Here is a 138655-nt window from a genome sequence, read left to right as displayed (position 1 = left end):
TGTGACCTCTGGGCTGGGCGGTATGAGCGGGGCACAGGCCAAAGCAGCGGTCATCGCCGGCTGTGTCGGCGTGATCGCAGAGGTCAGGAGGTCACTTCCTCCCAGCTGTGGAAGCATTTTCCCTGACAGTTCCATTTGATCAGGTGGACGAGGCTCCGCTCAGGAAGAGGCATGAACAGGGCTGGTTGATGGAGGTGACCTGCAGCCTGGACCAGTGCATCAAACGCATCAGGTGAGACACAGATGATCCACTCGTGTCAATGAAAAAAAACGTTCAGTTTCAAATATTCAAAATGAACTTGCATTGGACCACAGCATAAAACTCAACCAACACCAGCAAAGAGTCGTGAAACATTGTCCTCAGGAGAAGGCTGTTAACACCCCAGGACTTCAGCTGCTCCACAACTGCATGGTCCATGTGCTTCATGTGACAACTCCAGTAGACGACAGCTGCCCATATTATGCCAAATGTTTCATAAGAACTGAGTGAATGGGAAAGACGGGAGTGATGCCAACTACCACATCAGACAGTGCAGCTTCACAAGATGCCTTCTGTCGGTGATGCAGTTGCTGATCCACGCAGGCAGGTTGGAAAGTGGAGAAAGCAGTGGAGAAGTCAAGGAACATGACTCGCTGTCACAGCTTCTAATGACCAATAACATCTTAAATCGTGAGGCTTGTTTTAAGAAGTTAGGAAAGAAGAAACAACCAATGATTGGGTGAAAATTACGCTTTAGTAAAAATGAATCAAATATACTGAATAAAAAGTATGTCTGTCACATGAAGAACTTCCAAACAAATAAAGGAATGCAAAACTAATCCCACCTCATGGAGAATAAAATAAGGAAATTGACGGCATGTTCAAGACGACTTTCAACCGATAAAGAGAAACTCATTGGACCTTCCTCTCACAGAGAGTGCCGGCGGTCGAAGACTCCTCTCAGCCTGGGCTTTCATGGGAATATTGTGGACCTGTGGTAAGTGATCCAGGTGTGGCGTGTGTTCAGTGTTTAGGCTTCATGTCCGTATCCTTGCTCTCCCGCCAGGGAGCGTCTGGTTCTGGAGCACAAGAGAACCGGTGAGCTGCTGGTGGATTTGGGTTCGGACCAGACTTCTCTTCACAACCCCTACAACGGGGGGTACTACCCCGTTCAGCTCGGCTTCCGACAGGCCAACCAGCTCATGGCCACGGACCCCAGTCGATTCCGCACCACGGTTCAGGACAGGTGAGGACTTGATTGTCCTCAAACCTCAAATCTCACCTATGACTGTTGGAATTTAAAGTCTGCAAAATGGCTGCCTCACTCGACACGGTCTGTTTACATTGACTGACGGACGATAGCTACCAAGAATTACAAAGTAAATGCACAGTAAAGCCAATACATGGCTTGACATTGTGGACGACACAGATTGCCTCAGTGGGACGCTGTCGTGTCGGCTTGTTTTAAAACTAAGCTTGGAAGCTGATGAGCATCCGTCCACACTTCAGCAAATGTCTAGCTGACGTTTGATCTTGCTAACACTCTTTAAACATGGAGTCTGATAACAGGTTCTCTTTCACTGAAATTTGAATGTGATCAAACAGCCTCAAGAGACACATCAAGGCCATCAACCAGCTGGCAGATATCGGGATGTTCTTCTGGGACTATGGAAACGCCTTCCTGCTGGAGGCTCAACGAGCCGGTCAGCGACAAACGCACACACACACACAAGCGTGGAATCCGACTCATGCCAGATGTGTGTTCTTCTCTGTGTAGGGGCCGACGTCAGTAAGGAGGGCGGAGGAGCGACAGAGTTCCGCTACCCCTCCTACGTCCAACACATCATGGGGTGAGAAGTTTGGAAGAGAGAAGCTCTTCTTTACACCAAGAAACGAATCATCTTGTATTTTCTTCCCTGAAGAGACATTTTCTCTCTGGGCTTCGGGCCTTTCCGCTGGGTCTGCACCTCTGGAGACGCCGCAGATCTTGAGGTGACAGACAACATCGCTGCTTCTGTGCTGGAAGAGATCGGCACACAGGCAGATGATAAAATCCGACAGCAGTACAACGACAACATTCGCTGGATCAGGGAGGCTGGGAGACACAAGATGGTAGGTCGTCCAGAGAGGTTCACGTCGTTCAGCTAACATCCTGCATGTTCCAGGTCGTGGGCTCTCAGGCGAGGATCCTCTACTCAGACCAGAAAGGAAGAGTTTCCATTGCCTTGGCGATCAACCAGGCCATTGCTGATGGAAGAGTCTCAGTGCGTCAACTGGTTTTGAGTCATGCTGGATCACTGTGATCTTGAATGGAAACCTTTTTTTTCTGCTCAGGCTCCCGTGGTCATCAGCAGAGACCACCACGATGTCAGCGGCACCGACAGCCCCTTCAGGGAAACCTCCAACGTCTACGATGGCTCTGCTTTCTGCGCAGGTACAGACAGTTGGGAAGGGCTCTCTCTTGTGACCGACTTCAAATGGAGCCGTTTGAAGACACAAGGAGCTCATTTTTACCACACATAATAGCAAATATATATAATAACATTATGTGATGAAAGTCGTAATATTGCAAGATTAATCTGGTAAAATTCCGACTTTAATCACGTACTATAACTACGAGATTATTCTCGTATATTATGTGATTAATGTGTGACGGTAAAAGAGTCCGACGCTGTGCTGCCTCCATCACAAGGAACAACATAGAACCCCTTGTGAAGCTGTGCTTCGGTATAAGTTTTATAAATCAGAAAATCCATAATCTTTTGGCCCATCAACAAACAAAAAAAACAATTAGTTGAAAAGACTGTGTTGTCTCGCTTTATTCTATAGAAGCAGACGAGGCTTTTTTCACAACTTTTTTCTATCAGCAGTGCTGCACAGTTAGCCAGTACGTGCTACCCGGTTCCCACTCAACACTGTAGCACTCTGGGTAATGAAGTTCTTCTCCTTAACCAACTCTATAACGTCCCAAAAACTAGCAGTCGACTGGGTCTATTCGGCAGAAAGAACCACGCAGACTTGGAAGAACTTGGTGTGGTAGTGGTCGGCTGCAAGCCTATAGGTGGTTACATCAACGTGCCATGCATTGGAGAGTTGTCATTTCTCAGGAAACAATACAGATTATCCTCAGGATTTTGCCGAGCAAGGCGTCTCTGTTACGAGAGTAATGTCGTGGTAGTAGTATGAGTTTAATCTCATAATATTACGATATTAATGTCTTAGTAGCAGTATGTGATTAAAGTGGTAATATTACAAGATTTATCTCCTAATATTACGACTTTATTCACGTAATGTTATTTTTATTTTTGCGTGTGTGTTTGCCCCTAATCTTCCGTTGAACTAGAAGACTGAAATAAAATTCTCGACTGAGCCACGTGTCATCGTACCATCCCCTCTGGGTTCCTCACAGATATGGCGGTCCAGAACTTTGTTGGCGACGCCTTCAGGGGCGCCACATGGGTCGCGCTGCACAATGGGGGCGGTGTTGGCTGGTAAACTTGTCTGGTTGATATTAACTTTGCACTAGTCAACATTTAACTCGCTTGATTTTCTTTTGATGATTTCTTCGCTCCAGGGGTGAAGTGATGAACGGAGGATTTGGTTTGCTGCTGGACGGTTCAGAAGACGCAGCCAAGCGGGCTGCACTGATGCTGAACTGGGACGTGTCCAATGGGGTGAGAGCGAAGAAAGGACAGTTCCTCAATTGAAGATATACTTAACTGTGTAACTGAGCCGTTTCATAAATAGGTTTTGATTCTCATTCGGTTAGGTTGCCCGTCGCTGCTGGTCTGGAAACACAAACGCTTATGAGACCATCCAGAGAACCATGCAGGAGAACCAGCAGCTGCAGGTCACCATGCCCTTTCCTGTCCAGGACCAACACGTCATAGACCAGGCTCTGCAGGGTTGACCAGCATTTTACACTCACCCTGAATAAATAAATCAAAGGTTCCACATAAATATATTCTTCTTATCTTCTCTGTGATGATGTACGGTAAATAAAGGTCTGGCTCTCTGGCTATTAGTATAACAAATCTCTAGACTTAGATTTCTATACGGTATAGATCTATGCTGAGGCTCCATCGCTCCCAGTGTTGCGCGTAATCCTCCTCGTCCCTCATACACTCACGGCGAAGAAGCCAGTCAAATGCGCAACTTCCACTTGTTTCTAAACCTGATGCTCCTCGAACTTGACCACACACCTTCTCCACACAATGATCCTTGTCGGACGCATGACGCCAAAGACTGTCTGCACCACAGAGCTTACAGAGCTAACGTGACGTCTCCCTTCAAAACATTTGTGGACTGTCAAAGTTTGCATCATGGTTTAAACGGTAGCTTAATAACCAAATGCAGAACCAAAGAAATGTGGAGTGAGAAAGAATCATTGTTGTGATGAAGCAAGCTGAGGTAAAGAATATTAAAGATATCTCTGGAAAGTCCTGAATAAAGCAGAATAATATCATGCAAAACAGCATTGTGATAAAATCTAAATAGTTATTTAAAATGAATAAATCAATCATGTTTTTTTTCCTTATTTCCCAACCCTTTCCGGAAACATTTTTAAACAAATACATTTTCTGCATTTTGTTTCTGCAAATAACGTGCCAAAATAGCCCAGTGTCAGTAGCTGCAGTTTTTCACAAATTAAAAGCCATTTTATACAGGACCTTCCACTAAGCACAATTGCACTTTTGCAATGGTTCAGTTGGTGGTGAACCTCTGGATTTTTTTCAATGAACAATGTGTGGCCTGGTTTGAAAAAGGTTGATAAACACTGCTCTAGATAACATAACCTTTTCTGGGTGACTCGACACTGCGTGTGTGAGTTGTGTGACCACCAAACAGGTTCACGGCAGCAGGGCAGAGGTCATTCACTGAAGGGTCCAGGAGGAGAAAACAGGAACCCGACCGACCAAGAAGCAAAGGATCCGAATGGGTCAGTGTGAGTTCCCAAGTCCAGAGTGGGCAGATGTTTTTGAGGATGGTGAGCAGACGATTCACTGAACTATGGTGGAAAGATGGAGGCTCAGCTGACCATTCAATCGCTGAAGACAGAGCCCAATGAGAGGATGGACAGTGCACAACAAACCGCCCCTGGACTAGTGGAAGTCACAAGTGACCCATCATTTTTAACTCATGTCCGGATTATGCTTGAACTGCATCTGTGCAGCGGTGTGTTGTCCCCTGTGCAGCAGTCCATGGCTGTTCCTCAGACTCCCCGAAGAGCGGCTGCGAGATGACGTGAGGGTGTGATCCCATCCATGTCCACAAGGCGCCGTCAGAACACCCCTTTCACGTTGACCCCCCTCTGCAGGACGTGACCCCCGTGACCAGTGTTCTGCCCACCATGAGGGAGGGCTGCAACCAGGAGAAGATTTAAGACTTGGACACAAGCAACAATCTGCTGCCTGAGAGATCTCCTGCCGTGGAGCAGATGGAGGAGCAGACCAGTCTAATAGTAAAGTGGTGGCTGCACGTGTGCATGACTTCAATGCTAGTCAACACATTTATGTCAGTTCGCTTACAAACCTTTTTTACATTTTGTCAAATATGAATGTCACCAAATAAACTTTAACTTTGGTAATTTTATTCAGCAAATCCTGTTCAAACAGCTTCTTATATTGTGGGGCCTCAGTTGCAAATTCCGCTCCCAGCTCTGAGGCTTTTATAATGGCAATGCAATGATAAATATAAAAGTATTTTTATTTTATTTTAACACCTGTGACATACACCTTTGGTAGAAGAATAATAAATGCAGACCAGGAGCCTGCAGCACTTGTCACAAGTGATAGCAAGTGATAACCAGTGTTTTTATTAGAGGACTGTTACTAACTCAGTGTTTATTTATGTTTTAGTTACAGCTGTGTCTCAGCGGGAAACTGCAGTGATGTCACTACTTTCTTGGACAAAAAAATGTTCTAGTCAGTATGTGTTTGATATGTCTAACTTTATAGTAGAAATGAATGAGCCTCCTTTTTGTAGTTGCTTGCTCTCACTTTGTGCCTCAGTTTCCTCTCCCACTACAAAAGCACCGGGAGATGAATCGCTGACAGTAAGTGTGTTTGCTGGTCGTCACTTGCATTTAGAGCTGGACAGTTGATGAATGAGGGGTACAGAGATTAAACAGCCAGATATGGATCAGCGTCATTGAAAGAGCAAAAGGAAGATTTGAAGATGGACAACAGCACATGGTTTAAAAAAAAAATCAATTATATTTGGACTCAATATGAAGGGTGCGACACAAGATAAGATCCTGTGATTTGACCTAAATGGACCTCAGATCGTTTAGGATCTTAAAAAGCTGGAAGTGCCAAAGTGACATTTGAAAGTACTGTGAACTCTTTTCAGAGGTGACATGTGCATCACGTTCTCAGGATGTAAACAGCAGTTGAGGGGACCAATCTTGGGTCTCACAAGTGAACGGAAGTGTTAGTGAAGACGTATGGATGACTCCTATTTAAGACTTGCATCTTAATATCGCGAAATCAAACGCATAAGTGTCGCCCCAGGAAAAGGCGGAAGTGCGCGTCCGCGCGACAACAGAGCGCGCGAGCTGCTGCGCGGGGCCGCGTGTGCGGCGCGCGTGCCTCTCCATTCATTGGCGCTGGTGGTGCTGCTGCTGCTGCTGCTGTCACCGTCTCAGCCCTGGAACAACCCTGAACCTGGACCATGAGGGGCTCCTGTCGGCCGAGGAACACCCGGGACCGGACAGGTGGGCCGCTGACACTCTGCCGTGCATGTTTCTGTGGCAGTTGCACAGTTGTGCGGAGCAGCCGCGGCGGCGGAGCTAGCAGTGCTGCTGAAGTAAACAAGCCCGTGTCACGTCGACATGCTCTCGTCCAGCGAGCAGAGGCGGGACGCTGACTGCGACACTGTGGGTTTGTTGTGTCCCTGGTGAAACTGTCCGCTTGAGCGGTGGTTACTGCTGTGTGTTTGTGGCTGTGTTGACAGCTGTGCCGCTGGTTGCAGACGTTAAAACGAGAGGGTCAAACGAGAGCGTTTAGCTGCAACATCATTGAGAGCTTGAACACAACGAAGGCATTGTAGATGCTTGTGCCTCACCAAGAAACTACCACGTCATTCCGACGAATTCAGCTACAGTGGCCAGTCAAAGTTGTGTTGGGTTGACAAAGCCAGGCGCTGTTTGATGCACAAGATATTTACATTGCTCACTAGCTTGAAATCTCTCTCATGATTTTCTTTTGCAAACGTCACTTTTAGCCTGATCCATGTGCGTCATGTGTTCAGTCAGTAGGACGTGGAGCAGATGGACTGGAGATTGCAGAGTTGCTGAGGATCCAAAATCCTGCTACAGCAGGTGATCCTCTCATGTCAGAGCTCTGACAACATCTGTGTGTCTCTGCTTCTGCAGCACACTGGCCTGTTTTCTCTTCGGCTGCCACTTAAAGTCTGCTCTGTGTGTTCAATGTCTTGTATAAAACGACGCAGCGGATGTGATCCAGTGATTCACAGACAAAAGAACAGACGAGTTTACCAGTCCTCAACCTGTTTGCCATCAGGAGTGAATACTGAGCATATTTGGTCTGAAAGACTCTTGTGTTGTCGTGAATGTGGGCTCTGATTGAAATGCCTGCAGCCTGGGATAATATTGTAGGTGATATTAAAGGGCTTGGCCATTAGCTGTGTTGTCAATCCCTGGTGGAGTTATCCTCATTTCACCCTCTGCATACACATATCTTACTGCAGCACGATTAGCGGAAGCAGGGGTGTATTTTTATCTGCATGTCCTGCTTCTGTTTATGGAAGAGGACGCCAGTGTTTTTGCAGGAACACCATTTTCATGTGTTAAAACACCCGTTGGATCGTCGTCAGGTTTGGCTTCTTCACAATCCCTGACCCAATAACAACACAGTACATTTTGGCTCATGCTCATTTTCTCTCTGGCTGCACCGCCCTCCCTTCTGTGTCTGCTCTCTATCTGGGGGAAAGTTCACCCGCTCACTGTGAATCTCATTATAGGCTCCAGGCGGAACTGCAGCCTGTGTGTATCATTGTGAGCTGGTGTGTTCATATCCATGCAGAAATTGAGTTTGTTTTTTTTTTGTCTGTTATTTTTCTTCCTAAAATATAACACTCAGTTCAGTTGCTGTGATGTAACTGGAAGATTTTGTTGCTATATTTTTGTCCAGTTTAGCAACATAAGATCGAAATAGAAGCAGCCATAGGGAACGGTGGATTGATGAAGAAGTCATTGTACATGACAATGGTGTTTTGTGTCTTCATCCTGTTTACGTTGTTAGCATTACATTTCTATGTTGCAAAGAACTGACATATGTTGCTAGGTGCACTGTTTACCACGAGTCCCTGTTACTGTTTGGACAGCTCACAACGTGGATTCATTGCTGTTTTGCTTTGGAAGGACACCATGACATGGCAATGAAATGCAAGTTTCCTCTCAGTACTCCATGTTCCCTCTCAGTGTTATAGCATAGATTCTTATTCATGAGAGTCAGTGGTTGACTGTTTATCTCATCAGGGGGTGCAAAAATCATTGGCTTTCTTACTCACTTGGCCTATCAGAGTTTAGACGCTGGATTTGTTCAGTAATGCAGATCTCATTTTTAGCCACAGGATCACACACAAAGTTTTCACTTTGTGACATAAAGCCTCCGCTACATGGTCAATGGCATTTTATCCTAAATATGTCAATTGTTGTTTTGTATATTGAGATTAGATATGGTGACTCTTCTACAATTTATTTTATTTTTAAATCACAGGAAATCATAACCGATAGTGAGTTCTAAAAGAGCATCAGTTCTCTCTCTGTTGTTTAGGTTTAAGACATCAGGAATCAGAGTCTGATGTGAGCTCTGGAAGGAAGGTCAAACATGTCCACAGTTCTGAAGCTTAGTCTCAGACCCTGTGTTTAGGCGTATCTTTTACACCACATCCAACTGTTATACTTTCATGCACCTGTGGCATTGCATCTGTTTTCACACGTGCTTAAGAAGTGAGCATTGACAAATGGGATTTGTGTTTAAAATACAAATCATCAAATCCCCAGAATCTTATTCTGCTGTTTAGTATCTGTGAGACATCAGTCTGGAGCTTTGAGGCCAGAGTGTTTTCTAGAGATGTCTCAGCTTTTAGCTCTGACTGACAGGTATATACTTGTGGAAATGAGCCACTTGTTCTGGTCTGACAAGTGACTGCTGAGCCTTTGTTGCCCTCTCTGCTTTAACCAACCAAAGGGAACATGTGCCGCAGAACTAGATGATATTTGCACTCATTAACATTTTAATAGCCATGTTAAATATAGACACCTGCTGGCAGGTGTTGGGACTATTGAGTTTATGTAGAGCTCAACCTCCAAGGTGTTGCGATGATGGGATTAGTCCTGCTGACATGTTGACTGTTGTGGGGACAGCCCTGACCTCTGGCTCTGCAGTGTAGCCTGTAGACTGACGGCAGAAGTCACCAAGTAGATTGAGCTAAAATTGGAACCAAAGCGACACCTGGTGTTGCAATTGCAAGTTGCATGTGGTGAGTTTTCAGAAAATGGAGGAAAATGGCTTTTGCTTGTGTAAGAATTAAGGTAGGCATCGATTCATTTGTCACAGGGAAATCATTTCAATATTTATCTTTCATAGAAAACATTTTTCAGTACATCTATTCGGGTGCATTTCACTATACAATGTGATTTCATAACCAAAATATCCATGATGAAGGAGGCTAAATGACATATGATCGATCATGAAAACTGGTCTGTGCACGTGAAACAACCGAGAGTTTTCACCGTGATGTTGGATTCAACTTAATACAGATAATTCTGCCATCAAATGAGTCCCAGCCCTGGTGAGAATATGTGATGCAATTCATTTGTGTCATGCCTCTAACTTTAAATGGAATCTCTGGTCAATACGCCAATGACTGTGTTGGGGATATTTATTCACAAATGTTTTGGTGAGTCTGTTATGTTGGGAAAATGTATCAGCGGCGTGCGGATCATTGTTTTGTTAGCCTTTATTTCATCAGTTTAAACGATTGTTAATGATGAATTATCTCCATGTGTGGCATAAACCCCAACACCGATTCGCACTGAAACCCACTGCACACACTCCCAAACGTCATTATATTGTATTTGATAGAGGCATAGATAGATTTACTGTATTGATCCAAAGGTGCAAATGACAGTTTTGTTGTATTTGCTGTAAGACAGTGTATTGTAGATAGTTGATGTGTTTGGTTGCTTGTTATTATTATGGGGAATAATGTTTACAATTGAATTATTGTGTCATCTGTAATTTCTTGTGTTGTTTTCTGGATGAGCGAATGACAGTCAGGTGAAATAAACATCTGCCTCTCAGGTCCCGTGAGACTCATCAAAAGACACCCCCAGGTTTCCTGCTTCCTTTTTGTTTGCGTCGCAGCACGTCTGTCACATCTTGAGTCCTCTCCTACTATTGGCTGCGTCATCGTCTGTCTCCTCTCTGATTGGCTGAGCAGCTTGTTGCACTCACTGCCCATGTGCTCTGCATGTGAGCGCTTATTATGCTGTCCTTTTCTCCTGCGCACTGCGCTGTGATTACGGTAGTCTACTGGACTATTTTGAGGGTTTTAGTGTCCTGTGGCGGAGTCAGTGCTGCAGTGAGCACACGAGAATATTCGTAAAACACGAGGACGGATTTCAGTGAAAAGATTGTTTTGCACGAAGATAGTGACAACAATATTCACTATATTATAGGCAGTGTGCATTTGCGAAGGACGGTGGATATCAGTGTTACAGCAATTGCTCTATAATGCACGAGTCTTTTTTAATACGTCACCTACACCAAGTCAACACTGAGGCGTGTTTGTGCGCGGCTCTCTGGTTGCGCACTCTATCCAGTAGTTACGGTGAAGAGAAGCTGCTGCGTCTCAGCTGATCGTGTGACACCCCCCCGCATCCTGGACAAAACCGTGAGCGCTGGAGACCACCTCCACACGGAGACCCGAGCACCATGTTGGACCATGAGGAGTGCCTGCTGGAGTCCTGTCCCCGGGAGCTGACCCAGAACCCGCTGCGGAAGATCTGGACGCCGTGCAAGAACGGCCACATCGTGCAGCGACGCGGTGAGGTGCTGCAGGGATGCGGGGACCCGTCTCCCCATTCCACGTCGCCGCCGCTTTCAACCCGCAGTGGCGCGTTGGCTGTCTGCTTCGGCTCGCGGTCTCGTTCGCGCTGCGTCCGTCTGAGTTGAATTGTGCAGTGAATTGGCCACCGATTATTACCGCGCGTCTGGGGTGGGTCACGTGAGCGGTGTTTTGGACCCAGTGCGCTGCACCCCTGGTCCTGCGTTTTGCTGAGTCAAGCTTAGAGCTGCTGTTCCAAAACAAGCCGGCGCTGCTTTAGGAATACCAAGTACTTGCCGGTTCTTCACCCTAAATATGTGGGTGCGTCATTTTAAGGTGTCCTCCGGTAGGATTGTGTCGAGCTTCTTCAATCGGACAGTCTGCTCGGAAGAGAAGAAGAGACGAGAAGTCTTCACTGTAACTTATGGAGTCAGTGTCATGTTGATATTGTCCTTGAGTTGATTCGTTGCTATTTTGTATTATGGCGATATTAAATGTCGATGTTATTATTTATTTATTTTTGTATCTTGAGTCTTATCAAGTTGTGTAAAACAGCCACTAGTGATTTAGTCGTTTCATTTCAACGTTGAAATGAAACGTCGAGGAAATGTTATAGTTGCGGGACGTGAGATGTTGAAGTCCAGTCCTGCACTGCCCACTGTTCGCCGAGCATTTAAGCCCTCTCTCTCGGTGTCAGCTGAAGTGACTACCAGTGTCCGCATAAAAAAAACTGTATTTGTGGTGTTGACGTAGAACAACAATTTTTTAAAGGCCTTTGTTGAAAAGACAACCAAGTCTTTTCTAAACCATTATGTTTGCATTGAGTCATATTGAGTAGGTGAGTTGAGTCAGTCATGTTTTATGCCTTTTCCTCCTTCACAGTCTGTACAACCAACTGTCCGACCCTCATCGTGACCGTGGGGCTTCCTGCCCGAGGAAAGACCTACATCTCAAAGAAGCTGACCCGCTACTTGAACTGGATCGGTGTTCCGACCAAAGGTGAGCCACATCACCTCCGCCGCTGAAATTCCAACTCTTCTGAAGTGCCGCAGTTGTTTTGCATTTCTCTCCATCTGGCAGAATTCAACGTGGGCCAGTATCGCCGCGAGTGTGTGAAGATCTACAAGTCCTTTGAGTTTTTCCGTCCAGACAATGAAGAAGGCCTCAAGATCCGACGGTGAGTCTTTTTTCAAGATTTTCAAGGCCACTTCTTGGAAGTTGTACTGAAAGATTTGAATGGTCAGTATCAATTGTCAGTTCATAGATTATGAGTAGAAATAAATGAATCACTTGGATGCCACTATACACTATGTTTTTTAGCTGGTCATCTCTTCATTTCACTGCGTGTCTGTCCCCACGTGGTGTTTATAATTTGCTTCCAAAGTTCATTTCATCATTTTCTCAACTCTTTAGACCAGTGTGTTGCTCACTCTCTTCATGAGTTGTTGGAGAATGTTGCCCGATCGGAATCTATAGTGCAGTGGTGTGGTCAGGCCTGAACATAGGAGTCTCAAGTGAATGAAATTATTAGAATGAGTGTGAAGTTTGTGGTTCAGTAGTTCATGATCTTATGCTCAAATTAGGAAAAGCTTTCTTCCGATGTTTGACGGTTCATCACGGCTGTTCAGAGAGAGTCACGTGCCTGTGATGTCATAACCAGACGGTTGATGTTTTTGCCAAACTGAAGAACGTGACTGACGAACAAACACTGTCCACCCTCCGCAGTCACTGTGCCACCGCGGCTCTGAACGACGTTCGGCAGTACCTGAGTGTGGAAGGAGGACAGGTGGCGGTGAGTTTGAAGTTGGGATGGTCTGATCAATAAACACACGTGAGCCAAGTGCTGTTGTTCTTAGGTCTTTGATGCCACAAATACCACACGAGAACGAAGAGGAACCATCGTCAAGTTTGCGGAACAAAATGGCTTCAAGGTCTGGGAGTGGAGACGGGACTTAATGAAAGGCCTCGGCCGCTGACTTCATCAGCTGTTTTTCACCGATCTAGGTGTTTTTCGTGGAGTCGGTGTGCGAGGACCCAGATGTCATCGCGCAGAACATTGTTGTACGTTTCTCCTTCACGTCATTTGAAGCCAAATAAATGACTTTAGTAGACTAATCTTTTTTTTTTCTTTTCTTCTGCACGTCAGCAAGTGAAGTTGGGCAGCCCTGACTACATCCACTGCAACACAGATGAGGCCATTGAAGACTTCATGAAGAGAATCAAGTGTTACGAGTCGTCCTACCAGCCTCTGGATGAAGTCCTGGACAGGTGAAGCACCACTCAACTGCTGAGCGCCTCCCGCCTACTGGACTCATCCTCTGCTGTTTCTGCTGTTCAGAGACCTGTCCTACATCAAGATCATGGACGTGGGGCGCCGTTACCTGGTCAACAGGGTGCTGGACCACATCCAGAGTCGCATCGTGTACTACCTGATGAACATCCACATCACCCCCCGCTCCATCTACCTGTCGCGCCACGGTGAAAGTGACCTGAACATCAAGGGCCGCATCGGTGGCGACGCCGGGCTCTCGGCACGGGGCAAAGAGGTGCGTCGGTGGGACCCGCAGCCATTTTCTTAGTGATGTCACGTCATTGTTGCATCCATATTAATAAGCCACATCGTCTAACTCTCTCTATTTTTCGTTCGATTTTATTTATTATTATTTGTATCCTACTTTTTTTATATCATTATTTGCAAGCTTCTGTGGCTGACCCTGAGGTCTGGCATCACACGTGCCCCAGTCGATGAGTTAAAAAGTTCAACCAGACAGGTGAAGTCCAGGTGAAGTGGATGATTCCCAAAGCCCCTACAGCTCTGTTGGGTTGCCAGGTTGAAAGAGTCCAACTGTAGCACTAGCTGTTGCGTAAAGAGCCCCAGATGGCCTGTGAACAACAAGCGTGCGTCAGGGATTTTAAAAATGTCCACAGAGCTCTGAGTGAGCTGCTTACTGCATGCAAACTCTGATAAATTAACGTTTTTCTCTGTGCAGCCTGCAGCATGTAGTTTATTGCCTGTGTGCTCAGTAAACTTGTCATGGCTATGACCAAAACTCAACATCCAAAGTTCACTTTTGTATCCAGTTTTAAGGCTGCAGTTAGCCACACAGTCACACTGCCCTGGTGGGTGGGGGAGGGGGGGCAGCGCTATTGTACAATATTTGTTCTGAATATAGACAGTTACTGTTGAGGGATTGACATTGCATCTTTTCTTCAGCATTCCAAATAAAAATAACTTTTTTTTTTTTAACTTCACCTGGAGTTAGCATTTCGGTGACTTGTGTGTTGTGGTGCTAAAGGAAGTGTTTCATTCATGACTTCCGTCAGTACGCCAAATGCCTGAGGATGTACATCCAGGACCAGAACATCAAGGACCTGAAGGTGTGGACCAGCCAGATGCAGCGAACCATCCAGACGGCCGAGTGCCTGGGAGTGCCGTACGAGCAGTGGAAGGCTCTCAACGAAATAGACGCCGTGAGTGGCAACACTTGATCTCCTCTCAGGTTCTGTCCGTGCTGAAGGCCTCTCTCTGCTCCTCACCAAGGGCGTGTGTGAGGAGATGATGTACGAGGAGATCCAGGAGCACTACCCTCTGGAGTTCGCCCTGCGAGACCAAGACAAGTACAGATACCGATACCCCAAAGGAGAGGTGGGACTTGCACCTGGTGAAGGTCTGCTGCAGTTGTGTGTGACTGTGCCTGTTTTCCAGTCCTACGAAGACCTGGTGCAGAGACTGGAGCCGGTCATCATGGAGCTGGAGAGACAAGAGAACGTTCTGGTGGTGTGTCACCAGGCTGTGATGCGCTGCCTCCTCGCCTACTTCCTCGACAAGACCGCGGGTGAGAAACACTGCACGGTGATGAAAACCCGGTGAGGGCCTCCGGACAAACATGAGGGTCACAGACACGTGTTCCGGGGTGTTGCGTCTGAAGCTGTGTAGCTGCAGAGGATTCTTCTATCATGTGTGGTGTGGATAAATGATTGTTGTTGTTGCTTGTTATGATACAAGTGAATGATGTTAGCATTTGTGCGCTCAAGCTCATCTGAAAACATCTGCTCTGCTGCCTCCCCAGATGAGTTGCCTTATCTCAAGTGCCCGCTGCACACCGTGTTGAAGCTGACGCCGCTGGCGTACGGTGAGTTCAGACCGCCCTCTGGTGATGTGCCACAGACACTTCAGCAGGACTTCATGCCAACCAACAGAACAGCATGTGGAGAAAGGTGTCCTGAAACAAGACGTCACTTCTGAGGCCTCTGACTGTTGCTTCTTTCAGAAGCTAAAACTTTCCCTCCAGTGACTCTCAATAGATGCCTGGCTTGTTTTACACTTCCAGCTAGGACTTTGAAACGGGATGTCCGAAGCCCCGCCCCCCGACAGGCCATGTCAACAACTAACTTAACAACTTGCTTTGTGAAAAAAACAAGCACAAAACAATAATGGTAAACGGAGATGAAGCTGCTGCCACACTTTCAGATGCAGGAGTCTCCTGGGCAGCTGTTTCACTCAGCTGACCCTGATTCAATAAGAAGAAAACACACATTTTTATCATGGTTCTTTACCTTACCACAAGCCAGTTTTGTTCATCTTCTTTCATCTAGTCACACAAGATAAGCAACAGTTGTATCAGCTGCGCGTCTGTTGTCTAAACTCTCACACATTCACACTCATATGAAGCCTTGCCTCGTCATTAAACAAATAGAACCACCTGAATTTTCATCCCTGTTAAACTATTTGCCATGCGGCGAGTGTGGTGACCTGCCAGTAAACAAAGATGGCGGCCGTGCTACGGCTACAAAAGGGCGGAAACACTCCTTTCATGGAGGCCAGTGTGATGATGCCGCGGGTGGGGCGTGGTACAGGCACTGAGCATGGGACATTCAGGGCGTCCAGTGAGGACATCAGCCCCCCTCAGGGTTTCATTCAGGACACGAACAGAACCGATCACAGGGGCTTTTTCCAGCCAACAATTCCAGGTGCACCACATTATACAGTGTGATGTCATAATGAGAACATCCATGCCGGAACATTTAAGGAGAGAAACACAAAAATGCAGCCGAGAGTTGGCTCATGGCTGCAGCACTTGCTCCCTGGTGTTTCAGCTCATGTGAGCAGATGCTGTACAAGCACCCAGGCAAAAACAGATGCCATGACGACAGAGGTTAAATCCCATGAAGATGTTGGAGCTGTGAAGTCGTTGACCAGTGTGTGATGTGTCTTGTCTCAGGCTGCAAAGTGGAGTCGGTCTACCTGGGCGTGGATGCAGTCAACACCCACAGGGACAGACCCGGGGTAGGTGTCGCCGTCGCACACGTGTTCACACCAGTCAGACACAGTCGGCGTTGTCAAATGTCCCGCCAGTCAAGGGGGCCCTCTGTGACCCCGCCCCCTCCTCCATCTCTCCCCCTGCAGGCTCCATGACCACCCACCTCATTTTGTCTTTCAGTCAGAGGAGAGGTGACCGGCTGAGAAATGTGCCGCCACTTTCTGTCCACCCAGCTCTTTTTCTGTCATTCCCAGGACGGAGTGACGGGAACACGTGACAGTAACACGTGACAGTAACAAGTCTCTAAAGTTTCAGTGAGTCAGGAAGTGAAGACCCATGTTCTCAGGAGTGTGTCGAGTGAAATAGATGTCGTGTTGTACAATGGTGTAGATGTGAAGTTTTCCATTTGTATTGCAAACCAAAGTGACCTCGCTGATTGTTTACATGAAGAACAGCTGAACGTGCAGCTGAAGACGGCAATAAAACTCTACCGAACCCAAGTCTCCCAAGAAACTGTTCTTTGAGAACCTATGTTATTTATAGCCCGTGCCGACTCTCTGTTGCACGATGAGCTCGAGTCGCGGTGAAGCTCCGCCTTCTCAGTGCTGCAGTCTCCCACGGCAGTGGTCAGTGTCATGCAAACATGGACCTGACTTCCTTCACTGGACACTGACCCCTGCAGGTTCCATTCAAGTACTGCAGTTTTGACAAGTGGTCGTAATGTTACGGCCCCATAGTGCCAGTGACATGATGACTTTTGAAAAATTCTGGCGGTGAGTGCTGGTCCTGACCAGGGTGTCCGCCGCCTCTCTCCCAGCTAGCCAGGACCCTATTGAGGGAACTACATCATCCATTCAGTCGCCAGTAGCTTTGCGCCTTGAGACTCAAGAACCTTCCTTTGTTCTTCACGCCAGTTTAATATGCACCTGCTCGAGGACCCAAATTTAACCAGCGAGCTAAAATAAACCTTCCTTTATTGGTCGGTAAACTCCATTTCTAATGAGAGTGGCGTGGGTCTCAAATATTTGTCAGGAGATTGTTGTCAGACACTTACACTGTCCTTGAATCTCTCTTTTATCAGAGGGACCGGAACACACACCTTCCTCTGACAGTCAAAGCTCTCATTGCAGCTCGGATGAAGGTTTTGCCTGAAAACGGCCGCTTCTGAGCTTCCTTCTCTCTGCTTTGGTTCCAGAACGTGCACGTCCAGCGCAGCACTGAAGACGCCCTGCAGACGGTGCCGGACCACTTCTGATGTCACTTCCTGTCTGGACAATCTCACTGTCAACTCACTTAACTGCAAAGCACTTTTGTCTTCGTGCGCTTCCATGTGAATGTACTGTTTTCCCATCCTAGTTCCAGCTTAAAAGGAAATCAACATATTTTTTTATCCTGCGCTCTCGTGTACAAACGTTCCCTTACTCACCTGTGAATTTCATGAAAATATGTTTGTTGGGTATTTATTTTTTGAGCGTTTCGTCTGTACACATCTGGTTACTTGGGGAGGAAAGAAAACTTTTTTGAAAATACTGACTTCCAAAGTCGAAGGGGTGGAACAGTTGACCAGCTCCATCGGCTTTTCTGCTTCCTGGTGTCTGTTGTGACTTGATGACAAGGTGTCATGTAACTTTGTGAGGTAACTTGTCCTGACGTTGTAAAGTTGCCTTTGACAAGTGTCAATAAATCAGGTTATCCAGTGTCTCGCGCCTCAAACTATCTGCAGCAACAGTGTTACATTGTCGTGAGGAAATAGAATTGAATATGAACAATGTCGCATCACGCGAGAAGATCAAACACACACACATTTCACCCTAAACCAAAACTAAGTTCAGTTATGATCACCCTGTTTTGTTTAAGTTGTATCCCTCAAATCGAAGCTTAAACTTGTGTGGACCGACCTAAGGAGGTGTGTTTCCAAGACCTGGTCCCCACAGCCACACAGAAGATCATGAGCTGGACTGAAGTAGGAGAGAGCCGTGGTTTTACACTTCACAGCCAACGGTGGTGATGTGTTCATGAGGCTTCATGAAACAGTGTCCTCATTGTCAGAGCTGGGGAGGGAGGGGGGGTGTTAGAAATGAGGTGAGGTTCCACCGAACTGGTTGTTCAAATCGAGTGATTGTAGAGCAGATAGCGCCATCTGGTGGCCACTGAAAAAATGACTTCATGAAGCCGCACCAGCCCATCACTGGCCACTGAAAGTGCATCTCAACTGTAGCTTACTGATGACAGACAGACAGACAGTGACGTTACTTTCCAGCATTTATTAAACATATAATCTGACATCACTTTAATCTACAGAGGAGTCGGATCTAAAATATTAAAATGTGCACGATGATTGCCTCATGGGCTTCTGTCAGGGCAGAAGTCAGCAGCGTTCAAATGACGTGCACTTTACTTATTTATATTACATATATGTATATATATATATATTCTCAACAAAACCTCCCATCAGAGTTGGATACAAACGCACAAAAGCCACATCAACGCACCATGTGAAAAAGTAATGACAATAATCCCACCGTTGGGATTTATATTTTGGAGTGTGTACTGTGTTGCCCGGTCGTAGGTCGGATGGTACAGTGTGTTTAGTCATGAGCAGCCGGTCGTGTCGACCCCGAGTGAGCCCAGCGTAGCCGACCCTCTCACCCAGCCCTCACCGTTGTTGCAGCACACGGACGGGAGTCCGCTTCTGGTCCAATCATGTTTGCCGCTCCGCCGGGCGTCGTCAGCAGAGACGTCCCGGTCCGGAGTCGGAATATTCTCCAGGTTCTTGACTGGCTCAGAACTGCGGGAACAAAAGCAGCGTGAGGAGATGTGAACGTAGCGCCAGGAACATGTGTCTGAGCCTGTCGCAGAGGACATCACAGCTGCTTCCACCTACTGCTGTTGGAACAGACTCAACCATCCCGGCTGGAGGTCGGCTGCCATGGGAACTCACGTTTTTCAGGAACTCCTCTGCCACGATCCGAGCTCTGGCGTTGACTGACAGCTTCATTTCGCTAATCTCCTTGTCGATCTCCTCCATGAAGTGGATGACGAAATCCACAAGTTTGTGCTTGTACATCTGCTCCGTGTGGAAGTTCGTGATGAGGAAACTGATGTCGTAGCCCTGGGGAGGAACAAGCGGCTATAAAACTTTATAAAAATATAAAGTTTTACCAATTCACCAATTCACCAATACATGACACAAGAGACTGAGTGATCAGAGTCCGTGGGTGGTACCTCCACAGGTTTCCTCCTCAGGATGAAGAAGTTTTCTGCTCTCATCATCATGAAGCGCATGAACTTGTGGCACAGAATCTTCTCGATCTCATCCGCCTGTGTGTGGACGTAAGCAAGAGTCAACACCGTCGGGTGTTCAGGCGAACTCGCCCCGCTCCACTGACCTGCTTGACAGCGATGCTGACTCTGACTGAGTTGATGGAGCCTTCGATCAGAACCTTCTCCTTGTCGTTGCGGCTGACGACGACCGGCTGAAGGAGCAGCTCCTTACTGCTCCTGGAAGTGGAAGGGGGGAAAAAAGACACTCAGCCTGGAGTAACTGAGACAGCGAGGAAACAGTGGCCATACCTCACTTCCACCTCAGGTTTATTGTGGCGCTCCACCACCTGAGAGGAGAAGTTTTCCAGGCAGAGAGCAGCCTGCAGAGTCGCTCGCACGGCATTGAGATACGGACGCAGAGTCGCCGTCTGAGGGTTCGACCAGAGCCAAGGTTCGCATAGTTACAACAGGGATTTCAAGTCCTCACGTCGTGAGTAATATTGCTAATATTTTCTGATCTACATTAGTACAACACTTTAAAACGCTCGGCAGACAAGTTGAGAGAGTATTATCCAAAACTGAATCAGTATCGTTCTTTAAAAAAGGATTTATAACCTCAATAACTGAAGATAATACAGTAGTACCTCGGTTTTCTAACGTCCCGGACTTCGAACAAATCAGAGTTCAAACAAAAATTTCGAGATTTTTTTTGCTTTGGATTTCGAATACAAATCCAGAACACGAACGCCCCTTGAAAAAAGCCAGAAAAACCATAACGTGCGCGGACCGATCAGCTGACCCACGAGGCGCTTTGTTATTGTGTATAACGCAGCCTCTGTATGCAGACGTGTCCCGTTAGCTCCGTTTACTGACTGTTTCTTCTTCATATTGAGGTGTAAAACCTTCCCTGTCTCCACACTGGACCGTGGTAGAGTGTCACAGGGGAGGTGCTGGAGCGCTCACTCCAGGGTTTGATGTCCTGTTGTGGGCTGGAGCTGGGACAGGGATGAGGCCAGTCTGGGACAGAGCGTGACTTGGTTTATGACTTTGTCACAGCCAAACTGCACAGAAGCGCACATTCAGAGCTGGACACGCACCGGGCACCTCTTCACTTCTGGAGAGACCTCACTCACTCGGCAACCCCTCCCACATGCAGCGGCCACACACATAGAGGAACAGCCACCTGCAGCAGACACTCGACATTCACTCCTACAAAAGACTATTTTAAGGCTCGCATTATCTCTTTTTCCATTCATTGTAATGGGAAAAATCGATTCAGATTTCGAACAAATCACGATTGTGGTCAAGAACCGAGGTTCCACTGTGTATGATGCACTCAAGGAGAATACATAGCAAAAACAGCCACTGACATGGGAAGTAATGATATACATAGTTCATATAATCGGTTCCCTGTTCTATTAAGAAGTTTGAGCAGCTTTTATCGACATAAAATGTTGTATCTCCAATAGACATCAATAGGCGCAAAGCACATTTGAACGAGCTGTTTGTTATTTGCTGTCAAGTCGAGTGACGTGGACGGATGACAGCTGTTACCGTGTTCCGTCGATTTAACGCAATTTCTTGCCGAGAGTTTGAACCATAATGTGCGACTATGACAACGACGGTCTACTGAGTGGCCATGAAACAACGAGAGACTCTCAGGTACACCAGGAGAACACTGGGAGACAGAGGGGCAGCTACCTGCAGTTAGCATGCGAGCTAACTGTCAGACTCGAGTGACAGCAACACGAGGATAAAATCGTTTTTAAACCGTACCACCACGGAGATAGAAATAAGAACGGTTGTTTGTCTCGGTTCGTGGGTGGATTTTAATGCAAACAGGTTAGGTTGAAGACGGAAGGGTGCAGTCGTCTTACCATTTCTCTGTCTGCAGGAGGCGGCTACAAAGCGGAAGTTGTTGGAGACACTTCCGCCTCACCTACCGGAAGTTGTTTTGGGTCAACCAGCGGATTCTGTCGACTTTCGCGTCTTTTATTAGTACGAAACGACCATTTACCAGTTGGTTCTTAATTTATCGAACGTGCTATTTGGGATTTACATCCAGTAACGAACGAATGGGGCGTTCAATGTGATGACGTCACATCCAGGCGTCTCCCTGAACTGTTTACGCTGCAGAAACACGATCGTCCAGTGAAACACAAGCGCAGTCAGTGTTGTCTCAAGGCAGGTTGTCAGCAATAGCACTTCACTTGAACTGTCTGCGCGCAGTGGCCAGAACAATGTTTCAGGGACGTGGAAGCTGTAGGGACTTGCCAGCCCCACGTGACCGCTGGGTTTGCTGAACAAGGCAAAGTGGACAGACATGGTCGCGAGGACATGACGTCACTGATGCCGATTGCCACATGACAGCCGAACAATGTTCTTTTAAAGGAAATATCCAGTTACTTAAAATAGGAGGTCCGTTCGCAGGAGATAGAAAATACCTAGTAAAGCTCCTCGGATGTTTCACATCAGTTCCTCCAACATTTTTTGTCGGAAACTAGTTTCCACTGTTCTGTAACCTACTGCACAAGGCACCAAATCCAGGAGTCTGCTTCACATCATTTGAAACAACGTGAGAACTGCTCACCGCCTCCTGCAGAACAAAGCGCATGCGCATTAACGCCAGTGTTTATTAACTTTATAAATAAATATTGACTCATAATAGTGTGTGCTCAAGCAGCTCCAAGAACAAAAAAAAAAAACAAACAAAAAAAATAGGTTTCTATTCAAGATTTTTTTTATTATTTGATGTCCCAATTTCCAGTCACAACATTATTGGCATTGCAGTGATTTTCTATAAGGAGAAGGAATAATACAGAGGCAAAAAAGTTGGATCCTTTGATCGAATGGAAAAACAGAACATCCATTTCAGTTCAATCCAGTCGCCTTTACCATCTATACACTGTAATACACAAGTCATTAAAAATATTAAGTACTTAGCCAACCTGAGCTACAAGCAGATAGAGAGAAGAGCGATAACAAAGACAGATGGCAGGTGTGATGGCGGTGCATATCGTAGGTTTAGAAGCACAGAAGAGGTCAGATGAAGGACAGAACACACAGCAGAAAGAGAAGCAGAACAAGTCATGATACATGAAAGGCAGATAGTTAGATGGTAATTCCTTTTTGTTTCACGTCAAGAACTGAATCCGGATTTTGCTCTAGTCTATACGGCGATGTTTCTTCAGCAGTGTGAGGCAGTTTAAACACACACATCCTTGAAGGGAAAGGCAATATACAATCAAGAGTGTTCAATTCTTGAAGGAATTCCAGGTTGAGTGGAGATTTGTCTGCTCAGTAGAAGGCATGTAGTAGCAGATGTTGCCCAAAGTCAGTCACCCCTTTCTGCGGTAACACTCAAAGGCAAAAAAGTAAGAAAAAAAGTGCAACAACAACAAAAACAAGGTTTCAGATTGGCTACAGAGAAAACATCAGCCAATTAAAATATAGGTGTGTGCGTATATATATATCTATATATATATATAGTTAGAATGGATTACACTTAGAAATTTTGGACAGAGAGAAAAACAATACAACAGAAAAGGGTTAATTGGGATGCTGAACTTGGCCAACATGGATTCAGAGCATCGACAAATCCAGCTCCAGTTCCCAACTGCACTCTTTGAACATGTCGCCTCCTCAGCTCGACAGTCAGACAGAAGATCACTCACAACCAAGTCAGAGGGGACGTGGGTCTTCTCCTGAGTGATCTTTGGGCTCACGCTTTGTTTTATGTTTCGTTTTACATTAGTGGGTTCAGCGGTGCACTAAGTGACTCGGGGGTCGTATCCGTGTGCAGTGTGATGCGCGCGCATGTGTGTGCGTGTGGATGAAATCATGATTGGCGTGAAGAAGGAAGACCGGCAAGAAAGCACTTTCCCTGGGAGCGAGGTGAACAGATGAGTGGGAGAATCAGTTAGCCATGAGAGAAGATGGTCCCAGTTGTCTCTTAGCAGCTGCAGCTCTCTGCCGACTGTTTAGCTCTGTCATTCCTATCCAGTTTGATGGGCTCTGGGAATTCATTATACAGCTCCACCTCCGTCTCCTGCAGCAAGACACACCTGGGTCAGGCCACGTCCACTTGGCCCGCTCTTCCATGACGCGCGGCTCATGACCTACCTGTTTGAGGGCGTTGCGAGCAATCGTCTGGAATGCTTGTTCTACGTTGATGGCTTCCTTGGCACTGGTCTCGAAGTACGGAATGTTGTTCTTACTCTGACACCAGGCCTGGGCCCTTTTGGTGGTGACCTGTGTGGAGACGGGGTGAAGGACACACGCAAATAATTCAATTTGTTGTGGCAGCTGTAGACAAATCCCCTGATCCTGGAGAGTCAAAACAACCAGGCTCACACAACTTCAACATACACCACAGCCACGTTCATCCAACACAACAGTAGAATGAGCTTCACAAACAAACAAACAAACATAGTTAGTACAAGTGTATACAACATTAGTGACATAGGGCCCAAATTTCTCCGTCACACGGCCAGATCACAGTCTTCTGCTCAACTCTCCACACTAACTTCCATACAAACATTTGAAAAGGTTCATTTTGTGGTTATGTAATGCTCTGTTGAAGGTTTGCTCGCCTCCCATTACTGTCAATGGAATCATGTTTTGGAATTAGAGGCAAGGCCTCAGCAAAATGAAAATTCCATTTAGGACGTCGTCTTAAACGAAGCGTTTGTTCCACACATTACCCACTTTGACCCATGTCTGTAAGTGTGTAGTGAGGAGTCATGTCAACTCTGCAGAACTGACACCAACCTGTCTATTTTCCAAGTCGATCTTATTGCCAAGCACCACGAACGGGAAGTTCTCTGGGTCTCTGGGACTGGCCTGAATCAAAAACTCGTCCCTCCAGCTGTCCAAGGTCTTGAAGGTATTGGGCGCGGTCACATCAAACACCAGCACGCAGCAGTCTGCTCCTCGGTAGAAGGCGACGCCCAAAGACTGGAACCTCTCCTGGCCGGCTGTGTCCCAGATCTGCGCAGCAGCGACAGGACCGATGAGCAACACCGCGGGCCACAACAGGACAGTGCTTTACATCTCACCTGCATTGTAACAAGTCGGTCATCCACCATCACCTCCTTGGTCAGGAAGTCTGCTCCTATTGTGGCTTTGTACTGGTTGCTAAACTTCTTGTTGACATACTGGTTCATGAGGGAGGTTTTTCCAACTCTGAGGGGAAGCAGAGAGGGTAAAAGGCTGCAGCCATACAGTCCGAGTTCAACTATAAAGGGAAAATCCTTATGTGCTAAAGCATGTGTCCACAGGCAACAGATCAACTGTGATATATGACCGATTCTGAAAAAGAGCAAGCTGGACTATAGACATTCTTGTGGATTACTGGTGAAGAGCTATTCTCTTCAAGATATTCATGAATTTTTCCGGGAAACTAGCATCTCTCAGTACTCAACTTTTGAGAGAGGGTCATAATCAATGGGTCTTCATGTTGAGTTGAAGACATCTTGCATAGCATGCCTTACAAAATCAATTATGGATGTCCCGATACAGTACTGGCCTATTTTGCTGAACTCGTACTCGCTCGTGACAAACAAGAAGAACAAACAGGCCTGTACAAGCAGCAGCCAGAACAGCAGCTCTTTCAGAGGTTGTTGGGTTTTTTTTCCTTTAGTCTACGGTTTTCTTTAAGAATCCTTAGTTGTTTTTTTTTGTTCCAGCATTACACTTTACTGTTTCTTTAGTGTCGACGGTCAAATTCTTTAAAGTAGTTGATGTTAGCATGCTGCGGGAGCAACCCGTGTGTCCCCATTGTAGGAAGAATAAAGGCAGTGTAATGTTGAATGACAGCGCCGGATTAACACAGACTTTCAGTCCACTCTCCCTGTGGTTGGCTCCCATTGAGTAAAAAAAGCATCTAAGAGATGTGGTTCGGCGTCAACAGTGAGCGACAATGAACCCTAGCACGATAGAGCCCATCTGTAAAACTAGGTATGTTGGCAAATAATGACAGATGAGGGAGCTCCTCATTCTACGTTTATTCTGAAGTGTGCAACTTCATCACAATGTGATTGAGATTAGATTAGATTATACTGCCTTCATTTAATGTCAAGAGACATTTGTGCAGCCAACTGGAAGTATGTAGTGAGGTCAGTCCGGTTTTGTGGACGACCATATAATTGTAGAACTGAACTGAAAAGCATGTCTGCACCTTGTTTCTACTTAAACGATTGCACATAAATGTGGCTAACAAAAAGGAAAATGGTGTTGGATGACTGTTTTGTTTTTTCCAGGCCAAGCTCCTTTTCATCTATAATGTCCGCCATGTTTTTTTTTGTGTGTGTGTGTGTGTGTGTGTGACAAGCTTAGGTGTGCACGGAAACTCTCATCAAGGATCTGCTGGGCCAGTGTCCTCCACATCAATTGTTCTGGTTCTACCTGCCGTCACAGGCCTTGTTAAACCAGTTTGAGCCAAATATAAGAGAGCATTAATACGAAAGAGGAAGGGGGTTGCTCCAGCACATTGGTTCCTGGGCTAGAAATGACTAAAAGCAGAGGTGTGTTTGTTTTAATGACTAAAAGTCAAGTCGCACTACTGCAGATGTGACCTCATCTTAAATAACTGCCTGACAAACAGGTTTGTTTCGGCTGCTCTGGACAGCTCAGCCTCGTGGTGGACAGCAGGACGACATAAATCATGTGTGTGATAGAAAACATCGTGTTATTTCTCACACATTATTCCATAACAAACTATGATCAGTCCATGTATGCTTTTTAATGAAGGAAGCTCTCAATAATGACGGTCGTAGATACTGAGACTCTCGGGTTGATGTTAGACCGAGTGGTCCATTATATCATCAATCAACACCAGCAGGGTTTCCCACAACGCTGCCGCCTTGGCACAACACCACTCCCTGACTCGACTACATTCTGCCAAAAAAAAAAAAAATCGTCACGTCACTGCAACAAATGTGCTGCAAGCTAGAAACATTAAGACGCACTCACCGTCTAGCTAAACAGTCACAAATTAACCCCAAAATAAAACTGGCAGACCACAACACAACAGTGGTCAACGAGAGACGTGAAACACTGATACGCCCACCTCTGCACCTATTTAACAATTACATTCAAACAGACACATTCTTTGGTGATGTTGGAAGCAAGCGAAAGCAAAAGTTTCATCATAAAAAAAGTCAATTCAAGTTTGATACCAGTCATGTAACATAAGTGCAGATGTGCATTGTTGCCAAAGAGGCCTTGGTTGATGTACATCTGTACAGCTTTTCTGTTCCTTTCATCTAGTTGCACTCCTGTGTAGCGAAACCATTAGTGACAGTCATGTTGAATGTCGCTTCCAAGTAAAGGCAGACAAAATAGTTTGCATTCATTTGTTGTACATCACATTTTCAAGTTGTTCTATGAAAATCTATACAGAACTATTTCGTTACAGACATAAAAGTAGATTATATTGTGATAGATTTTCTTCATAACACCTGTCTACAATTCTACAACTCGTAATAGAACTCACAGTAGAACACAGATAGAACATGAAGGTGAAAAAGTGACTCACCCTGAATCCCCCAGGATGATGACCTTCAGAAGAACTTTCTTCCTGGATGTCATTGTCCCACAACTGCAGAGAGAGAACCCTTAAAAAGTTAGTATCCAGACGGACAACGCTAACCCACAGATATCCTGCTATCCATAGCCTACAACATCAAAATGCACTACTTCTATGAGACACAGTTGCCTATGTGGCCTCATGCCACAGCAGCAATTATGTTGGGAGTTCCATTCATTCCAGTCATGTGCTTTCCTAAGCTGTTGAACACATCACGAGGATCACATCATTCCCTCCTTCTCACCCATAAACCACAGGAAGTGACCTCAACTAACTCCGCCTCTGACCAAATCACGGGCCACAAAGACCAAATAACCTAAATGATCTTGCTCATAAAGTTAGGCAAAACATAGTTTAAAGCCGTCACCAAACAAACCCGCAGACAAAGAAAAATGGTTTCTTTTTGCTTTACACTCCATTTATGAGTCCAAGAGCCAGTGAAGCAAATATGATTTGGAAGTGTGTTTTGTTTTATTTTTGTTTTCTAGGTACACAAATAAAGCCCAAGAGAGCAACACGATCTGAACTATTTTATCAAATCGCCATAATTCAAGAAATGAAAAGCTTCTCAACATGCCATTCGAACCAGTGACACAGTCACACTCTCATGCCCTGAATGTTACAACAGGATGAGACAAGTGTGACACATGGTCGATTGCATAATAATGATAAGGCAAAGACAGTAATTTCTAGATTTCAACACTGATGACTAAATAACGAATAAAACTGCAATGTAGCATATGTGCCAGTGTGCCACACGCCACTATGCAGTTTTATTTTGGGCTATAATTGTGGCTGTGTGAGACTATTTTGGTCCCTGAATCCACGTATGTAGCATCGTGCCAGCTTTGTCATGACCAGCAGAAAGTTTTAACAGTGTGAGCAGCGATGAGGATGAATCAAGATTCAGCGAGCTATTGGTGTAGAAGTGAATTTTGTTTTCTGAGGGTGGTAGTTAGTTACCATAGAAAATGGCCAGTGGGAAACGCTCCAATAATGAGAGCACTGATTCTTGTATTTCCTATCGCAACGTTGATGAAGAAAACATACCAGAGATTATAACAACATTATTACACATCATGTCATTAAAAACCAAGCAGAGACATGTTCCTTGTCTTTTACAAATCATCAGCAGATGGAAAACACTTGAACAACGCTGGAACGGGACAAGACCTCTCAAGTGTCTGCTCGGTTGTAAAGTAGAGACTCGCTGACACAGAAACATGAACCGCGTCAAGGTGCGCTGAGATCAGCTGAGTCACATGGCATCTGACGAAACGCCACTGGAAAATGTAATATTTGACAGACAGCATCTTCTGACCTATGAAAAAGACAGTTGTGCTGCTATATACTTTCAATAATTGCCAACATAATTCATATATGGATAAGGATTGCAGCATTTTTTTTACCATTTCTTCAACAGACACACAAATGTACCGTAAGCTAAAGAAAAAGGCAGAACATTAGTTGTCACATATTGACACACTGAGTGTGGATTGCGTACAGCACTCCCATAAACAAACTCAAGATTAAACATAACTTTAGCGATCTTAACAAATGACATTGTAAAGTAGAGTTTCCTTTATCGAGTACTTTGACCAAAGGTTGTTTTCTGATTCGCTAGATATGATACCATCAAACAACACATCACTTGTGAGCATGGATTGAAAGCAGAGTGACAAAAATCCCAGACGCAACAGGGTCTGTTTTGAAGAATATCTCCTTAACATATTCAAAAAGCATGAGGAACCGTTGAGAAACAACAATTTCTAGCCAGTCCTCTATTGAATTGGCTGAGGTCTTGAGCAGAAAAAAAGTCATGCATAAAGGGCAGACTCCCAATGTGGTGCAGAATTGCACTTTTTAGATACGGACAAAACTAAGTTAATCCAACATTCACTTCTCCATAAAGCAAACACACTCAGCCATGTAAATCCTTTAAAGACCAGACTCTACAGCTATAACAACCTATTGTTAAGCTTAGATTCTGATAATACACCTGATCATAAAATCAACATTTTGTTCTCCAACAACCTCAAAGGAAATGAATCATTCTCCCTTAGCATGAAACAAGATTTGACTAGATCATCGGTTGTGATGCCAAGGTTTGACTGAAAGATTAAAGCCGGCATCAAGGTCCACATATTAAAGCATGTGTGAGCGACCATAGAGCGTCGCCTAATAATGGGACATGGTCGTTTTCTGCATATTAACGTAGCTTCCCGGGTTTAAATCACCCCTAATGAGACCCAGTCAATCTCCCTCTGAAGACTATGCGCCCAACATTGACAGCTAAAAGCCAAAACGACTGGTCTTTGATACGACCAGAGTCGAATATACTCCAGACGATCCTCCAAAAAAGGTGCCGGAGAAGATTGCGAAATGTGTCTGCTTGTGCCGGAGCGACCTGCCGTTGCTTCGGCCCAGTGCGGCTACAGATCGGCCTTGTTTTGCCAACTAGTTCCTCGTTTAAAAAAAAAACATTGCGCCATTAGCATTCGTGTCACCACCACCGAATTCACAATGTGTCCGTTCATAAATACACGACCGTTGTGATGTCACCGTTGCGACTTACTTTAAGGTTGTAGCAAAGCAGGCGACTTGTTGACGCGACGTGCCAGCGAGCTGTTATTGTTCGGCGGCTAGCAAGGCGTTAGCTACCACTGAAGCTAATGCTAATGTAGCACCGGTTGTTGCAATAACCTTAAAAAGAAAGGCCTCCGTAACAGTTCAGGGCGCTTACAGAACGTTTAGCAAATCGATTGGATGTGATTTCTAACCTGGTTGTTAAACTTGGCACTTGAACAGAAGCCTTCCTTTTTAGCCTGCGAGCTGTCAACTGCTATCCTTTCTACTGAGCTTCCTCTTTCACTTCCTCCTCCACGTCGACGTCAGCGTGACGTCACACGCAACCGTGGCTGGGAGTTTTATCTTCAGTGGCTCTGCAGGTGTTCAGTGATGCAGCCGTAACCTGACAATAAATACAGAAAATACATTATAATAGTGGAGAAACAGCAATATATTCACCAATAACACAACAATCCACAGTTAGTGTCATGTTTCTATTCGTTTTTTTCTTCAGTCCTTTTTAATTTAATTAATTTAATTTTTTAATTTTAATGTTTTATGTTTAGACGCTGTGAAGATTTCATCACCTAAATTTAGAGTCCTGTGCCATACGTGCCACACTCAAAGCTCAGGGGGCCAAAACATTTTGCTCAATCAAATTCTATAATGATTTACTCCACGGGCTACTGAGAAAAATGAACAGGGATCCACACGCAAGCTGGTGCACTGCAGACACAATGTTTTCTCCCCAGGCTGAACCAGGGTCTGCCCCAGGATTCCCTCCCTGTTGGATATGCTTGGAGAACCTCCTTAATAGGCCACATTGTTTTGTCATCACTGGCTCCAATTACTCCTGCTGCTTTGATGATCATTTCAGGCGCAGGCTCCAACATCCAATCCCTCACAAACAATTCCTCAAATAAACAAAACCTAAAGTTTGTCTCGCTTTTTTTTTTAGGTCCATGGCCTGAGGCCTGCAGCTGCCAATCCCCATCTTTGCACTTTTTTCAAAGTGAGGAAAGAAGAGCTGAAATTAGCTGAAATGAAAAGTAACTAGAAAAGCCCATAGAGAATTCAGACCTTGTAATGCCCAATAATAATTCTGTCCATAACTTTCCAGGTTATTTTCAACACCGACAGTCAAACCAATGCTGTTGAACCACCACAATCTGTACCTGACATTTCAATCGTACAATAGTCCAACAAAGTCTGAATGAATCCCTTTGCCACCTGTTTTTTTGTGCTGTATGACTTGAAATTTCGAAAGTATGGAATATTCTCATTCTTCATTGCATGAATACTTCTGCTATCTTGGCTAATTACATAAGATAAGATAGACTTTATTGATCTCAGCAAGGAGAAATTCACTGTTACAGGAGCTCTTAGGTTGTCAGTGCAAGACAGAAATAAGTAAAAATGGTCAGTGCAAGCAGGTCGTCATCATATAGGCAGTCAACTCAACATATTTACAAATATACAAATGTGTATCAGGGAACAACTCTACGCCAGATGGGAGTTAAACCACACAAACCCGCCAATACCTGGTTTTCTCTGAAACTTCCCTGCTCTATATTTGAATATGTGTGTGTGTGTGCGTGTGCGCTGTTCTGGGTCTGTTTGGGCTCCTTGTTAGTGACAGCGCGCCTCTGCAGGGTCCTGATGTGCTCTGGTGTTTAAAGAGGAATTCCTTCCCTCTCACACCTATTGAGCGTCCAGTCTTTATTGCTGCCTCGGAACTCGGTTTGTAAACACAAACACAGGGACACAAAAGAGCAAAAGTGCCAAAATGACCGACGAAAGTGGAGGAAGCACATACCTGAGGCATCTGCTGCGTTTTGCATTTCCTTCGACGTGACAGGGAAGAGCGATGAGGCAGAGGCCATGACTTCAGTCGCTGCTGGGAGTTTATACGGGCACTGTTGTTGTTGTGAATTTTTTCAATTTGAGGATTAAAACAATAACTGGGATGTTGTAACAGGTTTTAAGTTTGGTTTAGTTCCTGTTCAAGGTTAGCCATGTTTTTGGGATGGTTAGGCTCAAGGAGGGAGGCTGAGGAAAGCCTGAAAGTCAATGAAATGTCCCCACAAAACAAGGAAATGTGCAAGTGTGTGTGCACTGCCGTGTGTTTTGGATGTGTCTCAGTGTGCAAATGAAAGACATTAAGTGTATGTACCAATGCAATGCATTCTGTGAATTTGTGTGTTGGTGCGCACAGGTTTTTCTTGTGTGTTTCTTAGCTAACATCACATATATTCAGGCATTCTTCAATGAGTGTATGGGCGTATGTGTCGTGTTCCTTATTGTATGCGCATGTACACACATGTTCATTTGTTGGCCTGTACATGCATTCATATTCTTGTGTGGATCAATCTTTGACCCTATGGGGACATTTATCTTTGTGTGGACGTTTTGTCCGGTCCACCTAGAGTTTTGAGGGTGATAATGTCAAAATAACTATAAGCAGGTTTAAGTTTGGTTCAGAGTCCTGGTTCAGGTCAGCCATTTGTTTTGGTTGGTTAGGTTTAGGGTGAGAGGCTGGGGAAAGGGTGATGTGTGTGAGAGCGCGCGAGAGAGAGAGAATGTGTCTGAGTTAACTTCATAGTCAGTTGTTGGCTATGTTGGAAATGGAAAGGCTGTGTGTGTGTCTCTGTGTGGGTGTGCGTGTGTGTGTGTGTGTCAGGGGGTGGGTGCACCAGCCCGTGTCAGACAGCAAAGAGTGCCGCAGTTATCTAGGAATCTGAGCCAAAGTAACTTGACAAACAGAACCAGAGCAGAGGAGAAAAGACGTGGCAGGGAGAAGAAATAGACTGAAGCAGCGGATGACAGAAGTGTAGACTAAAACAAGGACCAGGAGAAAGACGTGGAAAAGGGTTAACCTGAAGGGTCGTTTTCAGAGGGGAGGACGAAAGGAAGAGCTCAGAGGGATGAGGAGATAAGTGCAGAGGAGAACGCTTCATCCGACTGTTTGCAACTGCCAATCCTCATGATGGTTGCACGTGGGTCTGTAAGGATGCTGGCCCTGCTGTCCCTGTGGCTGGGAGCCCTGCTCGCCTCTCAGGCTTCTCCAGATTGCACTCATCCACCTTGCAGAGACAAACTGGTGGCGGCGCCCATCCTGCAGGGCCGAGGATCTGGAGCCGGTGTCGGGAGCTGCGACGGGTCAGCTGGAAAAAACAACTGTAAGACTGGAATAGCTTCGCTCCCAGCGGTGGCTGATGCTCCTCAGAAGCAGCACAGAAGCAACTTTCCGCCTCAGCCTCCCAAGGTGAGTCCATGCTCTCTTCCACTGCTTACCAGAAGAATTCTTAACCTCCATGCGCATGTATTAAGTCTGAAACAATGAGCAGCTTTGTCATCAACCAGCCGCTCAAATTTGTCTAGTCTCCTGGACCAGATGTTGGATCCCCCCTCAGTGTTCCACTGGAAGTACTGGATTCACAGATGAAACACGGCTGCGAGGAAGGAAGTCATGAGCTAAATGAACCAAAACAAACAAGCGCAATAGATACTTTTTAGGTTCAGTGGAAATGATCAGAAGTAGAAGTAGTCAAATCAGATTCTCTGGAGATGACATTGCGAGATTATGCCCAGTTGATCTTGTGACTGTTCATTCACAGTGTCTCACTGATCTTTCTCATGGGACAATGCGCTAAATTTGGCTGCACCTAACCAGCATGTAATGATGGTCTGCAATCAAAGGAGGGATAAAATTAGGCCACATCACTGCAGTGAGCTCACACAGCGACAGGTGTGAGAGGGACACAACAGTTGATGTCAGCGCCAGACAATGAGAGGAAACACGTCACTCCACAGTCATGCGCTACCGACCATTGGAAACAGAACCATGGGATAAACTCTGCATCGGCGTCTGACATGGCTCCTGCAGGTGGCAGGAGTGAAGGAGCGGCTGGTCCAGCTGCAGCGCTGCATGCTCACGCTCCAGGAGTCAGGAGGAGCCTGGAGCCCCAGTCAGGACAGCAGCTCTCTCGGGGGCATCCTGGCTCTGATGGCAGCCGTGCTGACGGAGTGTGACCTCCACTGTCACAGCCAGGCTCTCGGGGCGATGGCCCAGCGACTGGGTACGTCCGAGCACACATTTATATCCCACCTATGCAACAGGCAGGGGTAAAAACACACTGGCAGCCAAGCGACGCTTCTCCCCCACTCACAACACACAGCACTTCAATGAGGTCTGCTAAGTGTCGGTCGTAGGTGGGCGCATTGGAATTCAGCTGCGCAGAGATGGATGAGACGACTTGCTCTAGCGCGGTGCTGATAGACACACTTGAAACAAGCTGAGCCTTTTCTTTCAAAATAAAGTTATAGATGGAGAGATATTGTGGACCAGAGGCGCCAAACCCAGTGACAGAGGTGAAGAAATATGATTTGAATTATCCGAAATTGGCCAGGTTTTATTATTATTTAGGTCTTATAGCGAACATGTATAATGGGTGGATCATGAGAAACTTGAAGGCTGGGACCATATGTAATTATAGCTCAGGCCCATTGTGGCCCACAGGCCGGCAGTTTGACAAGGACCTCTTAGGGAAGAGAAGCATTAGTTTGAGCTATTTTTAGACCTGATTTCCACTATTGAACAATAATCTATCTACTTTCTGTGGTGACAGAAAGTGTTGCAGTTGGAAGAGAGGGGGAGAAAGACCTCCTACTTCTCCTCAAAAGTATCACACAGCATCCTCCCACAGGTGAGTTCCACTTGTATTGTAAAGAAGCTCTGCACGACTGAACTTTCCTTACAGCCTGAGGACTTAACATCCACTGACTGTCCAAACATACGATGCAAGCTGAGTGATGAATGTAGTCTGACACAGTCATGACTATGTTGCAGACTGCACCTAGAACTCCTTTGGAAATAGAGAGGCATCTCTTCAACAACAGAGACACAAATTCTCTCGAGTGCCGAGGTGGTCAACAAGTGGCCAGTGGGCCACATGCGGCCCTTTGCCTCTATATGTGCTGCCCGCTTGAGGTCAGAGTAAAACTTCAAAAGAAATTGGCTTATATTGAAATGACTAAGTCTCATATATATGTTAAGTTACCAAGACATTCACCATTTAAAAAGATTTTCCAATATATATATATATATATATATATATATATATATATATATATATATATATATATATATATATATATATATATATATATATATATATATAGGGTTTCCCAAGCCTCTTCTCCTCCTTCTACACACCTGTTACACCTCACTAGTGCTGCATCCTGGAGGCATTGTAACTAAATGTCTGAGTCTAAGCGAGTGCCCTCAACACGATCTGGAAACCGAACTTCAAGTGCTAGTATGTTATTGTTACCACCGAGGCATGTGACGTGGGACCGCAGTTCAGCCGATAAATGTGCATTGCTTTTCCCTTCAGCGGGACAAACTATAGATGTGCGGATAAGAAGGCTTCATCCATTCATCGGACATCAGACCCACAGAAAGCAGAGCTTTTCCTTTTGTAGCAAGGTCACAAGAATTAAGAGGCTACAGAAGTGTGTTCACACTAGACAGGCGCAGTCATGTCTCCATACTGCATTCAGAAGAATGAATAATAGAACTAGCACAGGTTCCATCATATTGAAAATGTGATGAGTGGAATCGGATTGAATGGGGCTCTGGTTCTCAGTGGCCCCGCAGGAAAGGTCTCACCCCCAGGACTGTGCTGAGATCTACAGACTGGGCATCAAAGAGAACGGTATCTACACCATCCAGCCGGACCTGCAGAGGCCAGCTCTGGAGGTCAGTCAGGCCCACCACACTCATCAAACACTCCAGCTGTGCTATTCATGGCTCTGCAGGGACCAAGTTTGGGTTTCTGTGCTCAGGCTAAATGCGACATGGAGACAGCAGGAGGGGGGTGGACAGTGATCCAAACTCGACGGGACGGCTCGGTGGACTTCAACAGGACATGGCAGGAGTACAGGGAGGGCTTTGGCAGTCCTCTAGGAGAACACTGGCTGGGGAACGCAGCTCTGAGCGCGCTCACCTCCACTGGTCAGCACCAACTCCGCATCGAGCTGGAAGACTGGCACCAGCAGAAGCGGCAGGCCACATACAGCAACTTCAGAGTGGCTCCAGAGGCCCAGCGGTGAGGTTCTGCACCACACACACCACCTGAAGGATCATTGTTTTCCCTTCTTACATGTCAAAAGACCTGACAGCCAGTATAACTAACTGACTCCTGTCAAAAAAATCATTGTCAACACAGTGCCCCTTTAGTTTCGCATCACCTGCCGACCACTCGGATGGGGACTCCTCCTGCCCAACAATAATGTGACGCTGACCTCTGCAGGCCAGTGAAGGTGACCCACTATAGATGCCAATTGTCTTGAGGAACCGCTCCCTATCTCTGGCCCTCTGACCGGGGTTTAAGCTCAGTCACATATTTTAAACACAGGCCAAGTCGTGTGGCCAGATAAAACCTCCATTCACTGAGGAGTCAATAAGAGGAACTCCTTTGACCCTTGGGCCCGATTAAGAAGGAGGTCTTCAAGTTATGGTGGTGACTTTGTATTAGCATGTGCACTCACGGGACTGAGAATCCAATATTAGACTAGAAACCACGCATGAGCTTTTGTCTTTTCAATAGCACCATCTCGTACTCACCAGTGAAGCAGAGATGCCGTCTGTCGACCCCAGATTGTAGATAAACTGCGCCTCACATGTGTCCCTCACCGTCCTCCAGGTACCGTCTAACAGCCCGTGAGTACTCTGGTGACGCAGGGAATGCTCTGAGCTACAGCAAACGCTACAACCACGACGGCCGATCCTTCAGCACCAACGACAGGGATCACGACCGCTACGCCGCTGGGAACTGTGGTCAGTACTACGGAGCGGGTTGGTGGTTTGACGCCTGCCTGGCCGCCAACTTAAATGGCCAGTATTACCGTGGACGCTACAGCGGCGTGACCAACGGTATCTACTGGGGCACGTGGTACATCCTGACAGATGGGCGTACTGGAGAACGCTACTCCTTCAAGAAGGTGGAGATGAAGACAAGACCGCAACGTTTCTTAGAACTTGTCAAACATTAGGGAGATGTTGAGTAGAAAACACAGCTGCAATGTCGGTGTCTGTTCATTTGGGTAAACAAAAAGATGGCAGCTACAGGGCATGAAAAACTGGAGGGTGTTGAGTGTTCTAAAAATGTGTTTGTCTATATCATAAACTTCACCCCCGAAATCACCTGCGAGAGGTGCCAGTGTACTTCATTGGAGTCACCCAGGACCCAGGTTATTAAAAACTATATTGAACTCTGACCTGCCTTCACACACATTGATATCACTCACCAGTCATAATCTTTCCTGCACATCAGCAATGTCTGAACTGGACGACCTGTGGACACAAACTAAAACGGATCCCATGTATTTTAAGTCAGATAACATCATCAGAGGACACGAGGTAATGAGGTCAACTCACCAATGTCAAAGCGCATCGCTATGTTGTTCATGCAGCACAGAGCTGTCCCTCATTTCCTAAACCGCACTGTGGGTTCGTCTGCCTCCAGCACGGTCATGCAGAGCCAAAGCCAGAGGTCGCCGGGATGGCTCCGCTTTTCTCACCAGGTCGTAGCGTCCGGCCGCCGCCAGCCGCCTGGATCTTTATTCTGTCATCATCGACTGAACTGAAAGAGTTATGCCAGAGAGTCAAACACCAAGACGCACCTGTTGACATTTTTGGATCAGGACTGAGGTGATGTGACGCTTGCGTGCGCTCCTTTACAACGAGTGTATTGATAGTGACCGATACTGTCATTCCCTTCATATCTATTAATAAACATGAGGGCTTGAGGAGGACTGCGGGATCTGATGAGAACCCCAGCATGTCATGGTAAGTAGACACACACACACACATACGCACAGGTTATTCTCACCGTCCTTGTGGGGTCGGCTCATTGCCATCACCCTTTCCCCAGCCTCTCACCCTTAACCTAACCATCCCAAACAAACGGCTAACCTGAACCAGGACTCTGAAACAAACTCGAACCTACTGATAATAACCTTGTTGTTTCGAAGTCTTCATCCTCAAATTGAGGCTTAACCTTGTGGGGTCCGGCAAAATGGTCCCACAAAGTCACAAGGGTCCCACAAGGTGTTTTCCCCAAAATTGGTCCTCATGAGGATAGATATTCTTAAACACACACGCACACACACACACACACATTCTTACATGGGTGAAGATCCAAGATTAATAACTATGATCAACTACCCATGAAGCCATTAGACATATCAGCTTTCGCAATAAAAGCTCTCTCTCTCCCTCTCTCTCTCTCTGTAATCTGTGTGCCGTGCGAGAGGTCAGAAGGTCAAAGGCCATATGTTTTGCCCTCTAGTGGTAAACCGCTACATTGCAGATGTGCATAACTTGGAGTTGGAATCCACTGAATCTCAATAATGCATGAAGTTTCACAATAGATTTTTCCTCAGGTTCAATATACTTGTTCGTATGTCATGCTTTCATGCGCAGCACGGCTGTTGTTTTCTGGAATGTCGCATGCAGTTAGTTATTTCTACTGAGTAGAAATGATTTCCTTTCATCCACACCTGAATGATTTGTGATGCACCGTGCACGTGTCTTAACTTCTCCAGATCCAATCTGACTTGGTTGAGAGGCGCCCCATTGAATATCGACCAGGTCTCCTCATCTTTGCTCCTCATCTTCTGTCTGCATCCATCAGTCTTGTTGACAAGGGAGGAACAGAGACCCAGTGTTGTGTCACCACAGTATCCTGACACAGTGTCTGGAGTGGGGTGATAGTGGAGAGGCTGCTGGCTCTGTGGGGTACCGGAGTGCTGTGTTGCCCCAGAGCCGGAAGCCCAAGCTAGCCAGCGGTTTGGCTGCACATCCCTCCCAACATCTCTGCAGTCAAGCAGATGAGGTTCCTCCACGGCCTGAGCCTGCCAGGGCCCTCTGAAGAGCAACTGAAATCAGATCGAGCTGGAGGCCAACTAATCTCTTACGACACCTTTATTGCCCCATCTTCAACGCGCGAAACACATAAATAAACCTCAACGGCAGAATTGGTGCTATTGACAGTATCAGTGAAGACAGCTTGGAAACAGTTAGGTTTAAAGGTCTAAACTACTCTGAACAAGTCATATCTTTGTTTTCTGTGTGAAGATGAGTCAGAAAGACCGAATGGACAATAATGCAGTGAGAACCATGTCCATGCCTGTTGGAAATTACTCAGTATTTCAGTCAGAGGAAGTCTTTTATTTTAGCCAGGAATACCACAACAGGACAAACTGAGCTCATAGAACAAATGCTTTGTGAAGTCATCACAAAAAAAACTGCAATGGTGGAAACATGTTGAAATGGCATAACTAAAAAGACACAAAATACTGAGTCAAAATTTCGAATTAAATATTTTATACTGCAGGCACCAGATTTGTCGAGTCACTATCAAAAATTAAAACAAAACAAAAACAAAAAACAATATATTTAAACCCGAAAAAGAATTTTAAAAATCATATGCACATATTGTCTTTTTTTTAAGAACACAAACGAAACATGTTTTAATTGAATTGACAAAACAAATCTTTAATTTCTTAACTGAGAAGTAATCGCATTACTTAAACAGCAGGAGGCACTGTTGCTCAGCTTTGAACACCTAAAACTGATATTGTAAAATATAGAAAAACAAAGACTTGATAGACTTTTGATTCCATTTCGATGAAAAAAAATGCAATTCTGAAAGTGTGAAAGTAACGGCAATCACAGATAACCTTTATGACCGCCGAAAAGTGAAGTGAAAAAGAAGTGTTTGTTTTTGGAAACACGGTCGGGTGACGCACATGGCCCTCAACTGCTTCAATTGGGCCACAATGGGCCCGAGACCAAGGCGTAAGGGGGAGGAAGGGGGCCTCATGAATCACCTCTTCCTTCACATCACGCCTTCACCTTCAGTTGAGGAGGGTTTTGAGGAGCACGGAGAGTTTAACAGAATGACTTCCTCCTTATTATTATATAGTTGGAAAAATCCTAATCCACTATGAAGATGAATCAGGGCAAACTGTGCGATCTGCATGACATTTAACCTGTGTTTTACATCATTGTTCCATTTAAAGAATATAAGCTTTGAACTTGGGAAACTAGGCAGCAAGGTCATTTTTGTCCTCATAATAACGGCCATGTAATCTAATGCGAACATATAGATGCCTGCAACAAGTGGATGGCTGATAGAGTGTGTTGAAGAAAAGATCATAATCTCCGAAGAGAAATGTCTATTTTCATTTTTTCAATTCCAAAACAAACTTCGGCCTGACTGACGGAACCCAAGTGTAGTGCTATTAGTCACCACTGGAGGCGCTATGCCAAAGGTCAAAGGTCAATCTGCTGGGCCTGGCTGATTCTGGGCGAGGTTTGAGGAAAATTCAGTCACTTCAATTCCACATGTCCACGGCCTTGTAAGTGACGTTAAGCACATGAGAGAAGGGGAGCGTCCACGGCAGCAGGAGCTGGACCTCACTGGCCATCAGGTCCGGGGCGGCAGACGCAGGTGAACCCGAGCGGTCCTCAGAGGACAGACAGTTAGGCTGATGACTTCACTCATCGCGACGAGTGCACTGATGTAGGCGAGGAGGCTCGAGGTGGGAGGGGGTTCAGGAGCAGGAGTGCTGAGGTTTCTAAAGGTGTGCGAGCAGAACAGGCCGTTGGAAACCCTGACCACAGGACCAGACGCTCGCGTGTGTACCTGATCATGATATTGGTCCTGCACAGCAGCAGAGCAGAGGAGACAGCAACGATCCGTTTGAAACCGGAATTCACTAGAACAAGTGTATCCTGATGTGGTGAGGAGCAGGGGGGAGGAGGAGAGAGCACACAGAATGTGGCAGGCCTCACATCATCTCATGTCATTACTGTATCTGCAGAGAGCTTTGGAGGAGGGGGGCGAGGGGCTGCCAGACAGGGAGCAGTGTGGTTTCCACCAAACCAAAACTACCTTTCTTTAAACCTCTCAGACTGCAATTTTTAATGACTCAAACTGCAATTGATCAAAGGTAAAATCCATCCAGTGGATTTCTCACGAGGCGCTCGACCACTTAACATTTGTTTCTATGGTCCGGTGTCTCACGATTTAGCTTCCCTGAATGGCGATCTCGAGAGAAGATTCAGGTCTGGTCCTCTTTCTTCAGGAACCTGACAGGCTATTCTAGTTCTGAGAACTGACAAAGAAGTGGGTGAGGATGTTCTGTGCCTCTGGTCGGCTTCCACTGAGAATAGGAAGAGAAGTGAGAGGCCCCAGTGCACAAGTGAACATGGAGAAACCGATGCAAGTGGACTCCTCACATAGCAACTTCATTTAGGAACAAAGCCAAGCCAAGTCTAAACATCCAACTGTGAAAAGGTGACTCAGGGATGCAAGCATCAAGGCTCCAAAACAGAAACTGGATCATACAAGGAACGGATTGACATGGAGTAAAGAACAAAAAAAGGTTGGAGTCAAGTGTAGTGGACAGATGAAGCTGAAGGGCCAGTACTTGACGTTGCAACATGTCATTTGAACAGAGCTCAGCACTCCGCTGGTCTCCTGCCTCTGATAGCGTCGCCGCAACACTCGCCATTCTGTCGCGCTGCAGTGTGTACCGTGTATATGGGCAGCACAAGAAGAAGCGGGAGGTGATACTTCTTCAGACGGCCTCGGTGAATTCATGGTAGAACAGCCAAGGTCCGCAGGGGGAGCGATGGCTGAATATGTTGCAATGTGAGGCCATTAGATGGTGCAACCGTGTTTTAAAGGGTACCATTAAATCACATCTTTAAATGTTAAACATCACCAAGTGAGGTGAGGAGGAGGAGGCTTTGGTGGGAGGAAACCAGAGCACTTAGAGAAGATCCACATGAGCGGGAACAACCTCTGTTGCCCTATGAGAAGACTCATGTGCCAGAAGAAAAAATAAAAGGAAAAGACAAAGTAATGTTCACATTGTTTCTGCAGCCAATATATTGGCTTTTTCATGTTGTAGGAAAAAAAAACACTTTTCTCTTTGAGTGTGTGGGTGTGTTGATATAAAGGATGTGGTGAAGCAGATTAATAATCTTTCCCTGATGCACCTGCTGGTGATGAAACAGCAAACCGGTGAAAGACACACACAGACACACATATATATACACGCACAGCAACGGTTGCTGTGTTAAAATTCTAAGCAGAAAAAGAGCGTGCGCCAGGACCTGCGTGTTCAGGTGACGGTTCTGAGGCATCCATTGAATATGTCAGTGATGAGTAAAGTATTTATTGTTCTTTGGATTGAAATGCCAACGATAAAACAAAGCAACTCAAATAAGTGACAAAACAAGCTAATGCAACTGGGCTGTGTGCAAACGGAATGGTTTTCTAATAAAAAGAGAATTGGGTTTCATTGGAAACATCCAGCTTGGAAAGCTCTTGTAGGTCACGACTCTCCACCTCAGCACAAATGTGTTATGACAAAATGTCATCTTGTGACCAAGCATGACCCAACCTGAGCGGACTGGGGCAAGCTTCAGAACCCTGGAGGTCTGGCCCCTTATCACTACACGCTTCGACGCAGAAACCTCGAGCGCACCAGACTCCATCTCCAGAGGAAGAGGAGGCTCACTGTTGCAGCGACAGTGTAACTCACCTCCACGTTAAAGGACGGAGGAGCTTGGGAAATGTCTAATATTTGCAAATACACTGGTGACAGTCAGACACACAGACACTTGTTGCGTTCCACAGAGAACACATGCAGGACTTCCTAATGGCTGAAGACAGATGGTTCATGAGGGTTTAAATGGTGGGATGGATCAGTAAATGAAGATGTAGAGAGCAAGAAGGTCCTGACGTCACCACTGACTGGGACAGAGTCCGACTCGATAGCAAGGCCAGTGCAGTGGAGCGATGATGAAGCAGGAGGCTCACTCTTGGATCTTCTGCCCAGCTTGATGTCTGAGACACCAAGTGGACACTGGAATGATCCCTGGAGGTGAAGCTTCACACTGGCACAATGAGGAGGTTATTGTTGAGGAATTCTTGTATTCCCGTGACAGCTCTTTGTAGAGCTGACTGTGACTGGCAGGTGGTCACAGTCAAAGAGTTGTAAACTTTCACTTCCTGTTGCTCTCTGGGCAGGAAGTGAAGTGGAGAGCCTTTGAAACATGACGGCTCTTTCACCAGGAGTCCAGGATCCAGATGGGAGAGGAGGCAGTTGGCCGGAGGAATGTTGTGGTGAAACCTTCGCTGGAAAATCATCGATTTTACTACACAAGGTGGAAGTCGTTTTCACCACAATACTCTTTTTTTTTTTTTTTTTTTTTAAGTTTTCATAGACATATAGTTGACACAGGGCTTTTCTTCACCGCTAGATGTCACTGTCTGCCGCACCATCGGCACTTAAACTACGTCGTTAACAAATCATGGAATAGCATTTTACTCAGATGCATTAAATCATACTAATTCAAGTAAGTAAATTAGAGTGAGAGAATTAAATATGAGTTGAGGATTTTTTTTAATGGATTTCAGTTATAAGTTAATATGATACGTCAATTCAAATGTCTTTCTTTCGATTTTCGATTGTACGACAAATTTGTTTTGAGAGATTTTAGCAAAGAAGCAAACAAAGTCAATATCATTTTGTGAATGACACAAAGATCGTAAAAAAACAAAACAAACAAACAGGCTGAATCATCATAACTGGCCTTATTAAAGCAGCAGCAGCAGCAGCAGGGATCTCTGAGGATCTGGCCTCAGGCTCTGCTCCAGAAGAAATCTTTAGATCTTTGGGTCTGCAGCTTTATTGAGAGCAGACCGTTCATGTCAGAGCCCAGTTTTTTCCCTCCTTGTCAAAATAAACAGCCAATAAATGCATAAATATGAATTGAAGGTCCCTTGCTCGGACAACGTTTTGGAGACAGAGGACGAGGAGCATTCCTGACCGGCTTTACTTCATGTTTGACCTTTTGGGAAGGAGAACTAATCCTTGAATATAATGGAGTGTAAGATATGGAAAATGAGTGCACTCTTATCTCTGTTTCCCTGGAGACCATCAGCAGCACCAGGAGCCGCTGCAGCCACCAAGTTATTAAGCATCCAGCCGCTATATTGGAAAAGAAAGCAGCTCCTGGCACAAATTCATGCCCTATAGATGCTTCCTCCTGCAGCAGTGCAGCAAAGGAAACGCGTATAACAGTCAACTCTACTCTCAGTTAAGTCCATACGCTTTTGGATAAGCTCAGCTGACAACATTCATGAGCTTCGGGTCTCCGCCGACACATGTCCTAACATTGGTTTTCAGATTAGCTGTGCAATAACGTGCCAGTGGATGGGACCGGGTCACCTCCGTGAGTGTGTCCTGCCACCCCAGAGACAGCCAGTCAATGACATGACTCCTCAGCCACACGCTGTTCTCCACCTGCACGCTCTTGTGCACAATGATTATTCAGAAAAAGTCACACCTCTGTTATTCGACATTTGCCTCATTGCCGCTATGGATTGAATAATTTCAAGGAAATTTGAATCCGCAAATTTTGACTCACTGATCATTTTAGGCGCTGAACGTAGAGGTCAGTGACAAATGTTGTCTAACACTCTGGGTGGAGAAGAGTTCTCCGAGAAGGAAAGTGAAATGCTCTTGCAGATGACATCAATAAGGAACTCATGGTAGACTTTTGTTTCATCTTCTATTAAAACCCAGTGCAAAGGTGTTGAGGTATAGTTCATTATTTGCCTGGTCAAGTAACCATCAAACTATATTGACCACCATTTGCAAACATTTTTCATCTGTCAGATCCTCAGAGGCAAATGTTATTCCATCAAATACAATAAAGATTGTTGTATTTTAGCCAAAAATGATGACGCGGTTGGGTGAAGAATGGCTGAGAGGACGTCATTCTAGGACGCTACATGTGGATTATGAATGAGGAAGTCTGAGGGAACACAGTTGAATGGTCTCTGATCATTATCTCTCTGTTTTGAAATTGTCATTTATTTCACTGATTCGTCTTTGGGTCGTTTGAGTGCGGAACTACACGTCAGAAAAGTGGGGACCTCAGTATGATTCAGTGACTCACTGAAGTCCATCTGAACATTTCCTAAATGCTCCACTTGGAATTCCATGACATTTAGATAATAAAACATTTCAATTTCTTTGGTCTCAGAGTGCACTTTATTCGAACTACTCTTTATTAAATTGTGCCAATGAAATGTAGTCCGTTTCTCCTCATTCATCAAGTTTAATCCAATGGAAACTCAACCAGCGGCTGTTGGTGATGACATTTCCAAGCACAACAGGTCAGGGGAGTTCTTCCGATCATTTGCTCGCATTGTGAAAACGCGTTATTTTCTTCTTTGTGCTATTTCGCGAACACATCTTGTTACTATTGAATGCGTCAGTTACGCGTTTAAGTGAGTTAAAGCAACATTCTCTTCATGATAGGATGTTGAAAACGACTTTTTTTTCAAGTGGACCTTTTCGTATCTGGGACATCCGGGATTGTCTCTTTCTTTCCGCTCACTATTTCCAAAACATGATATGATTATTCAAATACATTTCCCTCCTCGTGCGCTGCAGCCTCGCGCTCTCATCCAGTTAAATCCGACTTGAAAGAAACAAGATTGGCGATACCGCAACAAAGACGCGGAACCGCAGATGACTCCCGCAGATAACCCCCAGCCCCCAAAAATATTGGGGGAGCAGACTTTTCAAAATAGTGTGAATGATGCGTGTGCGCGCGCGCGCGCGCGGGCCGTGAAGCTGGCGCATAATAGCTGCCTCTGCCTCCTATCTGCCCATCAATCCCGCTCAGATCGGGACCAGTCGACGACGCAGTCTCGGTGTTAGATGTGTTTGTTGTGCTCGCTTGAAAAGACGCTGATAATCTGGGAGGCAGAGATAAGGAGAAGCATTTATTCCGCGGCACTCGGGAGCCCATTTCCCGGCCCGATCAGCCCCATTCTGCGCGACACCTCCAGCAGCCCGCTGATAACGATTAGGCCATTTATTATCTTCACAAAGAACAAAGATTAGCCGGCACCCGTGAAAAATGGCTTATAATCACCGAGACCTCAGAACCAGCAGCAGCAGCAGCAGCAGCAGCGCGGGCGACAATATTAAAGCTTTATTATGGTGCCGTGGCGTTATTACCGAGGTCACGTGACGGAGCAAATAAACTCCTTACAAGAATCGTATCAGCCGTCACAATAGCTCTTTCAAGAAATAATTACGCAAGGACCACGTGGCTTCAAAGAAAAATATGAATTAACCACATAGTGCTAACAGATCTATTTACATACGGACATTTACAACTATATTAATTGTATTAGCTGGTAGCAACTGCATATCTGTCATCATATCAACAAGATTTTGTACGATAACAATAAAGTATCATCATAAAATTGTTTTCACATACTGTATAATTTACACCAATATTTTGATATATACATTTACATACATACATTTTTTATATATCGATAGATATATTAAATTTAACGACAATAATGCAAGCAACTCAGAACATTAACATTCGAAAGCAATAAACATTTCTTATTGAATATAAACGGATGTCTATTCAAAATCGTATCCGTTAAATTAAAAAAAGGGAGGGAGGAAATCAGAAAGTAACAAAACATTAACAGCAATGCAGCAACAAAGATTTATAATGATTGTGTTTTTAATGCGTGAAAACCTGAAATCGAGGTTAGATATGAAGCATCAGCTGCAATAACGATAATAAAGGATGACAAAAACCCGCACGCTTTTTTAGAGCAACAATAAAGCAAACAATAACAGCACTGATACAGTGTTGACAGAAAATATTCAAATCACATATGAACCGTCGCAGCGAGACAATAACCATGTAATTGTGATATTATTATTATTATTATTACAATCGCTGCGACGGTTTTGATCTTGTCGTTCATATTTAAAAGAGAAAGACCGTGTGTTTTATGGCCGTGTGATCGATGGTTTAAAAAAAAAGAAAGAAGAAAAAAGGTTGACTTCAATCAAGGACGAATCCTAATGTGGAGGTGTTCGCCGCAGATAAGGCTTTTTTTATCGTCACGCCAGATCAAAAGGCTCAGACTCGCGGCTCATGTCTCTCGACATTATCATGCTGATGAGCGCTAATACCCTCCGCCCCCCACCTCACCCTCACCCCAACTTGATCTGATTCATGCGTCGCTGATTCCATTTTCAGTAAGAATCATTTAGTAAATTAATAACGTCAGTTAAGACGGTTTAAGTGAGCGATCCCTGACGTCACAAGATCGCGCCATATTCCATTAACGCGCGTCTCCTCAACAGCGCCTTGACTCCACATGAAAGTGAGCGAAACTCTGACTCAGATTGATAAACGCCGAGTCTTGTCACTGATCCTCCAAACATCCCGCGGCCTGAGTGCGCGAACGTGCACCCGCCTCATCAGGAGTTCACGTCCTCGATGTGAATTTCAGTCTTGGGACTGGGTGCGATGACGTCAGCAGCCAGCGGCGTCAGACAGGCGGCAGCGCGGACGGAGCGGGACTCCACGCTCCCTCCCCAATTACTGCCTGTCCGTCAAGCGACCGGGCGCGAGACAGAGAGCGGAACAAACAAGGACAGAAGCGCGCCGCAGACTGTTCACCCGGAACACGCGCCAATGGACAAAGCGCGAATCATATCTGACTTTATGTCCAAAAGTCAATTTAAAAACGGGTTCATTCGCGTTTGCAGCTACACTGAATCTTGACGATCGAATGTGTAAATATTTGCAAGATATTCAGAATTCAACTGAAGAAAGAGGTTTACAGTAGTGAGCTCGGGTTTCGCATTCTATTACTGTCTACATATGATAGTGTATGATGTTTATGACCATGAAACAGGGGAGTCAGAAGCATCTTTTGCGAGCACCCTTATTCCGAGGAGTTGGAGTTATGTTTTCAACTCCCTTGCGGTCCTTGAATGCGTCATCGAGCTGAGAAAAGCTTCTCTTGTGTTCAGGTGTCTGTCAACTTTCTGTGACTCGGAGTAGAGCCGCGCCATCTCTCTGCTCCCGGTCACCTTGTAGTCGGAGTTATTTCAGTCAGATCAAGTGAGAGTTACTCTCCTGCTGGACTGGAAGCATGTCGACTCCACGTCTTAGCGCTTTCAAGGTGCGTGTTGGCGGCGTGTTTTTTCTTGATTCAGCAGAAAGTAGAAGTAGCACAGTGTGACAGTTGAGTCGCGGATCCGCCAGTGCGGAGCGATGCTTTGACTCCGCCCACCTCCTGTCAGCGCCGCTTTAAGTCCCAGTGGACGCCGTTTTAGTCGGACAAACAGCCCAGACTGGACCTGCTGCGCACGTCCAACGCCGGTTGTGGGTTTGAGAACGAGGTAGGACGCGCCGCTTCAGAGACCGACAAACCCGAAACTCACCGTTTCCTTTCCAGGTCGCGAAGTCTAAAGGGACGTTCTTTCAAATGGGAGCGGTGGTGTATCGCGAGTGGAACCAGTGAGGGAACCCTGTGGGACATTGGTGACGACCTTCGACCAAACAGCTCCCCAGGACATGGATGTGGCGGCGGATCAGCCTCGGTGGATGCACCACCATGCCGTGCTCAACGGTCAGCACCCGGACTCTCACCCCCACCACCACCACCACCACCACCACCACAGCCTGGGACATAACTACATGGAGCCCACGGCGCAGCTGCTGCCCCCGGACGAGGTGGATGTTTTCTTTAATCACCTGGACGCGCAAGGAAACCCGTACTACCACAACCCAGGCCGAGCCCGGGTCTCCTACAGCCAGGCGCACGGTGAGGCTCCGCGCATCTGACGCCAGTCTCTTCTGCCAGAGCAGAAACGGCACCCACGCCGCCTCTTCTAAACGGCCATCATGAGCATCAAATATTCTTGCTCTGCTTATTGATTTACGGCCTGTTTGATTGCCAACATGAAAGGATGTCGGCTCATTTAATTAAAATATGAAGCGGTTTAAAATTCATTGTCCTACATTAAAATGACGTTGTGGTTAGTTTGAGGGTTACAACAACGAAAAACGATTTATCCGGGATCAATTCGTTACTGCTATATTCGTGAATCATTTTATGAGATTACCTAGCTTCTAAATTTGAAGTAAACAAATTAAACAATCGCATTTAGAGAAATGAGTAGAAAAGACTAAATTCTGTGAAGGTTGGCTCCTCAACACTCTTAATTTCATGACTGTTTCAAACGGACTCAAATGAGACTCATTTTTATAAACGCTTACAAAACAGTATTTATTATATATAATGTAAAAGGAATAGCACTTTAAATTCAAGGTTTTCGATATTTAAACTTGAGGCATCTTGAAATAGTCTGAATAATACACGGTCAGTTTCTTAAAAAGAGTCGTGAATTATAATAATCAGAATTTTGAAATAAAAATCACAGCATGAAATGGATATACAAGTAAAACAAAAATAACCTCTATGACGCAAAAAAATAATGATTCGACAGTTAAAAAAATAATGACTCAACTCAACATGTATCGTCTGTTGTAGACGAATTTTCTTGTTTTAAAGTTCACGTGGTTGATCAAATAAAGCGTCAATATTTCGACCATACAACGAGCAGAGGTTGAAACGCAGTGAAATAACAAAAGTGACAGTGGCACAGGAGCAAGTGTAACGTTTGGTTATGAAACTGGGTTTTAGACAGCGATATCTGGCAAGATCTGTAACGGAAAAAGAACTCGAAGTGTGTGGCTGGTGGAGATGCTGATTCAGCGCTGTTTTTGGTGATTGACAGCTCGCCTGACCGGCTCGCAGGTCTGCCGGCCTCACCTCCTGCACAGCCCGGGCATCTCGTGGCTGGACGGCGGGAAAGCCGCGCTCTCAGCCCACCACCATCACCACAACGCCTGGGCCGTGAGCCCCTTCAGCAAGGCCAGCCTGCACCAGCCCGGCGGCCCCGCGTCCCCCGGCAGCCTGGCGGCCGTCTACCCGGGCGGCAGCAGCGCGAGCGCGGCCTCCGCCGCCTCGCTCACCCCGCCGACTCACTCCAGCCCGCAGCTGTACACGTTCCCCCCGACCCCGCCCAAGGATCACTCCCCGGACCCCAGGGCTTCGTCTCCGTCCGCCACCAGGCTGGAGGAGAAGGATTCCAGCCCCAAATATTCCTTACCGGAGGCGATGAAGCTGGAAGGTGCGAGTCCGCTCAGGAGCAGCCTGGCCTCGGTCAGCTCGCACCAGCCCGCGTCCACGCACCACCCCATCCCCACCTACCCCACCTACTCCATCCCCGCCGCCACTCACGACTACAGCGGGAGCCTGTTTCACCCGGGCGGCCTGCTCGGGGTGTCCACCGGGTTCCCGCAGAAGAACAAGAACAAGACTCGCTCCTGCACCGGTGAGTGAGAAGGTCGTCGGCATCGATAGCGCGACACTCTCAGAGTGAAACTATAAAGGCTGGATATATTTACACATCACTCGCACTCACCTGACAAACACGTTCTCCCACGAGCGGGGTCAAAAGTCAGGAAAAACTTGAACCCGACACATGGCGCACCAACAGTCTTTTTTAAATTCCTCTTATTTACCTAAACATACAGACAAAAATAATCAGAATATTTTTGCGTATTAAAACACAAAAAGGAGAACAATCCCTCCATTTTTTCCACCGTTAACATGACAGAAACAACGTAAATTCACATATACGTTACTCCAGACCAAACAATATCAGCCACTTTTAGTCTTTAAAACTAGTGGCTTTAGATGGATTTTCTACATCAGATTTGGTAACTTGAAACAATGGCGTGTTGGTGCAAGTCAACCTGCAGGAGATACCAAGGTGATAGACTGCCCACACTCGACCAGGTATTGACTATTGTGCATCCTACAGTCAGATTTGTAATAGAGTCCTGTTACATAACATACCCTAAAGTGTTGTTCTGTAGTGTATAATCATTATATTTAAGAGAACTAGTCAAGGTTTAATGGTGGTTAACCTCCACATATAAAATGATGTGCATTGCTCAGCATCATGTTCACTTGTTTAAACTCTGTCGAGCTAGTGAACATGAGGTCCAACGGAGTGTGTTCCATAGGTCATGGTGAGAGCAATGTGATGGTCAACACTGTATCTATACGATGAGCCGCCAACTCTAAACAAGATTTTGCTTAGGATGAAGTGAATTATCATTTGTAAAACTGAAGTCAAAACAACCTGTAGCTGGCTGAGTACACAGCGAGACCATGACAACATGATGACACGCTCATTGAAGCACAATGGCACGCCACGTTGTTTGTTATTGGCTTTTCGGCGTCACAAAACGCTTGACAGAGGAAATGCAATCCGAACGTGACCAAGACCTCAGTACTCCTGTGGTCCATTACGCCAAAAACAATGAATCAAATGAATCCATGACGTGAAATTTGAGAGGGGTAAACACAATTTTCAAGTTCAAAGTTCAAAGGTCACACAGGGTTTGCCACGCTGTAGTTCATTTTTGTGTCACCACATCAAGTTTAGAATCATTCAGAAGCAAAGCTGAATAGGCCGCGGAATACTGCTCTCATTGTTCGACTTATTGATGAGCCCATTATCATGAATCATAAAATTTTACAGCCCACACTTTTGCAGCCGTATACATGTCAAAACTTGTTACATACAATTGCACACTCATACATTACACACTTGCTGATTGGTGAATCACATTATTGTTATATAATATATAATAATGCCTGCACTGATCGTGTTTTTACCCACATTTTGTTTGTTTCTCTAAACAGATGTGCACATCAGTGACTTGAAAAAACATGATTGAACTGCAGACACTAATGGAGGTGTGCGTGTTTCTGCAGAAGGTCGGGAGTGTGTGAACTGTGGCGCCACGTCAACACCATTGTGGAGGCGCGACAGCACCGGTCACTACCTGTGCAACGCCTGTGGACTCTACCACAAGATGAACGGCCAGAACAGACCACTCATCAAACCCAAACGCAGACTGGTGAGTCCCTGTTCAGCCCGCTCTCTTTATGTGTGTGTGTGTGTGTGTGTGTTGGGAGAGTCAATATTGGGAGCGCAGAGAGGAGTCAGGGGGACAGAGGGGGACAATTACAGGAAAGTTATATTTTCTCAATCAGCTTCCAGGAATTGTCCCAGTCAGTCACCTCTTGCTCCTTTGGTTCAGACTGTTGGCAGAGAGCGGCCATTGCTGCTGTGACTCTTATCATTATTGCTACGACTTCAGATAGCCACTGATAGCGGAGCAGCTGCTCCGTCACCCTCAACGTCTGATCCTCCTTCATACCTGACGCTGTCGTGTCCAAAGTGTTCTCACACGGAGGAAGAAGATTTGGACTTAGCACATGGAGTCAAAGCAAAATTATATTCACATCCAAAATGATATATTTTGTATCTTTTTTAGCACATATATAAACTCAATTTTGCACTCATTAAAAAGGCCAAATGAAATGATCATACCTGAATATGAGTTACGCCGCTTCAGAGTCTGCTTTATTTGGGTTTGTACATGAGAACACATGTCTATGTTCATAACCAGAGCCAAAGTCTCCAGCACAAATGTGACTGTCTGTCGCTTTAAACCAAACAGAAATGTCCTCAAAAACCCAACATTTTAACACATCAAAAGTCTAATCCATCACATTTGAGCCAACAACTGCCTATTTCATGGAAATACAAAAGCAAGAGGAATGTGCTGTGAGCAGTTAGAGCAGCTCCAGAGGTCAGAGTCGTATATCAGCCGGAGCTCGCCGCGTCTCATGCAGAGTTTGCAGTGTTCGGCGGCAGCAGCCTCCCAGTTGTTTCCTATCCGGATATCTGACCGGTCCAGATAAAGCAGCGCCTGTTTCCTCCCGCGGCCTCTCATATAGTCCCAGTCCTCGTTTTTCTTGTGGTCAAACACTCATGACACAGCGGAGTGGGAATGCTATGGAAGCACCCGGGCTTTAGAGTCTCCTGTCAAGTCAGTGTTAATATTCACTTCGTGTGTGTGTTCACTTGAAAGACAACAATAGTCAGAGCTATTATAACTTCATGATTATTCTGACATGATTACCGTGGAATCCTCGCTCACACACCTCAAACTTAAGGCAACACAAATCTGCACTCCACGGTTTTGTTACACACAAACTGAATCAATATTGATGGAGACATATTTAATATTTAAGTAAAGAAAGTGCTTTCTGTTTAGCATAAACCGGCAAAAACTTCAATCCTGGAACTAAATCAATGACCAGCATCAAATGTCACGCGCGTTATGTTTATGTTTCTGATGAACAAAGCGACTCATGAGGATTTTCTGTATGTACAATGGAAGCTATTTCCTTGTGCTTTTGCTGTACATAGCTTCCTGAATGACCAACCAATGATGTGGGTGAGAGTCACATGGCAGAGTGAACACATAACCAGGAAGCAGACTTGGTGTCTGCCACACACATCTATTTACTTTCATGAGATTGGTCTCATTATTTTTGCCTCCATACACACACGGTGAACACACACCCGAATAAATGCACTTGCCGTCAGCACACCCCAAGTTCCAGTCATACAGGAGATTCATCCAATAAATAACACGGTGAATAAATAATACGTTTCATAATTAATGCCGCTTCTCAAGCAATATTGTAAATTTAGCAACATATGAGAAGATTGTTGCCTCTTTTTAGCGCAATTCCATGTCCACTTTTTTGAAGAACTGTCCTCAAGTTTAATCCGACTGCTCCTGATGTGATGATCCACAGTCTGCTGCCAGACGAGCCGGAACCTGCTGCGCTAACTGTCAGACGACCACGACCACGCTCTGGCGGCGCAACGCAAACGGGGATCCCGTGTGCAACGCCTGCGGCCTCTACTACAAACTGCATAATGTAAGTCTTTCACTGCCAATTGCTGTGTCGGGGCCACACAAAGCCAGAGGGGTCAAGTAGATGGGAAGAGGCCAGGCAGGTTTCACCGACGGCCGAGCAGCCAGATTGGAGATTGCAAATGAAGCGGGTGAATGAGGGTTGTTTTACTCGCAGACGTCTTTGTGCTTTTTGTTTCCGTGCAAGATGTAATCCCCTGGAGCATGACAATAGTGGAGCTGTTATGGAGTGGAACTGCCATCGGGTCAGACTGCACTTTAAATCTGAGGGGATCACACTGATGATATTCAACATTGTGTAGGCGGCTTTGTTGCCATTGTTCAAGCATGAAGCCAAGTCAGTTTGAAATCTTAAGTCAGTAAGACCTTCGCCCAGCAGCTCCTTTCCAGCCATAACACGGCTTTCACCTGACGCTTCTGAGCGGCTGCTATGAGTACATGTGCATGCTGTGACGAAGTGACAGCGTTTCCACTCTCCTTCAATCTTCAATCTCTTTCAAAAGCCTTGACTGTTTAGTGGCATAAAGCCTTCTATTGTGGAATCTGTATGGTCTTTATAAGAAGCATGTGATAAACATCTGCGTCATTTCTACTTCAATCTATTTTCCTCACATCGTAACACTTTAAATGTTTGTATCTATCTAGTTAGTGAAGGACATTACCACAGGAAGAACATCAATGACTACAAAAATGGCCGATTTGGCATTTGGCAAGAAATTTGAAGTGAATCCTTGTCAGCTTATCATCAGTCGCACCGTCATCTGAGTTGGTCCCATGAATGCGCAGGTACAACCTGACGTCAGGAAAATCTGTGGTCGAAAAAATTGGATGAAATGTAGCATCATGTGTAGGTTTATTTCCTAAAACAAAAGCGCTCTTGTTCACGTCCCAGCAAATGTTTCATCTTGTTAACGCTGTAGACGACATGGAAAAGCGTGACAGGGACTGTTTCAGGTGCTGCTTGTTTCAGCAAAACCTGAACCCACCACGGCTCTCTCTTTGGACGCCCCTGGTGTCGGGGTCATGGGCAGTTTAAAGTCTTTTTGTCATATCTCCAGGCTTCGCTGCACGTATGAATAACATGCTTAAAAGTACATCCATTTCAGCCAAGTACAGGACAATTCTTACAATGGGCTACTGAAGGGTGTTGGCTAATGCTAAAGAGTTAGCTAAACTGGACTGCGCACAGGCCACATGCTGGTCCACTTACCTCCATACCGACTTAGAGAAACACACCTGGCTCCGCCTCTCTTCCGCTGCCTCATAGAAGCCCAGCATGTTCCTTGCCATTGACTTGTCGGGCACATACATCAGTATTTCTCGCTCAGACTTGCCATGACAATGATGTGTTTCAGTCAGGGGCAACTTCCTTGGTGGAGTTGACCATCTGCGTCTTCATGTAGCAGCAGTATCGACGTCTTTAGAAGTGATCAGATCACTGCCCTCTGACCTGAAGTCACGTCTCACCTTCCTGCTGCCTCTTCCCTCCAGGTGAATCGACCTCTAACCATGAAGAAGGAGGGAATACAGACACGCAACAGGAAAATGTCCAACAAGTCCAAAAAGATCAAGCGTTGCAACGACAGCTACGAGGAGTTTACCAAGAGCATGCACGAGAAGAGCTCCTTCAGCTCCCTGGCTGGACACATGTCAATGGGCCACCTAGCGCCCTTTAGCCACACGGGACACATGCTCCCCACCCCGACCCCCATCCATCCCTCCTTCAGCCACCCGCACCACTCCAACATGGTGACGGCCATGGGGTGAGGAAGGAGGGCAAAGCTGGAGTTGGTACGAAGACATGTCTTCTGTCCGTCCTGATTCTGACCTATTATGCAGCTGTATATATCAACGGAGCAGGGGACTGTTTTCCTTCATCAAAAGGTACCTGTTTTTCATGGGTGAGGACAAATGTATCAGCCAACTCACACACAAGCCGTGGCATCACTGCAGCAGTGCCAGCTGTCGTACATGACTGCGGGAAAGTGGGACATCCTGGACAGATGGACCCTCCGAACATCTGCTGGATTCTTAACTTGCATTTTTGCTGAATGAAAGTTTAAAATCATGCTTCAGAGAGGCCAATGAAATGTTTATTAACTCTTATTTCACACTGTTGTAATTATTATTATTATTATTATAATGACGGTTGTAATTGTTATCCAGATAATTTATTTTCAGCTTTTGTTGTTTTGCTATATTTCCTAAACCTTCCTGTGGATCCTGCTATGTCAGTTACAAATGGTATTTTTTAGCCTTTGTCTTTTCGCTGGTCAGCATTTATACTCGCTACAATAAAGTGATCAAGTCAATTCAGGGTTGGCTCTGTGGCTCCACTGTTTCTGAAGATATTAAAGGAAATATTTAATACATATAGAAAGACACGGCAGGAGGAGACACGGCGGGAACAGAAAAATGTTGCTAGCAGAGCACTGTGCTGTTGCGTTTGATGCCTCTATTGAGGAACACAGATAAACACTTGTGAGTGGAACAGTGCAAATGAATAACTGAATAGATGTTAGTGTCCAGATTGACGTGATGTGGAGGTGAATCAAAAGAATGGGTAATGACAAGACTAAATGAGAAAAGACAGCTACAGATAGGACTAGAAAGAGGAGTGAGTCAGAAGGAGATCAGGCAGGAGGAGTGAATGTAAGACACAGAACTGTTCAAGCTTCAACTCTCTGTCTCAATTTTGGTTCGGAATATTACATTGTGAATAAGCTGACTGTGAACAACTCGAATGACGCGACCGTCACTTCCTATAACAAGTCTTTCTTCATCAAATTGGGATTTTTTTTATTTGGAATCTGCGGGCAGACGATGATTTGAGAGACGGACCAAAGCTGCGCTATTTGACAGGCTGTACAAATGCCCTGCCATCATCTGAGAACGCATCGACCCATGAATGAAACTGAAGCCCCTTGTGTCTGGTCCACTTCATCAGCACTCACAAACGTATGAAGGGGCGTTTCTAATTCCCCCATGTCTTAAGTGACAAGACGCAGAATTAGCACCAAACACATGATTCAAATTTGGCTACATCACACAGAGCAACCCTGCTCGATCTAAGGTGTCATGCAGGTGACTTTTACATTAGACTTACTGTGACTGTTGGACTAGTTTAATGCAAAGACAATAAACTGTTGCGGTTCATTTTCAATGTGAATGACATGCTGAACTTCTAACTGAGATAGTCAACAGCAGTGCTAGCTCGGTGAAACATGCAATCCCATCACACATTGTATTGTTACGGGGTGGTAAAAACTGACCCGTCATTGGAATGGATCCGTATTTTGCGGGTCTTATCCTTGATGACGAAAAAGACGAATGCGACGCGCAAATGCACAGGCGTTGTAGGAGAATGCACGCGTTTCCTGTGTTACGAGGTGAAGAGTCACGTATTTGGAACCGAGTTTGCTGAGTACCTAACGTTGCAGGCCCACGACTTTTTCACATGTGTAGCAATTATACAATTAGCCAGCGCAAAAACACGACCAACCAGGAAAGGAACAGAGGGTGGAAGTGAACTGTCAACTGCACTGAGAAGGCGGCTCCATTCGCTTCCCTCCTCGGTTCTGCCGAGACACAATACTGTAGCTAGCGATGACTGGCCAGTTCAGAATTCGGCTGGATGAGCCAATCAAAACAAGAACTTTGCACTGAGCAAAGTTGCACCAAAAAGTCCTGCACTACACAAGAAATGAATCCTGACCGCAAACGCGATTGCTCTGCGATGATTGATTTTTGTTTGAGATCGCAAGGATGGTTCATTGTTCCAAACAAACCTGTCAATTGAGAAGCACGAAGTGAATGAAGAGAATATAGGGAGGACATGACCATGTATGGAAGTCCCCCCCATCCATGACACGAGGAGAAGCAGCTAGGTTTTTCACCTATCACATTACACCAACATCAGCGCTTTTCTGATACACGTCTGACATCAGAAATGAAAACTTGGCTTCACCAGAGTGTCGATATGTCATCAAACAAGCGGGACACGAGGCTGATCGGGAGGCAGGGTTCATCTAGAGTGCAGCAGCTTGACCTCGCTGGAAGCACTTACTCTGAAGCCGCAGCGAACCCTCCCACACTGCACTTTAACTTAGCTTCATTGGAGATGTCACTTCCTCCCGGCCTTCATGACAATGACTGAAACTTTCACATAAAAAGAAGATTAAAAGCTGCTTGAAGGTAACAGAGCCTGGGCGAGTGGGTGGTCACCCTAAATCAGCTCCACCAGAGGAAATGTGCTCGCCCTCCGCTCCTCTTTGCCGTGTTTGTTTTCCCTCAAAACTTGATTATTAAAATCAATAACAAGAGACTTCAGAGCGGATAGTTACCAAACAGACGGAGGAGAAGATGAAAGCGAAAAGGAAAAGCTCAAACGTCTGAAGCTTTTGATACGGACAGAGTGGCGACTGCAAACAGATAGAAATCTGCATCACATGCTGCAAATAAAACCTAAGAAATAAACAGCGGCAATATTTCATGCTCTCTCACACAATTCTCTGAGCGCTGTTCAGTGGGAACTACATTCCAACGTCATCAAACCCAAGCAAGTACGGTCAGAATGACTTCAAAAAGGCAGAAACCTTGGCGTAACCTGACCAAGAATTTGGGATGGAAAAAATGGGGTGACAAAAGAACGGGGGCTGAAATACCTTTTATTAGAGTCAAAGCACATCCACCCTGACACTCACACTGGGACAAGCCTCAGTGACATCTGGGTCTCACACGCAAAGATCTGGTCCCAGCTGGAATTGAAACTCTAAAAACGAGAGGAGCTGTCAGTACTGGAACGTGTGAAAGGCGCTGCGTCACACTGGGGACCTCTGAGTGACAAAACTCTAATTCCCACTGAGACGCTCTCACATTCACATCCACAGGGCCAAAACATCCTGCTCCAAAAGTCACTCAACTTTACTAAACCCTTCTCTGTGGGGGTAGTGTCTTCTCTGAAGTTACTTTAAAGTACTGAAAGTTAGCGATTGAAACCTATTTTGACAGAATAATGTCAAGGGTGTTGATGTTGGGAGACGCAGGTCTCCACCAAAGAACTCAGCGCAGAGTAGCGTCCTGTGTTAGCGCTCTGGGGACCGTCAGGTGTCCGCTATCTTATAACACCGTGGACAAAAAGCTCGAGGCTCAGCCGGTGGAAAATCTGAGAGGCCAGGTATCTGGGGCGGTGGGCAGGATTGGAGCAGACAAATCATCCCAGGTACGACGCACAACGGCTGCCCCCAATCTGTCTCACAGCTCGCCCACATAGCATTCGTGGAGGAGACCTGGAATACACTTTCCATATAGCAAGCACAATCCCAAGTAAGGTGGATTTGAATGTCCGAAAATTTAACGCAAAAATATTGAAAACACAACCAGAGACATGAAGGGAGAAAGGAGGCAGCGCAGATCTGCAGTCTGCAGCCCTGACTCCACCGCCAAAACAGCCCAGAAAACCCCTAAGAAATTGAGAAAATATATTGATGAATAAAAGACATTTTCACAGTCTAGGTAAACAGATGTAGCGTCTTGTGTTGACTTTACTAATGGTAACACACTGTGCTTCCTTTTATTAAAGAATACCCTGGAGATCTTTCATCCAGAGAGAAGTTAGCCACGATTTCTTTTCGCCAGGGGTTGGTTGTGAGAAGAGAAATATGTGAAGACAACGTTCACACACTAAGGTGGGGCAAAGGCTAGAAATGAGGCCAGGAGAAACTGGAGACACGGATCCGTGCTCAGGGAGAAAAGCAGGCTGCAAAGAGAAAAGGCAGAAATGGATCCTGGCTTGCTGCTTCTGCGGCCGCCTGTGTGCGAGTCAGGAGGATCCCTCCCTCCTCTTACTCTTTGCTCTTCCTCCGACAACCTCACATCTTTAATTTCACTGCCATTGTTGCGGCGGCCACAACACCCAGTTGCATTGTTCTGTTTACAGCCCGGACAGAAAGCCGCTGTTGTGTCAACTGCAGAGGAGACATTTTAAGTGAACAAAAATCACTGCCGGTCACTGCAGGTGCAACGACTCAAAGAGCATGAACACAATGTGTGTTTCCTCAACAGCTTAACCCTGTTTTTAGCAGCCATTCACGCACACGCACACACACGCACTGCAGAGGTCCAGTGTCGCAGTGCATTATGGAATTAGCCTTTTTTTAATTCCACATTAACATGAATTTTGTGTTCGACCCATTTAATCTGAAAATAAATTCATTGATGCATAAAATTTGGATGTCTCTTTTTAACAACAAATTGTTAATTTGTGTTTTTTTTTTTTTTTTCAAGCGTATGAAACGTATAAATACATTTTCTTGCTCCACTTCACACTGAAGGTGTCAAAACATCCCCTTCCAAACCTGGGCAGGGACTGAGCATGTGGTGCAGGCGGATCTGGAGTCATGAGCGAGTGAAAGAGAATCCAGCGTCTCCTCTAAACAGGATCATCTGTGTGACAGACAGGATCAAACTGCTTGGCTTTCAGCCTGCTATTGTGTTTTTATTGTCATTTAAGAAAATGCTTCCTCAGTAAACTCATGCCCCAGGCCTCTCACGGACACAATGTTGGGCGCACAAAGCTGAGATGTCTGTGACACGCAGCCAAGACGTTGAGGCACAATAATGGCTGAGGATTGAGTGACGCACTGAGGTTATTAGTCCGTGCTCTGAAACCTCGTGTGCCTCAACACAGCCACACGTTACCCAACTCAGCACCAGCACCATTACATGCGTGAAACTGCCTCATTGCAGAGTGGATTATAAAAATGCACAATGGGCTTTAAAAACGTATAAAAGGTAATATTTAAAAAAAAAATCAATTTAATGTGGTAAATACAAATATATTGTATTGTACTTTGATATTAACCTAATCTATTAGCACATGGGAGTGAAAACCTGAAGGAAAAAATCACACAAGGTCTCCTTCAAACAAAAATAACTGTTAATATATTTATGTAATAACCTATATTCGTGGCAATTGAAAACACTGCGTCTGCACCTACCGACCCTTATCATGAGTATGACAGAAAGTGGTACAAAAATAAATGAATAAACACGTTGCTGATGTAAATAACTAAAGCCTCAGTGAAATGTCAGAAACAAACTTGAACCAGTGGTTGTGTCTCCAGTGCGTGTGATAGACTGATGGATTCATTTCAGGGGACTTGTCATTTTCTTACTTTGGATCGTGCTGGAAAAAAAGGCAACAGATTTGAAATATGATGAGCCAGAGTCAAAGAAGTAGCCGTGCATTTTGTGGAGAAAAACAAATCCACATTTAAATGACGATGCACGAAGTGGAGTCTGCTGGATGTTTACACCTATGACAATAGGCCACGCTGAAGCCTTTGACCCTGGCACACCACGACCAGGCAGCAACTGATAGCTGGTCCCAACGTGTATAGCGTGACCTTTCATCAGGGACTACAAGTCCCTGTAAAAAAACAACAAAAAACAAAACAGTCTGCAGCCGAAAACTGTCCCGAGAACACAATTCTATTCCTCAGCGGCGTTTCTGTTTCTCCATCCTCTGATAGTCAGCAAGACTGTGTGTGTTACTACTTTACTGTGAAGCAAACGGAGGGCAGCGGAGGGATCATGTGACAAGAGTCAGACTGAACCCGGCGCCTACGTGCTTTCCAGAGGTCAGGACGGGGTCGGCGTGCGGCTACTGTGCCCACACTGCCATATACGTGCCTGCCACCCCCCTCCTTCAAACAAACGCCCAGCAATCCCATGGTGAAACAAGACAATAGTCACTGAATGGTTAAGGTCCACGATCTTCCATGTTGGTCTCTTTAATAATTATGTCATATGTTTCCCATTTCTCCACAAACGGACGGTTCCCTTTCTAATTAAATTCATCCTGGACTTCTCGAATTCCCAGGTCACGTAACATGAGCAAACAATGTTCTGTCCTACCGACATTAGCACTGGCCATTAGTGACATCAGCGCAGTGCACGCGGCCGGACCAGGAGATCAGGGCAGGGGGACGTTGGGGAAAAGAGGGAGAGCCATTTCCACGGAAGAACATCATCGGCCCGGTCAAGAGAGATGCTAATAAGGCAGCCAGTCAGAAGCACGGCAGAGCTGCTGCTGTATCCGCTTTCACTCTGTGTTCTCCAACTCCATTACAGTAATACGCCCCGGCCGCTTCACTGACAAATAAAAGCAACACCAAACCCACAATAAACACAATTACGCCACGAATTAGAGCAAGAGAGGCTGAAGTGTCAGCTGAGGCCTATGAAAACGTAGCCCCCCCCTCACCCCCCCTTCTCTTTCTCTAAACACACAGAGTGAGATGACTAACTTCATTAGCGTCCCTGTTCCTCAGGGTGAGCACAGCGGACTGAAACCCAATTACCACACCACAGTCAAATGAAAAGCTTTTCCGCTCAATGGGTGCAATTCATCTCTCGACAAATGAACAACAACACTTCCACCGTGTTAATGCTTTCTTTCTGCAATTCCAGCATCATCAGTCACGGCGCCACGTTTGGCTCAAAATACGAGGAAGATCCTGTTTTGGGAAGCGGGCGGCAGCTAGAAACACTCGTGATATCACTGGGAGACTCTCTTGAGAGAGAGAGAGAGAGAGAGAGCAGAGAGGAGCTGCCAAACTATTTCAGTTTTTTTTACGGCCTTCATTTATTACAATCCCGATGTGCTTTGAAGGTTTTGGAGTTGTGTGTTTTGTGGTCCACAAACCAGGAAATGTGGAGCGACAAACTCACAAAGCCATCTAAATAAACCTTCCCAGTGTTTAGGACCTCAGACAGCACCTCTGGATGACGGTTGAAAAATGCTGAGTCATGAAACACAATGACAAGAATGATATCGGTATTTGGTGACAAGTCAATCTAGCAACAGAAAATGGGGTGGGAGCATATGCCAGTGACATTTAAAGGGGCCCTAATGTGCACTTTGTTTTTCATCGGAAATCAAAACCACTGATCGAGTAGCTCTGCGTCAATATCATTTTTCATGTATGTTTCTACGTTGCAACAAGTGAATGTATACAAAATGGCCATCACGCTGCAAGTGGTCCACTTACACTAAAATAGCAACAAAAATATTATTCATTGAAGCATTTAGAGCAGCTTAAACAAGCCAGTTTGTTTTGAAAAACAAAACTGACTCAGGCCAAACAGTTAGCGGTGGCTTTGAAAGTTCTGATGCAGTCTTCGAAAAAGCTTCCTGATGAGGATGAATGGCAAGGTCCGACCCCAGCTTTCAGATCACACATCCACATGTTACATTACCATAGCGACGAGTCTACAACGCTTCAGCGGTCTTACCTGGCGACTTCACTTCCATGGCGTCATACATTGACGTTGGGAAAGTGGACTTTTGCGTCCCATAGTGAGGCCCATGGCAGACACCAGCATTGCAAGTTTATACATTAGGTTTTCAATTGAGGAATGTTCTGCCTCCCGCAGCATATCCTGACTCAGTGAGAAACACGCCACGTAACGGAAGACCATTGGATGCTGCTGTTTTCTTATCAATTGCTACTTAAAGCTCCTCAAATGCTGTGCATTTCAGTAACAGTGACGTTCCTTCCTCATGAATAACGCCTGACGTGGACAGCCACGCCATGCCGTTGCGCTCCACACCCCAGCGCCTGGAACATGCGCCACTGAAACACCTGTGCGTCACCATGCGACGCTGAAGGCTGCCTTTCTCGTCAGCATAGGAGCATAAGTCCTCTTACCTGACGTCAATATATGACGCCATGGGAGTGAGGAGCGGTAGCACATGGCAACCCTCAAACCTGTAGTTGAAATGGTGATATGTGAGCTGATTCATTTTAGTGAACTGATCTTGTTGAATAACGTTTTCTTGATCAGAGCTGAGCACATGGAGAGGAACCAGCTGAGGTGGCTCGGGCATCTGATCCGGATGCTCCCTGGACGCCTCCCTGGGGAGGTGTTCCGGGCATGTCCTGCCGGGAGGAGACCCCAGGGAAGACCCAGGACTGGCTGGAGAGATGATGTCTCCGCTCTGGCCTGGGAACACCTCGGGATCCCCCGGGAAGAGCTGGAGGAGGCTTGAGTGGATCGGGAAGTTTGGGCTTCCTTGCTCCGAATGCTGCCTCCGCGACCCGACCCCAGATAAGCGGCAGAAGAAGAAGAGCTGAGCGTGAGCAGTGGCAGTGAGAAGCCATTCAAGTGGCCGACGATCATCTGCTCCTTCTGCCACAATCCCATTGAATTTCATTGAAATGGTTTTATCTGTTTTCGAGTCACTGAGAGAAAGACAGACAACAGAACCTCAAGAACCTCTCAGGCGGCGGTTAAGCAAAATGTCGGGCATGAATCTTGTATTCACCACAGTTAGGGACGCTGCCCACTTCATATGGTCGTGAAACAATTTGAACCATTTAAGACTTGTTCTCGTGAGAAAAAGATGAGAGAATCAAAACAATCACAAACCAGCCGTTTCCTTTGTTATCGCAGACCTGGAGCTTTGACTCTGACTGGGAAGTTTTTGCTGATGTCCAACCAGAGAAAATGAATGGGTTCGGGAAAATAACTCATTTTCTTTGTGGATTGGTTCTAGTCATGAGCACTAACTTCACTACCATTACACGAGTCGGTTTCAGTTGTTGCTCTTGGAAATGAATGGCTCCATTTATCAGATCAGATGCTGTAGCTCCTCCCACATCTAGTGCTCTTGGATCTGAGCAGATAGCGCCAGCTCTCAGACAGGAAGGTTATCAGAGGGGACGCCAGGCCCCACGCGCACTCCCTCATCCATCCAATCCGTTACTCACAAAGAAGTTCCTCTAGTCTCGGATTTCTACCCAAAGATTGTGTTTGATGTCTCATGAGTTTGTGCATCCTCCACTTTTCATTGTTTCGTCCTGATGAAGAGGGTCAATGGAAAAGTGGTTTGGAATGTGATGCCATCTGCTTCACCTCATTGATTTACAGTGGCCCAAACCTTTTAAGGCAGCCGATGCTAATACATGTAAACTCGGCGTTTCCTGTAAAATTGAACGCACCCTTTCCTAAAATACCCGGTTATCACATGCAGGGCAAAGTGCTCTTCATTGAAACGTCTTTATCACTCATCAATCGCAGCAGATTGAGTTTGGATTGGCAGTGGATCGCCAGCTCTCCGTCTGCAGCAACTAATGTCATTCATTTCCTCCTGGCTCCGTCTGCAATTTGTCTTTTGCAATCCAGTTAGACACAATCAAAGCGGCCCAGAGGGACGGAGCAGATGACCGATCCACAATTGTGAAGATTCCAATCTGGTACAGATATAACCACAAACCGCTGCATCTATGAACAACAAGTGACTGTGTCATCCTGTCAACTTTCATCCTGGGTTTGTTCCATTCCTCCCTTCCTTCGCTAAACGTGGTCCATTTCTAGGCCCGGTCCCCAGAGAGCAGTTCTTACCTGGCCCTCGGTAGCAACCGCCACATTGTAAAAGACTAAAGTTTCTTTTGCTCCTGAAAACTCATCACTATTCTCAGTCAAATTCTCGTGTGCAAGTGTGTTTCTTGATCAGTCAACAGGTCCTGCAGACCCTTCTGTATGATCATCTTTGTTCTTCAGTCACTGGAACTGAAACGCACAGCCATTTGGTTGGCTTTAAATAGCAATGGACAGGCTGATAAATGTGGAACGAAAGGAGTGCCATTGCATGCTTTACCTGACCCTAAACTCTGTCTTGTTTTTAAGTGTCGCCGAACAATTGCTTCAATTGAAAACCTCGTGCGAAGGCCACCTTCAGACACAAAAGTCCAATTTTCCTACATCAATATATTAGGCCATGGGAGTGAGGATGGGCTGCAGAACACCACTGAAACGAGGAGGCCTGGCGCTGGAAGCAGAAAAAGGGCAAAGGGCACCCATCGCAAACAATCTTGTTGTTGGGTCAGTTTATTTTGATCTACAGACCTTCTAAAATGTGACGTTATAAAGCACAACATGCAATTAAATCACTGAAATACTCTACATTAATGTGTCGCCTGTGACAAAAACAAGTGTCTAATGCTGTGGGAGGGGCCCCGGGGGCCAGCAGGTGAGTGGAAACAAGGACTGAAATAAATGCTCTGTCCGATACCACAATATGTCTGGGTACAACTGACAAGAATAAAATATTGTAATAAAAAAACTAGATTCTAGATGGGGCACTTTTCTCCTTCAAGGAAAAGGTGCCGGTGCTGGAGCACGTCCCTGCTCAGTTCCGACCAGCGCTGAACGTTTTACTGGTTGTCCTTCTGTTGAGAAATGGCCTGACAGAGACCTCGAACATAGAGGTTATCACTGACTACTTTCATGTTGAACCAGCTTGACTCACACAGTCAGAGCTGCCATTTTACCCTCGTCTCTCACATTGACTAGGTTCATTAATGGGCTCGGAGGAAGGATTCAGGAGGTGGGTTTTCCAAAGCAATAGACTCGATGGCTCGGGACTCAAACACACAGTAGTTATTATCGTCCTGTTGTAATCCCGCCGCTGCACTCTGACAGATGAGTCTCAGTGCGGATGAGTCTCAGTGCGGCCCATGCCGATGGGAGACCCAGACCTTGTGCATGTGGGGGTGAGCGCCACTTCTTCAGTGCCTGCGTCGTCAGACCTTAACTGGAACGGATTTCATGATTTGCAAACTACTTTCATTCGTCGACATACCTTGAGTTTCGGTCATATGGGCAATCGCTCCTGAACTGAGAGTGAAAAAGTCTGGTGCGACGTCCAATCTGTGAGCAGCGTGTGCTGCAGTCAGGAGGCGTGTGTAATATTAACAATGGCCTGATTTTGACAGTGTCATGACAGTGGCTCCCAGAGCCGGCGTGAGCAGAGGAACCTTGAGACTGCAGCTGTTGACGACATTTGATCTTTGTTATTAATTCCATCCTTGCTTCACCTACCACGCCGAGCCAAAACGTCTTTTAAGGTGAAGATGGTGGCCAAATCATACAGCCTGTCAAGTCAGCACTTTAAACAATCACTCCGTCCCGTGCTAAACGTCTCCTCAGCTGTTATGGATCCTCCCTGTGCTCACCCCACTTGTCTACTCCTTACAGGTCACTGTGTTCCAGGACTCCTCCACTGTCCCGTGGTGAGCCCCTATTGCCAAAACCGCCCAAACCTGGATGATGTTTCACTGTTTTGACTTTTGAGGTCAGTTCTGCTGTCACCTACTGGATGACGTCACACTCACACAGTTATTAAAAAAAGAATCCATACTTCAAAAAACGTGTCATGATTTCAGAAGCAACAACACAGATATCCATGCACACACATGTCAAACTCCCGGCCTGGGGGCCAGATCCAGCCGCCGTGCCTTTTGATGTGGCCTGTAAACGCTTCAAAGTTGAACCCAGATGTGAAAGTGAATGAAAGTGCACCGACATGTCGTTGCCCATGGAGATGGCCAAGTGTTGCTGACGTCACATCCGCTGAATTCTCTGTCTTAATCTTAAATGTTGTCGGTTGGAAATGGAACAAATGGAGAGCAAACGATCAAAGCACATGTCGACAATACGGACGGGTGATGAACAACACAAGAGCAGTCCTTGTTGTCAGTGTAGGTGCTGAATCCAGAAAAGAGGCTGTGACATGTCCTGCCAGGCCATTTTACACACGAGACTGTTGTGTGACTTACAGTAGATAATCATTATGGTTTATGGTTTAAATATCATACTCAGATTTGGTTTCATTTTGTATAAAGATTCTCAGGATAAATCATGAAATAACTTCTTTACAAGGTGTTACAAGGTCGAATTGGTTAATAATTCAATAGATGATCTGACTGGAGAAAATGACGGACAGTTTCATATTAAACAAGAAATTCAAATCTTGTTTAATATGAACAAGATTAAACAAGATTAATCTTGACGACCATTTATTGCTGGATGCCAGTCGCTTCGCCTCCTCTCAGTAAACAGACAAGCGCCTCGCCACACACACTCACACAACACTTAACACTTGACCTCAAACTCAGCGAACACAATACCACACACTGAGAGTCACACACACACATACATACACACATGCAGAGAAGGGACCTCTTCAGCACGTTGGGAATGTAAAGTTTGAGCCACATCCACGCGAAACGTGAAATAAATAAACAAAGAAAACAAGACTCCAAGTTTGCCATTTGCTGTGTGGCTGTTCAGAGACGTGGATGTTTACGGCTGAGCTGAATGAGGAGTAATTACAATGATCTTTTAATCCAGCGCAGCACTCGGTGAAGGTCTGGCTTCCTTCTCTATCTGTGTCTGAGGGGTGGAATAAGGGGCTGGTGTGACGGAGACGTGATCGTGGATGGGTCCTTCAGGAGGTTGATAGACCCAGGATGCCAGGAAAGATGACTGGAATGGACAAAGACAGTGACTTGCAAGAGGAAGATGAAGCTCTGCTCAGAGACCTTCTCCTCATCCTTGACTGGCTTCTCCCTGCAGCTGCTCATGCATCCAGCTCGGATCACAACACGCTAACAGGATGGAAAACAGCGGCCAACCAAATCAAAGACGTCAGTAGTGTCTGTGGTGACCAAACATGTTGCAGTTCAACAGTCAACAAAACTATGAACTAGGGGATGTTAAAGTCAGTCCATCAGAAGTCAGTCTTCAGCGTTGCATGTTGACGGATCAGGCTTCCAGTTGTGAGGCTTTTCCTCATGCTGCAGGCATCTCTGGAAGGTTTGGCTCTTTAAGGACAACTTCCTGTCACTCATCCCTGACGCCAAAAGTGTTTTTTTCGAGTCATCAAACAGGTCAAACCGCACCACATAGATTCAAGTAGGGTTGAGTTCTACTGTTTCAGTTTCAGTGAAGTCGTAGTTGAGATGATCATTCACATAGGAAGTCGGTCCAAAAAGTAGAAATGCTTCCAGCAAAATTTCACAATCAAGCACTGCCCAAAGACTGTGAATGACATTCAACTTTGACACAATAAGTCATATTCAATGGCAGTGGGAGTCGTGATCATCATCATACCCACCATCAACATGATGTAGTTTGTTTGTTTCACAAACCACTTGTGTCAATGCTGTTGGTGTGGCACCGCATGGCGCTGCTGCAAGCCACGACCATGTTTGGTGCGGATACAAGGTTGAAGTACATAAACTCTATCATGTGTTCATGGACACATAACCTGACAAAAGGCTGTAGCATTGAAGCATGAAACAACACTTCAGTGGAATGCTGGTTCATAAAAATGCAACACGGAAGGCTGACGTTTACGCTGGATGCAAAAGTCCGCATGACTATTGTCTGTGTTAAGACGTCAGGCTTCCTCATTGCACTGTGAGTCAAGCCCATGAGGTACTACATGTACCAGGTGACATCAGGTGAGGGGGAGCTCTCCAAAGATGACTTCATTCTAGCATGATGGACTGTTCGGTGCAACGCTGCCTACCACGACAACATGCAGCGTGGAACAAAAAAGTCCACCTGGCGAATGTCGTACCAACATGGCTACGTTGCCACTAAATGTGGCAGCGCCTCCAGCCGTGAGCCCCGCCCCTGTCACACTCACCGAGGTGTCACTACACAGTCAGAGGCTGGTGCATGCTGAACTACTCCCCCTGCAGGCAGCCAACGAGTTGTGCATGCGGGAAGCAACGATGCGAGTTAGGAGATGATGTCATTCATCGACTCCTAGTGACTCTGTGCCTCAGGTTGTCAGGCAAAAGGTGCGAGTTGAAATCCTGGGAGGAAACTTCATATTTGTCGAGATCCAACAGAATTCTTGAATCATTGAACTTGTTTCACCGATTTGATGGTGCAAAGTCCTGTGAAATGAGCTTCTAGCGAAGGGTATTTCAGCTTGTGCATGCCACGCTAATGCTGAGGAAGAATTGCTGCATGAGAAATCAGTCTAGAAAGAGGAACAATGGCTCAAATTCTAGATGACCTCATCCCACTAACATTGTTCCGTGAAACAATACAGCTTTAAGAATGAATTGAAGGCTGACACGGTATTTATGAACTTTCTGAAAATACACAAAACAGGAGTATAGACAGTAAATATACAATAAGCATATTCTTGAACAGTTGAAAAAGCTTTATTGTGTGTTGTAGTAAAAACAGAAACTTGTCTTTGAGGCGACTAAAGCTGTGCCTCCTGTAACGGTCCGGATGGGACGGTGAGTGTGAGCAGTGAGTGAAAGTCTGTCAGGAGGGAAACCTAAAGCATTAATACAGTCAACTTCCAAGGTAAATGACTGAGGCGCCGCGGAGATAGTGATCAGGATGCAGTGGTGCACCCGGAGTCTGTTAACGTAGCACTCTGAGCATTTACATCCCATCATTACATCGGCTATCGCGGCGGTGGATCGGAGCGGCACATCAGCAGCAAATAAAAGCTGTAATGGATCGCTCTAGTCCAGAGGTGAGTAAGATGAGCCGCTCCAAAGGAGTGAAAACATTCGCAGCCACTCTTTTGGAACTTCACTTTCAGATGAGGAAATCAGGAGCCAAGGTCTCCTCTGATTGGTCCCTGCAGACCAGCCCTGCGGCTCATTCGCTGGCTGGACCGTAATCGTGTTAAAGGCACGGCTCGCTTCCTGTGCTGGATCAACATATCTGTGTAAATGAGGTTTGGGATGCCTACGGGGAAGGGCCAAAGTGGAGGCTAGGATGGACCCGCTGTAATGGAGCCAGTAGAACAGAGCACCGGGGGGTGAAGAGGGAGGACGAGGATGTGGAGCGGGAGCGTAATGGATGAGAAATGGACATAGAAGGAGAAATACAGCAGCATCAAAGTGCCATTAGCCGTGATTAACAGGTCTGGTTTGAGTTTCAGCCTGGACATTTCCTGACGTCAAACAAAGTTGACCCAGCGAGAGCAGAGCTGTGTTCTGGCTGACCTCAGGGGTCACCGCCAGCCTAACGTCTCACACACAGCGGAAGAAAAACAAACATCCCACCGTGTGTCAGGGCCGCCGCACTCAATACGACTCAATAAAAGCTTCAAGAGCCTCACAGCCAAATGTTCATCTGATGGGAAACGCAGAAAAACAACACTTGAGCTGATTGTGATGTTCATCATGAGACGTTCATCATGGCCCATAAAAGTAGAAGGGATCCAAGATACAGGCACGTGCACCGACAGATGCATGGTTGGGCCTCACGCACCATCCCCGATACCTGCTTTAGAGAAAAGCCCTTTACATTTCTAAGAAAAAAGCAAATGCCCACATGCATTTTGGAGTCTATTTGACTTCTCCTGAGAATCATCGCCACATGGCCCCTCCATGCCCCCCCTTACTCCTCCTTGTGCCCAAAAACGACAGTTGCTGCAGTCCGTCACATGACCGTTGGTGATAGAAATGAATGGGGAATTGTTTGTTTGTAAATCCTAACAAACCCATTCAACACCAACAACGAGAATCATAAGAATAAGAATTTCATGAATTCATTTCAATATTTTCGGCCCCCAAAATGCTTGTGCACATGCCTGACTTCTTACACTTCTCGCCCTTATTTGTTGAACACGATTACATCATGTTGCTCCCGGTCCATGTTAAAGACCTGGCTTATTTTTTCCAGTCAAAACTGGAGCAGTTTTAACAAAACAATACGACATCTGTTTGTTTCTAAAAGCATGACACAAAGGAATCAAATCGAGACCTGAACATACATTTAATTTCTCATATGCTGTATCATCTGTTGCAATGGAATTGACAAGTGAATGTAGAGAAACACATCCTTGTTACACGAGAAAAATCAACCTCAGTTTACAGTTTCTTGTAAAAGAATTCTGAATTGTGATTTGATTTACATTGGACGGAGTTCTGTCCACACAGATCCAATGTTTTCAGTCACAGATACTAGTTGAACCCGGGCTCCAGAGTGGATGAAAGCATTTCGAAAGTGATGACATCACAAAGGTTGTTACTCCACAACAATGTCAGAATAAGGCTCAGTCTTCCATGATGTCCAATGAAACATTCGTAAAAAAAAAAAATCTCAATCTACCAGGGCGGCAACAAGGCTACAGGTGAGTCACGGTTCAGAGATGCACCAAGAACTAGAAGCACCGCCTTTTATTCCTATGTAAGACAATTGTCATATTTGAATAAGTTGCCTTACAAAACAGTGTTATCTCTCCCTTGTATCTGGATGGAGCCACTGAACACGCTGTCTGCCCCAAATCCAGTTACCAACCCAACAATGACAGTAAGTGGCTCAGGAGCCGAGCACCTAATCCCTGGAGGGGGGAGCGGCCCTTCTCTCCGCCCTCCTGAGGCTCCAATAAAACTACTTAGGGCCAAAATGTAATTGGTCAGTAGTTAACTCCATTACAGCCGAGCAGTCGGCCACTTGATGCCCTCAAGTTGTTGCCAGTAATTTGTTCTTATTAGCAGCTTCGACTGTGAATTAGAGTCGCAGCGTAAACAGTCATTTCTGTTGTGGCTGCGTGTTTGTGTGATCGTCGTCCAGAGCTGAAAGGGGGTTTGTTTCGCGGCAAGATTCAATTTGTGGAGTCAAATGAGATCAGTCAGCGCAGTCTTAAAGGAGGACACGTGTTGATGTACGTGGGTTTGGGGCGTGGCTCATCGCGGACGACCAGCAAGGAACCGAGCTGAACACAGCGTCAGGGAAGATGAAAACTGTCAAAACGTCAAACAGAAAAATGTACTGGGGGAAAACCCACGCAGCCGTTTACGCTGACAGTCAGTCAGGTTCTTCCTTATGTGGATGGAAGCGAGTTATGGGCAGAGCAGCACAGGGGCCACGCTCCGCCTGCGATGCTTGTAGGGCCCGTGTGGAGCCACGGAAGACGCGATGCAACATGATTTGTGATCCTACACTTTCAACTTCCTGCTGTCATAGTCAACCAAGAGTGAATGATTCCAAATGATGCCATTTTCTTTGTCCTTTTGGAGAATTTCATGGTCATTAAATACAGTTTTAAGGAAACACAGTTCATTTCATCTTACTATTGTTTTTTTTTGTATATATATTTCCATAAAGACTTGAAATTAATGTTTTGTTTTTATGGTCTCGATCCTGTTTGTTGTCTTATTTCCTGACTTGTCCAATGACTGATCATTTCTACCATCTGTCACATGAGGGATCTCATACACCCAGGTGAGACTTTGGGAATCACACTGGAGCATTTGAAAGACCCAAAGCTCAGCCCAGTCGCTGCATTCGAATCCTCTGAGCAACATCTGTAAGGTGTCCAGCGCGTGCCGCCGCCACCAGCGTCCACTTTTTTAAGTGTGATGCTTGTTCTAGCATCCTTCTGTCACACGTGGCTCGCGGCTGAGGTCCAGCCTTTTGATTTCTCTGGCATATTTATATTACTATTCACCAGTCAATGAAACAATGTACTGAACAAATACACATGTGCAGCACATTGAAATATTGAGTTTTTACTCACTCACAAATGGCTCCAGAGAGTGGAAGTCAATCAGAGGTGAGCTGTTTTAGAGTGGGTTTTGTTTGAGGAAACGCATTCAAATGATGTAACGTCAAGTGTGATTGAATAAACTTGGACAACAATAACAGACTCTAGTCAACAGCAAACTCTCTCTACAAAAGCCTGTCAGCAAACGCCACTGTAATTCACTTCTCCTGTCGATGGCATATTACTTCATTGTTACTGGAAGCAACACTATATTAATACCATGCAAACATATATTTTCATGATCGGAGGTGATGTGCTTATTTGGTTGAGACAACAGACAGGGAAGAAAGGTGGTGTATGCAGGTGGAGACGACTGTCAGGGGTGAAGAAGAGGAAGTAGGAGTAGGATGGTGAGCAGAAGCCGCTCCACGTCTCCTCATGGAATAAGCAAAAGCCTGATCGAGCAAAAAATAAAACTACATGAAAAGGCATGAAACAAACGTTCAGTTTCTTCTCTTTTGATTTTGTTTGAGGTGATATTCGACGTAGAAATAGGGGTCCGAGCAAGTCAGCAGGGACTGTCCGCGGACTCGCTCGAGAGTCGAAGAAGGAAAAGCCAGGGGGAGAGCCAATGAGAGGAAGCGACGCAAGCCTCCTTCTCATGAGGAGCCATCGCTCACTCTCCATTTTGTGTCGACTCCATTCCGCCCTGCTGCCATGTGCGGCCCAGAAGTGGACGATGGTTTCCTGACATTCTCAGTCCACACAAAAGAAGAGGAGAACAGCTGGGATTGCAATTCCATGGTCATTACACAAGGTTTGAGACCAGACGACCTGCACACTAAGTGAGAGTAAAACGTTGAAATGAATTATTATTATTATTGTTAATAAGAATTATAATAATAATAACACAAAACTAGACAAACTGTCGGGAGTGAAATAATACTGTAACATCTGCCATAAAGTTTTACAGTTAATGTGTTTATAGTATGAAAAAATGCAGTCACACATAATGTCGCAGACAGATTTTTTCCCCGTGGTCACAGAGAATATACAACACCATGGATGCATCAGTGAAGGGTGGAAATCTTCTCCGCAACAAAAGCCTTTGTTGTGTGGACGGAAAGGTCTCCTGAGTATTTTCAAGACCTAAACATCATCATTCCATTGAGTTGATTCAGAGTGAGAGGAAACGCCCACAGACCGTGAGAAGAGAAAACAAAAGGTTAAACAACAGATTCAGAGGTTGCCGTGAAAATTCCGGTCAAAAGCAGCCTCACATATTTTGTTGATGTCTTCCACCTGCTGATGGCCAAATTCCTGAAAATTCCTGCACTGCCCCAGACAAAGCGTGTGGTGAGAGGACCAGGAACTGACCACGACTCCACCTGTCAACAGCTGATCTCCACGATAGAGATCCACAGTCACCTGCTCGGGTTACAAGACAGCAGGTGGACAGGAAGGCATCAACTGCAACCTGCTTTCTCTCTGGTGAACAACCCATTTTGGCATAAATTATCATTTGTATTGTTATTGTCGTTAATGGCTTCCATATGTTTTTAACAATGTGCAAGATATTTGAGTTTTCAATGTGTTTGAGAGAGAAAGAAAAGCATCATATTTTGAAGTTGATTCAGTGAATCAGAAGAAGCTGGTCTCCATGTCCTGGTCAGCTTCATACCACTGACAGTTTGGAGCCGTGTAGCATTTCAGCTGTTAACAGAGTGGAGGGTCAGCAGTGAGGGGCGGAGTCAGGAGCGTGGTGGGTGCACAGGTGCATGAATGGAGCGTATTCTCCTGCGCGCACATCAAACGCCGGCGCATCAATCATCCAGGTGGATGAGCGGTGGCCGGCCTGTACCCGCCGACCGCCGGCCGGAGGTTTCAGATGTAGCAGCTACGCATGACAGACTGGGACAAGGCTCAGACACGCACGCTGGAGCAGCGCACGCTGGAGCGGCGCACGCAAGCGGAAAAACCCAAGCTCCACCTGCGCCACGGGAGCCTGCACCAACAAGCTGCAAAATATCGTTCATACAAAATCAAAATTCATGCCCAAACAACGTGGCTACATCAGCCACAGAAAGAAAAAATCGATCACAGGCTCACACATGGTGAACCACTGGACCACGTTGCATACAACTTTGAATAACTAACCATCAACCTGGTTAATTCCTGACACCAGAACTGCGGCTCAGAGGGGCCCAGTTGAGTGGGCGGCTCTTAGTGTCCCCAGCCATCGGCGTGTCCCTTTGACCTCTGGGTGAGGGTCAACACGCAGGACGTCTGTGGCCACTCACACAATGGGCCGGAGAGAGAGAGCGACTTCACGCGACTTATCACTTCATCTTTCAATCATTGCCAGCGACGGATCAGAGCAGCGGCGGCGGCTGCCTCTTCACTGTAACGTGCTGTGACTCACAATGACTCTCCCCTCTGTATTTACACGGTTGATGATCAATTACAAACTTATCTGCCCCGTGGAGGCGGAGGACATCCTGGACAGGTCACAGGTTATGCATCATTGGCATGTAATGCTTTACCACCAGATCGCACCAAAAAATAATGCTTGAGAAAAAGAAAAGAAAAGAAAAAAAAAGATGTTCCTATCTTGTAATAAAGCAAATATGTCTGACAATAGAATTATTATTATTATCATTATTATTGTTGTTGTTTGTATTTGTTTTTTATTTATAACATAACACAGTTCGACATAACACAAAGAAAACTGGAGATAAAAAAAATCATTGTATTAGAATTTATAAGAAGAATGCATCAATATTTTATGACTAACACTTTTTCTGAGTGTCTAACTGCTCATGTGTCCCACTTCACTATGGTTTGATACTATCATTGATCATGAAGTTTGATGATTGATTGTGTATTTTGTGGAAAGAAAATTCCACTCATTGCTTCTAAAATGGTGTATTTGGAAGCTTCACCTGGGGTCGGGTTGAAGTGGCATAACTTCACGTTTGAATTCAGTTCTGACAGTGTTAGCACACAGGCTAGCATACGGCTAACCTAAACACAAAAGCAGCAGCGCTCAGGTTTGAAGGTTGTGATGTTTCTATGTAGTTTTATACACTTAAATCAGACCTGCGCAAAGTGTGGCCCAAATACGGCCCTTTGACTGTATTTACGTGGCCCTCCTGGAGTCAAAGTAAAATGAAAAAACTGACAATTTTGTCTTGAGCATCGTTTTTTTTTATCATTATGCTTAGCTCGAACATGACTTCCTTGTTTTATAACTATTGATTTTTCCATTGACTATTTTAGGAGTATTTCTTGTCCCTTAAAATACATCAGAATTGAAAGTAGATTTTTAAATGTATGAGACACATTGAGAATCTTTAAATTGAATGTGGTTTAAATAATTAAAAAAAACCCACAACAAACCGCTTTGAAACAATTTTTCAGAATTATTTTTATTTAATTATTGTTTAAAAAAGTGAAAATAACGTTGTCAGACTTATTTGAGGTCTTCCTTCCTGAGTAAGCTTCCAGGTCTCGCTGAGATCTAACTTGTGACTTCAGCTTCACAGTTGTTGCAGGGACATAGAAGAGTCATGAGCGCCACACTTTCCCTCACCTCACAATGGCGACAGATTACGCCGCCTCCATGTTTCACCAGCTGCCAGAGTCTCACCAGCCCTGCAGCGCAGGTGTGGGCGCCGCTGAGCGCATTTAAACAGACACCCGGGGAAGTTACCCGGCAACAGGCAGTGACTGCTGTCAGATTAGTATCTGAGGAGGAGAGATAGCCTCTTTACTGCGGCGCGGACTGAAGAAGAAGTGAGCCGCAGAGTGAGTGTGGAGAGGCAGCTGAACTCCTGTGGAAGAGATGGCGCTCGCTCACTCCTTCATCACTCTGCTCTGCCCTCAACTGAGCAGGCCAACACAGATGCACAGTTCACCATCGTGCACCTGTCCACACATTGAAAAAGAATAATTATTTAATACATAAAAATGCATGAAGAAACAGAAATCATATTTTAATATTGCTGCTTGTTGTGGGTGTTTATTTTTGTCATATTCTTACACATTTCTCCCTCATACTAATATTATCAGATCACAGCACACAAAATGTAGCCTTTATTTATTCTAATGTGATGGATCTATTAAAAAAACCCACATGTTAAGTTTAAATAAAGAAAAAAAACAGGTGCAGCAGTCAATTCAAATGGACAGACGTGAGAGGACAGTGGTGTTCCCATCCCTGTAAACCCCACAGACAAGATGGATGTGGCAGCAAACAGCTTGAGCCAAGTGACGTATTGACCATTGAAGATTGACAAACAGGGTTGAAGAATGGATTGGGAGAAAAGTTGATCAGATAGACCAGGCCTGACTTTCACTGAAAATCAATCTTGTTCCAAGTTTTTCTGTGGAAACCCAATTTCCTTTCCAATCTGGATGAGAAAATCCTCCACCCCCGAACCCTCCCGTCCATCTGTCTGAAACATTTTCACTCTTCTTCTTCTTCACGCAGTCTTGACATTAGTTCATCGACAGTGTAACTCCGTTAGCTAGGAAGAGAGGAAGGGGACACCCTGGACAGCCAGACAGACTCACAGTTACAGACCATCAAAGTAAATAAAATGTTTCGGTACTTTAAGAATATAGTTAAGAACTGTTTGAACATCACATGTAACACAACACAATAGTTAAATCCAAAAAGGAAAGAGCCGATTATAGTTGTTTTGTGATCCACTTTTGGTTTGGGACTGAGGGAGGAAACCAGAGCTAACAGAGAAAAACCATAAAAAAGGACACATGAGGACTACTTTTAAATATATATACTGCACACACCGGGATACGACCAATACAACACCTGGACAATTGTGTTGTGACGCTCCTAACGTGACACACACCTTCACGACAGAATGATGGAGTGATCCTTGTCAGACCCGAGACGCCAAAGACTGTCTGCACCGCATCACTAACAGAGCTAACATGACGTCTCACAACCGTATTCACACTTGTGGAGTGTCAAAGTTTGCTCCGTTTAGTAGCCAAAACTAAATGCAGAACCAAATAAATGAGCCACAAAATGATTTATGAGCAAAGATTTGTCTGGAAATTCCCCAAACTACAGTGAAATCATGCAAAATAGATTGTATTAAAATAGAAATTTTTTGAAATAGATAAATACATGATGATCTATTTCGTCTTGTTGCCCAGCCCTTTCTGGAGACACATTTAAACAAGTGTCAGTAGCTACCAGTTACTCACAAATTAAAATCTTCAGGACTTTTGACTCAGCACAGTGGGGCTTTGGCCAAGGTTCTGCTGGTGGTGAGCCTGGGGATGTGTGGCGTGGCTTGTAAAGGGTGAAAAACACTGCACTAGAGCACCATGGCGGTGATTTATCGGTCAGCCTGGTGAACCATGGAAGTCATTAGACGAAGACACAAACTCTGACAGGTCAGACACACACGTGCTGGAGCACCGGCAGCGTCTGGATCCGCTTGATCCGCGCGGTTTATGAGACGCACACGACTGTCAGCTGTGTTTGTCCAGAGATGGGGGAGGCGAGGGGTGGGGCCAGGAGACAATGTAGCAGATAAAGAGCATGTAAATCTGGGTGACAAGCACGAGGGGCTGCAGCGGCTGAAAGTCGAAACAATGACTCTTGTGCAGGTGTTTGTGAGCGGGACACACGAGCAAAGAACAGTGTGAGAATTATGATGTGTTTGTGGCGATAAAAACAGATGGAAGCGCGTGTTGTTTACCTTGCTCCAAACATCTCAAAGAAACAACAGTTATCTTTAGCCTATCTTTCGCTCCAAAAAAGGGAATCTGTGTGTGGTCCAGAGAGTGTGTCACTTTCATTTGCGCACGTGTGTGTGTGTGCGTTTATTATTGTTTTACAACCGACATCTACAGGCTTCATTCTGCAAATCTGTTTATCTATTAAATGAATGATAGTGATGTGGGTTTTTTGTCATTTCACTTAGGCGAATACTTTCAGATAAATACCTTAATACAAAGACAGGAGTGTGTTGAGCTTCATGGACGCTCAGCTGATATGTTTCAGGAGGGTTTCATTTCCATCTGTTCCTGTGATTATTGTTCACATTTTGATGTAGCTTTGATGTAACATCGCTTCCCAGTGTTACATTACAAATAAACTTTTTTTTTTTTTAATGAAATTAGATCCATTCATTCAATGAAATTCCAGTGTTTGTTTTTAACCTTTATGGAGGATTATATATCCAGATGGAGATGGATGTTACTTTTTAAAAATCATGTATTTTGTCTTTGTTTTAAATGTCTTTTCTAAAGCACGATCCATTGACCTCAGTGTTATCAAAATGGCCACAGGGGTTTGTGAAGATCGGAGCACCAAAGCGTGTCCTAAAGTGTGCGTGGTGGAATGGACCACAGACTGTGGTGATTTACCAAGACGGGAGCGAGTACTTCATTGCAGCAGGATGAGGAAGAAAACCCCTGGCAAAAGCTCTTCATCGCTGACAAAGGATTACTGAAGACTGCGAGAAAGTAAAGACAACAACACAGAAGTTCCACTTGCCAAGGCTTCATAATGCCAACACTGTCTCATTTGCATTTTCTCTTTCCAGAAAACTAATTTGACTTCTGGTTTTGCCTACTTCAAAGACTTGATATGTCATAGCCTTTGAACATTAGTTTTTACTCTACTACTTTGAATTGTTGTATGTTTTTATGCATGGTCCGACGGGTTTTTCCTGAGATTTTTTTTTCTTTTCGCTTTTTTGTGATCTAGTCTTTTTTTTTGTCAACCTCAATGTCCTGACTGTGACCTGGTCAGGAATGGAACTGTACACCTCTGACTTGATGGAGCAAAGGGCCAGCTGTTGGACTTGATCCAGGTTGGAATAATAAGGAGTGACTATAGAATTACTATTATTATTATTATCATTATTGTATGGAGTTATATCTGCTGCTTTGATGAGTCACTGAGACACTTCAGAAGGAAAGATTTTTCACTGCTCTGACTCAGTAGCCGCAAAGCTTCACTTTGCTCAAGGACCAGCGGTGTGAGAGCGACATGAGAAGACTTGAGAAAACAAAGGTTCAGCCGCAGCGATCACACTGGATGGAGGAGAGGACAGTGACGATGAGGGGATAACTGGACCAGAGCGGCATCTCTGGTTCTCATTTCCAGTCTTTGGTTATTACCGCTTCATTAGCAGGCAGCATGTGCTAAATATTATTCTGACTCCGATGGTTATCACACTCCTATGTAATGAGATACAGGCCAACCAACACGCTCACACACACACTTTCTCTTGGACACCTCCTGACCCTGCCTTTGCCTCTGAGCAAGGGAGGCTGTTCATGTGTGTGTGTGAGCGTGTGGACAGGGTTCCACGCCGGGAGGGGCCAACGAAGACGGCATGTTCAGTCTGGTCAATGAGGAACATGACCTTCTTCTTCTTCTTCTTCAGGCTGATGAGCAAATTCAAGTGGACAGCATCACTGAAACATTATTATGTGAATGCACCTGGGTGCTGTTGAACTGGTCTGGTGTTGTTCTGGTAGCAGATGTAGCTGTAGAGGAGGAATTAGCAGTATGAGTATTAGTGGTAGCAGTTGAGGTACAAGTTCTAGTGATGATTTAACAGTGCAGGCAGCTGTTGTTTTAACTATCAGTTTAGTAGTAACATAAGTGTTTGGAAAGCTGGTCATAAATTCGACATGGGCAATGTCAACCTTGTCTAAGCTTTATAAGTACATTTCTGAGTATGAGTACTCAGTTTTGGCTGACTAGTGAAGCAAAAAGTGTCATGTTCTACTATTAGGGCTAGTAAATGTTCACTTGTAGGACTAGTAGACACGTTTGTAGTGCGACTAGTGAACTCAAAAACGTGTACTTGTGTCACTAGTAACTGTTATATATACTAATAAATGGGCAGGAAAAGGCTATTGAAAATATTTGAACTGAGAGCAGAGTTTAGCTATAATCCCCGCCCCACCATTAGCATGAGGTCTACTAGTACTACTAGTGCATGTATAGGTTTTACTAGTGCTAGTGAACCAAAAACCATCTACTTGTCAACATTTTTTGTTTTACTAAAAAAGTGAAGTTTTTTGCGCAGCAGTATGAGAGTACAAGTGAAGCAATATTGTATACTAGTAGACTTGAAATAGTCACTAGTACATATTTAAGCGTTACTAGTGGTTTATAATAGAAGTAGGAGCTTTCACAGTAATATAAGTATAAGGAGTAGTATTGGTGATATTAGTAACAGTTGTATTCAAGCTGTTGGCACTGAAGCAGTTGACATAGTACTAGTCGAAGGCATTGTAGCATTTCGTAGCGGTGACAGTGATGGAAATAGCCGAGTGGTGGTAGTATGTGTAGTAGCAGTAGTAATTGAAGGTGAGCTGGTTGTAGTTGACGGGACAATAGTAGCTGATGTAGTAGCCTGGATCGTGAGAAGGAGAAGTATAAGTGGAAGTAGAAGCAAGCTCGTAGTAGTGCTAGTGGATGTAAAAGAAGTGAGGAGTACTTGAAGTACTTGTACTTCACAATTGTCCCAGGTGTGTGCGGTGTTAGGAAGGCATTTGTACTTGTGCCTTGTGGTGACCGGCGACTTGTCCAGGGTGTTGTCCCCCATCATCGCCACCCGGGAAATATTCATATCTTGACCTCCACACGTGACATTCTCTGTAATATTTCAAACCAAAGAACATTAAAATTCACACGCAAAAGCTTGATTCATGTAACAGCGACCTATGGCTCTGGTGTTGAGCTCCACTGAGTTAAAAAGGTTCCTGAAGGCCGGGTATTCAAGCTGGAGCCAACACGATAAAAAGTGAAACATGAAACAGCTGCTGCGGATCCTCTGTCCGTGTCAAAGTACATCCACTGACTCGTGGGGAGTGAGAGTTGGAGGGAGCCTTCAAGGGAAAAGCATATCTCATCTAAGAGATGAAACAAAACAAAACAACGGGGCCTGTTTGCACTTCCCAAAACGTGGACACAAAGGCAACCGAGGAAAAATGATTTGCAAAGAAAGAGCTGCAGCAGTCAAAGGTGAGGTTGAGGGTGTGGGCAGAGCAACGCACCACTTCTACTTATGCTTTTCTTTAAGTGTTTCTGTGACACTTCTAATCATCACAACAGCCCAAGAAAGTTTTTTTACACGAAGAACGTGTCGGCGTAGACACGTAGGCAAACATCTCCAGAATTAAAACGCAGATAGATTTGATCGTATTTTTCTTCTTTTGCTAACAGATGAGCTGTGAGGAAACTGTCTGCACAAAGATCTGACTCTGGCATCTTGAGGCTGCAGCTCCGACCACAACTGTCCTCAAGAAGCTCGATAACCAGTGAAGATGGTGTGAAAAGGCTGGACATTTTTAGTTGGTTTATCAACATCAGATTAGCAGCTAGACAGCATGTGGATGCAGCAAATCCGTATTTGCGCATCTTTTTTTTTGTGAATTAGGGCGTTTTTTTTTATTATCATTTTTCATCATGTTTCGTTTATTGTTGGTGCTGTAAAGAAGTGGTGTGAGGGAGCAATGTTTCTGGTGTGTTTAAGGAACTGCAGAGAAGCTGTTTGCTAAGGTTCACATCATTCTGTTTGTCTGCCACTGAGTGATGGATTTACATTCCTGAAGTGAAATGATCATTTAACAGTTAATGACGGAATCATTCCTCAGTCCTCAAATGTGTTCTAAAGAAATGGTCAATGAAGATTGTGGTTCCTTCTTCCTGTTTAAAATGCAGCGTTGAGTGATGTTTGAAAGGAAAATCTGGAGATTTAGGCGCGTCATTGTTTACATAAAGTGGATCTGATTCAGGGCCTCATGATTCCAGAGAGTCATGTGATGTTTGTAACAGAAATATCTGAACAAAGCACACATAATGATTTATTTTTAGTGTGTGTGTGTGTGTGTGTGTGTTTTTTTTATTATTTAACACAATACATGCCTGTAGATGGTGTTAGATAAACCTTCACCCCAAAAGTGTAAATGAAAATGACAACAACAAAGCAGGGTGGGTGTGTATCTGCATCTTCTTTTACTTTGCAGGGTGGAGTGGTGGTGTAGCAGTTTGCTTCTGTGGGTTTCCACTCCGGTTTCCTCCCGCTACAAACATGCAGAGGTTAACTGACAAGTCTAAATGGTCGACCAGTCTGAGGGTAGGATCCAAAATGGATTATGGCTGCAACTAATGATCATTTTCATTGTCGACTGACCTATTAATCATTTTTTCTATTAGTCGACTCATGGCCATGACCTTTGTTTTTGAATTTCTGTTGAACCTGAAGTTGCTTCCATCATCTCACCGTGATACATTGTCAAACAAGTATATTAAAACCCTGACACGTGATCCAGGACAGGTATCAACCCTGGGAAGCATGAAGCATCAAACAGTGGACAGAGAGCTGTGGCTCTTTAGAACGGAGCTCTTTATTGGTCCCTGAGAAGGAGTTCAAATCCTCACTCTACACACGTGTCTCCCATATAAAACATCTGATCAACATCCCTAGTTCAGTTCTGGTTATTAGGAGGAGTGGAGAAACCCAGGAGCCTTCACTACATTTACAACTTACCAAAACTTTAAGTCACGTCACTTACTTATATGTCAGCTCGGTGCTAACCCACATGCTAGCTAGCTGTTAGCCGTGTGGCGTCACAGACCAATTCTCTCCCACCACTCCACCATGGTGTGGAGGGCTTTGCTCGTCCTTCAGACGCGTCATCTTCACCAACAAAACCAAGCCAGGCTTTTGAACACTACCACCCGTCGCCACTTGAGCTCCGGCCAGTTGGAGTCGGGCCTCAGTCAGGAACCAATGAAAAGAAACAGAAATGAACACCTCTGAATGATTCCAGAGAATGTGGTATTTTCTCACTGCTTCTGAATCACAACCAGTTCTTGATCTTGTGGGTTTTCACCAACAGCAACACGACGGATCGACGCACAGATTTTGACGTCGACGAATTTCTGTTGTCGACGTTATCGATGACGTCAACTCATGGTTGCAGCCTTAATTTTAACGGTAACATTTTGGTTTCAATATTATCGTTGCTGATACTGTTTCAGTCACAGAAGCGAAATACTTTTGACTAAATAGTAACACTTGCTCATATGCTTTGATAGAGCTGGAGAGAAAAGGAGAGGACTGAACGTCTATGTGAGCACACTCTCTCGCACAGACACAGACAAGTTCACCTCCCTCTCACCCCACTTCTCTGGGTGGGAGTCCATTTCCGCCTCCTGATACATAAATAAACACAGTCCTGATACGGAGCGACGTAGCGCCTGAGGACGGGGATGGAAGAGAGGGAGCAGGCGAAAAAGACAGGCGCAGCCGTGGACATGCAAAAGAGGGTGGTGATTGTAATTGTTTCCCAGCCTAAGGAAGTCCAGTCCCGACGTGAGCGAGCGTCTCTCCCGGAGGAGCCGCTCCGACACGAGAGGGAGGCCTCAATCAAACGCATGAACATGACCTGCTGAGTTCAGCAGGAAAAGAGAGCGCTGGTGTCAACTGATGGAATTAGGCTGGGCCAAGAACACCATGTGTGAGGGAGGACTGACGGAGCGTTGAGAGCAGGCTGCTGCCTCCACCAACTCCACATGCAAGAGGTGTGTGTGCGCGCGTGCGAGAGTGAGGCGGAGTTTGGGCAGGAATGAGGTTAATGGAGAGCGATTTGTTTGCAGCAAGTCTAATGATTAAAGAAGAAGCCTGGCAGCAACCAAGGCTTGTTTTCAAACCAGGATGTTGTCTTCTAGGGATCAAATATCCTCGCTCTCCAATTCAGCTGCAGGCGCCTGATCATAATTAAGCTGGTTAATTTATTCACGTTCCCGCTTAAATGGAGCACAAACCAGAGTCCTCACTCTCCAACAGGCGGACCTGACTCTTCATTATTAACAGGCCTCCAAGTGAGTGGCTTGCTTTGACGCAGGTCCAGCGTCCAGGCTGGTTTCAGGCTACCTCCGTCGGTAACACAATGACCTGCATCGCAGCTGAATTGGATTACATTTTCATGATCGCACCCTGAACACTTCCTCAGACTCAAGATGCATCAATGAGTACACAAACTAGTCGGGAAAACACTTAATGTGCAGCTAAAATCCAGTTACTATTCATGAGCTTGGAGATGAAGGGAAGCCAGAAAGTGCAGCGCAACCTTGTGTGCGGAGCTGACAGTAGTATTACTATCATTAATGGTGTAGAGGTACTGTTGATACAAAAGGTAGCTAATGCTCCAATTAAATAAATAACCAAGGTGACTTATATACACAGACTCTCGAGCGGAATAACGAGAGAAAGATCGAGAAAAGCGCTAAGACAGCGCAGACCTCCACAATCCCAACACGATCTCGCAGTGACAGTGAAGTATCCTGGATGATATTCCCCATGATGAGTGAAAATGTCCTCACAATTCATAGTTTATTATTTTCTACACAGACATAAAAAAGAATATATACACGTCTCTTTTTACTTTTCCTCCCATCAACACTCTTATCTGGTCCTTTAGTGTCCCATTTCCATTCACGAGAATTTTTGAAATTTATACACCCATTTATTCACATTCATATTTAAATATGCTCCATATTTAATCGTCACATGATGCACTTTATAATTCTCATCAGTTGTCCTGCACGTCATTCAATGAAAAACATTTTAAATCAAATGAACAAAGTGCATTTATATAATAATATATACATATCGATCGCTCTCATATTTCCTGACTTATTCATTTGTTAATTCTCTCAGTGCCATGTACATTCATATTTTTCCACCTTCCAAATTCTATTTATTTCAGTCTTATTTGTTATAAATGTATTTATTTTATTCACGACGTGGGCGACTTCCCACGTGGCTTTACTAATGTAAGATTCTCTATTCACAAAAACGTCTCATTTACGTCAGTAATAATTCACTTTCCATGCATTTTATGATATAATTTTATACTTTCTTTGATACCCACTTACTCATCGGGGTAAGAATGGGACATCAGCTGTATAATGCGACTGCTCTTTGGTCTCCCTGTTTAAAATCACGGTCACATGTTTAAGCCTCATTTTTGTCCCTAATCTTAAGATCTCAGCTGGACCCGAGCCGCCGCTCTGCTGCGGTTGATCTCATCTCCTTGTCTACTGATTTGCCTCCTTCCTGGAGCTGATATTGAAAATGTCTGTGTCATCACATATAACACATATGACCTCTGACCCTCATGGTCACACAGAGCCCAATGTCATTTCAGGGCGCTGCCACTGTTGCAGGAGCAGCACAGTGACCCAACCTCTCGTGAAGTTTCGCCTGGATATTAGACTCGCCATATGGTCAGATATCAGGAGGCTCGAACCCTGGAGGCCTCATCATCTGATCAAAGAGAAGAGAAACTGATTGTAAACGTCCACACGTGTTCTGTGTGTGTAATCAAGTGCGTTCGTGTGTCCGAATCCTCCTCACAGTGTTTACACAAGCAGGAGAGGAATCTTGCTGTAGGATGTGACGGCTTCCATAATAATGCATGTATAGCCATACTGAGGAAGAGCAGGCAGATTACGAAGCCCTTGGAAACACGGACTGTATCTCAGGTCAGAGGTCAGAAGGTCAGCCCTACGTGCTGATGGGTATTGTTCATGTAGAATACACCAGGGAAGAGTGCAACTGTCAGCCTGAATATTTAGAGAAGGTCTTCTGCTCTGACAGCGTCGGGTTGACCTTCCTCTCGCACCAGTTCTTTTTTTTTCCACCAGAGTAGTTTCAATAAATGACATTCGTCTTCATTAATACACCTGTTTGAAAAGTCCTTCCCTCCACTGTCACTTTCCTGTGTAATGTTGTGCCTCAGACATGTTTTTCAGACATGAATAATAAATGATAAACAGAAACTTCCAGCAACAAGAGTATAAAACCTGTCTACCTCCAGTAGGATTTGACCGAGAGCTAAATGTGCATCTATATCTGAGCATCTTTGTGCTCTGTTTACAGCAGTAGTGCATGCTTGTACTATCGTCACTGGATCTTCACAGAAATGACAAGTATTCTTCAGTCGTCCAGAGCCCCACATGAAGAATGCTAGAAATGTACCTCTACGTTTTTGAGGCGTGGGAGGAAACCGGAGTCCATGCAGAAAGGCCACAGAGCTTCCTGTAGCTGAGTCAGTTCTTGCTGCCTCCGCTACGCAGCCTGTCGGAGACCGTTTAAAAGCCTCTTGTAGCCCATGTTGGTTGAGCATAAAAGTGGTTCCAGACTTCACACATAAAATCTAATCTAGAACACATTCCAATGTAAAATCGCCTCCTATGGTCTCAGCTATAAATCTGTTCCATTCAAGTGAAGCATTTTGATTAAAATACCAATCTAAATAAATACCATAAAATGCGGTGCAATATCAATAAGTTCCGAGAGGGTGAAGTACTTAAGAGAAGCTGTGCATCGACTGTGACCAAACTGCTATAAATGATTCCTGATTCCATGCCGGTGATCCCATGCCGATGCAGGAGTAATGTGTCTTTGAGGGGAAATTATTAGAATTATTATCCGTTTAAAATATTTGTTTATGACTACTTTCATGCTTCAGAATCTTCCAATGTTGTTACCGCAACATAAGCAATTACTTTGAAGAGGAGCGATGATGAAGAGCGCGGCAACTGCAGTCTGCCGTTTGATATCTTCTGCATTTCTCACAGATTCCCTCACAAATATAAACACCACGGAAATATGTTTCCACTTTCATCCGTCAGAACACATCTGCACGGCCAGGCCTGGTCCACTTACAGCACGACGGCCCAGAGAGAGTGGGAGCACAGACGTTCGCTCAGATGATGCTGCTGAAATAATAATCTCATAGGAAACATTCCCATTTATGAAACTGGAGCTCAGAGTCTGGCCGACCATGTGGGCCTTCCTGTCCCCCCGAAATCGTTCCTTAAACAGCCTGACTGACTTTTGCACCCCTTGTCAAATTCTGAAAAGTACAAGTGGAAATTGTAAAATAAATAAATCCTCAATTTAATGGCTCATTTCCGTGGGACACTGTTTAAGCCTGTGGGCCTTTGAGTCAGTGGGGAATCAACCTCATAACCCCACTTCTCCATTAGGTCTTCTCCTGCTCGCTCGCGGCCCGACCGGCGGAATCACAGTCAGAAGTTTAATCTGATTTTTCAGGAAGTCGGAGAAGCGGCAGTGGAGCGGATGAAAGTACCTGTCAACCGAAACATCTCGTCTATTAGTGGTCGCTGGCTACTTGAGCTCTGAAAATGAGCAGTGAAAATTTAAATAATTCCTGCAGCCACAGCACAAAAAGAGGCAAAATCGCCACGTCCATATTCATCTTTGTCCTTGTTTTCAAACACCAGGCAAATCATCATGACCAAAATAAAACCAAAAATAACCTTTAATACCAACGAGGACGTGTTGTTCACTCAAAGCAGCGACAAGACTTTGGGTTTTTATCACGTAATTATTGGTTCAAATGTGTAGTTGGCCGAATAATCACCGTCAGAAACAAGATCCGCTCATTCAAAGTTTGATCTGTGTATTGAAAACTCATGTCGGCCACCGACAGACTGCCCAAGGCCTATAATGTGGCAACAGCAACAACCGTCATGGTCGCTGCTCCAGCTCCTCTCAGCGCTAACTGGGCTAAAGCTAGAAAAATAATGGAACTATTAAAGCATGTTGGGAATGATGTCAGACGAGTGTGGAAGCACTCAAGGACCTTTTGTACTGCATGATTCAAGACGGCTTCTGGAACTAAATAAAGATTAAAACTCATGAATAATCCCAGAGTATTATCACTTTATAGATGACGAGCGAGTGCACGGCCACACATCAAGATAATGTACATCTTAGGAATGCTTCCATGGATCGCTCACCGATCATGATCGGCGGATTTCAGCGTGATCGGTGAGTGCCGATCACTACCTCGCCATAGCCCAGGCTCATGACAGTGAGATTACATGACAGCAGGCTGTTAGCGCAGCTAGCGCGTAACAACTCCCGCTGGTCCAAGCGTGACATTCGGAACGCTAAGCTAATTGGCGAGCTAGATGAGCAGCCTCTCTCAGGGAGACAGAAATGACCAAATCCATCGCCGTTTTGGAGTCGGGTGCAGCGTTCATGAGCCACCTGATCTGAAATTTCTGAAAACGTCTGGAGTCCCGCCACAAGTGGCCAGTACGTAAACATTCCACGGACACGGCCAAGTCTCTAGAGAGTCAGCCATTCAACTGCGACGTCTCACATCGAATTAAAAGTTGATGCATTCAGCCAGGTTTTTCTGTTTCCTGCCTCATTGAAGAGGTTTATAAAATTGTGCCTGAATTAAAATGATTTAATGGTTCATTTTTTCGCATCATGTACACAGAATACCTTGCAAATTCATAGTCAATCCATGTGACCAGTATCGGCAGCAAAAGTCCTGATCAGAGCATCCGTATTGTATGTCACACAGTACACAGTATATGTACATGTTTGAGCATAAGAGTTTGAGTTACAAAATAAAACAAATTATCAGCAGTATAATAGCAAAATATCACTATTGTCATGGCATCACCATCACTTCTCTTGCGCCTCTGGTTAGTGTTACCAACGTATGACGATCATATCATCCAACGTCATCATCACAGGTCGCCCCCGTGTCAATCGTAGCAGCCGAGCAGGTCTTAGCTGCTACTTGGCTAACACCTAGTTGTGCTGTTGACTGCTTGAAAGGCCTGAATCAGCAAGTTTTGACCATCCAGCCAAGTTACCTTGGAAAGTGTCACTAGAAAATAGAGCTTCCTAAAGTAGGGTGAACCTCCCGAGCTGTGGACCTGAGGGCTTCACAGCCTTTGTTCCTCCCTGGAGCCTGATAGTGGCATCTGCTGATGTAGCTTCTTGCTCATACAAAGTGTCATTATCATGAACCGGTATTAACTCTTCTGGGAGTCGCCATCATCGTCTGTATTATTATTTCTGCGTCATAAAGGAGGCGCTAACCCGACATTTCTCGTGATCCCAATCTGCCCCGACTCTGACTGTTGCCAGCGCTTGAGTCGCAACATCGCCGTGCGCTTGCAGCGTGTCAATCACTGCCTTTTCTAATTAGGAAGACCTTGTGAGGCCAGCGATTGTTGCCAAGGAAGACAATCTTTATCAGCCGTCCATTTTCATATGAATGAGCTGTTTTAATTAAAGCCCGCAGTTAATTAGGGCCCATGTCAAAATAAAAGAACGTGAAAGAGGAAGAGCCACATGAAAGAGACACCTTGGAAGGCTTCATATGGCGTGTAGTGTTGCTCCAGGACGAAGTCAGAGTCAGCGCACAAAGCAAACAGTGTTCAAAGCGGTCATGGGATTGTGAGGCCAGACATGTGAACGAATGGCAGGGAGGGACGAGGAACCAATATTACTGAAGCGCAGGGGGAAAGAGATGCCATTGTCTTCTGGCTGGTGCGTGCGTGTGTTTAACGCGCGTGTCAGCTGTAATTTCTTCATTTGAAGGTTAATTAACGCTGCGAGTCAACGCTGCCAGACTGAGACTCAAAGACAGTAAACATCTCGCGGCAGGCGTCAGGGATGACTGGAGGAGTTCAGGAGCACTGAGTGAGACAATCCAAAAGATTTGACACGTAAACATCGCGTCCTGTTTCCATTGATAAAACGTGATCAAGGACGAGTGAAGGAGACACGAATCATCGCATGGGGACGTTCAATCAGAGGAGGGAGGATCTGAAAATATTCAAAATCCATTGGATACAGCAGAGAAATGAATTTGTTTACCCGCTCTAACCAATCGTCCGTCGGAGTCAGGGGAGAACTTTAGCTGGCTTCTTCTAGGTTCCAAGGCGTTTCTACCCCAGTGTTGGCGAGCCAGTGAAGCGTCGCTTGCTGAGCTCCTCCCAGAGCCAGAAAGGAGGTTTGTCACCTCCATATGAGACAAAGATCATCATGTGGTACTCAGCTGCAATTGGTTACCCAGGTCACTTGCATCTCTGTGTGACCTCTTGCTTCTACAGTGGAGAAATATGAATTGCTCCGCACTTCAGGGGTCACAAACTGATCCAGCAAAGGGCCGCGACGGGAGCTTTTTTGTTCCAGCCCTGCCAGCACATGCTGGTGAACCAATCAGGTGTCAGCTGAACAAAACAGCACCAGCACCTCATACTGGAGTCCATACTTTGCTTCACCTGGTCCGGCGTCTTGCTGGGGGCAAGGTCAAAACAAAGCAGTGGGAGTGGTCCTGCAGCACGCAGTGTAACCCAGCCAACATCACTGTTGGTGGAAGAGTATCACCAGTGGATCAGATGAACATCTGTAAATGTCATGAAATTCACTGTGGCCGCCACCTGGTGATGTCAAACTACACAAATGAGATGAGAGAATTTACTCCCATCCAAACTTCAGTTCAGATTCTTCTCTCATCATTTTCAAGTGTCAACCTTTTGAAATAGTGACACAGACGTTGACTATTTCTTTGAAAAAACTCTGGCACCGCCCCCTTTGACATCTCTACAACCATATTGGTTGCTTTGCTTTGACCACTGCTCCGGTGACCCCTGACCTTTGATCACAAGGAGAGTCCCCCAAAAGAAAACCTAACCTTAAGAAGCTCATCTCAAAATAATGCTGAGGTGATCACGTCACCCGGATTATTGTTGCAGACTGGAGGGACATGAGAGGACAGAGGGAAATTCAATTACAAGAAGAGATTGGATAGATGAGTTTGTTTGACCTTTGATCTGAATCTCTAAAATAAGAGACAATTGCAGCATCATTTCAGTGCACATTTACTTCACAAAACTCATATTTTCCTTCTATTGTATTCTTTTAACTCAGTGCGGAGGCCTCCCAGGAGTTGTACGTGTCCGACCCGGACCTCTCGTCTGACGGGCAGCGCGCCATTATTTTTATAAACACGCGTTTTGGCAGCCCACCATAGGAACATAAACGTCCCGTCACTCACTCTGCTCTCCTGTCTGTCCGACGACTGGTGTTTAGTTCAGCCTGACAGCGACGGGACTTCAGCGTGGTTCCTAAAAAGTGACACGCCACAGCCTCCGCCAGGAGAACCTCGCTGGCTCAACAACAGACCGCTGGCTGCGGAGCGCCCTCCGTGGACCGTCAGATATATCACTGCAAGGAAAGCACATCAGCAAAGTGCAAAGTGTCTGGCTAACTGCACTGTTCACCGTTGTGGATCAGCCATGAGTGCTGCTTTTGGTTTGCTGCTTTGCCAAAATCGACAAATATGTCAGCGTTGCAGTCTGTCAGAGTGAGAGTTATGAGAAGGAAATGAAGATTTGATTATTGTAATTCAATGTACATATATTGTTTTATTCTAGTTTAGGAAACGTTCCCAGAGTTTTGTTTTTTATCCAAGTTTTCTCAAATTAAAAGAAAAACAAATGGACTGCTTGTGTTTATCTTGTAAGTCAGATCAAGAAATTGGTCTTGAAAGCAACATATGAAGCGTCATGTTTACCTATTGAAGTCTAAATATAGTTTTATGATTTCCTATTGATAAACAAAATGGAAACTTTTTTTCAGTGAAAGCCACTGAGATACAAATTGACAGTAAACTATACCAACACATCATTTTAATATTGGACATATTGTTCTCACTGAAGATTCTTTGAAGACATTTCCTCGTATTGTCAAACAGGTTTAGAATTTACAGGTATTTTCTGGCCCTTGTGCGAGTGAGCAGACGTATGTACAAGGTTAGGGGCCTGGCTTTTCACATGAGCCCACACGTCCCGCGACCCCGCAGCAGCCGCCAGTAACACAACTGTGTTGAAGGAACAGCTCCGGGCCTTTCCTCCTGAGTCATGACTGAGTAGCTTGAACACAACTGAACATGTTGGTGCCACTCAGCAGGATGTTCACTCACAGCCGGCCAGAGGGGTGACGCAAGCGTGATCCTTATATCTACAGCTTCTTCTTCTCTGTGCTCCGTAACAAAGAAGACTGCGCTGAAATGTATTCGAGCCATTGTACAGAAGTCTGGCCATGAGTGTGTAGTTGCGTGTGATACTGCTGATTCCTCACCAGGAACTGTCGAGTCAAATCTGGGAAAGTGCGTTGAAAGCCGTTGAGCAGCCTTCCATCTCGGCCAAGGAACTAGCTAATAGAACACAAAACCAATCCATCCTGAACGTTCACAGAATAGAGCATCTGGTCTGATAGGATGGTTTCTCCACCCCCAGATCAGCGTCACTAAATCTGCCGCACAGTCAGTCATTGTCCGCTGCTTATCCTGCACCTAGCAGAGCCCAGGGAGACCCAGACTTGGACACGTTGCTGCGACGGAAGAGCACTCACTGACACTCTCAAGTCTCCATCTAACGTAGATGCTACCTCCTCGTCTGAGGTCCTCACTCCCAAACCATTGTGATGAATCACGGCAGAGACAAGACGACCTTCATTCCATTTCAAGATTCGCCTCTTCAAGAACATTCTCAAAACAGGTGCATGTGGGGAGTCTTCTTTTGCTGTTTTCAGTCACAGCATTGACCTCGAGCATCTTCACGTTTATAAGCATAAATCAAGTAGACCTCACAGCAGATTGTCTCCACATCATTATCCATCTCATCCAAGCTGAAGAACTTGGATTTGAATTTCTTTTTAAGGTATTTACCATCACAGGTTGCCGCAGGAAATCGGTCATCTTGATTTACCTCCTGAGAATCTTCTGCTTCCTGTCTTCCTGTCAGAGCTGCTGGTTCAAATCCATACATCAACCTCTATCACAACCTGCTACTCCAGTGTCACAGTCCAGGCCTGACATGCAACTCCACCCATCCCAACCCTGGCTGCACTCTCTTCTTCTCTTCCCCTGATCTCTCTCCATTACGCTGGAGTAGTGGTTCCGAACTGGTGCGGACTTTGGGACCAAACATCAGTACAAAATATCAAACTGTGTGTCAAAACACAGGCATGCACAAGTCAGGTTTTATGTTTTGTGAGGACCTCTCATGGCCATCACCCTCTCCCCCTGAACCTAACCATCCAAAACACATGGCTCACCTGAACCAGGACTCTCTTTAGAGTCCGCCTAAAGGACCCCACAGAGACATAAGAGCCCCGCAAGGAGGTGTTTTCCCTGACATTTGATGGTAAAACACACACACACACACACACACACACACACACACACACACACACACACACACACACACACAAACTCCACATTTCCGATTCGACACAAACGGGCCTCTGCACAATATTTCAAGGTGACTCAAGCTGAACTTTGACCCAACTGGACTCTGCTGGTGTCAGCTGTATTTATTCTTTAGCCTGAACCAACTGTGTCCATTCTGTCCTTGGCCACTGTGGACCCTCGAGAGAGAGAGTGAGTGGCATCTGTGTGGGGCAAGAGCGCACGTCGATATGTGGCTTTATGGAGGTGGCAGCACCTATTTACATACTCGCTTGTTTTCTCGCCGCCGTAATGAGACCGGATATGCAACGTGTTGATGGGAGAACAAAGGTGGGCTTCAGCTCGTCTTCCTTCAGTAACACGCGCTGACTTTGTGGTGCTGGCCCGTCCAGTATTTCAAAGGATGTTAAAGAATAGAAAATAATCATTGGGGCATTTACCAATAAGCAGTCCTGAACTTTGGCTGTCTCTTTAGCTAATAATTCCACCAAAAACTCTTACAAACCACTCGATCTTGGACCAAGGTCACATGAAGGACGTTGCTCTCCAGAATACACATCGATTTCTTAATGGTGAAAGTAGAGTGATAATGGCCATGTTACAGGTCAGCATGAGATTATGCCACTTTGCCTATTTAGTGGGGAGGGAAAATGTCCACCTGTTAAAACATATTTTTTTTATATATTGTTTTCCCATAAAGGCCCTCAAAAAGTGCCTGGCTCGAAAGCAACAAATATCTATTGGAAAGCGATGGTGATGTTGATGCTGTTTACTGTTTTAAAAATATTGTTCAAAGATTGTATTTAAAATTGGCGGAAGATTAAACAGCTAAAACAAGAGGTTAAGACTGACTGGTGAGGAAGCCCATTTGGACATATATTTTATCTCAATATATGGCCACATTAAGTGCATAATACAATTAATAATGAAAAGGAATATTTGAAGTTTGATGAATTGGTTTTAATCATTTCCTTTCTTTAATCTTGTAGTTTGCTTATGTGCCGTCGTGATCTGTGTGTCTCTCGTGACGGTCCATACATCCCCTCTGGCGCACACACACGATCAAATACGAGATAAAACTGGAGCTGAGGACAAGTTGACGGAGAGCTGGCTTCCATTCACCGGGCATTTCAACTGCAGCGAGAGGCGAGCGCCAACCATGTGGGGAGCCTCCTGCCACCAGTTGGTGCAGCTGCAACAAGCCGCTGTCATTACATGAGCGATGGAGGCCCAAGTCTTCGCCTGTTTTGCTTCTACTTTACAATAAATTGAGGAACACAGGAAGTCACTGGAACAAAAGCAGCGCCCCCCACGGGTTCAACATGTATACTGTGTGAAGTCATCGCTCCGTTTCACAAATGAGTCTTCTGCTTTTGACCAGGGTCCACATTTATTTGCTTTCTCCCTCCTCAGAAGCAACCCCCCCTCCACCTCCCCCCTCGCCCTCCTCGCCTGTCACTCTGCGCCTGTTTGTTATCTCTGCTCACTGATGGTCGTTTCTCTTGTGTAAAGATTCTCTGCCTCAGATCATGACCGACGCTGGCCGGCTGACCCCAAGGTCGGGATGAGGAAGAAAACTCATCATGAGTTGCTGCCGAACGGCAGCCGTTTCCTGCCCAAAGATTTTGGTGGAAGTGATGGCTGCTAACAGAGGAGTAGAGTAGAACACAACAGGATCAGATACCTGGCTGTTGGCATCATAATGGGTCATGGCTGAGCTTTGTTTGGAATTAAACCAGGTTCATTGATGGACTGAAGGCCCCAGACCCGGCGGAAGGGTGGGAATATCCTGCCCAGGAAGGCAGTGGATCAGGAGTCTTGGCAGTGACTTGGCATCAATCTAAGACGATGAAGTCCTGGATCTACACTCCACGTGCCTCCCATCACTGGAGTCATGTGCTTTTAGCAGTGGCTGAAAGAACACTGAGAGAAGAAGCGAATGTTTCCCAGTGAGGTGACCTAAGATAAGCCCATGAAAAACAGGAGGAAATCCCTGTCAAACATTTAACACAGCAAGACAATTGCAATATGAGAGAAATGATTCAGTACAGATGCTTGACAGCCTCGACTGGGGAAGGATTTTTTCAAAACCCTCTCCGTGCTGGTGAGGATGCAACTGCAAGGTCTGCTGCCACTTCAGCAGGTCTGAAGTGAAGCCCTCCTTCATTTTCAAAAGCACCCCATGCTTGCAATGGACCCATATAGAAATCGCTGCAGGAGCATCGCTGAGAAGAAAGTACCGCAGACTGCAGTACGACTCCGCCCAGGTTTGTTGACTCCTACAATCAGTTACATCTAGCAAATCAGATTACACCGTCCAGCTGAACCTGCTCCTTCTAAGCTCAGAGACGCTGCAGTTTCCAGCGTCTCTCACTCATACACTCAACAGGATTAGCATGGAGATTAAAACACACCAAGGGAAACTTGGTACATGCACACTCTCGCATTTGTCTTAATATGAGGCAGAAGGGACTTTAGAGAGGCAATACGATCAAAGGCATTAGAGCATGTCCCACGTGCTCCTCTCCATCGAAGGTTTTCCAAGAACAATCAGGAGGACTCCGCGCAGAACGCCACACTGGCTTGGGAATCTCTCAGTGTCAGAGCTGGGAAATAGGAAGTCTTTTGAGCAAACAAGAGCGTATGTGAAGACACAAAGATCATTTGGAGGTTTAGGAAGCAGAGTTGAACGACAGCCGAGTGTTGGCAAATTTCCGGTTTGGGTTAAACAAGGAGGAAAAAAACGAGTCGAGTGTTTCACCAAAGGCTCCTCAGGCCCACCACCCTAAGAAATACTGGATTGGCAAAAGAAAATATTGATATGCTCCAATAATGCACAACGTGACGGCTATATTTTAAGCCCACTATATCAACATCTAATAAAGAAATACTTTGATACAGTCATTGTTTGAGTGAAGACCACGGTTTCCAGTGGTACTACTTTGTGGAACTGAGGAAATGAACGCAGAGCACGGAGAGAAGCCTCAGTGCGTATCCGGATTCGTGCGTAACATTGGCTTAATGCGGCATAAGCCAGTGTTTTCCATCCAGTGTCCACACTAGCATAGCAAAGACGAGAGCCATGTTGTTTCACAGACAAGCCAAGCGAAAGTCAACTACTCACGGACACGGTAAACCTTCGAGCTGAGACAAACCAACTGTTTATATGGGCATGACACTGTTTTCAAAGTGATGCGCTTCCCTTAATCTAATGGCTTTTGAAAAGCAATCACACTATATTGTTGTCCTTGCTGTATGGCAATACAGTATATTGCAATACCGTAGCGCCAGAGTCCCGCCCCTGATCCAGTGGCTTCCATTTCCATGTCCCAGAGCCTTGTACTGCCAGAACAGACACGTCCCCATCAAAATGTTGCTTTGAAATGAATTTTTCTGATGCCAACTGGACGAGAGACTGTGGAAAGGTCACATTTCCAAAGCCAACCACACTCACAAAGAGCTCAATTTAGCGTCGCCAATTGAGCTCTGAAAGCATCTCAAGGAAGCCAGGGATTGGATGTACCACCTGCATAACTGACCACTGGTCCAGGTGGATGAGATGATGAAAACATCATTGCAAATATCTCTGACATGGGCTCATGCAGACACCCAGAGCCTTATGCAGATGGAGAAATGTTTGAAACGAGTGTGACAAACCCTGAATGAGAAGGGGGCGGAGCCAGAAAACTGAATTAGAGATACAGAAATAGAAAGCAACCGCACCCCCTCTCTGTTCTCCCAAAGAGGAATGAGCACAGATAAGACTAAAAGGACTGTCACTCAGAGGAACAAACCCTCCAGTGTCCCCGCTCACCCCTCCCCCTGCTCCCTCGCTCTCTCCAATTTCCTGAGATTCCTTCTTAGATTGTTGTCATTTGCTGACATCATCCTGAGGGTCCTGCACTCTCCCTCATAATCCAGACTCCTCACCAACACAACACTGTGTATGCTGAAGCTGCCTTCTCCACCACAGACATGTCATTCTCAGCTGCAGCTCTCACGGCCTGTTCCGGGCCTGCAGTGGTCCGTGAGTGGGAAGAGGGACAGAGCACTGAGGTGAGCCCACATCGCTTCCAATAGAACACTCATCGTGCAGACATGAACTCGAACATCCCCTCAGATGACGTCTTATAAACGCTGCTAAAAACAAGCCAAACACCTTTGTCAAAGGTTTTTAATTCTCTCTCAAAAAAAGACATGATCTTGTGTATGACACTGTTGAAGTTAAAATAAGGCTCATGTTACTGCAGCCAGGGGAAATTAAATGACATGGGAAAAGGTTACTTTAAAGTTGAAAACGTGAAAGCTGGAGACATAATCCCTCAGTTGATCCCATATAGTCCAAAACTACATCATTTCTGCACCATGAGTCGAACAACTTTATGTCTTAAGTCTAAAGAAAGACCTGATTAGGCAAATCAAACTCTGAGAAAATGAGAATTCGGTGAGTAAAGGTCAGGATTTGTGTTCATGAATCCACAGACGATTCCTGGCAGAGAATTGAAGCAGAAAGAGAGAAAGCTGGATCGATCACAGCTGAACCATCTTCTTGTGCGGGTCAAAGATGTAGCGCTTGAAGTGCAGGTGAATGCTCACGGGCTGGGACTCCGGTTTGGACTCCTTTTCATTTGGTTGACCGTCTTTCGTCCCCTCCTTTCCTTTCTTCTTGGGAGCAGTGGCGAACAGGCGCTTGGTGTCTGGGTGAAGACCCTCTGCAGGGGCGAGAAACATCCCTTTTGATGCAGCAAGAAACCACTTCTATACCGGTTTCACTCACAACACACTGACAACAGTCACCGTCAAGTCATGGTGCCGAACGGTCACCGAGCCTGACAAACTGAAGATAAGCCGTGGCTAGCTCCAGAATGCTGTGGGCGCTGTTCAGTTAGGACTCTCATGCAGCAGTGGCTTCAACATCCTCTTGCCTCCCTCAACGTCAACATTTACCCCAGTTTTCTGGCAGCTTGGGGCTCGTCTTGTTCTCAGAAGTCCACGCCAGCCCTTTGGTCTCCCTGGCATTTATCTGGAAGTGATTATTTACTGTCAAACCATCCATCATCTTGTACTCTCATGAGGTGAGGTCTCCTCAATACCAGGGAATTGCACAAGTTTCTTAGTCCTTCCACTGAGGATCTGGAGCTCCTGGCCGTGAGGGATCCCATGACAGATCCTCAGCTTCTTTATTCCATCCCCTCCCTCTGTGTTTCTCAGCTGATCACCAGTATCGGACCAAGGAGCACAGGTGGACTGGAGGATACGAAGCCTTGCCTTTTGCTTTTTATCGCTTCATCCAAGGTCCTGTTTGGAGGTTACAGGCTCCTTGTCGACTCACCGAAGTAGAAGGTGATGAGTCACAACAAGAAATCTGAAATAAACTGCACAGTCTCATCCCAAGGCGCCAAAAGACGACGATTTTCTAGTGGACTTTTGCGCCCATGGAGTGATGCAGTTTAGCCTCCCGGGGCATGTCCTGACGCCGAGAGCAGCGCTATCGACTGTGCATTTAAAAGCTCCTCAGATGATCACGCTCCACGAGAAAACAACCAAAAAGTCCATATGAATCAGGAATTAAAGAATGTGCTTGATCAGATCAGTGTGGACAGCGGCGCATGATAGCTGCCAGTTGGACTGAAACATAACAGAATCTTTGTTATCTTGATGCTACTGGGAACAAACATGCAGCCACTGTCTTATCTTGCAAAGAAGAGGCTGGACATATTTATTTTGGTCAGATGAAGCAGTGGTCCTCTGGGGTCTGACCCCTCCATGCATTAGCACAGTAGCTAGCTGCTTATTCGCTTGTTTGCAAGCCATCACGGAGGCAAACAAAGTTAGTGCTTAAAACGTTAACTGCCTGACCCTGAAGTCACTGGCGCCAGCCTCCTGCCTGTTATGGTTATGCCAAAGTGAGGGTTGTTTTGTTCGCAGCACCGCAAGAAATCTCTGTCTTATCAGGGATCAGTTGAAAAATGTTCTCCACAAAGGCCTCACGCTCGCGTCAGTTCCGTTTACTTGACAAAAACACGTTCAACGCGTTTCACTAAACAGCACAAAACTGTGAACCCGCACCTCCACGCAGCAAATCATGTATTTTAAGAGTTTTGTGAAGGGGAGTGGAGGGAGTCCAAGCTCATTTGATTTGTAGTGGATCGTTTTCACTTTTCATCGATAGCTGATAGTTTGAGCTACGACTCACAATGACCCGACTGTCTAAGCCTCCACGACTGTTTGTAGAGTTTGCTTCAGACCACATTTTAAACCTTGACATTTTGAATTTTGGGCATAAGTGAATGGAACTGTTGCTATTGAAGGCACTTTTGTTCACTCACTTTATAATCCATTTGTAACTTAACTACAGAAAATGTGTGGCTAAAGAATCCCACCCGAAAGGCAGATGAACTGATGTTCACCAGAGTCAAGTCGTAGGACAACTCAATGGCTGCCTTTCTAAAATGAGGCCTCAAAGGGCACCAATCAAATTTCTGCATCCCTCGACATTCACCTTCCTGTCGTCAATGTCACCATGGGAACACCAGGAAAAAGCAGACTATTTTAGTTCACTTGAGAGCCTGCTATGAAGATTGAGCCATGCTGATGAAGAACCGGAGCTGTGTAGACAAGAAACCCCACTGTGACTGAGGCAACCCTGAGTCTCAAGAACACCTCAACAGCAGGTCTCACATGACCTGCAGCTAAGTCCATTCATGTGTCAGGATGTGCGTATCCATGTCAGATGTTTGAGTATGCAGGGGCCAGTCAGCCAAGAGGATGTAAGTGAGGCTCTCTTTGGACATGTTTTTATTTTCTCTTCCCTCCTGGTGAGGACCAGTGGGTTTGGAGCAACAGAAGGTAAAATAAACACAGAACAGACATCCCCCGGAACAATGGCCATCCTCTGAGGAATCCTGGGAATGTCGAGTCCACCGCTCTCACCACATCCTGAAAAATCACTCGCACTGTACCGCTCCAACTACTAATAAGTGTCACCTGTGATCGGTTTGGTATAGATTGAGATGCGTGACGGAGATGGGTGGAGTCCATCTGATGACAATTTAAAAAGAAATAAGCCCCAGATTTAGGTCATTTAAACTGTTTACAAACTGTTGTTTTTAAAATCGATATTGCTACCTTCGACTTCAATTCCTAACATGATGACCAGTTGAGCAGCAACTAACTTTGTAAATGTGACATCTGAGAAGGATGAGCAACACGTCAGATCATGGTGACGCTGTTTAGAAAGTGTTGACTGTTTTTAGGTGTGTAAAATGCAAACAGAGAAAATCATGAGACTAAATTGGGTCAAACGGGGTTCAAAATGTTTAAGAACTCATAGGGGAAAGTGGCATTTAGTTATCCGAGATGAATGGCCTGAAGTTCATCAAGACTGTTTACAGGATTCATCATGGATATGCACATCTTTTTCACCGATACAGTGGGTAACAGGCCTGAAGTTTGCTTGCAACTGAGAACTAGCCATAGCAAGAGAACAAAAAGCTTCACAAGTGTTTTGTGTGTGCATGTGGACGAGGCCTTTGCTGCTCAACAGTTAGTTTGCTTCAAACTGCTCTTACCTTGAATCCGAATCTTGAACTTCCCGCTCTGACCGAAGCTGCCCTCGATGAGCCCGGACTCGCCCGTCGACAGTGTGACCTTTAGCCCCACAAAGATCTGCAGGTTGGTCTCCTTCTTGAACAGGTTGCGGCCAATCACGGTGTAGTCATCAGTCACCTGGAGACGTGAGGTTTATCGCGTTACTCGCAGCACTGGTGGGAGCATGATTTTAAGTAATGAGTCTGTGGTGTGAACAGTACCGAGGACATCGACTGTGAAAGAGCACGACACGTTTGTGTTTGATCCCGGCCTCTGATGTCCAGATGAGCTCACTCTTGCCATCACGGTAGGCAGCAGCAGAACAGCTCGGCCTCTGTCCCGTGCCCCCATCAACCGCACGGCTCGCCCTCAGCACATTCTTAGAGACTCGCCGCCTGACTGTCTGACACTCTCCCTTTCATCCCGCTGCACATTTTATGCTATATTTGTTTGTATTCATTGCTTATCGCCCATCGATGAGCCGATCTAACCCGCTACTAATCTGATAATGGGAGGGCACCGCTCTGTCTCAGGCTGCCTCCCCACCACCAACTCATCCTCGCGCCTGTGCTTTAACTTCATTCATTCCTGAACATTTGACCCCGGAGCTCCACAAGCGTAACTGATGCGCAGATGAAAAAATACAGTTGCTATAAGCGCTCTGCCGACTGTATGAATTGTGAGTGGCCGGGGCCGTCATATCTCAACAATGCCAGTAATGTGTCCTTAAGCGAGAGGCATTCTCAAGTCTCCAAACATCACCGTCTCATTCGGCAAGACAAACAACTCATGTCTGACCTCTTCTTCCCCTCAGTCACTGACGGGAGCTGTCAACAGCCCGAGGTGCAACCAGCAGGAAACTAGTTCACACACTTGACCCCTGACCTCAGTCTGACCCAGCATGAGACAGCACATGCGCTGAAATTGTTTTTGTTTTTCCTTTCAACTTTTTGGATTCAGCCAGTCGTTTCATTGATATTCCTGTTCGTTCTTTCAGTAAAGCATGACTCACTGACAACAATAGAATGTAACTGAAGAGAGTTCATGCCTCCACCAAGCCACTTGTTTCAACCTCTTTTTTTCTTCACCTGATATTACAGCTCTACATTTGTTTTGTCTAAAGCAGGGGTCCGTAACTGGTCCTCAAAGGGCCACAGTGGGGGCCGCCTTTTGTTCTAAATTACGTCTTTTGCATTTTTATATTTTAACAAGCCTTACTTTAGTTAATTTATTTTGATGTTTTATTCATTCAAAACATCAACCTGAAAGATTTAAACATTCAAGGTTAAAGGTTGATGAATTAGTTTGGCATTTTGCCTTTTACAAAACTGCATGATTATTCCTGTTTCTTATTTACCTGCCGGAGGCACTGAACCGTTTATTTCAGAACTTCCTGGTGTCTGTGGACCAGGCAATGCAGGCTGTTCTCCTGTATGTGTGAGTGTTTGGAGGGAGAGCGGAGGATGGAGTCAGGTGACCACAGAGTAATGTGGGAAATGCTGCGCCACTCAGGTGTGTCCAAACAGCGCCAGTCGCTGATAGCGAGGCAGAGCTGGTGGCGTCAGACGGCCACCCAAGCAAATCTCAGAGTCACAGCACGCGCTGGAGCACGCACGCAACCACGGCGCTGTTCAGTTGGTCGGGTTAGGCTTGCAGTTTTATATGTACGCGTCTGTTTACCAGTCAACAAGGGGGTCTTTGTCTGGGCGCCAGTGGCACAAGTAATGACTAAAGATTAGGTTAGTGAAGGAGCTAGACAGGGACAGATGCACAGCAAATTGAGGGCAAGACAGATCCATTTATAGTGTTGAGCACAAACTTACCCTCTCCACTTGTCCTTCCTTGTGTTTGGTTTTGTAGATGCGAAGGCGCTGCAGGGCCGTCTCAGCATAGGTCTTATCCTCAAACCCATGAAGCAGCCGGCCTTGGAAGGCCAAGCGGCACGCATTGGCATGGATGTCAGAGTCCAGTTTGGAGCCAATCACAAGGCAAAGTGTGGGACATGTGACTGGCCTCTCGAACTCCAACAGAGCCCACTGTTCTGGGTCAGCTTCAGCACTGGACTGACTGACTACATACTCGTCCTGATAGAGATATTCTCTGTCAAAGGTGAATGCTGCATCCAAAGAGCAAGGCTGAGGAGGGTCCGGAGGATCACCGGCCGGAGGCAGCCCGAAGAAGGTCACCCTGGCCATGACGGTCTCGTGTCCCACCGTGATGTGGAACTTGGCACGCGTGCTCAGGGATCCCTTGAAGTAACCGATCTTCCTGACAGAGATCACCGCAGCGTAGAGTGTGCGCAGAGACCCCGGCGTGCAAACGACTCCGCGCTCCAGCAATTTAGGGTCAAACTGTGTCACACACACCCCCACACGGTCTCCCTGCATGGCCCCTGACACTGGCTTCCGAAACATCTGCACCGACTTGACCTTCTTGGTAACCTGTGGAGAAAATACCACGCTAGAAAATATTCCAACCAACGGTACAACAGAATAGTATTTGCCAGTGTGTATGGGATCTTCTTTAAAATGAGTTGATGGTAGTAAAGTTGATGGCATGTTTCATGGACGAAATATTTTTAGAGCGATGTCACGTGTTGAGCGCCGCACTTTAATTGTATAACTGCACCAGTGTCTCCATCTAGAGGCGCAATATTGCACTGTAACAACGAGCGGAATGTAATTACACTGGAATTACATGTGCTCATTTATGATTAAAGCTTATATTTTTACATCAACCTTTCATTACTGTATTTGGGACAATGCAAACACTCAGATGCATCTGGGTTGACACTGGGGAAAGACATGTCATGCAATCGTCCATACATAAACCTATACAGAAATTAAGATGACATTTCAAGCTAAAACGCAACATACGTTTAAAAATATGTATATAAACCAAAAGGTAAGGTGAACTACATGCCGTCTTCAGAGCATCTACCTCTTCACTTTAGTTTTTTGTAAATTTTTAGGTTAGGTTTTTAGGATCTGTTTGACCATTAAGAATCATAAAATATTTCACCATGCAAACCTATGATGCTACTTTTATTTATATCAACCACACAATATCGAGGTGTGTGAGCAAAACACTGGAAGTAGAATGCCCACCTTGAGCGCTGGTATTTCCAACGTGTCGTTAATCGCCAGCGACCCCTGCAGGATGGTCCCGGTCATGACTGTTCCTTGGCCGCGGATGGAGAAGCAGTGGTCCACGGCCATGAGCAGGTCCCCACCGGGACTCCTCTGGGGGACGTAACACTGCTTCTTCAACAGCTGAAGGAGATGCACACAGAGTACATATTAGCGTGTGCATGTGCACATTTATATGTATAAAAATATAGTTCTATCAAAATGAATTTTTCACATTCAAGTGTAATTGCATTACATAAACTGGATGGATGGATGGATGGATGGATGGATGGATGTAATAGATGGATAGATGAAATTATGAACAGACAGACAGACAGACAGACAGACAGACAGACAGACAGACAGACAGACAGACAGACAGACACTCAAATGCTACCTCTATTAACTCAGACACTCCTTGTGCTTCCACCGTGTCAGAGGCCTCAGGACCACCAGGCTTTGCTGCCACAGAAATGACTGGACAATTCTTAAACCTGGTTAAAGGAATGAAAATGTTTGGCAGCATTGTATTGGTGTCCAAATGAATTATCATCGGAGAAGAAGGAGAGCAACAGCATCAGTGCTTGCTGTAACCAATACCTGGTGCTCTCCAGTGTTTTGTGGAGCCTCTTAGTCATTTTCTCTATCGCGCCGTCTCTCTTATTGGCCGGCAGGAGATCAATCTTGTTCAATACGACGACCATGCGAGGGCACGTGAGCTCTCCTATCAGCAGACACTCGGCCGTCTGAGTCTGGATCCCCTTCACCACATCCACCACCAGCATCATCAGGTCAATGATCTGAGCCCCTGAAAACAAACATATCAGCACCATTGTGTCGGAACCAAATAGTTCATTGCTTTCGATCCTATATTTATAGCTAACAAAATAGTTCTTCATTGTTCAGATCTCAACTGAGGAAACAAAACAATCTTAGTTCAGTCTCCGGAACACTCCACAACACTTCAGTCTTCATGTTAATTTTTTTTCAACACAATAATGACACTTTATTAGAAATGTTTAGTGTAGTGTAGCTCACCTCCAATGATGGTGCGAATGAGAGAAGCATGTCCTGGACAGTCCACCAGGGTGAACTGGAGGCTTCCATACCGCTGCTGGGTGTCGCTCTCCTGCAGGTGCTGGGGAAAGTCCACGGTGAAGGAGGAGAAGCCCAGGTCCAGGGTGATGCCCCTCTCCCGGGACTGCGGGTTCTTGTCAAAGGCGGCAGTGGACGCGGTGCTGCTGAGCGCCCTGGCAAGGGAGGTCTTGCCGCTGTCCACATGTCCCAGCACCCCGACGTTGAAGTTCAACGTCTTGGCCACATTGCCGCCCGAGTTGGACATTTTGAATCGAGCGTCAGTCTTATCTCATGAGCCTTGACCTCAGCGCCCCTGCAACTCGATCGACACCGGACCCAGCTGCACTGAACACGTCGGTCTCGACACAGAACCAATGGCGCCGCAGCTGTGGACGGTGGTTGTCTTCACGACTCGCCACTTTATCTCGTCACTTTATGCGGACTTGTCATTTCACGTTGATCATAGAGAGAGCGACACCCCGACAGCAAAGTCCTGGTTGAAACTACTTGGCAGCTTAGACTCTTGTATTACATTTACGTGCAGCAACAAAAGTAAAATGAGGCTGAAATAAACTGTTTAACTCTACGCTGTTTGACGGAGTCATCAAAAGGAAGTTATTTGCGAACAAAATGTCAACATACCAGAAAGCAACAGATATGTTCGGGTTTAAATGAGTATAGTTACAAACTGTCTCCACAGCTAGATATCAGTTTCTGTTACTCACGAATGTGTTTCTAGTAGTTTCCGCAACACAGCCGAGCGAAGAGCCTGTGACACCCGGAAGTGAACTGCTGGTGGGCGTTACCTTCATGAAAGTTATCCAATCAAGGCGTCATATCTAAGCTGTATCGGCCAATCGTTCGCCAAAGAGGCGGTGTATTACTTCCGCCTGTGTTCCCTAGTTACCGCACATGGAAACCGTTCCCTCTGTGTTTTGAGTTTCGGCGCCGACTCGAGGAGCAGGACCTTGTCCTCCATATAGAAAGCCATAAAGTTGAATTGTGTGACATATTTCAGGACACGTCTTCGCCAAGATGAAGATCGAGGAGGTGAAGAGCACGACCAAGACGCAGCGGATCGCGTCTCACAGTCATGTGAAAGGACTGGGGCTAGACGAGGCCGGGTATGCTAAACAGTCCGCGTGCGGACTCGTCGGACAAGAGGCCGCAAGAGAGGTAACTTTTGTCACGCCACGTCGTTTTTATCGCGTTTATCCTATTGTGTATATGCGTGTCACGCCATGATCAGCAGCTTGCCTGAATAAGGCGAGCTAGCCAGACGAGCTAACACTGCTAGCACAGTGGTGTCGCTGTTTCACGGCGATGGAACACGGCTACTGAGAGATGTTAGAAATGGCTGGAACAATCAGAATCAAATGTATTGCCATGGTCAGTGGGGAGCCCACTAACTAGGAAAGTGTTTTGGAATAAAGTGTTGACAAAAAAAAAATATATATAAAATAAATAAACAATAGAAACAGCAAGGCTGTTCATGAACAAACACCATGTTTGACAAAAAAACGGTTCGTTTTCGAGGACTAACATACACAAAAATATATACATATATATATTTTGGTAGTTTTGACTATGGACATCATAAGCATTCCTGTCCGAGTGCCATTGCATGATCTCTCGTTTTTTTTTTTGTTTAATGTGTTGGAGGCTGCAGTGAGGCGCCCAACAGAGTTTTCAACCTTAATTCGTCACTGTGCCACTTACATTCACCCTTGAAACCATCCACTATTGCATAAATAAATCTTTATGCCTATGCACAAGGAGGTTTAATAGTTTTTAATTGCCATTATTGTTATTATTCCCCTGTTTTTTTTCTTGTTTAAGGCCATAAACTAGCTGGGTTATCTATCTATACTATTTGCCTGATGTCTATTTGTTTACCTTTAGGCCTGTGGAATCATTGTGGAGCTGATCCGCTCCAAGAAAATGGCAGGCCGGGCCATTTTACTCGCTGGGCCACCTGGCACCGGGAAGGTTTGTACATTGAGTGTTGTCTCCTAAGAGCGTTGCTTCATTGATGTGCATGTCTTTTTCCAGACTGCACTTGCCCTGGCTGTAGCGCAGGAACTGGGCAACAAGGTTCCCTTCTGCCCCATGGTTGGCAGCGAGGTCTACTCAGCGGAAATAAAAAAGACTGAAGTTCTGATGGAGAATTTTAGGAGAGCCATCGGTGAGTGTTAGTTCCAACCACTCTGTCGTGTCGTACAAGGCATCAATTTAAAATGCGCACGGGCTGTTCTTATTAGATGGCTGGTCATTGAAAACCACGAGGAAAATGTTTTCTTTTTGAAACCTCTTCTACTGTTGGATACATACTTGATGATTGAATACAAACTAGGACTTGCAATGTTTGTCTATAAAAATGTGTGTCATTTATCAAGTTGACAAGTTGCACGTGATCATGTTCCTGTTGTGTAATTACAATACAAATATTTATATTTATATAATTTGCTTAAGATCAAGTACATACTTTAAAGTAATGAAGTGAAAACCGTATAATTATAATGTACATTTTAGGGAGTCAAGAAAGCGACTTAACATTCATATCATAATAACTTTAGCTCAAATATTGGGATTTGGATTGAGCCTTGGTTTTGCATTGTTGATATGCTGTGGCAGAATGTGCACATTGTGTGTTGATCACGTGTGTTTTCTTCAGGATTACGTATCAAAGAAACAAAGGAGGTCTATGAAGGTGAGGTGACAGAACTCACTCCTTGTGAGACAGAGAATCCAATGGGAGGCTACGGGAAAACCATTAGTCACGTCATCATTGGGCTGAAGACCGGTAAAGGCACCAAGCAGCTCAAGGTAGGACGCCTCTTCTTTGTAGAATGTTTTCGCCATTCCAGCTCAAACCTGTTCTGAACATTGAGGCATTTGTTGTCAATGTGGCTGATATATGTTTAAACTCAGCGACCATCGTGATGTGAAGTCAGGATCTCTCTAAGGAGCAAACGCTGTACAGAAACTTCTGTGGAGTGAAGTGTCTGACGGCAGAAGTGTTGTGTCCTCAGCTGGATCCCAGTATCTACGAGAGTCTCCAGAAGGAACGAGTTGAAGTGGGAGACGTCATCTACATCGAAGCCAACAGCGGTGCTGTCAAGGTACCAGCGTGTTGCTTCAGCCTTTACAGTGAAACGTCTGCTGTCAGTGAAGCTCTGCCGTCGGTTCAACACAGAAAGCTTTGTGTTCTCCGGAATGAGCCGCACATTCCTTTGCTGCTTGATGTTCCTGTCCAGAATTCCTCTGTTGTTCTCGCAGCTGACAGCTGACCTATTGCGACCCTGGCCCGGCCCCAGTGTGCGGGCATCCTCATGTGCTTGACCGACTTTTGATGCTCCAACAGAGACAAGGGCGCTGTGACACCTTCGCCACGGAGTTTGATCTGGAAGCGGAGGAGTACGTGCCACTTCCCAAGGGTGATGTTCACAAAAAGAAGGAGATCGTCCAAGACGTGACGCTTCATGACCTGGACGTGGCAAACGCCAGACCACAGGTGCTTCAACTGAGACCACTTCTGTCTGCTTGTGCGAGATCCAGTTAACATGTTCTTATTGGGACGCAGGGTGGGCAGGACATCCTCTCCATGATGGGTCAACTGATGAAACCCAAGAAGACAGAAATCACAGGTAAAAAGGGTGAGAGTTTTTCAGTTTGCGAACTCGGTTGACTTAACACCGGTGTTTCTCCAGATAAGCTGCGCGCTGAGATCAACAAGGTGGTGAACCGCTACATCGACCAGGGCGTGGCGGAGTTGGTGCCCGGGGTTCTGTTCGTGGACGAGGTGCACATGCTGGACATCGAGTGCTTCACGTACCTCCACCGGGCGTTGGAGAGCACCATCGCTCCCATCGTGGTGTTCGCCTCCAACAGAGGAAACTGCCTGATCAGGTGTGGAGCAGTCGATTCACTCATGACTAGATTGTCGAGTCGCTTTGATGTGGATCGATGCCACTGCGGCGCAGCGTGTTCAAGTGCTCCTTCGTGCTTCAGGGGGACCGAGGACATCAGCTCGCCACACGGGATTCCACGGGATCTGCTGGACCGCGTCATGATCATACGCACCATGCTGTACACGCCGCAGGAGATGAAGCAGGTGAAGCGTCTGTCGGCGAAGCTTGTGTGTTGTCAGCCGCGTCTCTGACCTCTGAACGCTGCTCGAGCAGATCATCAAGATCAGAGCCCAGACTGAGTCTGTAAACATCAGCGAGGAGGGACTTGCACACCTGGCAGAGATCGGAACCAAGACCACCCTCAGGTAAGTGGCTCCGCCCGAAGTCACGTGCTCCTCTTTGGCCAGGACCTCATGGTTTCAACTCCTCCGTGCCTCAGATACGCCGTGCAGCTGCTGACCCCGGCCAGTCGACTGGGTCGTGTTCAAGGGAAGGAGACGGTGGAGAGAGAGCAGGTGGAGGAGATCAACGAGCTCTTCTACGACGCCAAGTCCTCGGCCAAAATTCTCCAAGACCAACACCACAAGTTCATGAAGTGAACCACTCTGCTCCTTCCTGTCCTCTCCCTGCTCACATCGATCTAGTTTTCTATTATTGTAATTTGTGTTTTGAATAAAATCTGTGACACTGACTGGTGAGTCACTTGTCCAGAACAAAGCCCACTCCCACTGTGTCTGCTCCAGTCGCTGACAGCCATGTTGATGCTCCTTCCCATCAGCGCAGCCTGTTCTGTTTCCTGAGTCCTGCGGGGCCACACATTAGTTCATGTTCATGACAGCCGGAGCATGACCTCGCCGTTGGTGCGGTTGACCTTCTGCATATGTGTATTCATTTTTTTATTTTTTTATTTGCAACCTCTCAAGTGCGGTTCCACAGTTCGAGTGTGGTCCACTGTTATTTCTGAAAAAGACCACCAGGTGGCAGTGTTTAATTACGCTTCGTTTCCAAAAAGACTTAACGTTCGTATTTTTATTCTGCTTCAAAACGAATGGAAATGTTTCATTCTGTTAGGACTTATTCGTCTACACTAATGTGGAAATAAAAATACAAACAATTCGGACCGAGTCCATCTTTGTTTTGGTCATCAAGTTTTGCCCTCAACATCGAATATGACGTCACAGTCGAATTCTTGTCGATGGTTTAAGTGAACCTCGGTGTAGTTTGAAAAACTTTGAAAGTACAGTTACTTTCATCACTGCAATGTCTGGCTCCAATGTGGCAAATGAGTCCGGTGGTGTGTGTAGAAAGTCAAGTTCCACAACTCTGTTAACTCAATATGGCTTTATGTTGTAATAAGATGACTCATACACGCGTCAAAAGTTGGATAGAGATCAGGATTTCATCTGTTCATGACCGAGAGGGAAGAGAACTTCAAACCCTGAGCAGATCTCTTTCTACTTCCTGTGGGCTGCTTTGGTGGTGCGGGTGTTTAAAACCGTCTCCTTCCCAGAGCTTCCTCTGCTGAAGACGGATGGCGCAGCTTTTCCCATTTTCTCTGTGGAGCAGAAGACAGAAATACCATCCAGCGGAAGGTCCTCTCACAGCTGCTGTGAGACCTCTGTATATGGAGTGGAAACTTGACAGGCAGCCACGGTGATCAGCACCAGACTCACCGCACTCCTCCATGACCTCAAAGGTCTTGCTCTTGGCTGGTCCACACAAGCCCAGTTTATTCCTGCCTTGGTGAAGCTCTTCTTCAGTCAGGTCAGGGCGCCGCACCTTCTCCTCCTGCTGCTGCTGCTGCTGCTGCTGCTCTGACTGGAGACCACGACAGACATCAGTCACTTCTGTTTCACTGATCATCTCAGCAAAGGTCCTCACCCCAGACATGCTGGTGACACGCCGTGCTTTGTCCTTTGCTCTGCCAGCTCTGTCTCCTCACGGCACAGCGCCGAGTCTCTGCTTCTGACATCATGAGAAGCAAGTCTCCTCCCATGTCTGATATCGAATTACAGTTAAAGCCACAGTTTTTCATTGGAAGTGAGATGCTAACAGCACACAGTTTGGCCATGCAAACATGACGATAGAAGACCAACATGAAGTCATGGAGCTCAACCAAAGCAACAAATGAGGCTTCAATGGCCCATGTCCAGCCCCATAACGCACTACAACAGCTGCAAAGCAACGGGCCTCACATTCCCGCAGCTACAGCTCTGAAAACGTAGAGCATTGTCCGACATCTCCGTTTGGCCTCCTCCATCTTTTCTAGATCAGAGTCAGCGTCTCACGAGCTCCTAAGAAGACAGTGAACTCATCTGTGCTCACTGCTGCTTCGCCCTGGCAGACCTCCACCGCTCCATCCTTTCTTTTCCCCATCACGTCATCATCATTCACACTCATCCCAGCTGCAAACACGAAGGGGCCGAGAGCAGATCCCTCTCCCCTTCCATCACCCCATCACACACACACCGCGCCACTCTGCTGAAAACACTCCTCACCTCCTGTTGGAAAGAAGAAGTGGACATTCGATTTTTCTCATGAAGATGACTAGATGAAGCTTTAAACCACAGCTCAACTTCAAAGGAAATTTAAAGTTGACCTGAAGGCAACTTCAGGACTCAGTGAAAGGTCAGATGCTGCAGTCGGCAGCACTGCGTTTGGAGAGCCACTGCAGTTCCACAGCTGCAGGAGGAAACCTGGAGGGAGCTCAGACACGAGGCAGAGAACAGCACAGAGGTGACCATGGGCCACCGACCCTGACCCTGAGCTCGGTTTAGCTCAATACACGCTCTCAAAAATCACCATGATGGAAAGATAATCTAGTTTAGTTTTGGTGTGTTCTCACAAGTGTGAACTGGTGTTGCTCAAGTGAGGGCTTTTAGATTAATTTAGATTAACTAATCGCAGTCAAAAATCATTAACTGATGCAAAAACACTGACTAATCCGATGTCACTGCTGAAACAACCACGATGAAGGAGACAAAATGAGTCAGTTAAATAAAAGGAACCTCAGAGTAAAACCAGAAAAATGAAGTCGTGGTGACAAACATTAAGATGCCATTAATCCATTACAAACCCTCCAATGAACCCTCTCATTTTTTTCCTGATCCAGTCCCTCCTCTGGCCCAGGCTCAAACCCGTCGCTCAGGTGGTACACGAGCAGATTTAAATGAATCTCTTAATGCATGAAAAGGACAAACACAAAACGGTTTGTCACATGATTTAATCCTGGTCCACTGGTTCTCTGTGCTTGGTAAACTTGATTCACTTTAACATGATGATGACAAAATGATGAACATTTGTAAAAATATCTGTTCAAATCTGGAGGCAGCTGTTTTGTTTTCTTCCACACGATTGCACCTCCTGAGCTGTGGTGCCATACAAAGCCACGGCAGGTGTCCAGAGTCGGAACACTGTACTTTCCTCATCCTCTTCAAGTCTTTTTGGTCCTGTAGCGGGGCAGAAGATGAGTCCTGACAAACTGGATGAGTCTGGTTTCCGTCAGTAAAACAGTTGTGAGGACCCCTAGAAGACAAAGGGCTCCCACGCCGACGTGGACCAGTCTCCAGAGCCAACCACTGTGGCAGCAGAAAAGACTCTGGTGGAGAGAGAGACAGGAGTCAAGCAGGGATCATGAGGCGGGAAGCGCCAGTGTTACCTCGCTGGCTGCCGTGGCCACCGCAGACAGAGCCAGGGAGAGCAGCAGCGGCGGAGCAGGCGCCAGGCCTCGCAGTGGGCTCCAGGCGCTGGGCTGGAAGTAGCGGTGGATGAAGAGGAGGCTGTGGACGATCCGCAGGCCCATGTTGATGCAGTTGGCCAGGATGAAGCCCACGGCTCCCGCCCACCCGGTCAGAAGGTAGGAGAGGAAGAGGAAGGACACGGACAGAGCCAGCATCACCAGGTTGTAGCTGGAAGGACAAGGTGCCGTCAGTAGCCGACACGCAGCTCCTGGTCACAAGCTTTGTACCTGTCCACCTCCCGTTGGCTCATGGCGGCGAACACGAAGCACTCGGTGACACCGTTCACGGCCAGCAGCAGCACGTAGCAGCTGTAGCAGCGCAGCAGAGTGGGACCTGCAGAGGCGTGAGGAGAGAGGCCAAACCGTCAACTCAGCTGAGACCATTTCAGCCAGAAGTCTATTATTTGAAATTCATTTCTTCAGCTCAGTGTTTCTTCTCAACCAAGCACTGCCAAACACAGGTCACACAAGCGGCCATGAGCTCTGACGCAGCCGAGGTTGCAGCTGGAACAGGATCTATCACTGTCACTGGGGAGGAGCACCTTGTCTCTGCCACCAGTCACAAGCCAAAACACAGTGTTTCAACATCATGTTCACTGGAGAATCAAGTGAGAAACTGTATTCAGATGAAGCTCAAAAAGGGTCTGTCATGTTTCCACTGGAGCAGGTATGTGCTGTAGCTGCTGAGACGAGGACGTATTTGGTTTGAAACCGTTCACATTTGCTTCCTTATTAACGGCAGCTCGCTGAGGTCAGTCAGCAGGTCAGAGAGTTGACCACGATTCTGTTTGTTTGAGTCTGATGTGCAGGTGGGATCGGAGCCTTCGACCCTTCTCACCCTGGTCATGGACAGGTTGTCGCTCTTCCCTCTGGCAGGAGGCTGCGGTCCATCCAGACCACAACCATTCTATTATTTTTATTTATGTATTTTGTTTATTTTTGTATGTTATTCTGTTTTGTTCATTACTGCACGATACACGATGACTGCATGTACCAAAGCACTGTCCTAGTTGGTGGCAATAAAGCTGGTTCTGTTTACCTGCTCCGGTGCTGAGCAGAGAGCCGCCGTAAACATCCAGCGCCAGGTGAGAGTAGGAATATCCAAAGACAGTGATGATCAGGCCGATAACCAGCACCAGCTTCAGCAGACTCTCCAGCACCTGGGCGGCCATGCCCACGTCCTCCTGGACAGAGCAAACACAGGGCTTGGACCACCTTTCTGCTGAGGTCGCCGTCACCACCGCGCACCTTCTTCTGGCTGTTGACATCCAGGCCTCGCTCCAGGACTTTGGCAAAGAAGACGTAGAAGCTCTCCTCGATGGGCAGGAAGACGAAGCGGGCCACCATGGAGCCCAGGTTGTTGACGATGTCATAGACCCCCTGGTCTCCGAAGCTGAGGACATTGAGGAAGGTCATGACGTAGCGTTCGCCCTCTGTCAGGATCTGCTTCAGGAAGGACTGTTTGAAGAAGCTCCAGGTGAGTCGGGCCAGGCTCCAGTCCACCAGGGGCTGCAGACACACGCCAGTCATCACATGTTGCTCTGCTGGAAACGTCCAGTGTTGCCACAGTTACGTCGGAAAACGACTCCCTTTAGCGATTACTTTCAAAGTAACTAAGTTAGATTACAAGTTAGATTTCGCAGCCGACACCAGCCCTCATCGTCTGAGGTGGTGCTCCATATGAAAACGCCACCTCAGTTCGTATTTTATCTTGTCGTGCTGTGTTAACACGTTGGACCTGAAACCACATACACACGCACGCGCGCACGCGCACACGCACGCACAAATATTCCAAGGATGTAAATGAATATCTCTTTCCCTGTGAAAGCCACATGTTGTTCTTCTTTTGTCAGAAAAGTTGGCAAATTTTTTTAAAACATTTTTCCACTACAAGGCTAGAATACAAAGCCAATGTGTCACGTCAGCTGTTGGCCACCTGGGGGCAGTAGCTGCACTTAGGCGGCTGCAACTCCTTCTTTCTGCCTCAAACGTGACAAAAAAACAATTCAGAAAAGTGCGGTCGGGTTAATTTTATTAAGAGTCTGAACCTATCAAGGTGACTTAATAACTAATTCATTGTTTTGACTCTGCACTTTTTGGCACATTTTTTTGTTTCTTTGCTCTTTCAACATTTCTGCACATCCGTAGGGTTTAATACTGTCATCTTTAGTAGCCACAAATTGAAACGAGAGGCAGTGTTCTCACATGCAAATTTCTTGTTGCTTAAACATTAAACGCATGTGTCACAGGCAGCTTGACACATGAGCTGCCCTCCAATGACGTCACGCCCCAAGACGCAGCAGAATTAAGCAAATTCAAATACAGTGGTACCTCGGTTCGCAACCATAATCCGTTCCAGACGGCTGTTCGATTTGCTCGAAATCTGAATCGATTTTTTCCCATTACAATGAATGGAAAAAGAGATAAAGCGTTCCAAGCCTTAAAATAGTCTTTTGTAGGAGTGAATGTGGAGTGTAGAGTGCTGCAGGTGGCTGTTCCTCTATGTGTGTGGCCGCTGCATGTGGGAGGGGTTGCCGAGTGAGTGAGGTCTCTCCAGAAGGGAAGAGGTGCCCGGTGCGTGTCCAGCTCTGAATGTGCGCTTCTGCCTAGTTTGGCTGTGACAAAGTCATAATCCAAGTCACGCTCTGTCCCAGACTGGCCTCATCCCTGTCCCAGCTCCAGCCCACAACAGGACATCAAACCCTGGAGTGAGCGCTCCAGCACCTCCCCTGTGACACTTCACCATGGTCCAGTGCGGACTGTGTTTTCGTTTGAAATTAGAAGCAAAAATATCTCGAAAGTCTGGGATGTTCAAAAACTGAGGTTCCACTGTATTGTGCTATTTGCCAGAAAATAACAGAAAAGTAACGCACGGTGACTTGGATAAATAACTTAAATCTGACAAACCAGTGGTTACAGAAGAGTAACGTACCTGTCCATCAGTGCTGTGAGGCAGCAGATCACTCGCAGAGCGCAAGGGAAAGTTTCTCTTTTTAGCCTCGGCTGAGCCCAAAAAACGTAGAAAGTAGAGCAGATAAGAGAGCACCAGGACCCCAGTGTACACCATCTGGTGGAGGGCAAAATAACACCATTAAACAAGCCAGTTCTGCAGACTTACTGTCACTTATATTATCTTCTTCTTATTATTTATTTCCAAATAACATAAAGATGCGTCTAACTGTCCAGTTGAAATCAAGTCCAGCAGAAGATGTTTCTTACGTGAGCTGCTGAGAAGATGTAAAGGCCCCAGTCGCTGGCCGCCACCACCAGCACCACCGTCACACTGCACTTGGCGATCATTGCCAAACTCTCAGCCACAACCTTCAGCCGCACAAACATATGGGCCTGGGCCAGAACCCAAAGAGGCTCGGCAAGTAGCTCCTGCACTCCTGCCACGGCAAAGACCACCACAGCCGGGCCGTAGAAAGGCACTGCCGCCGGGTCAGGGGCCTCCAGGAGCCACAGCCACACACCCCCCAGCAGCACTGCCCACAGCAGACCCAGGGGCAGCCTGAAAGAGCAGGCGGCACAACAAAGGCATGAGGACCAACATCCTGTTCCTCAGGGAAGCTGCAGTCGGCCTGACGCGGCCACATCCTCTGGCTCTTCTCACATAAAGGACATTTACTATTATTATTATTACTACGTGTGTTTAATACTGCACGATGGAACCTTTTCCCAGTCGCTGGCATCCTCGCTGACCTTAGCAGTAAATCTGATTGTGAATTTCAGAATAAAAGAGCTCACGTCAGCCACAGCAGGTTGATGACAAGTCTCCATCTGTGGGGTGTCAGAGAGCCCTCGCTCAGACACGCTCTACGAAAAGCTTCGCGGGACAAAAACACCAAGGTGGAGTACAGAAGCGTCAACCTGCACAAGGAAACAAACACGACATCGGCAACGTCAGCAAGGGGACAAGCACCGCTCATCTTCTGACGTCACGTGACTCGACCTGACGTTGACCACACCGATCAGCTCTTTGGACACAAAGCGCAGGGTGAAGGCGTTCAGTAAGAAGGTTAGGAGCCGGAACACCACCTGCCATCGAACACAACAGAGCCAGTCAACACTGCCTTGAAGCCCCTCGCTGTGAGACGGAGTACCTGAAGCAGCACGTTATATGAGGCCAGGGTGGAGGCGCTCTTCAGGACGTCCTCGGAGTTCATTCTGCACTCCGCTCTCTGGTTCATCTGCTCTCCACGAGCGCGTCCTCGGCCGTTAAAGTCATGATAAACGCATTAGCTTCAAATCGATTCGCCTCAAACGTTGAATGCGTCGCAGACCGGCGCTCCTCTGTAAAAACACGTCATATTTGCGTTTCGTTGCGAAACCAGTTCGGCAGAAGAAGAAACCATTTTACTTCCGTACACATTGGACGCCACGTCATGACGTCAACAAATTGCGCCACGCCGCAGCCGCTTGGGGGCGCGTTAAGCTCCAGGCGTAAGGATGCAGAGGTATGCGAGTTTATAAGCGGGTCAACAACCTGTATAATAATAATATAAATACTCGCTGACCCGTGGAACATAACACTAAATTATAGAAATGAAAACATGCTTCTGAACAAGCGCATCTTTTTCAAGACTACATTTCTTTTTAGATTTGAAAAAAAACATTATATAAGTGATATTGTATTATATCCTAACATTTAGAAATTCACATTGGAAACTCCTGAGGACACGGAAACTTGTAAGGTCCTGATTAAACAGCCACCACCTCCACAGTTCATGTAAAGAAAATGTTGACTGAATAAATAAGTAAATGAAGTGGAAAAGGAGTAACAGTACTGAAGTGTCAGTCAATGCCAGCATTTCAACAGTCATGGTGAGGTTACATCATATATATATATATATATATATATATATATTAAGGACAGAAGAGCAGTGAGGTCATCACATGGTGTTTTTTAATGTGATATAAAATATGGAGACGGTAAAAAAGGTACATCCACAGAGAACCAATATACATGTTAAAGCATTTACACATTCATGTACATATCATTGACCTTCGCCACAGTCACGTACCCTTGGCTACTCAGACTTTTCATTTGAGCTTGACATGGCACTGCAATGTTTACCTTCTTACAGCATGATGATCCAGTCAACAGGTGATGTTTCAGGAACCAAAAAATATCCATCAAAACATGAAGAGAGTTTTTTTTTTCTGGTTTCAAGTCAATGTACTGTCCTCTCATGTGACTGGAGAAGGATGGTTCCTTATATGACTTTTGAAAACGAGCCCTCACAACACAGACGCATGCACACCAATAGAATAACACCAATACAAGAGCTAGCTTCAACCCATAAAATATTCACATGTACCTGAACTGAACAGTTACTTAAATAGGTTCATACAATACTGTTGGTGGTTCGGTGGACTCAGAGTGCTTGACACAGCGAATGACTCCTGGGTGCCAGGTGAAGAGTCACGCTACTCCAGCAGGTGCTCCATCTTGGGGTTGATGAACGAAAAGCCAGCGAACGCAGCCTGGTCCATGGAGTCGATCAAGGTCTTGTCGCTGTACGACAGTCGAGGCTTCTCGCTCAGGAACTCGCGGTCGAAGTTGCTGCAATCGTTCGCTGCTTTCTGTGAGCGACAGCAGACGGATCACGTGAACATGAGCGTCGGTGTCACCCCTTAGAAACATCAAGTGTCTAACGCACCACTTTGGGCTTGAATGGAGGCTCCACCTCTCTCCTCTCCAGCGCTGGCCAGTCGATAGTCTTGAAGAAAGGGTGTGAGCGGATGTTTCCCACAATTCCAAGTCTGCGTGTGGGATCTCTCTCAAACAGCTGGAGTAAATCGGAGAGCAGCGAGCACACGTCAGTGAGTGAGTTTGCTAAGCTAGTTGGTCTGAAAACAAGATAAGATTAAAGTAACTCAAGCAGAGCTCCAGGATGCCTTAGAGCTCTAGTCGTTTCTAACAGTAAATACACTCGATACTTTCATGAAAATGATTAAATGTTAATGCTGCTGAAGCAATATTCTCATTTCAAGACAGGATAAAACACTCAGACCTCAGAAGTGAAAATATTCAAACTGAACAAAGTAAGTCACCTGCACAGAAATGGCTATAAAAATGGTCACGTGATTTACTGATAAAATTGTGTTGAAACTGTGTAAAGTTATGTTGACCTCACAAAATATATTACAAATATACGAGTATAAAGTAAGAGCAAGTCAGAAACTAAGAGCAAAGACATAAAGGAATTAACAAACCAATGAAGCTATAAGTCCAAATATGTAGAGAATAAAATATAAACAAATGCAGCACGTTGTGCAGAATATAAGGCGGTGAACTGGTCGTCCAGACACTCTACAGTCAGGTTGTTCCCCTCAATCAAATTTCACACGGTCCACAGCTTCGGTCGTTGAATTGACTATTTGTAGCTCAGCACCACTGACAACCAGAGAAGGAAATAAAAATGAAGTTGAAACTGTAAAAGAGGAAGAAGTGAGAGTATTGCTGTGTTTGTTAGTCAAGTTGGGGACTCAAGAGCGACTTCAAATCATGATGCTAATAAGCATGTTTCTGGACTGTGGCAGTGAAGTCAGGCGAGCAACTGCACACCAGTACAGAGGTTCAGTACGAGGACCTGCTGTGAGCTGCAGTGATAAGCACTTGACCACCTCCTGGCACTACAAAAGACCCAGCGACTCCTTCAACCTACAGCTTTCTTTCAAAGTGACTCAGGGCATTGAATACACTTCAATTCTCCTGACGCAGTGAAAATAAAAAAATGATCAGGTACGAACCCTCTCCATCAGGTCCTTGGCCTCCTTGCTGATCCACCGTGGATAGTGCGGCGTGTCCATGCGGATGGACTCGAACAACTCATCCTCGTCGTCTCCGTGGAAAGGCGACTGACCCACCAGCATTTCATAGAGTAATACTCCGTACGACCACCAGTCGACTGAGAAGGAGTAGCTCTGTCCCAGCAGGATCTACGTTGAGGGAAGAGAGACCGTTCAGTTCTGAACAGACAAGTGATAAAAGAGAGCTGGGTTTGGTCCTTCACCTCTGGAGCAATGTAGTCAGGGGTTCCACAGAATGTGGTGGCTCGGTTTTCTCCAATAACGTTCTCCTTACACATTCCAAAGTCTGCAATCTTGATGTGTCCGTCCTGGTCCAACATCACATTGTCTAGTTTGAGATCCCTGGAAGAGACGTCACAAACCACTTAAAAATACTCCACACAGTAAACCAGGGTTGTGGGGTCCAGTGGAGAGGGACATATCATATGAGATGGTTCTCCATAATCGAAAAGGAATCAAGGTTTGGAGATATTGTCACTCCCGCCAATATAAACCTCATGAGGCATTTGTAAAATAACCTTTCCACTCCTCCATGTCAATAAAACAAATGACTTTTGTGCGCTGACCTGTAGATGATCCCTTTGGAATGCAGAAACTGGAGCCCACAAAGGATCTCAGCAGCGTAGAACCTGAAAGGCACGTGATAGAGACACTCAGCTGTGTTTGCGTGGTATAAAACAAAGTCTATCAAGTAACCCCCAGATCAGTTGCACACTTATTTTGCCAAAGACCTGAATTATGGAGGAGAAAATTTGTAGACGTCAAAACCTGAGACGGATTGTGTCCTGAAATCTAATATATCTGAGCCGCTTCCCTTGGCATTGTTGTCAGAGCCAGGTCAGGTGACACGTCTTGAGATAAAGAGGGAGCCGTCAAATGACAGGTCTCAATGAAGAAAAGTCATTATTGAAGTTCTGCTGGCTGCAAACACATGCGTCTGGGAAATGTCAAGAACCCGTTTGGATCCGTGTGAGATCAGGTGACTCGACATGGTGCAGTACTGTCTCATTACTCAACGGAGCAAACAATCATCGTGAATATTCAAATATCAATGAGCCATCAGAGTGTAACACGATGAGGAGAATTTGTCATGGAGATCAGGTGATAGTCGCAGAGAGAGCTGCCTGGTAAAACGTTCAATGAAGTTATCGTAAAATAGCTAAAGCGTTGGGTAATGTGTTCCAAAACAGACGAGTGAACAACATAATAATGAAGCCAACCAAAAGTATTCTCTCACTTGTTCACACCAGACGGTGCAGCACGCCCTACTGGGAGTGGCCATGTTGAACTGCCAAGCCACTCTTGAACATGGCAGCTCATCCTACTCAGATGTTAGCAATCCACTCACACCAGCATCGCTCACTGTTTGTGAGGTTCCGGACTCCAACAAAGTGTTAGGGATCAGTCATCCACAGTGACGGAGGTGAAGAGGAGAGTGCACGCAGGTTGGGGAAGATGGAGACGAGTGTCAGATGTGATCTGTGACAGAAGGTGGCAGCTGGAGATAAAGGGAAGCGTCATAGAGCAGTAGTGAGCCCTGCCATGATGTATGGCTCAGAGACAGGAGCTCTGATGTGAAGCCAAGAAGCAGAGTTGCACAGCTCATGTGGAGAGGTTTAGGTAAGTTAGGGCGGCAGACTAAGTGGAGGGGAGCGATAGAAAATGCTGGATGGAGAATGATAGAAAGCACCGGGCAAAAGAAGACGTTCAGAGATGTGATAACAGATGATCCAGATGGGTCGAGGTGGAGGAGGATGACTGAGATGAGAGCAGCTGCATCCTGATCAGCATTTCATGTTGACTGATTCACACATAAAACAAAGTCAAACAAACGATAAGTGAGTTCCAGGTCCTATTTCCATCTGTGTAAGTTAATTTTGAAGAACACTCGCTACCAAGCCCGACGCCTTCTCCGAATCGCTCCATTGTGTGTTTTTGGAGAGATTCCCGCAGCGTGACGACGAGGCCAGTGGTGGGCGGTGAAAAGTGATAGCTCCTCTTAAAAAGTTTCCTACATAGATCCTCACGAGGCTCCTCAGCTGAGGGTCTCAGATAATCTCCCACCGAATCATGGAGTCAGGATTCTGAGAAGTAAACGCTGACTTTTCTGTTGACGTGACTGTTTTCCAAGGAGCCTCTACTCAGCTCAGCTGACACTGGTGAAGTGTGTAGAATAGGTGGGACTCACATGGTTCTGTAAAGCTCAAAACGGCCTTTCTCCTGAATATGAAACATCAGGTCTCCGCCGTTCAAGTACTCCATCACAAAGAACAGATGCTCCTGCAAAACAAGTGTAACATTTCAAGGACACAATGAGAGAGTGAGGAAAGACGTGCCAGCTGAGAATCCAGCAGGAGAAAGGCATCACCTTGGTCTGGAAGGTGGAGTAGAGGTGAGTGAGGAAGGGGTTGTCCCAGGCCAACGCCAACACTCTCTTCTCTACCATGGTGCACTCCACATCGTCATCCATCAGCACCACGTCTTTTTTCAGGGCCTTCACAGCAAAATATTCTCCGCTCCCTTTCAGCTCTGCCAACAGCACCTGGGAAGAAAGAAACAGCTCAGAGTTTAGCTAACGTTTCTGCAACGTCCAGACATGAGAATTCCACTTTCAGCGCCATAATCTTAATTTTTCTAACTTTGTTAAACATTCTATTTGAGATAGAAACAAGTCAATGAATATGCAAAAAAGACTAGTCTCAGAAGACAGCAAAATATGGCATATTTTCACAGGTAGTACTCCAGTAACAAACTGCCATAACTGTCATAATGATTAAGTAATAATAACCTTTGTTTGCAAAAAGTACTACTACAAAGACAAAATGTAGTAATAATATCCTAAGCCCTTCCTATCTTACACAGCATAGAGAAATAAAACCCCAGACCAACGGTCCTTAGGTCTCAAGGTATAACTTAGACTTGCTCATAAGATAACGCACATCCTTGTGGTTTTGTGATCAATGCAAACAATATTATTAGAGACTCTTTGATCAACGTCAAAAGACACTAGTATCAAGTATGACCGGCAATAAATCTACATGATTTTGCATCAAACGTCATGAACTTGAGATATGTGTTTGCTTACCAAAAATCTGAACAAATACAACTTAGCAAAGACAGTGCAACAAGTGCATTTAAATGCACTTGTTGCACTGGCATCCGTTGTTTGCCAAAACTGACTCCCCAATGTGAGACATGAACATGATGGACTGGTGCCGGTGAAGTTAAGAAGAGCAGGGTGCACAACACATGATCTAATCTGTCAAAGAAAAGCTAAGATAATTTGTACCCAGCTTTACCAAATTGATCAATTGCATAAAATGTCATCAATACTTTAATACAAGAGTCTTTTGAAACAACCAATAAATTATTCAGCGTCGCATGTCGAGCCGGTCTTTAATTTAAAAAGGCACAAAATGTCTTTTTGCCTGCTTTGTTTACATACAAACCAGTGATTTGTTTCTATTCTGGTGTCAAAGAGTTAACCAGTGTCTACGTTGATGGAATGGGGGAGGGGCATATGGGAGTTTTGTTGTTTGTCGTCTTTGTTTTGGCTTTTTGCTTTGTTTTCTGATTGAATTCAATATTTGCTCATCAGTTTATGCACAGAACCTTGTTTGGTTCCTCAACAAAAACATTCTCTCTGGACAGAGCACATGCACACAGTGCTGGATTAAATGTGTTCTACTGAACTCACCTTTGCTTTGCTAGTTTTTCTTGTAAACAATAAACTTGAAAAATAAGACATTTGTATTAAGTAGTGCCTGTAAAATGCAGCCATACAATTTGAAACCCCGAATTTTCATGTTCATTTATGAGATACAAAATTACAAAAATGTAAAGGTTGTTTTTTTCATCACTGTATGTATGGAAACATTACTTTCCTGTATAAAATCAACAAGAATTTGACATTAAGAAAAGACACGATGTGTTTTTACCTTCCCAAAGCTGCCTTTTCCCAAGACCTTTTGGAAGACAAAGTTGTCCACATTAATGCGGGTCTGATGAGTGAGGCGGGACTGAGGTTGAGGGCACGACCCCTCCCACAGTCGACCATACGGAGATCCGTCTGGTGAGAACATACAGAAGCTGTAACTTCTTCCTCCTTAACGTCAAGTGCTGTATTCTCCGGCCCTTACTGACCACTGATGTCCAGACCAGCAAGCTTGTTGACCTCATCATAAATACCAATATCAGACAGATTGGGCAGATTTGGATCCGACCGGCGAGTTGAGGATTTCTGAGGAAAGAGAGAAAAAAAAAAATCAGTCGACCGATCCAAAAATAATACTTGGCAAAGATTTGTGCCAGATGCGCTTCTAGGCACATTCTCTGTTCCAGACAAGCAATATTCAAGATGCTGCTGGCGAACACTCCACATTTTCAACTTTACCTTTGAAACGGCTCACTGGAAAAGCTTAGTATATTGGAGTGGGCTTCTTTGATGCCAAGCTAGTCATAAATGGGACAGTCATCCGTAATGTCCATGCTACTCACAGATAAAATAATTATGACATATACATTGACATCAATGATAATAATATATACTGCACATTCACACGTGAGCTCACATGCTCAAAGAGGAACAGTAAAATTCTCATCTGATTTGATTGAAGTTCTTTCAAGTCCTGCGTTCACCGATCCGAAGTCCCCAGGTTCTCACCTGACTGACTTGATTGAGCGCTTCGGCTAGAAGTTTCTGGTTGATCCCGCACAGGTTGGCGACTTTGTCCTGACACTTGTGATGAACGTTCATGGAACAGTCTGCACACACACACAAGAAAAGGCCAGTGACAGACAGCAGTCCATTTGGCAACTGATAAGAAGACAATGTTATCACAGTTGTACCTTCACATTTGAGTCCTTGTTTGACCAGACCCCACAGCAGACTTCCACAGTGGTCACAGAAGGTGGGACTCATGTAGTTGTGACTTTTGAAGCGGTGAGGCATGTCAATTTTAAAACGCTCTTTCTGGAACTGCAAAGTGAAAACGACAATCATCATTATAAATAAACAAATTCACATCAGACACTCGGGTGAGTTTCAAGTCGAGGTTACCTATCTCATGTTTCCGATGCCTGCTTCTCTTCCTACACTGATAATGAGCGAAAGCCTACATTTATGCTTCCTCTGCAGGACAACCTCTGGTGTCTTTATCTCCAAGGGACACACCCCCTCCACAGGAGTGACACAGCCCCACCCCCATGTCTTGTTTTTTTCCATTAATCACCAATTGTCTTTCCTGTTCTAAACACGCATTGACTGAAATCTCTTTTGCCTGAACACACACACGGGTGTCGAAGACTAGATATGAAATACACTCCAGATCACTGGGTGCAGCAGACGTGTCGCGTACCACCGTATCCCGGCTGTTGGCAGCAGTACCAGTGCATCTGCCGATGATTTTGTCGATGCATTTCTTGTGTATGGCCGCGTTGCACTCTGAAAAGCAGGGAAAATGAAACAATTTTAGTGTAATACCTTTGAAAAATAAGGTGCGTGATTACTGGCATTAACACAATGAAGGTGTTTTTCATTTAAAACACATGTTATTTGCCACATTAGACCAAACTACCATCAAGTATGCATTGAGTTTTCGAGTCTGCACATGTTTCACATGTTGCACACGCTTTCTCCAGTCTGGGTCAGACCATGTGACTGTGTTTTTGTATCACTATCAGTGGAGAGGTTTCATCCTGACGACGTTTAACTTAAATGTATAACGATGATTGTCGTACATTTGCACATAGTAGCTGTGACCACTGCTGAATATCTGTGAACCATGAAACTTGGATACTTACGTCTGCATTTGTAGCCTTGTTTGTTGAGTCCCCTGTAGGTACATTAAAGACAAAGTGCAGAAGATTAAAATACAAAAATGAGCAGACAAACTGCAATTTTTGTCCAGACTCCACCATTATCACCCAACACAGTATGTCACGCAAACACAACAACGTGTATTTAGCATAACTAACCACACAAACTCTCTGCACACCGAACAGAAAGTGGGCTGTCTGAAGAAGGTGGCGATGAACTCGTGGTTCTTGATGAAGTGGATCTTGGCCTGTTTAATGGCTCCTCTTCTACGGTTCAGGGTGGGGCCTTCCGCTTCTTGAGCAGCCTGCTTGTTTTCTTCAAAATACACATTCAAACTATTAGTGTTGCATATCACTGACCATACTGAACACCTGATGAACCATTTCATGCAATGTCCGTCACTTTAAACATTGTCATCGTGATAGTCACATCATAGCAGCGCAGCCTCTTCCTTCCTTTTTTTGGGCTTTTCAACTTATATGTACTGCAGAATCACTAAGAAATCTCTTTTAACAGAGCAGTCAGCTCTCAGGCAGCGCAACAATAAGAATAATAATAATAAATTACAACGTTTATTGGAGATCCAGAGTTGCATAAAGGAACTCAATCAGCCGGCACTCTCCCTGGTAACTGAATTAGTCTGTCGTTTTCATTCTTTCATATTTATTTCCCATATTTCTGTCATTTTTACCTACTTTGTAAATTTGTTACTTGTTTGAGATCTACAAAAATCAACTTTTCTTTCCAAACATCACTATACAATTTATCTAGTGAGAATTCTCCTTAGTACAAGTCACTATAGCAATATATATAACTATATAATAAAGAAGAAAAAAAAATTCTATATCGTGCAGGAGGAGGCATTAGCATTCGCATTAGAATGGCACCAGGACCAGGTTTAAAGGATGAGATCATTCATTGGCTTGGAAGCTGGTGGATGTTGCATTTGATAAGCAGATGAGGATGGATGGCTGGATGCTTTTGACAGACAATGCAACACCTTTGAACACACACTAAAGAGAGTCCCTACCTGCATCCACTCCCTCCAGAAAATACTGCACTGCCATCATGACTTTTCCAGAAGGATGAAGGTCCACCTGAACACACCAAGACCACGCTTGAAATAAAACCTAGAAATGGAGTTCTCAGAGGTGAAAGTGTCCTACCCAGAATTCCGCTCGGCCATTAGCCTTCTTGCAGCGCTCAGCGAGTACAGACACGCCAACGGTGACCTCGGCCAGAGACTCCTCAGCTGTCTTCATCAGGAGTACCTCAAGTACACGGCCCTCATATATGTGGGCGTCAAAACAGGACTTCCAGGCAGGGTACATGGTGGGCTTCCGTTGAACCAGGGTTTTACCCCGTTCTTGAGAAAACAGAAGAGTATGTGGCACACTGGCAAGTGGTGGAGAACTCTGAAGGGAACAGCAGAATACCTGTTGTCAAGGCCTCCTTGATCTTGATGGCACAGAAGGGCGACTCGACCGGGGCAGGCAGGATGCCCAGGTCGAAGGCGTTGAAGGAGATCCTCAGGAAAGGAGGCATGGTAACCAGAACCAGGGAACCCTGAGAAGAGTTAACATGGTGTCACACTGCTGTCATCCATTACAAGGGATGGTACGTTAGCACTGGCGTCAGTAAACACCACTTCTGATATTAACAGAGGAGATTAACACCTTCAAAGATCATCACGGGAAAATAAAGCATTGTTGTAGCTCGGAATTTTATTTTATATTCTTATATTTCTCAAACTCTGACCCAAATAAACTCGTAGCACTATTTCCAGACATATTATCCTCTTGCGTCCATGAGAGGGGTCACTTCCTCTTTAAATGGTGTTGAACTCAGAGGTCGCTGATAAACTATGAGTCCTTAACTGGACTTGATGATAAAAGAGAGATAACAAAAATCAAGTCACGAAAGCCGCCAGCCGGGGTCAGTCACTAGCACAACCTTTGAATGTTTTTGGTACCAGTTTACTGCCAGGAGCAGTGAGATCAAATCGTCACTCTGGGTGAAGAAGGTCTCTCCATTATTCATTCACAGCTGGCTGTGATTGTCTGATAACAAAATTGCCCTGTCTTTTAAATGCTGATATCAATGAGTCAACTGGAGACAAACTGAGGTAATGAAATTTCAATTTCTTACATGCCACATCAGCCCACGGCTGACTTGAACAGCTACTCGACGAAAGGTTCGCTTGAGGGCATCTATTCAGTTCTGATCAAGATAAGCAGACGCCCACGTTTTTCATGTTTATGTGGATGCAGGAAATAAACATATCAAACGATGACACACACTAAGAGGCAGAGCGCTTAATTTCCAACTTTTCATTCACCATACCAGATGGGGTAGGTTCTCCTGTAATGACTGCAGCAGGCTGTTCCTTCAATCGACCGTTTTTTCTCTTTGTCCAGAAAGCCACAGCCGAAAGAGTGGAGGTGTTTTTGTCTCTGCTACAGATTCGGAGCGAGCCTCAACATGTCACTAATCCAAACACAAGCATGCAGAGCGCCTCAGCTGGTATTCAGAGCTAAACTCAGACCCGCCCACACTCCCACTAGAACAGTGAGACAGGGGAAAAAAACTTTGCACTCACAGTGGAGACTAAACCAATGCCATAAAAGGAAGGGGCGGGGTGGGCGGCGGATGAGAGCCAGCATGTCCACCAGCCGCCGCTGGGCTGTCAGGGACTCTGGGAGTTAATCAATATCGGGCACACTGTGTGACTGAGGGCGGGAGTCACGCTCACGACTGTCCACGTGCAGTTTCGATTTGCGCTTAGAATGTCTGTCTGACAGTCGTCCACATCTGGAATCTTTGAGGAAAATGTACTTTCATGACTGAACCATCTGGCTTCCTACTAAAAAAGATCCTGAGCTCATGGTCTACTTATGTGTTTGCTCTGCTTTCTTATTAATCATATTACATTCAGGGTTTTCAAACCCTGCTCTGAGCTGCTCATACTGGTCACACTAAAGCTGATGCACTGTCGTATGCAGCCGCTGGATTACCGCCACCCGTGTTGTCGAGCAGTGGGACTGGGGCATAGAAGCAGGAGACAGACACATTCCACACCACCGTTTGTTACCAGAGCAGCAAACAAGTAAACGCACTGAGGCACGCGCTCTCCTTCTCACACACTGTCGCAGACACCCTAAATTTAACCCCCAGCGGGCCAGTCACCCCGATGAGTAACCAGCATCCTGCAGAAAACCCTGACATTTCACCTTCACGATAGATGTTCGACTGACAGATGCATAAACCAGTACAGGGGTGTTCAAAGTCAGGACTGAGGACCATTTGCATCAGATCGCACACAACCACTCAGCATAACTCACACAGCGTCTCTACCTCTGCGATCCAATATATACGGTGAAATACAAGTGCCGCCACATGGGTCTACGTGACCCAAACTCATTGGATGACATTCACTTCATATGTGTAAAATGTTTTCTTTTATTCATATGCAACCTTAAGATATGAAAAGTATTTTTGTTAGTTTGATTCTTCAATTGCACTTTTCATGGAATAGTTCAATGTGCTTGAAGGAATGTCAGCAGAACAGTTGACATCATTCATCTCAAATGTGGCCCTCCTGAGAAACGGGTCCCTGACATGCAGAGTTCAGGTCAGTCATCCCATTACAGATAACAGTGCACCAAACGTTGCAGCAGGATCCTGATGCATGAGGCATTGGAAACTAGCAAAACAACATCTGAAATATTTCTGTTTTAATAAACACTTTAGCCCCACGATTTCTCATGATAACTTTCCCAGACAAATAATAAATACATAATAATAATTAAGAATTTCTGGGAAATAAGTGGAGTCCTTCAAAAGTTTGCATTACACACTGACTCACCTCCATTAGACATAAACACGCGATTAAACTGCAGTACAGAGTGAACTGAAAAACAGAGACAAGCTGGGAGAAGTGTCCATCAGCTGTTAGTCTGACATCTGTTTGCATCATTTCCGAGAGTGAAGCAAGTGGTGCGCAAGGACACCACGGTACTTTTTGGACAACGACACGCCTTTCGTTCATACGGCAAAGTGTCGGCACACTGAGGCGAACCTGCAGCAGAAGGGGAACTTTAAATGTCGACACGAGGTGCAGCAACAACTGTGACAACACCGCGTGTGTTGAGCCTCTCGCTAACGCGTATCAACAACGATACACCGACTGCTTCAAGAGCGGACGGTTCCCGGGGACGAGTTGAGAACTGCCTCGTTGTTCAGCTGCTCACGAACCTGTCGCTTAAGAAAGGCTCCTGCTTCTGGACGCTGAGGAAGAGTCAGCGGCGCAAACGCCTCACTGAAAGAACTTTCACCGCGGACTTGGCATCGTCGCGTGGACCGTAATTACAGCGGAGACACGTCGGCGGGAAGTTTTCGGCAACTCCGCACGGCCACACCGCCCAACACGGCGTCCTCACCTCGTCCGGAACCGGTGGAGATGCCCGTCTTCCGCCCGACCACGCTTCTCTTTCTCTTCTTTTCTCGGATTCAGTCGGTTGAGGAAGTGTGGCGCGCGCTCCCGGCCGTGTGTGACGCTTCGCTGCTTCGTGCACGCACGTGCCCGCGGAGGGAGGGTGTGTGTGTGTGTGTGTGTGTGTGTGGGAGGGGGGCGGGAGGGTGGAGAGACCCGCTTCCAGCGCGGCAGACCCTGCACGCGCTCATCGACACCGATTCCAATGATTTCCTTTTCGATTCGAGTAATATTCAGGGTGGTATCGGCGATATCGATATTGATACGATATTAGGTTCAACTACAAACTACAATCAACTACAAACAACTATTATACTGGCAACTCAAAACTGAAATTGCTGGTAAAATATTTAAACAAATAATGCCATTGTAATTGCACTGTTGAAGTATATATATATATATATATATATATATATATATATATATATATATATATATATATATATATATATAATACAATATTTGGTAGATAAACTTGTGTCTTTTCTAGTACGATTTTCACCAAAGTTGTTTTATTGTCATTGGACTGTATAATTTAAAAGACCTACTTTAAATGGTGAACTACCATGGAATCCTTACATGAATTAATTTAGGCTAAAGTTGGGATGGGTGAGATTATTTCAGCAATACACATACTATTACTTAATTATTATTATATTATTTTTTACCTGGATATAGCCTGCCTGCCTGCCTATACATAACGGGCGGAAGAAAAGTAGTTCCCACCAACCATGTGTCTAGGCAGGATCTCAATAGTTTAGCTACTTTTCTTCCTGTTCCTGTTAAGAATAGACATTACCTCAAAAATACTTAAGTATTGAAAGTATCGATATTTGGGTTTGAGACTCGATTTTAGAGAATCAAGCTCGGGTATCGGAGGTATCGATATTTCAGGATCGATCTGCACGTCACCACCGTTAATACTAACCAGACCCTCTCGAGTACAACAACTGAACCAACACGAACAATGAAAGAAAGAAACCAAAACTAAACACTTGCCTGCATGACAAAAGAAGACACTTGAGTGCTCAAGCACAGAAAATACAGAAATGCAAAATATATTGTAGAGTCTACTTAATAGGAACACAAAATGAGTCATATCAAATCACACCTGAGTGCAAAAAGCAAATTCTAGCAAAAAAAAAACCTAAAAAAAGAAAGACAGGCAAAAAACGAAACCTAACCTAAGACACATTACAGAAATAAATACACCAAAATGTGCACTATGAATAAAGAACAAAAAGATAAAACGCACAAAATCAAAATTACACATATCAATATAATTAAGAAAAAAGTTATGGGCAAAAAAGGCAAAAAAGCAACATACACGGAACAAATACATAAGAACATAATTATTAAAAAAAAAAAAAAAACTCATAAAGCAGTCAGGCAACAACGCGTACACCAGTGAAATGTGTTAATACATTTCAAGACACCATGCATCTCGCACAGCTTGGCAACAGACGGGACTTTCTTTCCTCTGCAACACATGGCCGGCTCTGTTACAATGTGGGGGCTCAGACAGCTGGCAGGAGCTTGAAATACATCCAATAACCATGGACGTGTGAGCGAGTCAACAGTGCAGCGGAGACTCAGGAGTAATGAAGCTAACCTTTCATAATGTGCCACACGACGTGTGGAAATTCAAACCTCGTACTCTCCTCGGGAAATATGAGTCACACCGTGTTTCCATGAAGATTTTTCAAGTGAAAAAGGACCAGCTATCATTGAAGAAGCTGAGATCACTCTCACAGTGGCAGGTGTAAAATATACACAGATACATTTATTATTATTATTATTTTACTGTCTCTTTAGGCAGAAGCTATAATATTGATTAATACACAACGCAACAACCAGCTTCTGAAGCACAAAAAAATTAAATAAAACAACGTTGAAGTCAAAGAAAAACTCATCAGACAGTTGTGGATTTCTGGCAGGTGAGATTTGCATCTAAGAGGGAGGCACCATGACCACGAGAAGAAGCATGTAGTCAATTCAACCGTTGCATAGGAGCCACCAGAAGGACTGGAGCTATGTGATCAAGCTTTGAGACAAGTTGAGTCATCTGCCTTGGACTCAGAGATGAGTCACGCCTCCCATTAATGTCCATCTGAGCTGCTGTGGGAACCAGCTTAGTCACACCGTTCACCCTCTGGAGTGTTGGGAGGCTTTTTCCACCAGGCCCAGAGGGGACCAGGAGGAGACCAGAGACACTGGCTTCTTCTCTGCATCAGCACAGCTTCTACTTCTTCTTGTCCTGATCATCGCTCTGTTGCCATGTTATTGTTGCTCTTTGTTGTCCAACGCGCAAGAACACACTATTCCTGCCCAATCTCTTTAATGATGGAGTCGCCAGAATGATGGCGCGTATGTGTGTGTGTGTGTGTGTGTGCAGCCTGCTCCTCCAAATAACAGAGAATAAGGAGCCCACCCTCTGCACATAAAACAACACAAACATGGCGGGCAGAATTTAATTGGAGGTTGGTTGAGACGTCACCGAGGGTCACAGCAGATGGAGGAACACATTAGTTGGTGGAAGGGATCGTAGTTAAAGCTTAGGGGAGCAGGTCGTCCACTACGTGCTCCATCCCATTATTTGTTGAAAGTACAAGTTTTCCTCAGTTTTAAACTTGAGCCTGAGCTTGTTAGCTCTTCTCTGTGCGGTGCATTCAAGAGGTTTTCGACTTAATTTTCGACTTCGCAATGTTGCCAAAGAGTTTGGTCACACAAAGACCTTTCCAAGTTTGTCTCCACGCGGATGAGGCTGTAAGCATCTTTGAGGCTCGGCTGTGCTAACCTGCCCCCCCGGTCTGTCCTGCAGGGTCTATTTTCCCTGCTCATATTGAGGATTTAACAAGGGGTTGTCATTAGTTGGGCAGATTAATAGCTCCGTCACACATTAGTTAGTGAAAGCGCTATAATTAAGACAGAATTCAACAAGACCTAGATTGACACGACGGCGACACCTGCTGAGACTCAAGGATTTCAAGAAATACAAATGCTCAGCTACAAAGCCGACGAAGGCTGCGTGCATCCCTCTGTCTTGCAGAGGATATTTAGAGACATCAGGGAGGAGGAAAAGGTGCTATATTGACTTGGCAGTGTGGGCAGAGGAGAGTTTTCTAAGTGGGACATGAGACTGCGTCCCTCTATTCATCCAGCCTGACAAGCCCCTATTTTCCAGCTCTCTGAGGCACAAACTGAGAAATGTCAAGACAATGTCATGCTGACACATCTATATTTCCATGTATACTTTTTTAATCCTGACAATTATATAATGAAATCTTCCCCGTGAGGCTGCACAGCCCACACACCACCAACAGCACCGCAGAGGTCTCTTGCTAAAAACCTCGCAACATAAACACGGCTCAGTCTTGCATGAACAGAAGTGTGTTGTGATCAGGTGACAGCTCTGATGTCAGTATATGGAGGGGAAGGTTTGGGTTTTTGATAAAAGCCGCAGCTGGACACAGCGGAACGTGTCGACATTATCGAGGAGGATGTGTGTGTGTGGAGGATTGATTCTCCACTTCCCTCTGCATCGCTCATGCCTGCGGCAACATGACATTGTTGCTGCCCAGCTGTAAAAGAACGATTTTCCGCAACTAGAACAGTCATAGGCGAAGAGCATATATGTTATATAAGAGGAGGATCGACCAGGGGATTGATTCCAGTGGGTGTCAATATTCCAAGCAACTGTTCATGGTGTGTTGAAGCATGTTAATATGGGGCTTTCGCACTCTCTCTGTGGTTTCACCGCAACTTGTCACTTGGTGCCCGCATCGCCAGGTGCAGGTGACTCACATCATGATCATCTCCAACTGCCGTTTCTTCACATTTACAGTCATTCTAATGAGCATCTACTACTGCGAGTTCAGTACTCTCAGTTGGCCCCAAAAACACTTGATCAGAAAGCAAGTCCAAACTGCCTAGAGTGGAAACAGGGTGCTGCTGACCATGACTTGAGACATTGTTTTTTTGAAGACCTCCTCGACACATCTTCCACAGAAGAATCTCTGGACCACCAGTGCTGGCATTGCTGGGCTAGTTCAAAAACTCATGTGGTGGTTTAAGAGATCTGCCTACGTTGAACGGTTTGTGCAAGCAGCAATTGAAATTCTCCTCCTTTTTCACATTGTTCTCCGAAGCCGTGCCTCCAGAGGTGTGCAGTATTGATTGGCTAACTGAGAGGGGAGGACATGCCAGTTGAGGCAGATGGACACATCACCACTCAAAACTCAAATGGGTCAGTGATAAGAATGGTTGGCTTGTACTGTGTTTTACATCCACATAAGACCTTTTTTTCCCCGTTTGTTTCAGCGCCCCCTTTAAATTGAAAACTCGTACCCCACCTTGCATGGTCTAGCCGTTGCAGGACTGCCCAATTTGGGCAACATCACAAAGACATCTGTTGTCTCTGGACTGGCCACCAAGGCTGGGAGCAGACATGTTTTCAACACTCAAAGGTCCAGACCAACCAGCAGCTGGGAATGAACGCTTTCACCCTCAGTGCTCAGTGATCTGGACCAGTTTCTGACTCCTCTATTTTATTCAACATTCCATTGGCTGTTCCACGTGTCAGGTGTTCTAGCACCTGGAGCCCCACACTTCTGGAAACTAGTCCTCCTCACCCTTGATGCACAGTTAGAAGTACAACATGTTAATGATATGTAGCAAAGGGAGGGTGGCTGCGACCCAAAAACCCAGCTAGCGGATTCTGCATTCAATGCACCTCTTGATGTAAAGATGAAAAAAAAAAAAAAAGTAAAAATGATGTGCGGGAAAATAAGGAAGGTCTGGGGATGGAGAGCACAGTGATTAATGATGTGTCCTCTTTAGGAAGGACTGTCTGTAACTATTTTGGAGACACAAAAAAGAAGTGTTTCTGCCTGGTATGATTCTGGGTCAAGGAGCCTCAGTGGAGATGAGAAGCAGAGCACAGCCTGGTTTGGACCGGCCACATAGCGTCTTCTAAACGGGTCACAGCAGCAGCAGCAGCACATATCCAGGACGCTCTGGGTTTACACGCGGCGGCAGGATGGAGAACTGCACCTCATCGTGATCACAAGACTCAAACCGTCAAACCGGACACGCACGTACAATCCATCAGGATCAGATTAACCCCAATGATTTCTCTCTACTGCCGGAGGAAGCGCATGCAAACACAGGACGGACATCAATCATGAAGATTTAGCTCTCAAGATCAGCAGCCATGCTCCACCAGGGAATTCAGCTGCCCTGACGCCGTGGGCAGTCAAACACACCAACAAAAATAACATTAAAGCCTCCATCTTACCTTTGACATGCTACCTGTCTCTTGAAGTGTGAACGGTGAGTATCATCATGTTCTGAGGTTTTACTTCAGTTTGAAATGTTTGAAGAAATGCAAATACATTTTGGGAAAACTGAAGTCAGTGAGGTGCAAATATAGGATTAGATGTTATTACTGTCACAGGACAGAGCAAAGTGCAGAAAACACACAGTCCCTGTTGCTTTCTTCCACTTTACTGGTTCCAAAATAACAGGATCCATCAAGCCAGATAAACAGCATCTACATCTCAACACCAAGGTTTCTGAGCCACTTCAAACAAAAAATCCCTTGAAAACAGAGAAGAAGTGGAGGCGTCTTTTCTAAAGATACACTCAGATCAGTTTCTTTTAATATCAGTGCACACAAGGAAAAGACGATATGTCCTGGCAAGAGAATGGGAACATTTCGTGGCAGATCTATATAGAAAACTATTCATTCGTCAATGCAGCTCCTGATTCCCTTCATTAGTCACAAGGAATAATTGAAGCCCACGGAGGAAGACGTCTTCTGGTTTCCCCTGACTCAGTGACCACCGTTAAAAGAAAAATGCTGTGAATTTAAGGAAGGATTCAAGGGTGAAATCCAGGTTGCATTAACACATTTGCTCCTCACTGTCAACGATGTGGGCCGATTCCTCCTGCAGTGCTCTTCATCACACCTGCTGCAGCAGCATGAGGGGAAAACTAGGTGATCGTGTCCCCAGTAAAAGAACAGCATGTGTCTTCTGTTGTCAGGTCACTGAGGAAGCCAGCAGCTGGTGGGGAGGAGGACTACAGCACGGTGGCTTCTTCCATGGCGTTGGCCCACCTGTGTGAGGAGCAAACCAGTGTTAGTCATCAGGTTGTCGACGGCAATCTTTCACTTCTGTGAATGACTGATGTGATGAACATCACAGGGCAAGCAGAGCTGACACCCTCCCCCCCTCCCTTATACCATGTTTCCTGTCTGCTGATGCTAATAAGGGAAGTTGTTACAGAAACATGATGCCGCGCACGTGTCAGACTTGATGTCAATTTCTGCTTCATTTAGAGTTGATCAAGCAGAAGACCAAAGAGAGCTGTCACTCTCGTCCCCAGATCTCCCCCAGTAGCACCTTCACGCTCTCATGCTTCAACGTCATGCTCTGCTGGATGACCCACACAAGCATAAGAACATTTGAAATCCTTTGAAGAATGATGCAGGGATGGCAGTAGGCAAATAAGATCGTACTGGAAGTTACTGACTCGCGAAGATCAGAGGTCATCCCGACTCCTTTGAAGGTTTCAGTTAAAGCCCTGGCAAAAACCAGCCTCAGAGGATGTTCATTCAGTTGTTCAAATCCCTGGTTTTAAGAAACACTAAAACTAGTGCTGTCAATAGAGTCCAGTTTTGATCTCAATAAATCGCACCAATGATGAGTTAACTCGCGATTTATAGCAAACTAATCACACATTTTGCATCTGTTCTAAATGTAACTTGAAGGACAATCGACACCAGTGTGGCCATCAATACCTTCACATGCAAATATTTGTTTAGCACAACAACCCAACAACAGACCAAGACTCTGTCCAGAACGTTCTGTAGAATCACCTCACAGGCTCTGACCAGGTTCAGAAACAAGCTAAAGGCAAAACAGTGTCAGCATTACTCTCGAGTTGACACAATCTTCCTTTGAGTTACATTTAGAACAGATACAGAATGGGGGAGTAATATGCCAGTAATTATGAGCTGAGTTAACTCAGCTTTAGTGGGATTAATTGAGATCAAACTTTTTAATCTCTTTACAGCCCTAACTAAAACACATTTTTTAAAAATGGAATCATGAAAGACAAACAAAAGCACACTTCAACACACCACTGCTACTATACCGATGACTTAAAACGTGACAGACAGCACTCATCACCTGTATGGCTTCAACTGTCTCCGACTGTTGTGGCCAGATCAGCTTTGCCGGTCGCAGCTTTGTCATGGACTATTTTCTTCAACGTCCACCATAGAGATCTGGACCATTTGCAGGCCATGCCAGTGACCTTATGTGTCTGTCTACAAGGAATCTTTTCACTCATCCCTGAACAGTCTTTCGGTTGGTGGGATAAATGTCCCAGATGTCAAAATAAACCTTGCACCTTTTCTTCAGGAGATGGTTTTGATGGATCTCATTAGAACGGCAGCAAAGAAAGGTTCCAGCATCATCATCTCCATGACTGATTCTGATGTTCATTCCCCCATCCACTGCCCACTGTAACCAGGTGTTAATGGTTGGCTTTCCTGTATGCAAATCCCTCTTCCTTTAGACCGTTTCTTACAGATCAGTCACACTGGCTGACCGCAGTTTCCTCTCATGTGTTCCTTGTTTCTTTTCAAAGCATATGGCTTTAGGTTTTCTTTACCTTTTTCAAGGAACTGACAATCCTCTCCCTTGTTTCAATTCACATCTCTGGTGTCGGAGCCATGATTCATGTCAGTCACCTTGGTGCAACAGCACTGTTTTGTTTGTACAAATGTGAACAGGTTTACTGAGAACCTGTAAGCTCCTCACCTTTGGGCAGTGTAATTGTCCTCGGCTTTAAAGGTGTAGTACAAAGTGTTTTTGTGGTACAGCTGGAAGACGTTGGCCTCCAGGTCTCCCTCTCGCTGGTCAGGCAGCCGCACCGTGAAACCCAGCAAGGGCAAAGTCTCTGAAGCGATCTTCTCCTGCAGAGTCAGAGAGAACCCACCCTCAGTTTGAGACTTGTGGCTCTGTTCTTCTGAACTCTCCAGTGCTCACCTCTTGCCCTCTGTATGTGTACAGCACTTTGTCCTTCAGAAGAAACCAA

General features: G+C 45.6%; 12 protein-coding genes across 24 annotated transcripts in view; 5 read left to right on the top strand and 7 right to left on the bottom strand.

The window, feature by feature from the left end:
* The window catches only part of uroc1 (urocanate hydratase 1), a 5898-nt gene extending 1958 nt beyond the window's left edge, over window positions 1-3940 (top strand). The window contains exons 8-19 of the mRNA XM_053868438.1: window positions 1-82; window positions 144-232; window positions 915-977; window positions 1047-1226; window positions 1586-1683; window positions 1758-1830; window positions 1903-2092; window positions 2146-2244; window positions 2315-2414; window positions 3390-3471; window positions 3555-3654; window positions 3750-3940. The exon at window positions 1-82 is cut by the window's left edge and continues 62 nt beyond it. Coding sequence (XP_053724413.1) covers window positions 1-82; window positions 144-232; window positions 915-977; window positions 1047-1226; window positions 1586-1683; window positions 1758-1830; window positions 1903-2092; window positions 2146-2244; window positions 2315-2414; window positions 3390-3471; window positions 3555-3654; window positions 3750-3890 — 1297 coding nt within the window. The 3' untranslated portion in view covers window positions 3891-3940. The remainder of the gene's footprint in view (window positions 83-143; window positions 233-914; window positions 978-1046; window positions 1227-1585; window positions 1684-1757; window positions 1831-1902; window positions 2093-2145; window positions 2245-2314; window positions 2415-3389; window positions 3472-3554; window positions 3655-3749) is intronic.
* A 2612-nt stretch (window positions 3941-6552) lies between these two features.
* Window positions 6553-18014, top strand: LOC128760371 (6-phosphofructo-2-kinase/fructose-2,6-bisphosphatase 4-like). 3 transcript variants are annotated; one of them, XM_053867759.1, is made up of 14 exons: window positions 6553-6695; window positions 11939-12055; window positions 12137-12233; window positions 12782-12848; window positions 12913-12987; window positions 13061-13117; window positions 13203-13324; window positions 13395-13602; window positions 14381-14527; window positions 14598-14702; window positions 14763-14892; window positions 15127-15189; window positions 16279-16343; window positions 17513-18014. In XM_053867759.1, exons 1-14 carry the CDS (start codon window positions 6653-6655, stop codon window positions 17570-17572), a joined length of 1356 nt encoding a protein of 451 aa, XP_053723734.1. In that variant the 5' UTR covers window positions 6553-6652; the 3' UTR covers window positions 17573-18014. The 3 variants fall into 3 exon arrangements, with proteins under 3 accessions (XP_053723734.1, XP_053723732.1, XP_053723733.1); XM_053867757.1 differs by lacking the exon at window positions 6553-6695 and adding an exon at window positions 10879-11056; XM_053867758.1 differs by lacking the exons at window positions 6553-6695; window positions 17513-18014 and adding exons at window positions 10879-11056; window positions 16498-17496.
* On the bottom strand, window positions 12688-21521 carry arpc4 (actin related protein 2/3 complex, subunit 4). Of its 3 annotated transcripts, XR_008414829.1 has the most exons (8): window positions 21459-21521; window positions 19891-20009; window positions 19707-19818; window positions 19543-19638; window positions 19259-19429; window positions 18978-19105; window positions 14310-18368; window positions 12690-13939 (listed from the first exon to the last, which is right to left on the bottom strand). XR_008414829.1 is itself a non-coding variant. In XM_053867760.1 (6 exons), the coding sequence occupies exons 1-6, from the start codon at window positions 21459-21461 to the stop codon at window positions 19100-19102; spliced, it is 507 nt and encodes a 168-aa protein (XP_053723735.1). In that variant the 5' UTR covers window positions 21462-21520; the 3' UTR covers window positions 18556-19099. The 3 variants fall into 3 exon arrangements, 1 of the variants encoding a protein (XP_053723735.1); XR_008414828.1 differs by having other exon boundaries at window positions 12688-18368; XM_053867760.1 differs by lacking the exons at window positions 12690-13939; window positions 14310-18368 and having other exon boundaries at window positions 18556-19105; window positions 21459-21520.
* Window positions 21522-22307: 786 nt separating this feature from the next.
* LOC128761173 (ras-related protein rab7-like) lies at window positions 22308-30087 on the bottom strand. 2 transcript variants are annotated; one of them, XM_053869205.1, is made up of 6 exons: window positions 29950-30087; window positions 27119-27181; window positions 24639-24765; window positions 24352-24570; window positions 23704-23832; window positions 22308-23629 (listed from the first exon to the last, which is right to left on the bottom strand). In XM_053869205.1, the coding sequence occupies exons 2-6, from the start codon at window positions 27169-27171 to the stop codon at window positions 23534-23536; spliced, it is 624 nt and encodes a 207-aa protein (XP_053725180.1). In that variant the 5' UTR covers window positions 27172-27181; window positions 29950-30087; the 3' UTR covers window positions 22308-23533. The 2 variants fall into 2 exon arrangements, with proteins under 2 accessions (XP_053725180.1, XP_053725179.1); XM_053869204.1 differs by having other exon boundaries at window positions 29745-30019.
* A 151-nt stretch (window positions 30088-30238) lies between these two features.
* On the bottom strand, window positions 30239-106541 carry eefsec (eukaryotic elongation factor, selenocysteine-tRNA-specific). 4 transcript variants are annotated; one of them, XR_008414917.1, is made up of 9 exons: window positions 105735-106541; window positions 105297-105504; window positions 105094-105190; window positions 104676-104840; window positions 103392-104009; window positions 101550-101706; window positions 37179-37383; window positions 37049-37107; window positions 30239-32901 (listed from the first exon to the last, which is right to left on the bottom strand). XR_008414917.1 is itself a non-coding variant. In XM_053869200.1 (7 exons), the coding sequence occupies exons 1-7, from the start codon at window positions 106036-106038 to the stop codon at window positions 37361-37363; spliced, it is 1572 nt and encodes a 523-aa protein (XP_053725175.1). In that variant the 5' UTR covers window positions 106039-106541; the 3' UTR covers window positions 35674-37360. The 4 variants fall into 4 exon arrangements, 3 of the variants coding, with proteins under 3 accessions (XP_053725175.1, XP_053725173.1, XP_053725174.1); XM_053869200.1 differs by lacking the exon at window positions 30239-32901 and having other exon boundaries at window positions 35674-37383; XM_053869198.1 differs by lacking the exons at window positions 30239-32901; window positions 37049-37107; window positions 37179-37383 and adding an exon at window positions 97822-98690.
* On the top strand, window positions 32724-36793 carry si:ch211-157b11.8 (fibroleukin). Its single transcript, XM_053867785.1, has 6 exons — window positions 32724-33002; window positions 33624-33816; window positions 34366-34443; window positions 35386-35498; window positions 35585-35847; window positions 36445-36793. Exons 1-6 carry the CDS (start codon window positions 32724-32726, stop codon window positions 36791-36793), a joined length of 1275 nt encoding a protein of 424 aa, XP_053723760.1.
* Window positions 47916-56571, top strand: gata2b (GATA binding protein 2b). Of its 3 annotated transcripts, none has more exons than XM_053869203.1 (6): window positions 47916-48067; window positions 48124-48492; window positions 49469-50068; window positions 51526-51668; window positions 53425-53550; window positions 55038-56571. In XM_053869203.1, exons 2-6 carry the CDS (start codon window positions 48243-48245, stop codon window positions 55311-55313), a joined length of 1395 nt encoding a protein of 464 aa, XP_053725178.1. In that variant the 5' UTR covers window positions 47916-48067; window positions 48124-48242; the 3' UTR covers window positions 55314-56571. The 3 variants fall into 3 exon arrangements, with proteins under 3 accessions (XP_053725178.1, XP_053725176.1, XP_053725177.1); XM_053869201.1 differs by having other exon boundaries at window positions 51523-51668; window positions 55038-56492; XM_053869202.1 differs by lacking the exon at window positions 47916-48067 and having other exon boundaries at window positions 48082-48492; window positions 51523-51668; window positions 55038-56493.
* A 130-nt stretch (window positions 106542-106671) lies between the features above and the next one.
* On the top strand, window positions 106672-110375 carry ruvbl1 (RuvB-like AAA ATPase 1). Its single transcript, XM_053868289.1, has 11 exons — window positions 106672-106949; window positions 107676-107762; window positions 107826-107958; window positions 108448-108599; window positions 108806-108895; window positions 109138-109287; window positions 109357-109420; window positions 109484-109682; window positions 109785-109887; window positions 109958-110049; window positions 110124-110375. Exons 1-11 carry the CDS (start codon window positions 106809-106811, stop codon window positions 110281-110283), a joined length of 1371 nt encoding a protein of 456 aa, XP_053724264.1. The 5' UTR covers window positions 106672-106808; the 3' UTR covers window positions 110284-110375.
* A 654-nt stretch (window positions 110376-111029) lies between these two features.
* On the bottom strand, window positions 111030-112687 carry mustn1a (musculoskeletal, embryonic nuclear protein 1a). Its single transcript, XM_053868114.1, has 3 exons — window positions 111566-112687; window positions 111358-111502; window positions 111030-111239 (listed from the first exon to the last, which is right to left on the bottom strand). Exons 1-3 carry the CDS (start codon window positions 111572-111574, stop codon window positions 111139-111141), a joined length of 255 nt encoding a protein of 84 aa, XP_053724089.1. The 5' UTR covers window positions 111575-112687; the 3' UTR covers window positions 111030-111138.
* Window positions 112688-112888: 201 nt separating this feature from the next.
* On the bottom strand, window positions 112889-117794 carry rft1 (RFT1 homolog). Its single transcript, XM_053868113.1, has 10 exons — window positions 117527-117794; window positions 117376-117461; window positions 117171-117293; window positions 116643-116934; window positions 116356-116490; window positions 114672-114932; window positions 114463-114607; window positions 113652-113757; window positions 113343-113592; window positions 112889-113282 (listed from the first exon to the last, which is right to left on the bottom strand). Exons 1-10 carry the CDS (start codon window positions 117611-117613, stop codon window positions 113118-113120), a joined length of 1650 nt encoding a protein of 549 aa, XP_053724088.1. The 5' UTR covers window positions 117614-117794; the 3' UTR covers window positions 112889-113117.
* Window positions 117795-118319: 525 nt separating this feature from the next.
* On the bottom strand, window positions 118320-130602 carry prkcda (protein kinase C, delta a). 2 transcript variants are annotated; one of them, XM_053868695.1, is made up of 18 exons: window positions 130497-130602; window positions 127494-127623; window positions 127224-127423; window positions 127088-127154; window positions 126216-126372; window positions 126042-126073; window positions 125597-125682; window positions 125088-125217; window positions 124903-125003; window positions 124383-124479; window positions 124178-124308; window positions 122608-122781; window positions 122428-122519; window positions 120806-120868; window positions 120443-120581; window positions 120180-120368; window positions 119087-119215; window positions 118320-119009 (listed from the first exon to the last, which is right to left on the bottom strand). In XM_053868695.1, the coding sequence occupies exons 2-18, from the start codon at window positions 127600-127602 to the stop codon at window positions 118854-118856; spliced, it is 2052 nt and encodes a 683-aa protein (XP_053724670.1). In that variant the 5' UTR covers window positions 127603-127623; window positions 130497-130602; the 3' UTR covers window positions 118320-118853. The 2 variants fall into 2 exon arrangements, with proteins under 2 accessions (XP_053724670.1, XP_053724671.1); XM_053868696.1 differs by lacking the exon at window positions 130497-130602 and adding an exon at window positions 130312-130403.
* A 5488-nt stretch (window positions 130603-136090) lies between these two features.
* The window catches only part of LOC128760520 (FYVE, RhoGEF and PH domain-containing protein 5-like), a 21515-nt gene continuing 18950 nt past the window's right edge, over window positions 136091-138655 (bottom strand). For both annotated transcript variants that reach the window (XM_053867976.1, XM_053867977.1), the window contains 3 exons: window positions 138607-138655; window positions 138379-138533; window positions 136091-136667 (listed from right to left, as the gene is read on the bottom strand). The exon at window positions 138607-138655 is cut by the window's right edge and continues 214 nt beyond it. In XM_053867976.1, coding sequence (XP_053723951.1) covers window positions 136631-136667; window positions 138379-138533; window positions 138607-138655 — 241 coding nt within the window. In that variant the 3' untranslated portion in view covers window positions 136091-136630. The remainder of the gene's footprint in view (window positions 136668-138378; window positions 138534-138606) is intronic.

This window comes from Synchiropus splendidus, chromosome 6 (assembly GCF_027744825.2).
Source record: "Synchiropus splendidus isolate RoL2022-P1 chromosome 6, RoL_Sspl_1.0, whole genome shotgun sequence".
NCBI classification, from domain to species: domain Eukaryota; kingdom Metazoa; phylum Chordata; class Actinopteri; order Syngnathiformes; family Callionymidae; genus Synchiropus; species Synchiropus splendidus.
Note: the sequence above shows the minus strand (reverse complement) of the source record. Positions and strands in the feature narration are given on the sequence as shown.

What these genes read in the sequence shown, in the direction of transcription:
- gata2b (XM_053869202.1), top strand. Translation starts at nt 48,243, where the DNA reads ATGGATGTGGCGGCGGATCAGCCTCGGTGGATGCACCACCATGCCGTG. An exon ending in CTCCTACAGCCAGGCGCACG is followed by an intron (nt 48,493 to 49,468) that starts GTGAGGCTCCGC and finishes GGTGATTGACAG; the next exon opens with CTCGCCTGACCGGCTCGCAG. An exon ending in CAAGACTCGCTCCTGCACCG is followed by an intron (nt 50,069 to 51,522) that starts GTGAGTGAGAAG and finishes GTGTTTCTGCAG; the next exon opens with AAGGTCGGGAGTGTGTGAAC.
- prkcda (XM_053868695.1), bottom strand. Translation starts at nt 127,602, where the DNA reads ATGCCTCCTTTCCTGAGGATCTCCTTCAACGCCTTCGACCTGGGCATC. An exon ending in TTTGAGCTTTACAGAACCAT is followed by an intron (nt 120,869 to 122,427) that starts GTGAGTCCCACC and finishes CGTGCCTTTCAG; the next exon opens with GTTCTACGCTGCTGAGATCC. An exon ending in CTGACTACATTGCTCCAGAG is followed by an intron (nt 120,369 to 120,442) that starts GTGAAGGACCAA and finishes CCCTCAACGTAG; the next exon opens with ATCCTGCTGGGACAGAGCTA.
- rft1 (XM_053868113.1), bottom strand. Translation starts at nt 117,613, where the DNA reads ATGAACCAGAGAGCGGAGTGCAGAATGAACTCCGAGGACGTCCTGAAG. An exon ending in ACATCTTCTCAGCAGCTCAC is followed by an intron (nt 116,491 to 116,642) that starts GTAAGAAACATC and finishes GCCCTCCACCAG; the next exon opens with ATGGTGTACACTGGGGTCCT. An exon ending in TGGCCACGGCAGCCAGCGAG is followed by an intron (nt 113,283 to 113,342) that starts GTAACACTGGCG and finishes TCTCTCCACCAG; the next exon opens with AGTCTTTTCTGCTGCCACAG.
- LOC128761173 (XM_053869205.1), bottom strand. Translation starts at nt 27,171, where the DNA reads ATGACATCCAGGAAGAAAGTTCTTCTGAAGGTCATCATCCTGGGGGAT. An exon ending in TCGACTTGGAAAATAGACAG is followed by an intron (nt 23,833 to 24,351) that starts GTTGGTGTCAGT and finishes GTCTCCACACAG; the next exon opens with GTCACCACCAAAAGGGCCCA. An exon ending in CTCGCAACGCCCTCAAACAG is followed by an intron (nt 23,630 to 23,703) that starts GTAGGTCATGAG and finishes GTCTTGCTGCAG; the next exon opens with GAGACGGAGGTGGAGCTGTA.
- si:ch211-157b11.8 (XM_053867785.1), top strand. Translation starts at nt 32,724, where the DNA reads ATGGTTGCACGTGGGTCTGTAAGGATGCTGGCCCTGCTGTCCCTGTGG. An exon ending in GGCGATGGCCCAGCGACTGG is followed by an intron (nt 33,817 to 34,365) that starts GTACGTCCGAGC and finishes CTGTGGTGACAG; the next exon opens with AAAGTGTTGCAGTTGGAAGA. An exon ending in TGCAGAGGCCAGCTCTGGAG is followed by an intron (nt 35,499 to 35,584) that starts GTCAGTCAGGCC and finishes TTCTGTGCTCAG; the next exon opens with GCTAAATGCGACATGGAGAC.
- ruvbl1 (XM_053868289.1), top strand. Translation starts at nt 106,809, where the DNA reads ATGAAGATCGAGGAGGTGAAGAGCACGACCAAGACGCAGCGGATCGCG. An exon ending in AGAGGAAACTGCCTGATCAG is followed by an intron (nt 109,683 to 109,784) that starts GTGTGGAGCAGT and finishes TTCGTGCTTCAG; the next exon opens with GGGGACCGAGGACATCAGCT. An exon ending in CGCCGCAGGAGATGAAGCAG is followed by an intron (nt 109,888 to 109,957) that starts GTGAAGCGTCTG and finishes CTGCTCGAGCAG; the next exon opens with ATCATCAAGATCAGAGCCCA.
- arpc4 (XM_053867760.1), bottom strand. An exon ending in AAACCTGAGGTGGAAGTGAG is followed by an intron (nt 19,819 to 19,890) that starts GTATGGCCACTG and finishes TTCCACTTCCAG; the next exon opens with GAGCAGTAAGGAGCTGCTCC. An exon ending in TCAGCATCGCTGTCAAGCAG is followed by an intron (nt 19,639 to 19,706) that starts GTCAGTGGAGCG and finishes GTCCACACACAG; the next exon opens with GCGGATGAGATCGAGAAGAT.
- LOC128760371 (XM_053867757.1), top strand. Translation starts at nt 10,945, where the DNA reads ATGTTGGACCATGAGGAGTGCCTGCTGGAGTCCTGTCCCCGGGAGCTG. An exon ending in TGGAAGGAGGACAGGTGGCG is followed by an intron (nt 12,849 to 12,912) that starts GTGAGTTTGAAG and finishes TGTTGTTCTTAG; the next exon opens with GTCTTTGATGCCACAAATAC. An exon ending in CTTCCTCGACAAGACCGCGG is followed by an intron (nt 14,893 to 15,126) that starts GTGAGAAACACT and finishes CTGCCTCCCCAG; the next exon opens with ATGAGTTGCCTTATCTCAAG.
- eefsec (XM_053869198.1), bottom strand. Translation starts at nt 106,038, where the DNA reads ATGTCCAACTCGGGCGGCAATGTGGCCAAGACGTTGAACTTCAACGTC. An exon ending in CATTCGCACCATCATTGGAG is followed by an intron (nt 105,505 to 105,734) that starts GTGAGCTACACT and finishes GTTTGTTTTCAG; the next exon opens with GGGCTCAGATCATTGACCTG. An exon ending in GAGTGTCTGAGTTAATAGAG is followed by an intron (nt 104,841 to 105,093) that starts GTAGCATTTGAG and finishes CATCTCCTTCAG; the next exon opens with CTGTTGAAGAAGCAGTGTTA.
- mustn1a (XM_053868114.1), bottom strand. An exon ending in TGAGGTCATGGAGGAGTGCG is followed by an intron (nt 111,240 to 111,357) that starts GTGAGTCTGGTG and finishes TCTGCTCCACAG; the next exon opens with AGAAAATGGGAAAAGCTGCG.